The 144179-nt window shown below is 39.2% G+C and overlaps 4 protein-coding genes across 5 annotated transcripts in view; 1 reads left to right on the top strand and 3 right to left on the bottom strand.

Annotated features, from left to right (window-relative positions):
- The window catches only part of RAB33B (RAB33B, member RAS oncogene family), a 19247-nt gene extending 16716 nt beyond the window's left edge, over positions 1-2531 (bottom strand). Inside the window, exon 1 of the mRNA XM_068543466.1 lies at positions 2131-2531. Within this exon, the coding sequence (XP_068399567.1) occupies positions 2131-2379 (249 nt within the window). The 5' untranslated portion in view covers positions 2380-2531. The remainder of the gene's footprint in view (positions 1-2130) is intronic.
- A 20844-nt stretch (positions 2532-23375) lies between these two features.
- On the bottom strand, positions 23376-23741 carry LOC137763901 (non-histone chromosomal protein HMG-17-like). The gene is given in 2 exon segments (XM_068542346.1): positions 23376-23550; positions 23552-23741. Coding segments are annotated over 2 exon segments (270 nt in total). The 5' UTR covers positions 23647-23741.
- A 30266-nt stretch (positions 23742-54007) lies between these two features.
- On the bottom strand, positions 54008-129081 carry NAA15 (N-alpha-acetyltransferase 15, NatA auxiliary subunit). Of its 2 annotated transcripts, none has more exons than XM_068543464.1 (20): positions 128816-129081; positions 103906-103990; positions 101730-101834; positions 99335-99492; positions 94419-94553; positions 93031-93184; positions 89513-89632; positions 87843-87938; positions 87579-87685; positions 85482-85554; positions 82635-82804; positions 80658-80810; positions 79974-80102; positions 78642-78855; positions 70408-70601; positions 65803-65911; positions 63477-63575; positions 58115-58261; positions 56853-56950; positions 54008-55446 (listed from the first exon to the last, which is right to left on the bottom strand). In XM_068543464.1, the coding sequence occupies exons 1-20, from the start codon at positions 128867-128869 to the stop codon at positions 55246-55248; spliced, it is 2601 nt and encodes an 866-aa protein (XP_068399565.1). In that variant the 5' UTR covers positions 128870-129081; the 3' UTR covers positions 54008-55245. The 2 variants fall into 2 exon arrangements, with proteins under 2 accessions (XP_068399565.1, XP_068399566.1); XM_068543465.1 differs by having other exon boundaries at positions 58115-58258.
- A 5118-nt stretch (positions 129082-134199) lies between these two features.
- Positions 134200-140455, top strand: NDUFC1 (NADH:ubiquinone oxidoreductase subunit C1). Its single transcript, XM_068543463.1, has 4 exons — positions 134200-134293; positions 134831-134934; positions 136448-136527; positions 137507-140455. The coding sequence occupies exons 1-3, from the start codon at positions 134227-134229 to the stop codon at positions 136505-136507; spliced, it is 231 nt and encodes a 76-aa protein (XP_068399564.1). The 5' UTR covers positions 134200-134226; the 3' UTR covers positions 136508-136527; positions 137507-140455.
- The last annotated feature ends 3724 nt before the right edge of the window (positions 140456-144179 follow it).

Below are 144179 nucleotides of genomic sequence, written 5' to 3'. Positions count from 1 at the left end.
GCTGTGTGCCTATGCCCTACTCCATCTCTGTTTCACTCTTGGGTTGTGCAGCTCCAGAATTGATGGTGCCAAAGAGAAAAAGTGATGTTAAACCACCAGGGAAGAAGAATCTTCTTAAGATTACCAACTATGGAGCCAGGTGCCTTATATATGTTCTCGTCTATCCCTCATATTAGCCTGATGTGGTACTATTGTCCCAATTTTTCAGATGAGAAGATAGTCTCCGAAAGATTAAGGAAACTGCCTAACGACTAGAGTAACCAACCACCCCAGTCTGCCTGAGACTGAGGGGGTTCCTGGGAACGTGGGACTTCAGTTTCAAAACTGGGACAGTTTTGGGCAAAGCTGATCACTCTACTAAGGACACACAGCCCTTTCATAGGTTCAGATTTGAGCCAGGTCAGTTGGGCGCCAAAGCCCCTGCACTTTTTCTCAGAACTCCTTCTTCTCCCAAACAAACTCCCTCTCAAACCTCAGAAAGAAGTCCCACTACTTTCCTCCCCCAAAGGTTCCTGGGCCTAACATAATTCTGATGGAAAAGAGCCTCTTGGGCTTCCCTGGTGGCGCAGTGGTTGAGAATCCGCCTGCCAATGCAGGGGACACGGGTTCGAGCCCTGGTCTGGGAAGATCCCACATGCCGCGGAGCAACTGGGCCCGTGAGCCACAACTGCTGAGCCTGCGCGTCTGGAGCCTGTGCTCCGCAACAAGAGAGGCCGCGATAGTGAGAGGCCCACGCACCACGATGAAGAGTGGCCCCCGCTTGCCACAACTAGAGGAAGCCGTCGCTCAGAAACGAAGACCCAACACAGCCATAAATAAATAAATAAATAAATTAAAAAAAAAAAAAAGAGCCTCTTATTCTACCTTTCTCTTTGCAATGTATACAAATCTTTCTTAACTCACTAATACGGTGCACCCAAAGGACCACCACTCACAGCTTGAATGGGACAATGAAAAATTAAAGTGAAGATTAAAAGGCAAAAGGGCCTACAGAAGACTGATGTCTTTTCAACCCTATTTCTCCTTTACTATCATTAGCAGTAAAACCCCTTTGGGGGTGGGAAGGTGAGGCAGTGGTTAGGCAACTAAAAAATAAATTGTTTGTGCCTCAAGGATGTGAGGGTGGGAATGAAGTGAGCCTATTTTTTCCCCATGGGGGGCTGAGGTAAAGATGAACATCCTAATTTAAAGTGAAAAAATAAATGCAGTATAAGGAAGGCAGAGCAGTTCCTCGGGCCCACGTGTTTTAAGGGATGGTATCAGCAGGTAGCTGAGGGGTTAGTGGTGGCTCAGACTCAAGAAGTGTGTCTAAGGATTACATCATCAGGAGGCCTCAGCCCTGTCACTGATCCTTACTCTCCAACGTCCCCATTGCAACCCCTCAGAACCCCAGGCTCGGCCTTGGGCTTACTACCTTCTCCACTGTTACTGTGTCTCCAGTCTCGGGAACCACCAGTAAGGCTTAAAGAAGACTTGACAGCGGGTAGCACCGAGAATGTGCTCTGGCAACCCAAGTAGGAACCAAGTACAAATTGCAGAATGTTTCTGCAGGAAATCAGATTCTTCTCAACAACTCAATGTCATACCAAAACTACTGTAACAAAACTGTATGCAAAAGAAGATCTAAGTACTTCCTCAAAGGCAAAGGGGCTTTACTTCCACAGTACCTAGGGCAGTGCTAAAATGAATGTTTAACAAGTAGTATTTCCTAAATGAAATTCCCATGCTTGAGAAATTTCACTGTTTTTCCTTCGGTCTTACTTCACTAACTCCCAGCACGTGAGACACAGCCCATGAGTCAGTGGATACCCCCTACACCCTGGCTACTCAATGTGTGGTCCACAGACTAGCTGCATCTGCATCACCTGAGACCTGACCGAATTAGAATTTGTATTTACTTAAAAAAAAAAAATCCCCAGGCAAACCTCATGCATAGCAAAGTTGGAGAAGCACTGCCTTAGAAGTTTGCTATATACAAATCCTTCCAATACCCAACTCCCATCTCCATACCAGCGTTTGAAAAGATGGAGCGCACGCCCCGCACCGGGCCAGCAATTAACCCACGGAGCGGTTGGGACCCTTGTCATCCCCGGGACAACCTTCCTCCTTGACAGTCTGCCATCCGCTCACCTTGATACGCTCCCCATCAATCTCCACCGCTCGTTCTCGGAAATCCACCCCGATAGTAGCCTCGGTGCGGTCGGGGAAGCGGCCGGCGCAGAAGCGGTAGGTCAGGCACGTCTTGCCCACATTGGAGTCGCCAATCACGATGATCTTGAAGATGCGGGAGCGAGCCGGGGGCAGAAACCCTGAGGCCCCTGACATCGCACCGCTGGACGAGAAGCTCGCCTCGAGCGACGACTCCATCTCCGAAGCCATTCTCCTGCCCCGCCCCAAACCGAGGCGGAGGAAAGGAGACGCAGAGAGGCTGGGCGATTACGCCACCGCCGGCGAGCTCGCCCAGTCCGCGGGCTCCGTCGCTCAACGTCGCGGGAGCCACCGCCCTCCGGGCCGCCAGCGCGCGTGCGCACCTTCCCGCCCCACCCCCGCCCCGCGCAGGTGTGGCGTCCCCCCAGACCAGCCTCGCCGACCCTCCCGCCCGGCCCGCGGCTCCACCCCGGCGTCACTCAGGCCTGCGCCGTCTACCTGGGAAGGGACGGGGCCTGTCGGGGGCTTGACGGTGGCGCGGAAGCCCAGCTGCCGAGAGGCCGAGCAGAGCGCCCCAGGCCCGGCACCCCGGCTGGCCCGGCCCCGCCACGTCCGAGGCTCCCGCCCCCCGGAGGAAGCCGCGCGAGCACTCGGGGGGCGGGGAGAGAAAGACTGCTGAAGGGAAGGAGGTGCCACCAGGCACTCTCTCGCGAGAGGGCCGAAGAGCCGTTTCTGCGGGGGCGTGTGCCTGCTGAGGACGTGTAAGGTCTCCGGAAGCTTCGGGCGTCACGTTCGGCGCTCTCACCGACGTATCGGTGTGGCTTCCCCGGACCTGGAGGTGGAGGCGGGTTCCTTTGGCTTGCAGCTGGGGGCCGGCTGCTCTGCCTGCCTCCTCCGGGCTCTCGGGACCGCGGGCGTTGGGACAGTGACAGGGGCTGGGGAGGTGGAGGGCTGGGGGGTGCGAGGCTCCGCCGGAGGCCCGCCGGGCGCGGGAAGCCGTTAGGAGCGAGCGCCGGGCCGCGCGGAGCTTGAGTCTTGGTAGGAGCATGGCTGTCAGTGAGCAGGCGGGAGTTGGAGGCCGCCCGCCGCCTCCGCGCGGAGGCTTTCGTTAGGCGCGGGGCACCGGCCCAAGAGGTAGAGCAGGTGGACCCTTTGGCGGCATTGAACCCGGGAGCTGGTACTAGACGGCCTCTCTGGTGAGAGTCAAACCCACTGTGCCCTAGTTGTGTCTTCGTGCCTGGGTGACGGTAGCGGAGCCATTAAATATTACTGAGCGCACACGGAAGTTCTCTAGATCCATATATCCGAGGAAAATGGTAATAGGCGAGACCAGCCAGCATTAGAGAAGAGTCTCTGGATCACTGAGACTCTTCTGAGGAAACCTACCATACATTAAGTCACAGAAAAGGTCCAACATGTGCAACCATATCGCTTTCTGTGAGAGGTTTTGTTTTGCAGTGTCAAGACTGGGGCTTGGGGGTGTTTTGTTTTTTCTGTTTGAGCACATAGTTATGCCGTTTGGGAAATTCAGGGACTGTGGAGAGGAGGACAGGCATGCCTTAAATAGAATGAGGGCAACAGTAGAGCTCTGAACTCCGTAGGGAAGGAGATAGACTGCTTATTTCTTAAATTTATTTATTTATTTATTTTTGGCCGCCTTGGGTCTTCGTTGTTGGGTCTTCTTTGCGGTGCGCGGGCTTCTCACTGCGGTGGCTTCTCTTGTTGCGGAGCACGGGCTCTAGGCGCTCGGGCTTCAGTAGTTGTGGCTCGTGGGCTCAGTAGTTGTGGCTTGCGGACTCTAGAGCGCAGGCTCAGTAGCTGTGGCGCACGGGCTTAGTTGCTCCGCGGCATGTGGGATCTTCCCGAACCAGGGCTGGAACCCGTGTCCCCCGCATTGGCAGGCGGATTCTTAACCACTGTGCCCCCAGGGAAGTCCCTAAACTGCTTATTTAAATAGATAAAATGAAAATGTGATCAGAGAGAATTTGTGGTAGAACCTGAGCATGCCGAGTTGCCAGGAATTTGCAAAAGCCTTTAATATACAGTAATTTCCGTTGCGATAGAAAAACTTTATACAGTTACTGATACACCAACTTATGTTAGCCAGGGGGAAAAAGTTTACACACCTGGTTGAATGTGTTTACCAATTATATTTATTCAGTTTCCTGTTACAAAACCAGAACATGGCCTGGAAAATCCTAATTGTTTAGCTGTGACATTATTTCCATGAAGAGTAATCATCCCAGAAACTATTAGAGGGCCTTGGAATGTATTCATCTGACCTATTCTACCTCTCCCATTTAAAGAACAGCATCTGAAGATTTAATAACAAAAAGCAGTTGAAGCATTCCAAGCTGGATAATCAGGTAATTTCTAAGGATGGTGAATAAAAGCGTCAGTGTCTCTGCATCCCAAGACCCTTGCTCTCTCTCTGTTGTATTCTGGCTTTTTTGGTTTAGCTCGTGCTAAACTGCATTAGAAATTCTTTTTCTTGTCTATTTATCTGATCCTTTTCATATTTCACAGCCTAGCTCTAAAGTCTCATCTCTGTGAAGCTTTTCCTGCTTACTTCAGCTCAGAATGTTCTTGATTTATTCTAAATCTAATACGCTTTTTGGGGTATTGCTCATTGGGCTTTGGAATACTCTTTGCTGTTTAAGTTTCATGGTTACGTGCTGTGCGTTCCAACTAGATTGTCAACTCTTGACTACTGACTGAGAGCTCATCGTTACTCAGCAAATGATGAATAAATGAGCGAGAAATTTCTTGTGTAAGCATTGTCAATTTGAACCCTTTGCCAGTTATACACAGTTAAGCACCACTTAGTTGGAAAAATCATTGTAGACACTTGACATTGTTATGAAGAGTTGTGTATTTTCAATCTGCAGTTTGAGAGGCTACTTATGTGAGTAAAGTGTATGTCACTTTTCTTAATTGAATAACCCCAGAACCTGCAGGTTTGATGCTTGAAGGAGAGTCTGCTGTTGGGAAGAGTGGATGGATTATGCAGCCCTGTTTTCTGAGAATTCATTTTGTTCTTGGAGTTTTTCACTACTTGCTGCCACTACCGCTTGGCCTCAAAGTATAAGCATGTTAACCCTTCTTTCCTTAATACTTTACTTCAAAGCTGAGGAGAGACTGAATCTGGATCCTTTAGCAGTACAACTGGAATATTATACATAGTTTAGGGTAAGATGGGTATTTAAAAGTATTTTTCTAATAGGAGAAAAAACTGAATGGATATTAAAAACGTAAAATAAGGGTAATCTTACGTACAAAATATAACTACTCATGTTCAACTTTTGTTTACTACAGAGATGCCACCTCCCTGTGGCAAAGGCCATTTTTTAACTGGTCTTACCAAGGAATAGCTCCTAGACAACTTCACTCTTTAAGTTCTGGCCTGAGCACAGAGGACAAGAGAGTTCACTTGCTTGCCTATGTAAGGGTTTCTCGACCTTGGCACTACTAACATTTTGAGCCAGATAATTCTTTTTTTTTTTTTTTAATTGAAGTATAGTTGATTTACAATATTATGTTAGTTTCAGTTGTATAGCCTAGTGATTCAGTGTTTTTGCAGATTAAACTCCATTATAGGTTATTACAAGGTAATGGCTATAATTCCCTGTGCTATACAGTATATCCCTCTTGCTTATCTATTTTATACATAGTAGTTTGTAAATCCATACCTCTAATTTCTCCCTCTCCCTTTTGGTATCCACAGGTTTGTTTTCTATATCTGTGAGTCTCTTTCTGTTTTGGATATACATTCATTTGTATTATTTTTTAGATTCCACATATAAGTGATATCATACAGTATTTGTCTTTTTCTGTAAGCCAGACACATAATTCTTTGTTGTGGGCAGCTGTGCTGTGCATTGTAAGATGTTTAGTAGCATACTTGGCTTCTACCACTACCTGCCAGCAGTTCTCCACCCCTAGTTGTAACAACCCAAACCATCTCTAAACATTGCCAAATGCCCCTGGGGGGTAAAATTATGTCCTCTCCCCCCTTTCATTGAGAATCACTGGCCTATATAAGGGCTCTTCTGACAATTCTGGTTTCCTGTCCATCCCATCGGACAGCAGGAATCATCTCTCCCTTAAAGACAGAACTCCAGTTCCCCAGAGAAGAACAGCTTTGGTCTTGTTGGCCTCCACCAGGTTACCATATCACTAGTTAATGGTAATCCCAAATATCTTACGAGAGATACTACATTATAAATAACAAGGACTTTAATTTTAGTACCTAAACAGCAAATTACCATCAACATTTTATAGGTAAGTTTACTGAGTTTCAGAATTCTTCAAGTCATATCTTCATAAGTAGGGTCATTGAGGATTTATGAAAGTTAACTATGTATTCTGTATATAGCACTGTGCTAGTGATTGGGGCAGGGGAGAAGACTTCAAAAATTCTAGATGTGTTCAAGTGTGGAGGCAGACTAGGAGCTAGGATGGAAGGCCTTCTTGTAGTGGACAGTAAAGATGAGTGTGCCTCTGGCAGTGGCATTCTAGATAATAAACTCAAATTATGAGTAAGCAGGACTTACAAATATTTGCTATATGTGCAAAGTGCAGTCACAGTGGCGTCTGTTGTTTCTGTTCTCATTCTCTTTCTCCCTCCTCACCTTTAGAATGTTTGATTATATAGCATTCCCAGTATTTGACATATCAAAGGCAAGCTGCAGACAGTAATTTTGAAGAGGATCTAAAGTAGGAGATTTAAATATTAAACTTTCTAACTTGCAGGTAGAGAAGTTACTTTCTTAATGTGCATGTTTATAAAAATTTATTTTTTAAATAAATGCACAGAAGAATCTCAATTTTAAGTTATTCTCTCTGATACCAGAGCAATAAAAACATAAGCTTTTTTTTTTTTTTTTAAGTAAAAGGATGAAAAAAAATCCATTATCTACTGTACTTGGAAGCTAAGAGGAAAATCTCTTATATAATTCTCGTTCAAGGAGAAAATCACAATTGCTGATTTACAAAGTATTTAGAAATTAATGACAATGAGAACAATAAAATTGAAACATAAGGATTCAGCTGAAGTAGTATATAAAGGAAAATCACAGATCAATATTTTAATATTAACCAATATAGAATGAATAAAAATATACCAAATGGTCTACCTATCACTTATACAGTACTTAATGTGTCAGACAATGTTGTGTTCTGAAAAAATTTACTCATTTAATCTTCACAATATACCTATGAAGCAAGTAATATTCTCCCTCTTTTACAGATAAAGAACCAAAGCTCAGAGAGGTTAAGTGTCTTTCTGAAGTTTATTCAGCTAATAAGTGATAAAGTCAATAATCAAACCCAATCTTTTAACCACTACACTATACTGCCTCTTACCTTAAATGAGAAAAACACATAAAGTTTTAAGGAAAAGCAGGTAAAATAATTAATAAAGCAATGAATCAGAATCCAGAAGTACAGATCAAAAAAGGAAAGAGCTGGTTGTTTGAAATGATCAATAAAATAAATATGGCAAAATAAAAATAGCAAAGATTTTTTTTTAAAGCTCTAGTTTTTTTTTTTTTTAATTTATTCATTTATTTTATTTATGGCTGTGTTGGGTCTTCGTTTCTGTGCGAAGGCTTTCTCTAGTTGTGGCAAGCGGGGGCCACTCTTCATCGTGGTGCGTGGGCCTCTCACTATCGCGGCCTCTCTTGTTGCGGAGCACAGGCTCCAGACGCGCAGGCTCAGTAACTGTGGCTCACGGGCCCAGTTGCTCCGCGGCATGTGGGATCTTCCCAGACCAGGGCTCGAACCCGTGTCCCCTGCGTTGGCAGGCAGATTCTCAACCACTGCGCCACCAGGGAAGCCCAGCAAAGATTTTTAAACAGAGATGATGTTAGAAATTAAAAAGATATATTCAGATACAAAGGGAATTTTAAATATGAGTGAAAAATATGTATGAGTCCATGTATTCATAAAAATATTTTATTGAGCACCTACCACATAACAGGCAGGCCCTGTACATGTCACTAAGGATACGGTGGTTAGCAAAAAGATGCAATTTGTGGAATTTGCTTGACAGAATACCAGAGAAGAAGGAATTTACTCCAAGAAGATTTACAGAAATCTTGAGTCTTTGGCTGACTACTAATCTGAGCATGTGTAGAGTAATACTCCACAAGGCCAAGCAAAGATCAACTACCAAGGAAAGAACAATTACCCGGGAGCTGTAAATTGAAAAATTCCCAGAGCTCATAACGGACTGAACAACTTCAGAATTACAAGCTGGAGTAAAGACCTCATTGAACATCTGAGGAATTCAGTAGAGTCACCTGAAGGCTTATGCCTTTAGTAATAGGGCTACCCTAGCCCTAGATTAAAAACTACTCTAGATTTAACCTAACAACATTTAAAAACAAGCCTTGAAAGGATAAAGCTGATCCACAATAACTTAACTTCCTGCCAAAACAAGACTCAGTACTTAAAAACACACACAAAATCAAGACAATCAGCAATATAATGTTCAGAATGACCAATATACAATAAAAAAATTACTAGATATGTGAAACTTCAGCAAAATTTGATCCATAACTGGGAGAAAGATCAGTTAACAGACCAGAGATGACAGAGATCACAGAATTAGCAATAGGACATTTAAAAGGGGCTGACAAGTAAATGTGAACATTATGATAAAAATGGAAGATATGTAAAAGAATGAAATGCAACTTCTGGAGATGAAAAATACAGTATCTGAAAATTTTAAACATCACTGTAGAAGCTTAACAGCAAATTAGACACTGTAGAAGATTGGTGGGAGAGTGAGTCAAGATGGCGGTGTGGGAAGACGTGGAGTTAGCATCTCCCCACAACTAGGGCACCTGCCAGCCGCTGTTGGGGGACTCTGCTGCCCAAGGAGATGGGAGGAACCTTAGAGTGAACTGGTAGCACATAGTGGGACTGAGGGGAGAGGAGAAGCAGAAGCCAGACAAGATCGGCGCCCGTGAGGCTGGGGAGTTCAGGAGAGGCAGGTGGGAGGGACTCTCCGGGAAGAGCAGGAGAGGAGCGGAGGGCAATCACCTGGCCCACTGGGTCCTGGCAGCCTGCTGAGCTCCCAAGCCGGTTCCCCCGCTCCAGGGCCCCATCCAGGCCATGTGGGTCCTCGGGGGCATAGGAAGGAGGCTGAGGGAAGAACAGGAGAGGCAGGTGGGAGGGACCCTCCGGGAAGAGCAGGAGAGGAGCGGAGGGCGATTGCCCTGCCCACTGGGGCCCAGGGAGCCTGCTGAGGTCCCAGGCTGGTCCCCTGCATCCAAAGCCCCCTCCAGGCCCCGTGGGTCCTGGGGGCATAGAAGGGAGGCCGGGGAGATCAGGAGAAGCAGGTGGGAGGGGCCGTCCTGGAGGAGTGGGTGAGGAGCGGAGGGCGATTGCCCCACCCACTCGGGAATGGGGGCCTGCTGAGCTTCCAGGCCAGTCCCCTGTCCTCCAAAGCCCCTCCAGGCTGTGTGGGTCCTTGGGGGCATAGGAGGGAGGCTGGGGAGATCAGGAGAGGCAGGCGGGAGGGGCTCTGTAGGAGGAGCAGGAGAGGAGCAGAGGGTGTTTGCCCTGCCCACTCAGGCCCCGGGAACCTGCTGAGCTCCCAGGCTGGTCCCCTGCCTTCCAAGGCTCCCCCTTCCCCCCCAGCCGCATTGGTCCTGGGGGCATAGGAGGGAGGCCGGGGAGATCAGGAGAGGCAGGTGGGAGGGGCCCTCCCAGACCCCAGACGGGAAGAGCAGGAGTGGAGGGCATTTGCCCCACCCACTTGAGCCCAGGAAGCCTGCTGGTCTCCCAGGTGAGGTCCCCTGCTCTCTGAGACCAGGGGTGGGGGGCACACCTGGGCCCCTTCTGTTCCTTGAGCCTAAGCCCCACCCCCATAGCCCCCAGGGCCTTTTCCAGCCCTGTGGGTCCTGAGCATCGGCCCCACCCACTGCCCAAACCTTGCCCTTGCTTAGGCCACACTCTCCACAGCCAAGGCCTTTCCCCTGCCCTTTTTTTTTTTTTTTTTTTTTTTTCCTTCTTCCTCTTTTATACTACTGTGGTACTGATGTACCTTCTGGTTATTGATTCATCTATATTTTTATTTTTACATTCTTTCTAACATATCTGTTGGTTTCCCTTTTTTACTTTGTTATTGTTCTCTTTTTTTTTTTTTTTGCCACCCCACGCAGCTTGTAGGATCTTGGTTCACGAGCCCAAGGTCAGCAGAAGCTCCTGCGGTTGGAGCTCCAAGTCCAAACCACTGGACTAACAGAGAACCTAAGACCCCAGGGAATATTCATCATAGTGAGGTCTCACAGAGGTCCTCATCTCAGCACCAAGACCCAGCTCTACCCAACAGGCTACAAACTCCAGTGTTGGAAGCCTCAGGCCGAACAACCAGTAAAACAGGAACATAATCCCACTCATAAAAAAAAAAAATGAGATGGCAGAAAAATATGTCACAGATGAAGGAGCAAGGTAAAAACCTACAAGACCAAATAAATGAAGAGGAAATAGGCAATCTACCTGAAAAAGAATTCAGAGTAATGATAGTAAAGATGATCCAGAATCTTGGAAATAGAATGGAAGCATGGATTGAGAAAATACAAGAAATGTTTAACAAAGATCTAGAAGAACTAAAGAACAAACAAACAGAGATGAACAACACAATAACTGAAATGAAAAATACACTAGAAGGAATCAATAACAATAACTGAGGCAGAAGAACAAATAAGTGAGCTGGAAGACAAAATGGTGGAAATAACTGCCAAGGAGCAGAATAAAGAAAAAAGAATGAAAAGAATTGAAGACAATCTCAGAGGCCTCTGGGACAACACTAAATGCACCAACATTCGAATTATAGGGGTCCCAGAGAAGAAGAGACAAAGAAAGGGTCTGAGAAAATATTTGAAGAGATTATAGCGGAAAACTTCCCAAACATGGGAAAGGAAATAGTCACCTAAGTCCAGGAAGCACAGAAAGTCCCATACAGGATAAACCCTAGGAAAAACACACCAAGACACATATTAATCAAACTAACAAAAATTAAATTCAAAGAAAAAATATTGAAAGCATCAAGGGAAAAACAAAAAATAACATACAAAGGAATCCTGATAAGGTTATCAGCTGATTTTTTAGTGGAAACTGCAGGCCAGAAGGAAGTGGCAGGATATACTTAAAGTGATGAAAGAGAAAAACCTACAACCAAGATTGCTCTACCCAGCAAGGATCTCATTCAGATTCGATGGAGAAGTCAGAAGCTTTTCAGACAAGCAAAAGGTAAGAGAATTCAGCACCACCAAACCAGCTTTACAACAAATGCTAAAGAAACTCTCTAGGCAGGAAACACAAGAGAAGATAAAGACCCACAAAAACAAACCCAAAACAATTAAGAAAATGGTAATAGGAACGTACATATCGATAATAAACTTGAATGTAAATGGATTAAATGCCCCAACCAAAAGACACAGACTGGCTGAGTGGATACAAAAACAAGACCCATACGTATGCTGTCTACAAGAGACCCACTTCAGACCTAGGGACACATACAGACTGAAAGTGAAGGTATGGAAAAATATTTCATGCAAATGGAAATCAAAAGAAAGCTGGAGTAGCAATACTCGTATCAGATAAAATAGACTTTAAAATAAAGACTGTTACAAGAAATAAGGAGGGACACTACATAATGATCAAAGGATCAATCCAACAGGAAGATATAACAATTATAAATGTTTATGCACCCAACATAGGAGCACCTCAATACATAAGGCAAATGCTAACAACCATGAAAGGAGAAATCGACAGTAACACAATAATAATAGGGGACTTTAACATGCCACTTACAACAGTGGACAGATCATCCAAACAGAAAATAAATAAGGAAACAGAAGCTTTAAATGACACAATAGACCAGATAGATTTAAGTGATATTTATAGAACATTCCACCCAAAAGTGGCAGAATACACTTTCATCTGAAGTGCACATGGAACATTCTCCAGGATAGATCACATCTTGGGTCACAAATCAAGCCTCGGAAAATTTAAGAAAATTGAAATCGCATCAAGCATCTTTTCTGACAACAACACTATGAGATTGGAAATCAATTACAGGGAAAAAAAACTGTAAAATACACAAATACATGGAGGCTAACCAGTGTGCTACTAAATAACCAAGAGAACACTGAAGAAATCAAAGAAGAAATAAAAAAATACATGGAAACAAATGACAATGAAAACAAAATGACCCAAAACCTATGGGATGCAGCAAAAGCAGTTCTAAGAGGGTAGTTTATAGCAGTTCAATCTCACCTCAAGAAACAAGAACAATCTCAAATAAACAATCTAACCCTACACTTAAAACAACTAGAGAGAGAAGAACAAAGATAACCCAAAGTCACTAGAAGGAAAGAAATCATAAAGATCAGAGCAGAAATAAATGAAATAGAAATGAAGAAAACAATAGCAAAGATCAATAAAACTAAAAGCTGGTTCTTTGAGAAGGTAAACAAAATTGAAAAACCCTTAGCCAGCCTCATCAAGAAAAAAAGGGAGAGGACACAAATCAATAAAATTAGAAATGAAAAAGGAGAAATCACAACTGATACTGCAGAAATACAAAGGATTATAAGAGACTACTACAAACAACTATATGCCAATAAAATGGACAACCACAAAGAAATGGACAAATTCTTGGAAAGGTACAATTTTCCAAGACTGAACCAGGAAGAATTAGAAAATATAAACAGACCTATCACAAGTAATGAAATTGAAACCATAATTAAAAATCTCCCAACAAACAAACGGCCAGGACCAGATGGCTTCACAGGAGAATTCTATCAAACATTTAGAGAAGAGCTAACACCAGTCCTTCCCAAACTCTTCCAAAAAATTGCAGAGGGAGAAACACTCCCAAATTCATTGTACGAAGCCACCATCACCCTGATACCAAAACCAGAAAAAGATATCACAAAAAAAGAAAATTATAGACCAATATCACTGATGAACATAGATGCAAAAATTCTGGACAAAATTCTAGCAAACAGAATCCAACAGCACATTAAAAGTATCATACACCATGATCAAGCGGGATTTATCCCAGGTATGCAAGGAGATTCTTCAATATATGCAAATCAATATGATACACCACGTTAACAAATTAAGGAATAAAAACCATATGATCATCTCAATAGATGCAGAAAAAGCTTTTGACAAAATTCAACACCATTTATAATAACTCTCCAGAAAATGGGCATAGAGGGAACCTACCTCAACATAATAAAGGCCGTATATGACAAACCCACAACAAACATCATTCTCAATGGTGAAAAACTGGAAGCATTTTCACTAAGATCAGGAACAAGACAAGGATGTCCACTCTCACCACTCTTACTCAACATAGTTTTGGAAGTCCTAGCCACAGCAATCAGAGAAGAAAAGGAAATAAAAGGAATACAAATTGGAAAAGAAGAAGTAAAACTGTCACTGTTTGTCAATGACATGATACTATACATAGAAAATCCTAAAGATGCCACCAGAAAACTACTAGAACTAATCAATGAATTTGGCAAGGTTTCAGGATACAAAATTAATGCACAGAAATCTCTGGCATTCCTATACACCAACAATGAAAACTCAGAAAGAGAAATTAAGGAAACACTCCTATTTACCATTGCAACAGAAAGAATAAAATACCTAGGAATAAATCTGCCTAAGGAGGGAAAAGACTTGTACTCAGAAAACTATAAAACACTGATGAAAGAAATCAAAGATGACATAAAGAAATGGAGAAATATACCATGTTCTTGGATTGGAAGAATCCATATTGTGGAAATGACTGTACTACCCAAAGCAATCTACAGATTCAATGCAATCCCTATCAAACTACCAATGGCATTCTTCACAAAATTAGAACAAAAAATTTTACAATTCGTATGAAAACACAAAAGATCCCGAATAGCCAAAGCAATCTTGAGAAGGAAAAACTGAGTTGGGGGAATCAGGCTCCCTGACTTCAAACTATACCACAAAGCTACAGTAATCAAGACAGTGTGGTCCTGGCACAAAAACAGACGTATAGATCAGTGGTACAGGATAGAATGCCCAGAGATAAACCCACGCACATATGGGCACCTAATTTACGACAAAGGAGGCAAGGACATACAATGTAGAAAAGTCAGCCTCTTCAATAAGTGGTGCTGGGAAGACTGGACAGCTACATATAAAAGAATGAAATAAGAACACTCCCTAACACCATACACAAAAATAAAATCCAAATGGATTAAAGACTTAAATGTAAGACCAGACACTATAAAATTTTTAGAGGAAAACATAGGAAAAACACTCCTTGACATAAACCACAGCAAGATCTTTTTTGACCCACCTTCTAGAGTAACAGAAATAAAAACAAAAATAAACAAATGGGACTTAATTAAACTTAAAAGCTTTTGCACAGCAAAGGAAACCATAAACAAGACAAAAAGACAACCCTCAGAATGGGGGAAAATATTTGCAAATGAAACAACAGACAAAGGATTAATCTCCAAAATATAAAAACAGCTCATGGAGCTCAATATCAAAGAAACAAACAACCCAGTTAAAAAATGGGTGGAAGACCTAAATAGACATTTCACCAAGGAAGACATACAGATGGCCAAGAGGCACATGAAAAGATGCTCAACATCACTAATTATTAGAGAAATGCAAATCAAAACTACAATGAGGTATCACCTCACTCTGATTAGAATGGCCATTATCAAAAAAGCTAGAAACAATAAATGCTGGAAAGCATGTGGTGAAAAGGGAACCCTCTTACACTGTTGGTGGGAATGTAAATTGATACAACCACTATGGGAAAGAGTATGGAGGTTCCTTAAAAAACTAAAAATAGAACTACCATATGACCCAGCAATCCCACTACTGGGCGTATACCCTGAGAAAACCATAATTCAAAAAGAGACATGTAGGGACTTACCTAGTGGCGCAGTGGTTAAGAATCCGCCTGCCAGTTCAGGGGACACGGGTTTGAGCCCTGGTCCGGGAAGATCCCACATGCCGCAGAGCAGCTAAGCCCATGCGCCACAACTACTGAGCCTGCACCCTAGAGCCCGTGAGCCACAACTACTCAGCCCGCATGCCACAACTACTGAAGGCTGTGTGCCTAGAACCCATGCTCTGCAACAAGAGAAGCCACTGCAGTGAGAAGCCCACGCACCGCAACGAAGACCCAACACAGCCAAAAATAAATAAAATAAAATAAATTAAAAAAAAAAAAAGAGTCATGTACCACAATGTTCATTGCAGCTCTATTTACAATAACCAGGACATGGAAGCAACCTAAGTGTCCATCGACAGATGAATGGATAAAGAAGATGTGGCACATATATACAATGGAATATCACTCAGCCATAAAAAGAAATGAAACTGAGTTATTTGTGGTGAGGTGGATGGACCTAGAGTCTGTCATACCGAGTGAAGTAAGTCAGAAAGAGAAAAACAGATACTGTATGCTAATGCATATACATGGAATCTAAAAAAAAAAAAAAAAAAAAGGTACTAAGGAACCTAGTTGCAGGGCAGGAATAAAGAGGTAGACATGGAGAGTGGACTTGATGACATGGGGTGAAAGGGCGAAGCTGGGGCAAAGTGAGAGTAGCATCAACATACATACACTACTGAATGTAAAATAGTTGACTGGTGGGAAGCAGCAGCATAGCACAGGGAGATCGGCTCTGTGCTTTGCAATGACCTAGAGGGAAGGGATATGGGGATATGTGTATGCATATGGCTGATTCGCTTTGTTGTGCAACAGAAACTAACATGGTATGGTGAAGCAATTATACTCCAATAAAGACCTATTTTTTAAAAAATTGCAAACTTAAAAACTTGAACTTGAAAGCGGCAATAGAAGCTTTTCAAATTATAGCACACAGAAAAAAAGGGAAGAGTTTCAGTTTCCTGGGGAACAATAAATATGAAGTGCTTTAATATACATGTAATTGGAATACCACTGAGAGAGGGCAGTATTGAAAAAATAACGGCCAAAATATCTCCCAATTTATTTTTTTAATAAATTTATTTATTTATTTATTTATTTTTGGCTGCATTGGGTCTTTGTTGCTGCGCTCAGGGTTTCTCTAGTTGCGGCAAGCGGGGGCTGCTTTTCGTTGCAGTGTGTGGGCTTCTCATTGCGGTGGCTTCTCTTAGGCACGCGGGCTTCAGTAGTTGTGGCATGCAGGCTTCAGTAGTTGTGGCACATGGGCTCAGTAGTTGTGGCGCATGGGCTTAGTTGCTCCGCGGAATCTTCCCGGGATCTTCCCGGACCAAGGGTGGGATCTTCCCGGACCAAGGCTCACACCCGTGTCTCCTGCACTGGCAGGCGGACTCCTAACCACTGTGCCACCAGGGAAGCCCCAACCTATGATTTTCTATGGAGCAAACTTATCTTTCAAAACTGAAGGCAAAACAAGGCCATTTTCAAATAAAAGCCAAGAGAATGTGTCACAACAGACCTGTGCTATGTAAAATATTAAAGGAAGCTCTTGAGGCTGAAGGAAAATGATACCAGATGGAAACACAGAACTACACAAAGGGATGAAAACCACCAGAAATGGTAAATATCTGGATAAATAAAGACTCCTTTCTCAGTTTAACATTTCTTTCATAGTTGACTGTTTAAAGCAAAAATAATAACAGTGTCCTGTGGGGATTATAACATATAGAAAGAAAATGTGTGCCCACAATATCACAGAGAATGAGAGGGAAAAACAGAAGTATATATATTACATTATATGTGTTGTAGTATGACAAATAAAAGTAGACTATGATAAGTTAAAGATGCATATTGTAAAACTTAGAACAATGAAAATAATGAAAGAAGCATAGCGAAGGCAGCCAATAGAGGAATTAAAGTGGAATATACTACAAATTAGTCAAAAAGAAGCCAAGAAAAGGTGAAAAATTAAAAATGTAGATTGAACAAATAGAAAACAAATATCAACTATATTAATAATTAAATACGTTGTAAAAGGTCTAAACCCTGCAATTAAAAAGACATACCTCTCTAACTAAAAAAGCAAGGCCCAATTATGTACTGTTTACAAAAAAAGGCATTATCACCACAAAGACACAGATAAGTTCAAAGTAAAATGATGAGAAAAGATATGCAAACAGAATAAAGCTGGAATACCTATATTATTGTCAGACAAAGTAGACTTTAGGAAAAGGAATTTGGCCTATCTTCAAGACAAGGGATAAAGAGGGACACTTCATAATAATAAAAGGGTCAGTTCACCAAGATGTAGTTACAAAGCTTCAGATTACATGAATTAAAAACTGACAACAGAAAAGAGAAATAGAAAAATCCACAATTATAACTGAGATCTCAACATTCCCCTCTCAATTTTTGATAGACAAGTAGATTTTAAAAATCAGCAACGATATAGAGGACTCGAACAATTTTATCAACCAATTTGACCTACTTGATATTCATAGAACACTACATCAAACAGTGGCAGAGTACACATTTATTTCAAAATGCATATGGAACATTCACCAACATAGACCAAAAACTGGGAGACAGTTTTTAAAATTCTCAGTAAATTTAGAAATGACTGTAAGTATCAGCCAAGGTCAATCAGAAAATAAAAACCACAGTAATCAGACCATGCGAAGTTTAATATAGAGAATTATTAACTATGATGGGATTGGGGTAACAAGGGGTTAGCTAGTAGAAAGTGAAGAGAACTCTAAATATAGGAATATCAGATGTAAGAAGTAATTACAACCCCTAGGGCTGGGATAGGTTCCCCAAGGTACCCCCGGTCCTGCCCCCAGCTGCAGGCTGAGATCTAGACCTTGTTAGAGAGGGCAAGGCCATGGCTTATTGACTGGCAGGGAATTTGCTTTGGTTGTGTGCCAGTGAAGCATGCTAGAAATCCACCTTCTGGAATTTACTGAAAATTTACTCTCTAGGGTACCAGAGAAAGCTGTTCATGGGTCTGTGTCTTGTGGGAGCCACTCTGCTCCAAAAGTCTGAAGGTGGATCTGGGGAAGGTGCTGGGGAAATTGCCCAGAATGCAGGAGCCTGGTGCTGGGAAGCCACTTGCAGTGTAGGAGCCAGGCACTAAGAAGCTATCTGTAGTGCAGCAGCCAGGCAAAGGCAAAGCACTGCAGAATGGGGGGTGTGAGAGAAGCTATGTGTGTTTCAAGTGTCAGGCAAGAAAGCAAGCAAGAACTAAGAAGGAAAATGCTTTCCAGCACCTTCTACCGACATGACATAACATTGTGCCTGCTGGCAAAGGCAAAATATTTAAAGAGCACATTTCCTGTTTTAGAGCAGGCAATGAATCTAGGAGATAAAACAATTCTTAATAAATTGCTTAAAGGAGAAAAATCTTATCTGTCATCATCTCTACACATACTGAAAAGGCATTTGATATAAAAATTTAACATCCATTTTTAATTTAAAAATCTTTGGTAAATTAGGAGTAGGATACTTCCTTTACAAATAAAGAATATCAAATATTTTCTTCCAGAAGCATGGCTGGTAAGGCTCTTTGAGGGGTCCTCCTCCAGCAGAATGGGTATAATCTACACGAGATATGCTCTATAAGGCATCACTGATCCTCAAGAAGTTGAGAAAGTCCTAAGGCATCCCTACCACCACCACCCACGCACAAACCCTTAGCCCAGGCTGATCAGCAAGCAGATAGGAGGACATATCAGGATAAGTCCTATCAACAGCTGCAATCTTGATACACAGCCCTGGACTAGTTGCCAAGTGGAAAGCCATGCATGGGATTCCCTCACTGAAACAAGACTCTCTATGGGAGCTGGATTAATTTTAAGTCTGTGTGGCTCCCTGGCTATGAGCAGAAAGAGAAGCAAAATTTTCTGGAAGAAAACATCCCCAATTTAGGTCAAGAGGACTCCCAAGATTAAGGTCAAGCAATGAGCTCACAGTCAAAGAACTACAAGCACCAGGAAGCCAAACTTCTGTGAGTGAGTATCTGCAGAAATAATATTCGACAGATATATAACTCCAAGGACCATAGTAGTGGAGCTGATAGAGTATAGAATAACTATACTCCAAATGTTAAAAAAAAAGTAAAGGATGTAATCACAAAAGATGAGCAAGGCCTAATGAATAGGCAGTGGGGGAGGCAGGTGGGAGAGGGTAGACTTTCTACACATGAGAAATGTAATTGTTGTAATGACAAAACTCAGTGCAAAGATTAAAGAAAAAATGAGATGCAAATGAAAAGAAAGTTAATAAATGAGAAGATTTATCTGAAGAAATTATCTAGGGTATACTACAGAGAGACAAGGAACTAAAAATATGAAAGAGATAATTAAGAGATGGACACTAGGATGAGAGAGCCTGTCATATAACTAATTGTAATCTCAGAAGGACAGAATAGAATAGAGAAGAAGCAATATAAAATAAAATGTTGACAATAATAGTATATACCTCATGGAATTGTTATGAGGATTAGATGAATTAGTAGAAAATAGAACTTAGGGACTTCCCTGGTGGCCCAGTGGATAAGACTCCACGCTCCCAATGCAGGGGGCCTGGGTTTGATCCCTGGTCAGGGAACTAGATCCCACATGCATGCTGCAACTAAGAGTTCCCACGCCACAATTAAGGAGCCCGTCTGCCACAAAGAAGACCCAGTGCAACCAAATAAATAAATAATATTTTTTTTGAAAACATAATAATATCATAATCCAAATTAAAAAAAGAAAATAGAACTTATAACAAAACCTGGCATAAAGTAAGTGCTTTGTAAGTGAGAGCTTTTTAAAAATTTTTAGAAAGAAATTATCCTAGAAGAATGGTCTGAGGTGCAAGATAGAATGGTAAATGCATCAAAAGGTAAACAAACTTGTCAACTAAACGTCTAAAAAAATGTCTGATTTTTGAGGTTTAAAAAAATGTACAGAACTAATACCTTGAATAACACTAGCATGTAGGCATTGGGAGGAGGAGTAGTCATTTTGTTTAGAAGAAGGGTTAATAAACTGTTTACATTTTGTTAAGTTAGAGGTACAAGAAAACTTCTAGAAAGTACAAATATAGTGTACGAATTCCACATAAAGGGAGAAAATGGAATTTTAGAACTCTGAACAAAAGTTAATTTTTAAAAAAATACCTCCAAAAGGGTGATAAAGTGGCTCAGAAAAAGCAAGGTAAACATAAACAAAAACGATGTTGAAATAAGTTCAAATACATCAAAAATCAAAATAAATATATATGTATTAAAACTACCAGTTAAAACATAGAAATTGAAATAAAAAGAAAAACCTAGCTAGATGCCATGTATAAAACACTTAGTTCCTCCGGGAATTGGTTCCAGGACCCCTGAGGATACCAAAATCGATAAATGCTCAGAGACCTTATATAAAATGGGGTAGTATTTGCATATAACCTACACACATCTTCCCATATACTTTAAAGCATCTCCAGATTATGTATAATACCTAATACAATGTAAATCCTATGTAAATAGTTGCTAGCACATGACAAATTCAAGTTTTGCATTTTGGAACTTTCTGGAATTTTTTTTCCAAATATTTTCCATCTGAGATTGGTTGACTCCATGGATGCAGAACCCTCATATAGGGAGGGCTGACAGTATATATGGGGAAATGGTTTTTCAGGCAAAGGGAAAAGCAACTGCAAAGTCCTAGAGGCAAAAACAAGGTTCAAAGAATGCAAATATTTAAACTTTTTATATCTGCTTAGAATGAATTTTTTTTCCCCATTTCAAGTGAAATATAGAACCCTTACCACCATATAGGCCCATTTATCCTCGCCCCTTTATGTTCTAGTTGTCATCAATTACATCTACATGTGTCAAAACCCCCCTCAGACAATGTTGTAATTTTTGCCTTTAACATCAAAACATTTTATGAATTCAAGAGGAGAATAGTCTACCATATTTATACAGGTATTTACCATTTCTGGTGCTCTTTCTTCATTCCTGATGTTCCAGTTTCCTTCTAGTATCATTTCTCTTCTGTCTAAAGAATTTTTTTAGCAATTCTTTTAGAACAGACCTGCTGGCAGTGAGTTCTTTTATTTTTTCTTCATCTGAGAATGCCACTATTTCACCTTAATTTCTGAAAGATACTTTTACTGCACATACTATTATGTGTTGACCATTCTTTTCTTTCAGCACTTTAAAAATGTTATGTCCCTTCCTTCCAGACTGCATGGTAACTCAAATTGTTGTTATTCTGTAGGTAATATATTGCATTTCTCTGGCTGCTTTCAAGATTTTTTCTTTGTCTTTTTTTTCAGCATTTTGATGATGATGTGTCTGGGCACAGACTTCTTTGTGTTAATCATTATGTTTGGACTTTGTTGAGCTTCTTGAATCTGTAGGTTTATGTCTTTTGCCAAACTTGGGACTTTTCATTTATTATTTATTCAAAAAATTTTCAACACCTTTTGTTATTATCCCGCAGGTCCCTGAGATTCTATTCATTGTTTATCCAATTTTTTTTCTCTGTTGTTCAGGTTGGATAATTTGTATTGATCTGTTTTCAATTTCACTGATACTTTTCTCTGTCATCTTCTCTGCTACTGAGACCATCCAGTGAATTTTTATAATTTTGGCTACTATATTTTTCAATTCCAAACTAAACATATGTTTCTTCTTTATATTTTCTATTTCTTTGCTGATACTTTGTATTTTTCCATTGGTTTCAAAAGTGCTTTTGATTGCTTGTTAAGAGAATTTTTATAATAGCGTTGAGAACTTTGAAGGGCCTGGGATTTTACCTTACTTGCAAGTTAACAATTTAGGCTGCCACAGTTTAATGGATAGTGGCAGAAGTGAGTCTCCTGGGTCAGAGACAAAGGACAATTTATTACCTAGAGCAGTAGCAGGAAGTAGAATATCAGCATTTATGCCAGTTTCCTGAGCCCCAGATCCCACCAAGTAATGCCAGGAGGACCAGGTGATACCTGCACATGCAGTGAGTTTCATTATAGGAGAGGAACTTTATGGGAAACTCCAATTTGTAATGAGGGACTAGCAAACCTATCCAACTGTGCCCTGGAGAGAGACATTATCTTTTTTATGCTAGACAGCAAACAAATCTGCCCTTGGCCCCAGAGGAAGACATTATCTCTGTCTTCCAAGGATGTTTGCTATACAAAAATCCCTGAAAAGATAGTCCAGGCAAAAAGTTGTTAATGCCCTTGCCCAAAAGACATACAGAAATACAAGAGATCAATGGAGAATTGTCTCTCAACAAATAGCTGCTTCAAAGCCTTTGTCAGATAACTCCACTGTGTTCTCTCAGCATTGACATCTTTTTTTCCCCATGTGAATTGAGATTTTTCCTGGTTCTTTGTATGCTTAGTAATTTTGATTGTATCCTGGATAATTTGACTGTTTGGTTTTTTTTTTTTTCAAACTGTATCCAGCTTTATTAAAGATACTTTTCATAAACAATCATGGTATTTCAGGCAGGACATGGGCAGACAGTCGTTAACAGTATACAACAACTTTCCAACTCCCTTTTTCAGTGGACTACCAAAATCTGAAAGCCACTATAAAACCCAATGAAGTCTTCATGTGATGCTCTGAACAGGGAAAGTTTAGAGTGAGGGTTGACATTTAACATTTAGCATGTTGTTTAACAACTTTTCACAAGCCGACCCTGACTTTCAGGAAATGGAAGTGAAAATGGCAGAAGTATCAATCTGAAGATCCACAACCTAAAAAAGGAACCGCTGCTCTTTTGAGGGATGCCATCTCAGTGGTCACACTGGAAAGTCCAGATTGCATGACATACTGGTAACCAAGTTTGAGGGGTCAGGTTCCAACAGGTCTCTGGGTTTAAGGGAGTCAAGTCTAGGCTGAAGGTGGTGAGGGAGAAGAGGACATAAAAACTAAATTTAGTTTTTCCACACCACAAGGCATTTGTGCCAAGGTGGCTACTGTGTGTCAACATCAAGGAACCCCTCCTTCCTGGGAACCAAGAGGAAGTCTCTCAAAACCAGACGGGAAGGGTGTTCTTTTTCCCACGTCAATCCAGCTTCGGGGACAATCTATTAGTGACATGTGCTCTTCCCCAAAAAAACAACAATGAAGTGTTCTGTATGCTACCAACATAGCTTAAAAAAAAAAAAAAGTAAAACAAAATTCTGCATTTTTATAAAACTTGATAGAAAATAGTACTTCAAACTGTACAGTCAGCAGAAGCACACAGTCATCAAGAATGCACACACTTCACTTGGCATCCCCTGCACCCTCAGCTTTCTGTGCCTGGTCTGTTTGGGCATCTCCGTTTTCTGCAGGGTTATTCCCATCCGTGCCTGCATCAGCTTTCCCCTTTTTCCCTTTGGGTACCTTCTCTCCCTTCTTTGCAAGGGCCTTTTTAGGCTTGGGCTCTGGCTTTGGAGGCAGGTTTAGCAGATGACCTTGCAGATCTTCTCTGTGGTTCGTCCTTCACCTTGGTTTTATCTCCTTTAGCATCCCCTTCAGCCTTTCTCTTGGGCATGGTGGCGACGGCGGCGGGACGTAGGCGCTGGACATGGGGACGCAGTGGCGCGCGGCTTTGGCCGGTCCAGGGGTCGCTCTCACCTCTTCTTCACACTGCTCCTACTGTTCTGTTTTGAAACTCTGTGCATGCATTCTTTAAGTTCTATTGAGAATGTTGATATTTTGGTTTTAGCAGGCAATCAGCCTGGGTGGGTTCAGGCTGTAGTGTAATGGTATGCATCTCAAGGGAACTAGGATTTTGGAAGGAAGGGGAAAGGTTTGGATTTGGCAGTGGAGAGCAAGCAGGACTCGAAGGATTTAAAACAAAACAAAACAAAACAAAACACCTACAACTTGAGAGTATTGCAAGGAAACAAGGAGACGCCCAGGTTTTTGGTTAGAGTAAGAAGATAAAGGGAAGGGTTAGAAGAGTTGTTAAGGTTAAGAGGGGATTTGACTCATGACAGCACAATGAAAGAGTCAGGATAGATTAAGAGAAGTGGGAAGTTAGGCTAGATTAGAACAAAGCATTATGGGGTTAAGAATCTATATGATGAGTTCAAAAAGAGACATGCACCACAATGTTCACTGCAGCTCCATTTACAATAGCCAGGACATGGAAGCAACCTAAGTGTCCATCGACAGAGGAATGGATGAAGAAGATGTGGCACATATATACAATGGAATATTACTCAGCCATAAAAAGAATGAAATTGAGTTATTTGTAGTGAGGTGGATGGACCTAGAGTCTGTCATACAGAGTGAAATAAGTCACAAAGAGAAAAATACTGTATGCTAACACATACATATATGGAATCTAAAGAAAAATGGTTCTGATGAACCTAGAGGCAGGACAGGAATAAAGACGCAGACGTAGAGAATGGACTTGAGGACATGGGGAGGGGGAAGGGTAAGCTGGGACGAAGTGAGAGAGTGGCATGGACATATATCCACTACCAAATGTAAAATAGATAGCTAGTGGGAAGCAGCCGCATAGCACAGGGAGATCAGCTCCGTGCTTTGTGACCACCTAGAGGGGTGGGATAGGGAGGGTGGGAGGGAGACGCAAGAGGGAGGGGATATGGGGATATATGTATACGTATAGCTGATTCACTTTGTTATACAGCAGAAACATTGTAAAGCGATTATACTCCAATAAAGATGTAAAAAAAAAAAATCTATATGATGAACTTGACCTGTTAAAAGAGGCAAACAGGCATTTGAGGTATGATGCAATTATTTCTAATTTTTTTAAAAAGGAAATTATAGCCTGTTGGGATTGTTCTTTTAAGTGGTTTGTAGCCTCTAACAGTGGTCTCCTGGGATTGTTCTCTTAGGCAGTTTATATTGGTGAAGCAGGTAGATTCCATTGAGATTTGGGAGGGGAGGGAAAGTAGACTTGCCAGGAGCACACTGAACTCTGTGAGCCTCTAAAGTCCAGTTGGGGTTGTGGCTGGAAGGACTTGTGCAGCCATTCTTTAAATCCAGAACACTGAAAACCTTAGAAGCGTCCTTTATAGACTAAATCTTTGGTGTTGCTGCCACTGGACAGGCAATCTTCCAGGAGCATGGAAATCCTGCTGTGGGTGGGAAGTGTATAATGATGTATATATACCTACTGGGAAAACCCAAGAAAAACAACATCATTTTAGGTCTCTCCTCAAACTTCAACCTATCAGAGGGGGCTTATTTGAACATGTTAACTGAAGTAGTATTTTTTGTGGTCACTTTCCATCCTCTTACTATGCTTCCCCCACCTTCTTAGCACTTATCACCACGTGTCATATATTTATTTGTTTAGTATTTCTTCTCAGTAGAATGTAAAGATCTTGAGAACAGATTTTTTTTTTTTTTTTTTTACTGCTTATTTCCAGGACCCAGAATAGTGCCTGAATATTTACAGAATGAATGAATGGATAGATAAGAATATTAGACCCATTAAGTGAGTTCAGTATCATGGCCAATTACAAAATCAATAATCCTAAAATTAATAGTGTTCCCATATACCAGCAAAAGCCTTCAGAAGAATATTTTAAAAGATAATATTTATTAACAGCAACAAAAAAATATAAAATATCCAGAAGTAAACTAAATGGAAACTAAATAATATGGAAATTTTACTGACAGAATTGAATGAATAGTGAAGTGTACCATATTGCTGGATGGAAAGACATAATATTGTAATGATGAAAATTCCCCCCAAATTAACCTATAAATTTAACACAGTATCAATCAAAATCCCAGCAAAATTTTTAGGGGAGACAGAGGGGCAAAATTTGATTAAAAGATTTAAAATTTCATCAGGAAGAATAAAGGCTTTAGATAGTCAATTAAATTCTGAAGGAAGGCACTGATAAGGGACATTGCTCTACCAGACACAAAACCAAAAAATATAGGAAAAGACAAATTTGTGGTATGTATCAAAGCCTTAAAAAAAAAAAGGTGCATAGCCCAGGCATTCCACTTCCGGAAATTTTTCCAGTCAGTGTTTGCTAAATAGAGGATGGTTCAAACAAATCATGGTTTAAACAAATACCTGTGGAATACCATGGAGCTTTTAAGAATGACGGTGTAGAACCACATTAATTGCTATGGAAGGTGTTCACCATATATTTTTGTGTTAAAAAAATTGATTACAAAACAATACATCTGTTATCCTCATTTCTTATAAAATTGAAAAATAATAATTTATATATATATATATATATGTGAAGAAATAACCTGGATGGAAGGTTATACATGAAAATTTTAATGGTAGTTCCTTGGGAATAAGGATTACAAATGATTAAAGTTTTTTGTTGTTTTTTTTGAATTTGTATACTGAAAAATTTAGGAAGTTTCCCCCAAAATGGGATGGCAATTAAACTCTTCACTACTGCCACCTGGTGGCTACCACTGAAAGATATCATTTCTTTTCTACCACCTTAAGAAACAACACACATAACATCGTAACTATAAAGTTGTAAAGAAATCTGCAGGATCACCTAGTTCTAGCCATCATTTTATGGCTGAGAAAATAAAAGGCAAAAACGTTTAAGCCATTTGTCTAGCGTCACACTGTTAGTGAAACTTATTAATAGTAACAAACTCTTGTTGAGCCCTTTCGCTAAGGTCTTTATACAGACTGTCTCATTTTATTCTCATAGGAACCTATGAGGCAGTTCCTATTTTTACTCTCATTTATCCCTATTTAACAAATGTGGATCCTGAGGCTCACAGAAAATGACCTACCCGAGGCTGCACACTCAGGGCAGAGCAGGCATTCTGAGGTCCACAACCCTTTCCTGAACCTCCGCTACGCTGCCATCTTAGTCTCTGAATTGCCCTTGCCCTTTCCACTATATCCCACTGCCTCTTCCTTCAGTACTTTCGGTGAAAACTCTTAAATATGCCCAGTGTTATGTTCCTCCAGGTTGAAAAGAGAGTATAAACATTTACGGAGAGAAAGATAAAGAAACAAAGTAGTTTTACCCCCAGCTCCTTTTAAGAATCTTATCCAGATGGAAACAGACTTACTTTGAATTGTTCCAGTGTCCAGATCCTAAGGAACCTTAGAGACTTGGGACCATGGATAGGCTTCCCTGGGTTCCCTGCTCCAGTTTTCCGCATGCTATGTTCTCCCCTTAAGTTTTCATTTACCACAGCTGAAGAGTTACTATCATTCTATGCAGTTGTTCGTGTACTTCTTCCCTTCTCTCTTCTAGCCCTTGCCCAAATTCTTAGGGAAAATAGTCTCTAGCTCTGGATCTATCTTCATGCATCAAAAACAAATGGCATAAGTGCTAATAAGTGCAAAAATTGTACTAGGGATAAATCTTTTGAAAGTGAAATTAGAAATGGGAAATAACTAGTGCGATTAGCCTCTGTAGCCCTTGAGAACCTAAAAAGTCTTTTAGAATTGTTCCCAAGATGAATACATACCTTTGAACTACCATCTAGTTAAAGCTGACTTTTCATTTTTTTTTAAATAAATCTATTTATTTTATTTATTTATTTTTGGCTGCGTTGGGTCTTCGTTGCTGCGTGTGGGCTTTCTCTAGTTGTGGGGGCTACTCTTTGTTGCGGTGCGCAGGCTTCTCATTGCGGTGGCTTCTCTTGTTGCGGAGCACGGGCTCTAGGCACGCGGGCTTCAGTAGTTGTGGCACGTGGGCTCAGTAGTTGTGGCTCGCGGGCTCTAGAGCGCAGGCTCAGTAGTTGTGGCGCACGGGCTTAGTTGCTCCGCGGCATGTGGGATCTTCCCAGACCAGGGCTCGACCCCGTGTCCCCTGCATTGGCAGGCAGATTCTCAACCACTGAGCCACCAGGGAAGCCCGGCAGGCGGATTCTTAACCACTGCGCCACCAGGGAAGCCCAAGCTGACTTTTCTTAAGTACAAGTTTGCTTCAAAATAAATTAAATCTTTTAATTTGCACTAGTGCTGTAAAAGTGTTATTTTTCTAAGCTAGTGAAAAGAACTTAGTTGTTAGACAGTCTTGAGTTAAAATTCACATATAAGCTATGACTTGAGTAAATTATTAAATTTAAGTTAAATTACAATTTTTTCTTATCTCTAAAATTAAGGATAATAATGTCACCAAAGGTGGTGGAGAGGATTCAATGAGATGACACATGAAAGAGACATACAGGCATCTAGCAGATACTCACTTCCTTCCCTTCTCCCTGTGTTATGTACTTATCTCGTCCAAATGGTCTTCACACACCTGGGCTAGGATTTCTTTGAAGGAACCAATTCTACCTCAGCCAGCGTGAGGTGTCTGAGGCTCTTTACTTTTTTTCTTTCACATCCCATCTTCAGTCTGTCAGTAAGTCCTGTGGGCATCACTTTCAGGATAGATGCTCAATTCGACTTTTTTTTTTCTTTTAACCCCTCCACAGCTACTACCATGACGGTCCAAGCCATAGTCATCTCTCATCTGACTGGTGCAGTAACTTCCTAACTGGACTCCCTACTTCCTTTCTTGCTCCCTACCATCTATTCTGCACATGCAGCCAAATTATTTGTTCACAAATTATGTCACTTCTCTATCCAAAACCTTCCAAGAGGTCCCCATCACTCTTGGACTAAAAATCTAAAGTCTTCATCAAAGACTACTAAACCTCTGTGACCGGAACCCTGCCTACTGTTCTCATACCTCTCTCCTACCTTGCTCTGCTGCAGCTGCACTGGCCTCCTTACTTTTTTAAAAACAACTGAAGTAGAATTGACTCACAATATTATATTAGTTTCAGGGGGCCTCCTTGCTATTATTCTTTGCTGCTGCCAACCATATTCCTGCCTCAGGACCTGTGTATCTGTTGTTCTCTCTGCCTGGAATGCTCCTCCTAGATCTTTAATGCCTTGCCTTTTCATTGCCTACCTCAGAGAGGCTAACCTAGGCACCCCATTTAAACAGATACCCTTCCAAAACTCTCTCTCCTTAAGCTTCTTTATTTTTTCTCGTAGCGTTTACCAACTACCTTGGCATTGAAAAATACATACATACATATATATTTCTCCATCTTCTCACTTGAAATGTAAGTTCTGTGGAGATGGAGACTTTGTTTTATTCTCTTTGTATCACTAGCATCTAGAACAGTGCCTGGCATGTGCCAGGCATTCAAAAATATTTGTTAAAAAAATATATTTGTGGAATGAATAAAAAAACTCTTAGCTTCCTGTCATCAAGTCAGCAAACTTGCCTCCTTCTATAGCCATCCTCTCCCCTCTTCCTCCTTTAAGTACAAGAGGTGTTTTTCTTCTTGTCTGAGGTTAACGTCTCACCTATGCTGCCTCCTCAATGACCTTGACTTAGCCTTTACATTCCCCTCTCCCGCCTGCAGAATTCTCTTTCTAGCAGGCACACGTCTCTCCCATCTTAAATAAAAATCAAAAGAAAATCCTGTGTCCGCATCTCTTATCACCTGCCAATCTCTCCTGCTCTTCACAGCCAAACTTCCTGAAATATTTCTTTACCCTCCTTGCATTCCTCACCTCTCCATTCATTCTGGTTTCTCTAAAACTCCTTAGAAACAGCTCACGCCTGCTTTAATGGTTCTCTTCGCTGAGCTTTTCCAAGACATTATTCTCTGAATGTTTTCTCCTACTTCCCTGACTGCTCCTCTTCCTGTCCCTCCCTAAAATTTTGTGTACCCGAGTTCTGATCAGGGTTCTTCTTATTCTACAGATTCTCCCTCAGCAATCTTACCCATGCCCATAGTTTCAGTTACCACCCAAATCTGTATGCCCAGCCCTCATCTCCATCTACCAGGCTCACAATTTATATGACCTACTGCCTACTTGATCCCCACCTGGATTTCCACAACCACCTCAAAATAGAGATGTCACCTTCCCTCTCCTAACTTGTCTCTCCTCCGGTGTTACTTATTTTAGTGAATGGCACCGTCATCCACCAGTTGTTCGCGGAAGCTACCCTTGGTTTCTCTTCTCCTTCAAAGCCCCTCACCCCCATCCAGCCAATCAGTAGGGTCCCATTAATTCTCCTACATTGGGTCAAATTGTTGCCCCACCTCTACCCCCCGAAAGATATATCCAGGTCCTAACTCCTGGCGCCTTTGAATGTGACCTTATTTGGAAACAGGATCTTTGCAGGTATGATTAAGTTCAGGATCTCGAGATGAGAGCATCCTGGATTTCGGATGGGCCCTAAATCCAATGTCTGGTGTCCTTATGAGAGAAAGGAGAGGAGGGAGAGGCAGATTTGAGGCGCAGGCACAGGGGAGGGGGCCATGTGAAGACCCCCGTGAAGACGGAGGGAGGTTCTGGAGCTATGCCGCTACAGGAACAACAAGGATTGCCAACCCCGTGGACGCCGTGATTTCAGACTTCTGGCCTCCAAAACTGTGAAAGAATGAATTTCTGTTGTTTTATTCCCCAAGTTTGTAGTAATTTGTTACAGTAGTCCTAGGAAACTAATACATCTACCTTCTAAATATCTTGAAATCCATCCACGTTTTTCCATCATCCTTGTCCCCATCTCGTTCAGACCGCGATTACAACAATCTTCTGCCTCGTCTCCCTGCTGCTAGTCTCAGCCGAGCTTTCTAAAATGCATGGAATTTACTTCACTGCTGACAATCTGTGAGTGGTTTGCCAGTGACTCCTGGATTAAGTCTAAATGCCTGGTCCAGGACTTAAGAGTTTGGCTTCTGCTTACTTGGGTAGCCTTATTTCTCATCTCTCTTCACCCTCACCCTTAATTCTGTGCTCCAGACTTAGTAATAATTTCTTTCTTTTTATTTTTTGGCTACGCCGCACGGCATGTGGGCTCTTAGTCCCCCGACCAGGGATAGAACCCACGCCCCCTGCAGTGGAAGCGCGGAGTCTTACCCACTGGACGGCCAGGGCAGTCCCGTAGTAATCATTTCTGATATTTATGGGATACTTACTCTGTGCCAGACACTATTCTAAGAGCTAGATCTCACAACGGCCTATAAGATAGGAAACAGGCTTCTTTCAACGCCTCTGCCTCTGGGACGTTGCTCACGCTGTTCTCGCCTGAAGTGCCCGCACTTTGTCTTCCCTTGCCCTTTGTCCCCTCCTCATAATTCACACCCACCCTTTAGGTCTCAGCTTATTCAGCACTTCCTCCGTGAAGCAGTCCTTGATATTCCTAATCTGGGTTACGTGTCCCACCCCTACCGTCCATATTCCTCTCACACCCTGTACTTCCCCATCATGATATAAAACATTATAACTGTCTATTTACTGGTGTCTTAGTCTGTTCAGGCTGCTATAACAAAACATCACAGACTGGGTAACTCAAAAACCACAGCAATTTATGTCTAACAATTCTGGAGGCTGAAAGTCTAATATCAGGGTGCCAGCATGGTCAGGTGAGGACCCTCTTTCGGGCTGCAGACTTCCCACTGTGTCCTCACATGGTGGAAGGGGTAAGCAAGCTCTCTCTGGGGCCTCTTTTATAAGGGCACCAATCCCATTCATAAGTGCTCTACCCTCACTCATGACCCAGTCACCTCCCAAATGTCTCACTTCCTCGTACCATCACCCTGGGGGCTAGGATTTCAACATAAGCATTTTGGGGGAACACAAACATTCAGACCATCCAATAGGCCTACAGCTCACACTGTATTTTATGTTTCCTGCGGAAAGAGGCTGTTCCTATCTCTTGCCATTGTAACCCCATCCCCAGAATCTAGCACAGTTCCTGGCACATAAGAGATACTCAACATATTTGAGTAAATCAAAGAACCTTGAATAAAGGCTGTTAGTACCATATGTCTCTACTGACATAGAGTAGGAAAAAATGCACCCCTAGACCTAGATGCCAACTGTTCCCTCCCTCAGAATTCTGATGCCTCCTAAGCCTTTGCTTGGGCCCATTCTGAAACATCTTTTCATAAGAATTTCCTGAGACACCCAAGGCCAGTTACTCCTCACTTTCCCATCACACTCAGCACTTTGTCAAATACAAGGCTCTCCAGGAAGCTATCCTCTCCCATTCTGCTCTGCAATCCTCCCAAACCCTTCCTCTTCTGGCTCTGTCCTCTACCCTGTCTCCTCTGGAACTCCTGCCTATTCAAAACAAACTCACCTATAGTCTCATCCTTATAACAAAATACTCCTTCCACCTCCTGGTCTTAAGCAGAAACCTGGTTTCCCTTTAGGAAACTACTCTTTCTACTTCCATCTGGGGTGGAGACTGTTAATCTGTCTCACGCTCATGGAGAAGCCTCTCCTTTCAGAATTATATTGTTCAACCATCTACCTCTCTACTCCAGCTGGTTACTGCCATCTGCTAACTTCCTAGTTATTCTTTTCTCTAGTTTATGGTCTTTATCTCCGTGTGAGTCCCACCATCATCTGGGATCATTTGCTTGTCCATTTGGACAGCCCTATCTTCTATTTCCTTGAACCCTCTCAATCTGATGACCTTTAACACACTACACTTGATCTATTCCGTGACTGTACTTAGGTTTGTCGCCAGGAACGGCCCTACCTCTTAAATCCTAAATTTCAGTATCTTCCATTCCTTTAGCACATTAATTTTCTTACAAAGTCCTGTCCTGCCACTTCATTTCTTAATCAGCCTAGATGCGTGGCTCAGCTTTTCACAGACACCCTCACTACCTTGTACCCTTGTTTACCTGGCTCAGATGCAGCCTGGGAACAATCGAAGCATTTACTTTTCATCCCTATACCCAGGCTTCTGAGTACTTGTCTGGGCTAGAACTCTTTTGGTTGGTTGGGATGAAAATCAATTCAAAATAGTTTAGAGAAAAGGAGAGTTTCATGGAGCTACCAGAGTAGCTCATGTAAGCAAACCCCAGGAAGGGCAAGAGTACAGCTGGGGCTCCAGGACAGCTGGAACGACAGCCTCCTGCTGCTGGGATTCACCCTGGCTTTTCTGCTTCTCTCAGTGTACTGGTTTTCTCCACATGACAAGAAAGAGTCTCAAGCATCATATCCTGTGGTTCCTAGAAAGTTACTTTTTCCTCTTATTAGAGTTCAGAAAATCCCAAGGGAGGGCTCGGACCTAGCTTAGATCAGGTGTTCACTCACGGACCAATCACGTATAACTAGACAAGGTACTTGAGTCAGTAGCTTCCATTAGAACGAGATGACAGAATCAAGGAAGGAACAGTCTTCCCACGGGGAGAGAGTAGTAGACACACAGAATAATAGATGGCTGCCTCAGAACTCCTAGAGATCGGTTAATTGATGCCACTGTAAACTTATAATAGCAACTTTAGAAGGACTCTCAGAACTTTCCAGAAGGTCTACTTGTCCTTAAGGACTTCGTTGAATCTCCCTCTGTTCTTACAGTTCCTCAAAATAGAATTTTGAGCGCTTCCATAATCATACTGGATTAATCTTTCAGAACCCTGTCATGTAGTACATCTGGCCCTCGAGGTTTTAACTCAGTTATCAAATTTGACCATTTCTAAGCAATGGCTATTGCATAACCGAAGAATTAGGGTTGTCTAAAAGGATTTGAAAACAATAGTATAAGTGCTTATTTTGAAAAGATCCTATGACCATGTATTGCTTGAAAATTTTCACTGGACCTAACCAGTGGCCTCTGAATTTCTCTCACAACTATGACGTTCAAAACGAAAAAAACTGGGCTTCCCTGGTGGCGCAGTGGTTGCGAATCTGCCTGCCAATGCAGGGGACACGGGTTCGAGCCCTGGTCTGGGAAGATCCCACATGCCGCGGAGCGACTGGGCCCGTGAGCCACAATTACTGAGCCTGCGCGTCTGGAGCCTGTGCTACGCAGCAAGAGAGGCCGCGATAGTGAGAGGCCCGCGCACCGCGATGAAGAGTGGCCCCCGCTTGCCGCAACTGGAGAAAGCCCTGGCACAGAAACGAAGACCCAACACAGCCATAAATAAATAAATAAAATATTTTAAAAAAATACTTTAAAAAAAAAAAAACGAAAAAAACAACAAGTGCCACCTCTACCTTGCAGAATACAGAAACACCACGTATGCTGCTGATACCACTACTTAGCAAGTGCTGGGTTTCCTCTAGGTTATATAATCCACAGCTCATGGCATACAGTTACTGCAAGTAGGAATGGGGTCTTATCAATTAAATGCCTGGTTTAGAGCAGTACCTACACTATTGATTTAATCTCGGCCCATGGTATGCTTGGTTTTTTGGCAAATGCTAAAAAGCATTAGCTTTTTCTTTTATAATTTACCTAATTTCTAACCTCACATGAACTGTTAGACTTCACAGGTGCTAAGCTCTAGCAGTAAGTTTCCTATAACCCCAAGTGCAAGTTGAAATGACAAGTAATCTCTTTTGAGCACCTTCTGGTTTCTTCTTCTGGCTCACTGAGCCAGCTTTTAACCTATGACTGGTTTAAAGTGGATTGGTCATCCTGTATGATGACCTTTCTCATGGTAAGTTAATACATTTAAGCTGGCAGTCTCATTTATTCAGCGGTTTACGTAAACTGATCTCTCAGAGCTTTATTACCAGTGGATAAGCTTTTAAAACAGAGTTCCTAAACCTGTGTTTAGCTGCCAATCATGTATTGGCAGGCCTAACCATGTATCTCAGGCCCAACCCTGCTGTCTACCATTATATGCCACTACTTAAGCAATCCACTAGCTGGTCATATGCAAACTCATAACTACTACAGGTCATATGGAAATAAATTTTTTTTTTTTTTTGGTCTGTCTTTTGCAGGTTGATTTTGATGATGAAAATCGTCCAACTTTTGCTAATCAAGTTAGGGGCATATATAATGTCTTCACAATTATTGCATTTCCAGGTGAGATAAAATTCATCCACTTAGTAAATACTCAGTGAGCATTTCCTTTGTGCACGGCTTTATGGTTGGGGTAGTGAGGGACATAACAAAGTAAAATCCATGGTCCCAGGTCCCAATCCAGTTTGGGGGAAAAGATCTCTATAAATAAAAATGTCAAATAATCAAGAACTAAATAAGTTTGAGCTGACACAAATATCAGATGTTCTGATATGAGTAGAAAGGACAGTAAAGCTGAATTTCCAGGAGGGAAGCATCACTGCGGGTTAAAGTGGTCAGGGATGCATCACAGAGAAAGTGAGAAATATGCTGTGCTTGGAAAGGAACAGGAATTGCATGGTGAATTCCATGCTGGAAGAATGGAACAAGGAAAAGCTTCAGTTTTAAAGCTTGGTGTGTGAGTCAGTTTGGCTGGGAGTTTTGACCAGGGCAGTTGTGGAAAATCAGACTGCAAAGGTAAGAGGAGGCTAGACTATGCTTGCTGTCAACAACAGATGTTGTGTGCAACTATGAAGAATCACCTTATGTTGGATGAATTTCTTTCTTCATCTTAGATGTCCCTGCCGTATCAAAAGTGCCCATTCTAATGCTTAGACCACAAGCCTGGAACATGGTGGAATATAGTATCACGGCAACAATTCACTATTTTTAATGTTGGTGAGGAATGTTGTATAAAGCTCACATGGCTCCAAATGTATTTAAGTGTTCAATGGATGCTCCCTTTGGAATCTTAGCAGTATTCTCAAGCAGGCTAATAATGGAACTACTTATGACTTTCCAGCTTATTGGTAGATATATTCACTCACGCAAAAATTTATTGAGTACCAACTAGGTACCGGGCATTTAGTCTACACTTTGAGGGATTTAAAGATGAATAAACATGATTTCTGCCCTTAAAGAGCTTGTAATAGTATAAAAATAAGATAGATACTCAAAAAAGTTTAAGTTAATACTACATATAAAGAGGAATAAAAGAAAGATGGAATGTGCTATGAAAGATCAGAGAAGGAAGAAATTCAACTCAGCTGAGAGAAACCTTAAAGAATGGGCAGAATTTGCTCAGTTGGTAATTGAGGAAAGAACATTTCAGCAAGAGTGAGAAGTATGAAAAAAGACTTGGCATGGGAAAGCATTAGGAATGTTTGCAGAACTGTGAATAACCTAGTTGTTAACTTGTTTGTTCATAGATTAATGGACAGCAGATTTCCAGTTTTTTAATTATGATGTGCTGACACCTGGGAAAGACACTGTACAACAACGCAAGTGGCCCTTTCTTTTTTCTTTCAAAGGTAATATTTTCAATAAGCTGCCAGTGCGTCCCTCTTGACCACACGATTAGTAAAGCTAATCCTGAGATTTTCATGAGCTACAGTGAAAGAGCACAAAAGGCACAATATTAATGTAGATTCATATCAGACTCTTTTGGTCCGAAAGGTTCATTTAAATGTTTAAAAAATGGAAGTCCCAAGGCTTCATGACAGTTTCTTCTTCTAACAGGAGAAAGCTCAAAGTTGTTTTTCCCAGAGCATCTCTAGGGGGCTATTACTCACCACTAAAAAGGAATTAGCCACTGATACATGCAGCAACACAGGTGATTCACAAGATAATTACGCTGAGTGAAAGAAACCAGGTTAAAAAAGTAAATACTGCATGATGATCCCTTTTATATAAAAGTCTAGAAAATGCAAACTAATTTATAGATAAAGAAGGCTGAGGCTGGGGGCTGGGAAGGGGAGCAGGGAAGGATGACAGAAGGCCCTGAGAAAACCTTCTGGGGTAATGGATATATGTTTATTACTTTGTGGTGATGATTTCATGGGTGTGTACATGTGTCAGTTGTACGTTTTAAATATGAGGAGTTTACTGTTTACTGTATGTAAACTATACCTCAATAAAACTGTTTTTAAGAGATACACTTCCATTGGAGGACCACCAACTTCATCTTTTATACCATTTTATGTCAAATCTGAGTAAAAGATTAGTGTAACATTTTAATGAGATCTGTGTGTGTGTGTGTTTTAATTTCTGAACCAGATAAGATAATCATGATGAAAAAAACAAAAACACTTACATGATTAGGTATAAGCTATTATAGTTAAATGATGAAATAAAATGGTCTACGATATTTTATTTCTATAGACTGAAATTGCTCAACTTTATTAGGGAATAAATACTAAGGAATATTTAAACTCAGAATATAAGTAGATAAAGGAATAAACAGTCCTGTTACTACCTCATGCAATAATGTAAAAACAGACCATTCACTGACAGAGAAAATTTAACTTTAATGAACTTCTCCACTTAGACGTAGAAACAACATTGCCATCTAGTTGTTGAATACTGAGTAGTATATTGTTGAAATATTCTTGACAGTGTTCAACTTCTCTTTTATGTAGCTACTCAAGGAACGTACAGAAGGCCCCAGCCAATTAAACTTCCTTCCTAAGGGTGTGACTGTGACTGCCACAGTGTGGTTATACTGCCACTGTAAGTACAAGGCAGGTGACCGTGTATTCTCTGACTCCTTCATGCTCAAGGCTCTTCTGTGTGACACACACACACACCCCAAGCAAAACAGACATAAAACAAACAACTTGATCCCTGCCCTGAGGAGATTAGTCAGGGAAACAAACAGCTAGGCATTTCAATACAATGCAGTGGGTGCGATGAGAGCAGGAGTACAGGCATACCCTGTTTCGCCTCGCTTCGCTTTATTGCTCTCTGCAGAAATTATGTTTCCAAAATGAAGGCTTGGGGCAACCCTGCGTCGAGCAAGCTAGTCTGTCGGCACCATTTTTTCGACAGCATTTGCTCACTTCATGTCTGTGTCACATTTTGGCAATCCTCCCAATATTTCAAACTTTTTCATTATTATTATATTTGTTATGCTGATCTGCGATCCGTGATCTTTGACGTTACTATTGCAAAAAGATTATGACTTGCTGAAGGCTCAGATAATGGTTCGCATATTTTAGCAATAAAGTATTTTAAAATTAAGATATATACATTGTTTTTTTAGACCTAATGCTATTTACTGTACACTTAATAGACTTCAGTATAGTGTAAACATGACTATTCTATGCACTGGGAAGCCGAAAAATGTGTGTGACTTGCTGTACTGTGATACTCTATTGCGGTGGTCTGGAAGCGGACCTGCAGTAGCTCTGAGGTGTGCCCATTCAGAAACTGTGTTAGCTCAAAAGAGCACCAGGGGGCAGTTGGGGGTTTAGGGACCACAGCGGGGAAGAAGTTTATCTAACATGAAAGCAATGAGTAAGGGAAGAAAAGTGATGAAATACTGAGGTTTAGGGAGGTCAGGAAGATGAGACTCTGCAGTGGCCTGTAAACTGTTTTATTCTAGAAGCAACAGGAAGCTGTTGAAGGATTCTAAGCCAAGGAATTAGATTTGTAATTTAGAAATAATATTCTGGCTGCAGTATGGAGAATAGATTAGTTTAGGCAAGATATGATGATACTAATGAATGAAGAAAACTAATGATGAAAACAGACATGCACCCAGAATGGAAGGAAGATGAGCAGAGAAAACTGAGAAGGATACTCGCTGCCTTCTCACTCCACCTCAAGCTGGCAGAACTAACTCACTGTTGCTCCCTTGGGCTCCCACTCTTTTTCACCTATGCATCTATCAAGGCACCCCTCATTTGTCATTGAATGTATTTATCTTTGTTTCTCCTTCTACTAAGCTGTAAGGATCTTACAGGCAAGAATCATGTCACATTCATCACTGAATTCCCAGGACCCAGCACAGTGCCTGGCAGATAGTCTTCAGTAAGACTTTTATGAGAGTCCATGCTTTTTCCACTATATCATACTCCCTCCAAAAGACTGGCGAATGAAATCTTTCTCAAAAGCAGGAAAAAAGGGATTGCATCTTATGTAAAGCACAGATAATGACCCTTATACTAAAGAGGGTGCAGTCCATAGAGAAAGTCCTTGGGTTCTGTCCTCTGGGATGTCTGCTGCATGCCTGCCAGAGAGTGGCAAATCCACGGCTGCTTGTTTTAAACCATAAGGAAGTCCAGCAGAGACCAGGCCAAACACTACCACACGCATCCTTCTGCACGGTAGCCCCTGCAAGGATCCAGCAATAACCACCCCACCGGGACCTAGAAACACTCCTACAGAGACAAGGTTCAACACTGCTGGGACCCTCGGTTAACCAGGGTCAAAACAACTAGACAGGGCTTCCCTGGTGGCGCAGTGGTTGAGAGTCTGCCTGCCAATGCAGGGGACACGGGTTCGAGCCCTGGTCTGGGAGGATCCCACATGCCGCGGAGCAACTAGGCCCGTGAGCCACAACTACTGAGCCTGCGCGTCTGGAGCCTGTGCTCCGCAACAAGAGAGGCCACGATAGTGAGAGGCCCGCGCACCGCGATGAAGAGTGGCCCCCGCTCGCCGCAACGGGAGAAAGCCCTCGTGCAGAAGCGAGGACCCCACACAGGCAAAAACAAAGACAAAAACAAAACAAAACAAACAAAAAACAACTAGACAAAAAGCTGAGAAACTACAGTTCCATCCAAATTTTTCATTCCTGGTCCCTGCTCAGAAGGCAGCCAGCCTCCTCACCCAGCGATCAGCTGCCTCTCATTTCTCGTCTCCAGCTCCAGACTGCTGTGTACCTGACAGCACGCCCTCTTGACCCCTCATCTCTACTCTTCCCACAAAAATCCTCCCTTAGCCCTTTCCAGTGTGGGCCTTGGCCACCTCTTCCACTATAAACAAACTCACTGACACATTTACGGCTTTTCTGATGGATGTCCTCGACTCCTTTCTCAAAGACACTACTTCCTTTGCAGTTTCCTCAAACTGTATGTCCCACGAGGCTCAGAATTGGTATTACCCTTTTTTGTCCTGTAGCCTCGTCTAAAGCACTTCACTCTCCTGTAAAAACTTTCATTCCTTTGAGGTTTATTCCATCCGATTTTGCCACCCTTTACCTTGCTTTGTCCCTAACAGCCATTTATCTCCAGACCATTCTCCACAGTAACATTATACCTGGATCACTTTATTCCTTTAAACCCCAATTCATTTCTCCATTTCCTAGGCGATTTCAATATTCGTGTGGATGGTCTGTTAAACACCCAAGCATCACGGTTCCAGGGCCACTGCCACACTCTCTGCTTTATTATGGCGTAGTTCTGAGTGATTTCAATACCCTTATCCTTCCATCCACAGATGGCATCCTCAGTATGCCTGACCCACAGTCGCATCAAGGCCTTCATTCCTGTGATGCTGCCTTTTCTTCCAGTTTATTCTTGGTCCCATGTCTTTCCATATCTGGCCTGGGTCTCTTAATTGGTCATAGGGCCTCTTCTCTCACCGGTGCTTTCAATCCCCCTCCATATTTTTCCTTCCCTGGTGTCTCTCTTCCAACACACACGTCTAGAACAGTGCCATATTCTGCCAGGCACCCACACCTCAGCCTCCTTCCCTTCATCCTCGTCTTTCTCCTCCATCCGTCATCCAGCTCACAATTCTGGGTCAGTCCTGTAATACGCCTGGTTCTATAAGCCATTCAGCTGAGGTACTAGAAGCAATCATAAAACCACTATACTCTCATGATTTCCAAACTCAATTCAGTGGTTAACACTGTTCATTAATGCTTTTTTCTTTAGTCAGCTGAATATTCCAAACTACCTCCATTCTCTCTTCAAATCCCTCCCAAAACTAACTTTTACCCCCTCGTACTTCACAAATAGCATACTTTCCACTTCACAGAAAATATTGAGACCATCTAGTATAAACCTCTTCTCTCACAGCTATAAATTTGCTTACACCATTCTCTTACTTCCTTTTTGTTTCCAAGAAAGGGTGTCTTTTTCAAGGTCTACCTCCTTTGGGACCTAACTCCATCAATTTTCTCCCTCCTCTACAAGTTCCTTTCATTCTAATTATAATCATGCTCAAATCTCTCAACTATCATGACCCTTCTTTTTACCCCTTTATCTTCTTTTTGTTTCTGCCCTCCGTCTTCCCTTTCCATCTCATTCAAAGGTTTTTGAAAAAGCGGCATTCTCTTGAAGCCTCTATGTCCTCACCTCCCACTCACTGCTCACCTCATTTCCCTGGCTTCACTTCCCACTACTCTGTGGAAACCAATTCTGCTACGTTTATGAAGGACTTTCTAACTGCAGGATCCAATAAACGCTAGTATTTGTGAGTTTATGACAGTTTTCACTAATGGTAATGTTTCCCCCCCACTGCACTCAGGAAGAGTCACTCTTTGGCCTGAAGTACAATATTGTAGTTGGGGTGAAAGGTAAGGTACAGAATAGACCCTGTTATCTTGGTTTTTAATTATAATACTTTAGCAAGACAGCCTGGCAATCTCTAATAATCAATACGTCTATAACATACAGCTCTTGGCCACATTACCACGGGCATCTTAGCCACTGGAGTGGCCTCTTTTGCAAAACACTGCATTTCACTTAAGGGATAAACGACGGTAGTTTCCAATTCACAGAACTGGTAAATGATCTTATGACACTTATCTTCACCATCTTAAAAATCCACTTCCCCATTGTAAAAGGAAATCCAAACACCAGCATAACAGGAGGTTATGGGGAAAAAAAGATAAGTTTGAAACATAAAGCAGTGTCATATATATCAAAAAGGGTAAACAAATACTGAGTAAAAATGCATAGTTTAGAAAATACCCATTTTTTAAAAATTTCAACAATTCTTTCTTCTAAGGCAGTTCTAAACAGCACAAGGCATTTAACTTCAGTAATAGCTCTTTAAGCAAATGTATGTGGTCCAGGAACATAGCGTAGTTTAGTATGCCTTGAAACGAAAACCTGGGTTCAAGTTCCTGCTCTAACATCTAGTTTTGTGAACTTGAACACCCAGCTGATAATGCAAGAAGGAACACAGGGCAAGACGTACATGGGTCCTTTGACCCAGCTCTCTACTACTAGCTGGGCACCTTTTAGCAAGTCATATAACATACCTCCATCTGTAAAGGAAGGATAATAGTACCTACATATAAACACCTTGGAAATTACAAAGGGCAATAACGTTTTAGATATTATTTGAGCCTCTTTTCTTCCTGAAAAATTATGTTACACATCCTGGTAACCCTCCCTCATACTTTTCTCATCACTCTTGATAAATCAGTAGAAGTACCCTTAACCTTCTGGGAGAGTATAGAAACCAAAGAAGCATTTGTTTCAATTGTTGAATTTTTCCCTACTTTCTGAGTGAGTTATAGTATTATCTTAGTATTAGTCTATTTTTGTCCACCCACTTTTTCAATGGGGAATACAAAAATCGGGTTTTTTTTCTTAACTTTGTACAAAGTATCCCACATAGACCCAAAATCAACAAAAACACCTAATGTTAACATTTTGCCATATTTATCTCAAACATGTTTTTTAAGAAATAAAAACTAGATCCCCTATGTGGCTCTCCCTCCTTTCAAGAGAACCACTGTCCTGAACTCTGGACAGTGGTTCTGGACAGTTTATAATTCCCAAACCTATTTTTAAACTTTTACTTTATGTGAATATATCCATAAACCATACTTAGTCTTATCTCACTTAAAAAATTTACGTATAAGAAATATAATACAATGCCATTTAACTTGCTTTTTTTGATCACTACTGTTTTAGAGAGCAATCCTTGATTCACTTAATGCTAGCTTATTTATATTAACTGTATGGCATTTCATTAAATGAATATAGTATCATTTATTTGTTTATGTTACATTTTATTTCCAAATTTCATTATTATAAACAATACTGTGATGAACATTCTTGCATGTCTCTCTGGCAAATGTGTGGGAATGTTTACAGGGCATATATATATGTGTGTGTCTGTGTATATGTACGTATACACAGACACACACATATATGTATATATACACAGGTATATATAGATATCCTAGAGGAATTGCTGGTTTACACACGTTTGATTTTAGTAAATAAATATTGCCAATTGCCCTCATAATGATTATACCAATTTATACTCCCAAAGACAGTACACCTGAGAGTTCCTGTGCTATTTTTCAACATCTCTGCCAGCACTGACATTCAGACTTCTAAAATGCTACCAACTAGATGGATGTGAATGATCACATCTTGATTTTGAAACTTTTGATCCCAATCCTTAAAAAATTTTGACTCTTCAGCACTATTATCTTCTACTTCTCCTAGCTTTCTGACTACTACTTCTTGGTCTCTTTGGCTAGCTTCTCTTCCTCTACCCCCTTTTCTCTCGGTATTTGTAAGTCACCATCTTTTTTTATTTTTTATTTTTTAACATCTTTATTAGAGTATAATTGCTTTACAATGGTGTGTTAGTTTCTGCTTTATAACAAAGTGAATCAGCTATACATATACATATGTCCCCATATCTCTTCCCTCTTGCATCTCCCTCCCTCCCACCCTCCCTATCCCACCCCTCTAGGTGGTCACAAAGCACCGAGCTGATCTCCCTGTGCTATGCGGCTGCTTCCCACTAGCTATCTATTTTACATTTGGTAGTGTATGTATGTCCATGCCACTCTCTCACTTTGTCCCAGCTTAACCTTCCCCCTCACCGTATCCTCAAGTCCATTCTCTAGTAGGTCTGCATCTTTATTCCTGTCTTGCCCCTAGGTTCTTCCGACCATTTTTTTTTCTTTTTTTAGATTCCATATATATGTGTTAGCATATGGTATTTGTTTTTCTCTTTCTGACTTACTTCACTCTGTATGACAGTCTCTAGGTCCATTCACCTCACTATAAATAACTCAATTTCGTTTCTTTTTATGGCTGAGTAATATTCCACTGTATATATGTGCCACATCTTCTTTATTCATTCATCTGTTGATGGGCATTTAGGTTGCTTCCATGTCCTGGCTATTGTAAATAGTGCTGCAATGAACATTGTGGTAATGACTCTCTTTGAATTATGGTTTTCTCAGGGTATATGCCCAGTAGTGGGATTGCTGGGTCGTATGGTTGTTCTATTGTTAGTTTTTTAAGGAACCTCCATACCGTTCTCCATAGTGGCTGTATCAATTTACATTCCCACCAACAGTGCAAGAGGGTTCCCTTTTCTCCACACCCTCTCCAGCATTTATTGTTTGTAGATTTTTTTGACGATGGCCATTCTGACTGGTGTGAGGTGATACCTCACTGTAGTTTTGATTTGCATTTCTCTAATGATTAATGATGTTGAGCATTCTTTCATGTGTTTGTTGGCAATCTGTATATCTCCTTTGGAGAAATGTCTATTTAGGTCTCCTGCCCATTTTGAGATTGGGCTGTTTTTGTGATATTGAGTTGCATGAGCTGCTTGTAAATTTTGGGGGTTAATCCTTTGTCAGTTGCTTCATTTGCAAATATGTTCTCCCATTCTGAGGGTTGTCTTTTCATCTTGTTTATGGTTTCCTTTAATGTGCAAAAGCTTTTAAGTTTCATTAGGTCCCATTTGTTTATTTTTGTTTTTATTTCCATTTCTCTCGGAGGTGGGTCAAAAAGAATCTTGCTGTGATTTATGTCATAGAGTGTTCTGCCTATGCTTTCCTCTAAGAGTTTTATAGTGTCTGGTCTTACATTTAGGTCTTTAATCCATTTTGAGTTTATTTTTGTGTATGGTGTTAGGGAGTGTTCTAATTTCATTCTTCTACATGTAGCTGTCCAGTTTTCCCAGCACCACTTACTGAAGAGGCTGTCTTTTCTCCATTGTATATTCTTGCCTCCTTTATCAAAAATAAGGTGACCATGGGCTTCCCTGGTGGCGCAGTGGTTGAGAAACTGCCTGCCAATGCAGGGGACACGGGTTCGAGCCCTGGTCTGGGAAGATCCCACATGCCGCGGAGCGACTAGGCCCGTGAGCCACAACTGCTGAGCCTGCACGTCTGGAGCCTGTGCTCCGCAACAAGAGAGGCCGCGATAGTGAGAGGCCCACGCACCGCGATGGAGAGTGGCCCCCACCTGCCACAACTAGAGAAAGCCCTCGCACAGAAACGAAGACCCAACACAGCCATAAATATAAATAAATAAATAAATAAATAAAATTTAAAAACTGCTAGGTCCACCAGAATCAACCTTTGAACAACAAAAAAAAAATAAGGTGACCATATATGCGTGGGTTTATCTCTGGGCTTTCTATCCTGTTCCACTGATCTATATTTCTGTTTTTGTGCCAGTACCATACTGTCTTGATTACTGTAGCTTTGTAGTATAGTCTGAAGTCCAGGAGCCTGATTTCTCCAGCTCTGTTTTTCTTTCTCAAGATTGCTTTGGCTATTCGGGGTCTTTTGTGTTTCCATACAAATTGTGAAATTTTTTGTTCTAGTTCTGTGGAAAATGCCATTGGTAGTTTGATAGGGATAGCACTAAATCTGTAGATTGCTTTGGGTAGTATAGTCATTTTCACAATGTTGATTCTTCCAATCCAAGAACATGGTATATCTCTCCATCTGTTTGTATCATCTTTAATTTCTTTCATCAGTGTCTTATAGTTCTCTGCATACAGGTCTTTTGTCTCCCTAGGTAGGTTTATTCCTACGTTTTTGTTTTTGTTTTTAACATCTTTTCTGGAGAATAATTGCTTTACAATGGTGTGTTAGTTTCTGCTTTATAACAAAGTGAATCAGCTATACATACACATATACCCCCATATCTCCTCCCTCTTGTGTCTCCCTGCCACCCTCCCTATCCCACCCCTCTAGGTGGTCACAAAGCACCGAGCTGATCTCCCTGTGCTATGTGACTGCTTCCCACTAGGTATCTATTTTACATTTGGTAGTGTATATATAAGTCCATGACACTCTCTCACTTCTTCCCAGCTTACCCTACCCACTCCCCATGTCCTCAAGTCCATTCTCTATGTCTGCATCTTTATTCCTGTCCTGCCCCTAGGTTCTTCAGAACCATTTTTTATTTTTAGATTCCATACATATGTGTTAGCATACGGTATTTGTTTTTCTCTTTCTGACTTAGCTCACTCTGTCACAGCTCACTCTTTTAAGTCACCTCCCTTCTGAGTTTCAGACCTATATACCTAGCTGCCTACTACACATCTTATGGGACACATGCCTAAAATTCATGTCTGAAAAGACCTCCTTTCCCCTCAATTTCTTCTTCCCAATTCTTGACTGTGTTTAATGATACTGTTAAAGACAGTGTTGCATGCCAAAACCCTGGGCATCACTGCTAGCTTTTACTTCTCCATGCACCGCTCTCTTCCCTCCAACATAGCCAGCTGATTGAGGTCCTACCTTCTTCACATCTCTTGTATACTTGGCTGTCTTCACAATGAACTGTTGTTGTCCTTACCGCTTCTTACCAGATGTTATATTGATCAGAAGCAAGCACTCTGTTAGACATACCTGGGCTTGAACGAGGATTTTTACCACTTACAAGCTATGTGACCACAGGAAAATTATGATCCTCAAGTTTTCTGTTACATGGGAATGATACCCACCTCATCATGGTTTCTTCAAGGATTAAATGAGCTAATGGGTACAAAATGCTTACCACATTGCCTGGCACATAGTAAGAACTCAGTGAGTAACAGCTACTACTCACCAGCTCAGCTTGAGTCTTCTGATTAGCTGTTGTGCCTCCAATATTGCTCCCCATTCCCACCATCACAGTGCTAGCAGAATTCTCTCAAACACTTATCATCCTTCCCTAATTCTTCAATAACTGACCTTTGCTTACACAAAACCAAATCCAGTCTTTTAGTAAGTCATCTAAGTCTCTCTTCAATCTGAGCCCCAGCCTCATTTCCCAGATTCTGTGAGGATATTTTACATACAGTTCCTGAATACATTATCTTGTTTCATGTATCTGTACCTTTAGGCACATTCTATCTTTTGTCTGTATAGGAAATTCATCTTTATCTTTCCAAACTCAAGGAACATTCTCTGTTAAGCTTTTCCTAGTCCTTACAAACAGAAATCAGTACTGACTCTGAGGGGTTTATATATTGCTGCTGCAATCATTTCTTGATTTGCTTGTCTCCTTCACTAGCCTATGAGAACTGTGAGAGCAAGGACTATGTCATATAGTCATATATGTCATATATCCCCAGTATGAAGCATAGTTCCTGGAGCTGGTAGGCATTCACTAACTACTGAATGGATGGAAGGAAGGACACTGGGACTGGCCTTATTTCATATCTTCTAAATAATTTTAAACAGCAGCATCAAGAAATCTGCTAAGTTCACTAAAGTTTTCATGAATGTCAAAATGATGGAGGTCATTTTCTCTACTGTGTGAAAAGGCAAAATATGTAAAGTGCTAGTACATGTAAAGTAAAACACTAGTGGGAAAAAAAAAAAAAGCAAAACTTGAGCTGTTAGTATCTAGGAAAAGATTATAAACTATTTCCTGAGTATGCTGGTCCAATGTACTACAAGAGACAAACAAAGATAATCAAGTAGAACACTGACAAGTAAACAAAAAACATTGTTTTGCAAATACTAATATTTATAATGAATGCTCACTATGTGTCAGGCTTTGTGGTAATCACTTTATATACAGTATGTTACTTAATCCCTCCAACAACTATATGAAGTAGAAATTCTTCGTATCTTGCCTAAGGTACCTGAGCCAGGATTTAAACTTAGTTCTGTCTGGGACTTCCCTGGTGGCGCAGTGGTTAAGAATCCGCCTGCCAATGAAGGAGACACGGGTCCCAGCCCTGGTCCGGGAAGATCCCACATGCCGCGGAGCAACTAAACCTGTGTGCCACAGCTACTGAGCCTGTGCTCTAGAGCCCGCGAGCCACAACTACTGAGCCCACCTGCCTAGAGCCCGTGCTCCGCAACAAGAGAAGCCACCACAATGAGAAGCCTGCGCACCGCAACGAAGAGTAGCCCCCGCTCGCTGCAACTAGAAAAAGCCCGCGCACAGCAACGAAGACCCAACACAGCCAAATATAAATTAATTAATTAATTAATTTAAAAAAAAAACACTTAGTTCTGTCTGATCTAAAAGCTTGTTTTAACTACATCATACTATTGTTGGATCAAGCCACAAAGTGTTTATGCCAGAAATTTGACATTTAGTCACAAGGATCAGAGAAAAGTAACTAAAGCATAAAGTAAGCCTTCCATGTGAAGAGATTAAAACAATTTTGACCTTCCAGGTTGCAAAGGTGAAGGAAAATCATCCATGTCTATAAACTCAAAAATGGCAATGAACAGTATCAACCAGTTTCATTTATCAAAATCTTTAACCAGTCAAGAACAAACTAGATAGACTTGAGGGTTGGTCTATAAAACAATTCCTATTTTGTTAAAGAAGAATACTAGACTGGATAAATTTGGGAGATCTATCCAGAATGTCATCTCATAAACTAGGTTTTAATTTGATAACATAATTCTGTAGCACGTAAATCTCCTTTCCAGGTTCTATACCAACAAGCCACATTTTGGTTTGAATTCCGTCTGTCCTGGAATCAGGGTTCCTTTCACATCTGAAATTTGTAATAGCAATTCACTCATTTATAGAAAATGCAGTCCTTTAGGGAGAAAAAAACCCATATGTATTTGATTTGAGATTAGGTATGTATATTAGGAGTATATGAATTTTCAGGGATTAATACCTACCACCTATCCTTATTTAAAAGCCTGCGGGGGCTTCCCTGGTGGCGCAGTGGTTAAGAATCCGCCTGCCAATGCAGGGGACACGGGTTCGAGCCCTGGTCTGGGAAGATCCCACAGGCCGCGGAGAAACTAAGCCCGTGCGCCACAACTACTGAGCCTGCGCTCTAGAGTCCGCGAGCCACAACTACTGAGCCCACGTGCCACAACTACTGAAGCCCGCGTGCCTAGAGCCCGTGCTCCGCAACAAGAGAAGCCACCGCAATGAGAAGCACACACACCCGAAGAGTAACCCCTGCTCGCCACAACTAGAGAAAGCCCACACACAGCAATGAAGACCCAATGCAGCCAAAAATAAATGATAATAAATAAGATTTAAAAAAAAAAAAAAAAGCCTGCAGGCTCCGTGCTTTGCTTTGGTGCTCATCCATTGCAAAACTCGAGCATCTAAGGCAATTATTGCTTCAATGGAGCCAAGTTACCATGACATCTAACAAAACTATGTAGAGGTGATTTCTTTCTTTGAATACAAGCATCACATGTAGTAGAGCAGCAGCATGAGGGATCTTTGTTCCCCAACCAGGGATCGAACCTGTGTCCCCTGCATTGGGAGCGTGGAGTCTTAGCCACTGCACTGCCAGGGAAGTCCCAGCAGCATGATTTAAGCAGGGAAAAAGCATGGACTTTGAAAATAACCTGACAGACCTTTTGACAGAAAGTTCAAATACAAATTCTTCCCTTTAATGTAAGACAGGGGAAAGTTAATCTTTTTGCACTTACAGAGTTGCTTGTCCTTTGAGCTTTTTGAGGAAAAAACCAAATACTATAAAATATTTTAAACTTCTTCCTCAAAAAAGACGGTATACCTTAGAATCACTGGGGTAGTCTTGAAAGAAAGAGGTAAGGAAAGAAGAAAGGGAGAGAGGGAGAGAAGGAGGATGGGAGGAAGGGAGAAAGGAAGGGAAGGAAAAGACAAGATAAGACCAATGTCCAGGCCTGGCTCCAGATAATTTAAATCAGAACTTTGCAGGTGGGCCTGGGCACTGAGGTTTGTGGCTTTTAAATAGTCCTCCTGGGATTCTAATATACAACCAGGATTAAGTTTATGACTTAAAAAGATTCAACTGCCAATCCTAAGTAGAGAAGATCAATTGTGGACCACAGCTTCGTTGTGATGAACACTGGCTATATATAGGTCAAGTGTCCAGAAATAAGCAGTGCAGATCCCCACCTAGTGTCTCCTTACTTGTAACGATTAAAAGGCAAGATACTAGGCTGCAGAAAATAGAGCCTTACAGGTAAGTGGTTTGTGTGTTACCAGTCCCCTTATACTGTTTGAAAGATGAAGGAAAAACAACTACTGAGTGGCAATCTTTGCAGTAACTTAATTCCACTGGACATGACTGTTACCTGGGTGGTTGGTTGCTAAAGACATGAAGGATGAGTAGATTCACTGCCAACTAAGGCCACAGTGAACAGGCAACTGAGAAAGTAGAGGATGGCACTCCGGTCACCTGCTTCCTACAAGGCCAGTCACAACTGTTCCTCTGACAAACTACAGGAAAAAAACAAAAATTAGATGCGAGACATTCATTTAACATAAATAACGGATCTGTGGCATTTTGAGGAAATTCCTGAAGACCAACAGAGAGGGACAAGGGGAAGATAAACGGGAATACTCTAAACCAATACATAAAAAATCTATGAGCCTTTGCAGGTGACCTGAAAGTTAATAGTACTTTATTGCTATTTTCTACAATCTATAGGGCAATATTAATATTCACAGCAAATTTAACAAGGATTTGAATATCTACTACGTACTGTCCTAATCACTGTACCTTTATACTGAAATGTACCCAGTGTAAATCCTTAAGATTTCATACATCACATTAGAAATGGATTTTCATGAGTCTGAACCAAAGCGTTAATCATTTAACTTCACATTGCAATCAGATATTTCTCTAAAATTAAAGCATCCTAGCAGGTCAATGAACAGTGCTATGAGATATGGAATGCATCAGCCAACAGTAAGACTACTCGAAGTCAAATAGTTCGAAAGATGAGAGGTGGTTAGCTTAGTTATTCACTATTAATTAAGAAACACCAGAGTTTTAGAACACTTTAGAAAACCCAGTATCTAGACCAGTTGTGATAAGGCATCAGGCACTAGACAATGGATTTGATAAACTTTCGGATCAAAGCAAACAAGTGGCAGGTTTATCAAAGCTCAGTACTAGGAAACTATGGTAGATTGGAAAGATAGCCATAGAATGGTATGGAGACAGGCTTCGTGGTTGTTAGACAATGCACAGGCAACTAAATATAGAAGGCAAATTTAACTATTAGCTGAAAGCAAGCCACGGGATCCAGAATATATTCCAAAAATCTCTTCCCTCCTATGTTGTTTCTAAAAATTTATACTTATTGAGGCCCAGCTGAGCATTTAGCAACAGCAGAAATCTTTATATCACAGATAGGAAATTTCCCATCATTTTTTCGTCACCATCAATTTTTTTTTCAGTTAGGAAGAACTGTATCACTTGTATGAAATAATACAGACCCTTAAAATAGACACCAATAAATGCATATTAAAAAATGTAAGAACTATATTACAGTCTTGTTAGATTGCCAAGTATCAACTTTACTTTTGCTACAAGAAGCCTTGAAACAAAATCTGTATTCTGCTTTTGGCACACAGAACCCTACAAAGAGCACTGAGGATTAAAATTCCAAGTTTATCTATAGTTGACAGTTCAGTAAATTCTAATTTAAACAGTACCAATTTTTCTTTCTTCTGGCTAGAATCCCAGGATGGCATCGCTTCAGAGGCCAACTGGATAAACCAAGAGGCTGGAACCCTTAGACCCTCCCTCCTGCAACACACAGCCTCCCTTCCCTTCTGCCCATGTTTACGTCACCCGAAGAGGGGCGTGTCCTGACGGAGGCGGCAGCGCCAAACAGGCCTCGTGGTTAACCTAGAGTGCGCAACAGGTAATCCTCTGGTTATCAGAGTGACGGCACTCTTCTCCAGAGCGTCCTGCACACTGCCGACATCCGCCTCGCAGGATGCACTGAAAGCTGCAAGTGCAGCTCAACAAGAGAGGAATAACCTTTTCCAGAAATGCTTTATTGCTACAAGTTGTGAGGTCTCCAACCATCAAAATTGGAACAAAACTTAAGGTTTCAGCCCCCCCACGGGGCAGCACAGCCACTTCATGGGGCTGTTTTTAATGTAGGTTTGGCAGTGGACCCAGCAAAGTTCAGATGACAGCAGAATGGTATAAAGAAACCTTGCCTGTAATCGAAAGAGGTGGAGCACGAGCTAGAAGAGGAAGACTACCTTCCATCTGAAAGATCAGTCTTCCTTTGAATTCTCTCGGTTAAGAGTAACGTCAAAATTTAAGGCTGGTAGTTACTAAGACAAGGATATACGTTATCTGGTAAGAAAATCCAACACTTCACTTTTAAACTTTTTCCAAACAGATGCTACACATGGCAACCGAAATATTCCTAGAAATGGTGTAGAAGAGAGACTTCCCTGAATTTATCACAACCTACCTGAATCTAGACCACACTTTTCTGGCCTCTTCTTAAAATCCCAGCTTTCGTTTCACAGCTCTAACAGCAATATACCACGGAGTACAGACAACGCTGTGAAAAACAAGGGCTTGATGAAACCCACAGAAAAGCTATTCACTAATATCGAGACTACTTTTTTTTTTTTTAAATACATTTAATATCAGTAGTTCCATATGAAGAAAAGGTGGATTTGTTCTTTTTTTTTATTATTATTATTTATTTATTTATTTATTTTTGGCTGTGTTGGGTCCTCGTTTCCGTGCGAGGGCTTTCTCTAGTTGCAGCAAGCAGGGGCCACTCTTCATCGCAGTGTGCGGGCCCCTCACTGTCGCGGCCCCTCTTGTTGCGGAGCACAGGCTCCAGACGCGCAGGCTCAGCAGTTGTGTCTCACGGGCCCAGCCTCTCCGCAGCACGTGGGATCTTCCCAGACCAGGGCTCGAGCCCATGTCCCCTGCGTTGGCAGGCAGACTCTCAACCACTGTGCCACCAGGGAAGCCCTCGGGACTACTTTTAGTCATGCTATTAGATCACTTTATTCTTGTGCACAATAAATAGATACAGAAAAATGTCGAAAATGTTATGACTCAACTATCTGCTTAAAGCTGAGAAAAAGTAACCTAGTCAGATTTTAGTTTTTAAATGAGAAATGACAAGAGTAGTAAATATAAAGAAAAACAAAAAGAACTTTACTTCTCCTATGTTCATACAGGTCAAGGGACCCTTTCTTCTCAAAAGGGTTGGTAACACCAGTTCTTAGCCATAGACGGAAGGCACTTGTTTAGATTACAACATCACTGCATTTTCTTCCCACTTTTTTTTTTCAAACCCTGTTTTCCCCACAGTATCATTTGGAAGAGAGTGAATGAGGCAAATGTGTGACGATCCAGTTGATACTACCCAGAGCAAAAGACAGTACAATGTTCTAGGGGGATGCCCGGACGTAAAACGAACCCTGGTCAATGTCCTCTGGCACCAGACAATGTATCCACTATCGAGTAAACCTGAAAGAAAACAAAATATTTATTTGATAGTTCCAGTAAAATTGGGGTGGAATACAGTATACAGGTTAGGAATTCAGCTCCTCATGGGTGGCATCTGCATCAAGAGTTCTTAGTACTGATGAATATTCATTCTAAGACAATCTACATCATTTGAACATCGTCAGGACAAATATATGAATTTCATTTCCATATGCAGTAGCGTTTCAACATAAGTCACACATACGTCCCCTACCACGTGGCTGGTGCCCCCTCCCAACACCTCGTTAGCGGCACAGGGAGCGCTAGTGTTCCCTCCACCGACAACAAGAACTTCAGTTGCCGTTCACAGGAGAAGCTGGAAAAGGTTTTGTTTTGTTTTGCCATCTGTTAAGATGTTCCTGAGACAGGGCCAGTTAATAAAACATAACAAAGCACTGGAGTTCAGTCTGTACTTGTCTTTACATCACTAAATCGTTAGACTGGGATGTGGAATGCAGGTCATGTACTATGAAATGTTGAGTTTAGCACACCTGTTCAATCAGTAAAAGGATCAGGTCTCCTGAAAATTCCCTTTAGAATATACTTTCTATAAACTAAAAGTACCACAAAAGGTCAGTTATATATACAATCGATTCATTGTACTTAATCTCCTTACTTGCTGAGATCTTGCAAATGCAACAGAGAGTGCTGAGCCTCTGGCCATAGTTCTCAGTGTACAGGTTTAACATTTCAAGGCTCATTTTCTCAATCAAAATAGCAGTTCTCAGTTTTCCTTTCAAATTACTAATTCTATTCATAGTACCTGCTGCCATCCTAGCCCTCAATGAAATCTTAATGCAGGAACAGCACTACACTCGCATTATGTAATTTTTTTGACACCAACACTAAGCCCAATCTAAAAAGCTCCCCTCTGCACTAGCCTTACAGCACATTACACTGCCTCAGGCTTGCACCTCTGTTTCCACCTGTGTATTTTCACAGAAGCCCAACACATATTAGTTGAAATATTCACACAACTGTTTTTCAAAACAATTTATTGCATCATATTTGGTACCTTATGTTTGACAACAAAAAGGAAATTACATCTGTAACTGCAGGAAAAAGAAGCTGGTCTGTTATTGAAAAAAAAAAAAATCTTGGGCCCTTTAAAAATTACAAAGTCTTGGGCTTGCCTGAAACAACTGAGCAAGAAATATATTCTTAAGAAATGTAGGGCTTCAAGTATTACAAACCTGTGACACTGTGGAAAAATTCCAGAGGTATCTAAACTGCAGCACTTTTTTTTCTGCATGTCGTGAACAAGGCCTGCTGAGGTTTTTAACTGTTAGTCTCTTGATCGGTCACAGAATGGTAGTCAGGAGTTCTGCTCTTTAACTCCAAGCCATGGTAGGTTGTCCTTTTTCACTCTTGGGTGAAAAAGTTCATGCTTGCTAATTAGTTGGTGCCACGTCACAGTGCATTTGGTTCTTGCATTACAGTTTTAACAAGTTTGGCCAAAACAATGCTGAAAGGTTTGCATTGTTATTTTAGTTCTTCAAGTTTTAGTTAGAATTGAGATTGTTCCAACTGGTTCCTCCAGTTAAAAACTGTGGTACAAGAACACCAAACTGATCATGTACAGTGAATTTTGGAAACACAACAAGCGTATTGAACACCCTCTAGGTTTCTTATAATTCTGCTTGGTTATCTCTATGTCCCAGCTTCTACAACATCAAGCATCTGTTGCAGGCTTCTCTGTAAATGGCGATTCACACTGCATACTTCCTATGGTCAGAATCAACCTTGTAACAGAATCAGTCAGACGCTAAAGCCCCAACACCTCTTTGTGCTCAGTGAAAGAATCCAGTGCTACAAAACAGCATCTCTGCTGTCTGAGATATAGTGAAATCTCACAAGACAGATTTAAAGTAATATTTCTGCCACACACCTGCTTTGTTAGCTGTAACAGCCTCCAGATTTTATATAAATTAGTTTAAAAACATGGGTGGGTAGGTAGGAATAGGATAAGGTATCTTTTTTTAACCCCTCAATTTTAGCAGCTTTTAATTTTTTAAGAAACTGAACCTATATCCTGTAATATGTTAGATATTTTATATATACTTTTCAGCAGGATAAAAAACGTAAAACACTATTTGAAGGCAAGAACATTTACTCTTCTCATTGTGTGTAAGTTAGAGCAATGCAGCAGGTGCGTGACAAAAATATTATACACTAGATATGGTCCAAAGTCATTCCATTTGCTTGTTTAATGATGTTCAAATTTCATTGGCCAGTTCTTCAGTTTCTGCAGAACTATCTCCGTTAACTGTGATCTTCATATCCTCTTCATATCCAGGAGGCATGAAAGCCAAAGCGTAAGGGAAAAGCTTATGACAATTTGCTCTGTAAACTTCAGCAGCTTCTTTACAGTCTCCTAGGCTACCATCACACAAGGCTTCTAATACCTCCATACATGTCTAAAGAAAGAAAAAAGGTCATGTTATAACTTGTCAAAAAAAAAAAAAAAAGAGAGAGAGAGAGAGATTTTACTGTGAATTTATGAGACATTTCATTATCAAAAGATTTCCAAAATAAGAGGCGAACGTACATATTTAAGATACACAAAAGCATTTACTCCCGCTCTGCCTTCCATTAGAATTAGTTTCTTCAGAACTGCAGGGTTCATACAAAAGGATGGATGTCTAAACAGGGCCAGGACTAAGGTGGGACAAGCAAGGTGTGTGGGGTGCTACATCTAAAGACACTCACTCTCAGCAAGTAACCGCTGGCAACCTTGCCTCAGCCTACCTGGCTCTGTGTATAAATGTTGACATGTACATGCCATTGTCAATTACTTTAAACTTTTCAGAGGCTTGGAGCCAGTTGGCAAAATCAAACATTGTTTTTCAACCCTGTATTCAAATTAAAGAGAACCGTAAGGTACGTCCGATGACGAAGCAGGGAAGAGAGTCTCAGAAACACAAAGGGTATACATGCAAGAAGAATTTGTTCATGAAAACTGGTAATTCTTTCAATCAAACCCTTACGTAGGTCTGCTTATATTTTGAAATGATTCATGTTGACTTGCATTTCTCAAGTTTTCTTCCTTTACCTTTTCACTTGGAAAATACTACACAGTTTCTGGATATATTATAGTACCCCACAAACTTTGACAGCCTAGAAAGGTTCTAATCTAAATGACGCGTTAATTAGCATCCGAGAAGTAAAAACTTTCTTTCTTAAACATATTTACTTCATTTGCTATTAAAGGAATATATTAAACTGTCTTTCAGCAAGTGCTTTTTTTATCTGGCCAAATATCACACAAAGTAGCTGTTCTTTGTTTTCAGCCAAAAGCAGAATCTGTATTTTGCAACACATCCATATTATCTTTTACTCTACGTAATTACATGTATACTGCAAAATGAGCATTTTAATTTAATTCCTGGTAAATATATCTTAAATACATCAGAATCGTCACTAAAACCACTGCTTGCTCAGAAATGTATAGATATGAACTGAGATCCAAAATTAATTAACGAAGTTAGCGTGTATAACTTTACCAAAACAAAGTTCTTAAAAAATATTATTCAAAATGATTATTCTTATTATTCAACTAGATGTGAAACTAGTTACTGTATGCCCAGTAGCCTGCTGTATGTGTGTGCACACATATACAATCTTAAATAAATTTAAGAGCAGCTCAGTTTCTGAGATGGATTCATAATAGTTTGGAGAACAGTATGCATAAATAACAAAAAAACTATCTGGTGAAAATTATTCTCTTGGTGAAAAGAGAAACGAAAAGTAGTCCGGGGGGGAAAAAAAAAAAAAAAAAAAGTAGTCCGGTACTCTTACAGAGAGATTATGAAAAGGTCTTTACCTGGAGGTTTCTGCTAGTGAGGGATTCATCAAGTGTCGTTGCCAGCTCTACAGCTCGCTTCTGACTAGAAGGATCTAAATAATAGACCATTTTGGCAGCTAAATGAGAAGGAAAAAGGAAACGTGTTTTATTTCAAGATAAAACCAGCATGTTATCTTCTATCCATTCAACTATAAAATGCAAGGTAGGGGTCCTGTAGTTAAGATTCTGCGCTTCCATTGCAGGGGGCGCGGGTTCAATCCCTGGTTGGGGAACTAAGATCCCACATGCCGTGTGGTGTGGCCAAAAAAAAAAAGCAAGGTACGTGTGCACACAGAGTGTGGCACTTTATTAGAAAAATGGGAATAACCATTTGAAATATTGTTATTAAAAAAAAAATCCTGAGAGAGTAGACCAGAAACAGTCGAAGTGTCCAGACTAGGAGAATGATTAAGGTAAGAGAGACTATGAAGAAATACAAATATTCTAATAATTGTTGTCTTTGTGTGGTGGGACCATGGATAGTTTTCTTCTTTCTAAAATGAGCATAATTTGGGGTTGAGGAGAATACTTCAGTGTGTGTGTGTGTGTGTGTGTGTCTGTGTGTGTGTGTGTGTGTGTGTCTGTGTCTGTGTGTGTGTCTGTGTGTTTGAGGGGTAGGGGTGTGGGAGATACCCAACCTTGATGGCACGAGCCAAAAAAACTGAATTCAGAATTCCACAAAGGCATATACAAAGCTGCTGGGCTTCTTAGCCAGGTATTTTAAAAGCACACTACACTAAAGCACTGCCCATGCAGTCCCATCAAGTCCAGACTCTGGCTCATTAGCACAGACCCTTGCCAAATGATCCTTGCTCGTGAGATGGTTTCAGGTGTGTAGCACTGTCAAGTTTGGTATCTCATATAGCATCAGAAATGAAAGGTGATGGGTTGTATCCAAGGGAATTTTAAGAGCATGTTGATGACAGAAAGAAAATAAACGGAAAGCTCCTCCCTGACTGACTGTATGTAACAGATAGCTAAATTCAGTTTATACTTGCTTCTTTGTAATGCCGATGCAGAACCAGGAGAAACTACTGGTCTTGATTCATAGTAAAAATGTTATCTAAGAAATTTAAAAATTCATGAGGCATATTTAAGCTGCCTGTTTTCATGGGAATAAAATGTGACATGTACGCATTTGCCTCTTCCATGCAAAAAATGTGTAACCTTGTCATTGATCCATCATAATAAAAACTGAAGTTGTTTTAGAGCCTAAGATAAGGACAAAATAAAGTGATTACCTGATAATCTGTGTGGCAATGAATCAGAATTCCTTTTCAGAAAAGTTTCGTTAAAATTCTTTGGATTCGTTGCTCCAAAAAGACGATTCATTTCTTGTTTTAATACTGTTCTAACTGTACCAGGTAAATCTTTACTTTCACACACTGCTGAACAAATTTAAAATAAACTCTATTAGCAGTTAGATACTGATAAAGTTAGTAGGAATTAAAAAATTATCTACCTGATGAGGCCAATGAAACAAAGCAATTATACACAAAGACTAGACAAACCTACTGATAAGTCAACATTTAAAGAGCTAATCTATATAAATTTAAAGAATGTGTATCAGCAGAATAGTCTAATGATTTTCTAAAGGCTATCAAAGACATTTCATTGACAGATGATTCATTTCCAGAAAAGAATTCTATATTGAAAACAATATAGATGCTGAAAGACGAAGTACCACAGCCTTCTAAGCCCCTAGCAGCTGCCCCCCTCAACTTTAAAGGGAGTTTATAAAATAGGGGCTTGATGGCACCTACCTGGTAAGTAGTGTCACAGCAAATATGTAGTGTAGAAGACAACAGAATTTTCCTCACCCTCTCCATCTTCTTCTATACCCAAGTAAGCCATTACGAATTTATCAATTAAAAAAAGTGGTCATTGACCTTTATCTTCAGTGATTATGTGAATTGAGCTATCATTGTGTAATAAATTCCGAAGGACCACCGAAGTATTTTCCTGTAATGAATACACTGTATTCATCATACTCCCAGGCTTTGGCATTCAGAGATGGAAAAACTGGCCCCCAACCTCTCTGGGTTGAATCCTAGTTTAGCTTTGTTTCATTATTATTTTGGTATAGAGAGACAGTCTGGAGCTTTGAGCCAGACAGACCTGGGTATGAATCTAGGCTTGGACAAATCATAACCTCTCTGAACCTCTTTCTTGATCGGTGAAACTGAGGTGATATCTAACCCAGAAGGATCACAGTAAGGAAAAGCTACGAACAAAATAGCTAATGATGTAATAGGTATTCCATAAACTGTAGGTACTATTTTTGTCATAGACTGAAGAAAAGATAAACAGACTTTCCCTTATGATTAGGAACTACTGTTGTGGCTTTCAAACTCTGACTACAACTAAGTATCTGTACTCTGATGAACACGTATCCTATATACATACCTTATTATGGGAAATGAAAGTTTCACAGAACACTGACCCTTAATTTGTGCAACACGTGCTTGGATCTTCCACTCTATTTCTATTTTAGGTTTTCAAGTGCTGAAAATGACCCACTAAACTTCTTTCCTTGTCTCACTAACGGATCATTACCCTAAGTTTAAAGAACACTGAACTCTTGAATAGCGAACATCCAAGTGAAATATTCTACACATAATTAGTAACTGAATAATTGATTGATATATGCCCTTTGTTGGTTGAACAGCATTTCTTCTATCATTCTACAGAACTGGGTAGTTCAAATAAGTGAGCTACTAATTAAATAATTTAGTTTAACCTCCATTATGGCTGTATTTGCAACTTGGGTTTGGCAATTTATCAATATCCGTCTTTCGGAGAGGAACTGGCACAGGAGTACAGAGAGAACCAGCAGAAAAATTGTTAAAATAGGTCATAGCCAATTACAATGAACATTATGTCAACACACCGGGGTCATCTATAAAATATGTTATTTCCATGGGCCTTATTGGTTTGCTTGAAATGCTTTCAGGATACTTTATATGCAGATAGGGAAGTAATTGTATAGTTTACATTATAGTTGGAAACTACACTTTTCATGTTTTTCATTACTTTCATTAACTTGTTTTCCTCAGATTAAACAATCTCCCCAGAAAAATCAAAACTGCTTTAAAAAAAAAAAAGAAAAAAAACTCATACAATTTAAAAAAATACATAAATATGTATCTCTTGGGATGTATCAAAGAGGAAATATTTAATAACTCCCAACATCGACTAATAGCTGTTTCCTCTTTGGGGGGGTATTACTATAGTTTGTATTAATAAAGCAATTCTTTGTTTAACAGATAAAAAGAATGTTTCCAAAAACGTTTCCTTACTAGTTCACAAATCGTTTCTGGCCAACTCAATTTTCTCCCCTAAATCATGTAGATTGGAACTGTAATTTCCAGAAAGATATTAATTACAATCAACCAACCAACCAACCAACCAATCAATCAATTCTACTGTAGCAAAAAAAAAAATTTTTCTTAACATTATACACCAACGAGGTGAGGAATTTATTTATTTATTTATTTATTTATTTATTTATTTATTTATTTATTTATTTAGCTAGCTAGCTAGCTAGCTAGCTAGCTAGGCTAGCTGGCTGCGTTGGGTCTTAGTTGCGGCACGCGGAATCCTTTCGTTGCCGCGTGTGGGATCTTTCAGTCGCAGCGTGCAGGATCTAGTTCCCTGACCAGGGACTGAACCCAGGCCCCCTGCACTGGGAGCTCAGCGTCTTAACCACTGGACCACCAGAGAAGTCCCTGTAGTAAAATTCAGAATGTCCTATGGAATTCTATATAAGGAAGTTCCACCTGTACCTTTAAGAAAAGGGGCAGCCTCAAATGCCGAAGATTTATTAGGTAAGCTTTTATGGCTGAAGACTAATGAAGGGCGGGGAGTCAATCTAAAAATCCTTTGAAATCGATAAAAACTAACCAAAAAATACTGAGGTCTCAAGAAAGTAAAAAAATCTCAGACTACCTAATTATCTTCCACGATACAATAATAAGTCCTGTGAATGAATCAAGAAAAAGAAATAACTGTGGGTAGGGGAATAAAACCTTTTCTAAGAGGCTTATGATTTGAGTCCTCAGATATCCTAAAATTAAAATCATGTTTGGTTCATGCTATTAGCTTATTAGCAGATTAAATAAACCTAGTAATCACCAACAGTTAAAAGTCACACTGAAGAAGGGGCTGATTCTTAGCGAAAGGAGTTTCCCTGGGTTCCCAGGCTAGCCAGCATTTTTTGCTAATTGGGTAGAATATGGTCATATTTTGTGTGAGATAATGACTACTCACTACTAGGTTATAGCACAACCTACTAAGTGATTTACTACTCAAAATGACAAAATAAATAAATGAGAGTATTAATTAAGCAAGGTGGTTTTTTTTTGGGTGGGGGGAATACATAAGTATGGAAGAAAAATAATCTGCAGGGAAAAGGAAGAAATGAGTTTGTACAAATGAGAGAGGAAAATGATGTAAGATTCACGGTAGATCAAAGTGATCAAATAATACTAATTTTAAAAGCATTTAAGGGAATATAAACATGTAAGGCAATTATTAAAACAACCGAATACCTAAGCTCCTATCTTTTACTTAGAACTGACCAGAAATATAATTAAAATTGCTTTAAATTCTACAACTTAAAAAAAAAAAGTGAAAAACTTCAAAGTGGTAATATCATCCTCCTAATTAAAAACGGGGGAGGGAATACCCTATACAGTAAGTGACTTCGTGTAGCAGTTATTATCTACGTTGGTAGTATAACAACATTCTGGAGATCTGGAAGCTGCGCACGACCATGCTGAAATGAACCTTCACTTAGAGAAGTCTCTACAACTGATCAAATAAGTGCGGAGGCATTGTTTTCACCTCCCCCCTCTCTGGAAAGGTGTCACTTGTGAGGATTTCTTTGTAAAGAAGTTACTACAATATAACTTAACATGACAAATGTGTTCCTGAAAAGTTACTTCAAAATCAAATCTTCTTCTCAAGAACCAAATATATTAGTTAAAGGAACCCTGTGAGTTACAGTAACAAAGATGCCGAAATCTAGTGAAAATAAGGATGACTTTGTAAATCTCTTCCTGACAATGATGTCAGCTGAACCCCTGGAGCAATGGGCACAGCTAACATTAACTCCACTCAGTCATTCTAACTTTGAATGCCAGGACCATTCTGCCTTCGTTCCTCTGAAGTCCATAAGCATTTTAATTTTCTGAAACAACTGTTGCAAGAAAATGGTCATATGTTCATCAATCCACACACTCATTACAAGCAAATACATCTAAATATGCCACTTTTAATTTGCATTTCAAAGGAAAGTCTCTAACTCCATAAAATTTATATGTATTATTTTATTACCTTTCAGGAAAGAATTGACTATATAAAAACAAAGTATGTATATATTGAAAATAGTTTAAACGCACTCCATTCTAACTGAGAATGAATTAAGACTTGTTTCTAGCCTTAAAAGTTATTTTTAATACAAAAAAAAGAGACTAAAAAGAAACTCCCTTATTTTCTCTAAATACAGCAATTATTTCTTCTATTTTCTATAATGTGGTTACATTACTTATTACTTCAGAATTTTTAAAAATTGAGGAAAATTTTTCTATGATTCAGTTTCTGTAACAGGAATCATTTTTTTGACAAGCATAAATATGGTTTAAATAAGGCTTTACTTTTTCTTAGAAGTCAAAACAATGTTCTTAATTGGGACAATTTAGCATTTTTCAAGAGAATGACCGGGATGCTTGGTTTAATCTCTTTATTTTTATATGATGGATGGGTTCACATGGGGTTAAGTATTCAGCAATGAGATAGCTAATTTAATAGTATTTCCAAATTCTGCAAACTGTTCTATTAAAGATTTAATTTCTCCTTATCCAGTCACTTAAAAAGAAAAACAAAAACAACACTACTTGACTACAGGAGTACTTTATTCTAAACTTAAAGCTCTTGTAGTAGAAAGAACAATATGAAGACCTGGGCTCTCATCCCTGCTTCATTACTAATTATTGATGTTATCTTGAATAAGTAATTTAGTCTTTTAGGGTCCCAGATTTCTCAACTATAAAAGGAGAGATAATTAGCATAAAATTCCACCTTTCGTGCTCTAAAATTCTGTAGCTTTACTTCGCATTAAAACTAATGTACGGATCTTACTGTCTAAACCTTTGAAAAGTACAACAACCGTTTTATAGTTCTTTTTAACCTGTATTTAGTGACAAAGATTTTATGACTCAAATAACTGTGCTAAAGACATAGATAAACGAGATAACTGGTCAATTTCAAAGAGCTACTTTAATTTTAGAACAATTTACTGAGAAGTTTTACATAATGAAATATGATTCAAAAATTCAACTTATTAACTTTTTAGAAACAGAAATAAAGGTGATTCTCAAATATCTGGACTGAATGATTCTATGTCAAAATCAGGTAACATTTCTAGCCTGAAAATAAAGACCTTTATCACAAAGAAAAGAACCCTTTTTTTTCCCCCTCAGCTAATTTAATACACAGCAGCCTTAAAATGACTGAGTTTATGATAAACTTGTACAAATCACTTATACAGTCAGTATCAACTACTGCAGTCAAATACTTAAGTAATGGAAAACAAAAACATACCAGTACTAAAGAGTCGAATCATACATTCATGAAGCCAGGGATGACTAGAATCAATGGCAAATGCCCTCTTTACTGATTGTAGCATCAAAAGAAACTTTTCTATAAAAAGAAAAAGATATATTTTGATCATTTGATAAAAAGAGATGCCCTCCTTTGGAGGACTAATTTATTACAAATAGAAAAACTCATTTAGAGTCCATCACATCTGAACTGCAACATATGACTGACGCAAATGATTTCCTCAGATTAGCAACATTAGCTAATATTTTCCACGCAACATTCTTTAAGAAAAAAAGGTTTTATTAAGTATAAAAAATTTAGATAGCATTCAACATTACTTGAACTAATGCCATATAAACAAGAAAATTTTGAAGCCATTTCATTCCCTGACCTCTTTTTTATAGTCAAATAAACGCATTTTTCCCATTACTTAGAAAACTTCATTGTTTACGCTTGAAACTAATATTGTTTATGCCTTTCTTGTGTTTTGTGACACGTGAAATGGTTTCCCTTCTACCTGATTGTTCCTCCCCTGTCAATCCCTGGCTTCTCTTCCCCCTCAAAAGGTATAGTATTCAACAAGGTTATGTCCTTAGTCATTTTCTAAGGACAATGAATCTTTCTCAGTGCTATCTCCTCCCACCCCATCCCCCATGTTTTCCAAGCTTCAGTAGTGTTTCCACCTGATGAATGGAAAATTGCACCCGAATACTCACCACACTTCCAAGTCTCATCCATAACCACCTCTTTGTTAAGACTTCCCTAGTTTGGTATCATTCTCCAAATATCAAAATTCAAAACCCTGAATTCTGACAATTCCTTTTCCCTTACCCCCTATACTCAGAAAGCTAAAAATACTGCTATGTCCTTTGTCATTGCCCATTTCACACTGTTGCAATGCTGGAGAGTGATTCAGAGGTGAGTACACAGCAAAGAAGCCAACTGAATGGAATTTAGATTGCCTTTCACCACTTAAAGCAGAACAGCTTTTGTATTTTATACTCTGGGGCTCCATGCAAGAATATTTGTTTAAAAGAGAGTTGTGTTAACTGTTAAAAGTTTTAAAATTACCTGACTATTTATTAAACTAATTTTCCAGATTATAACAAAATCATTGTGGAAAATAGAAAATATAAAAAAATATTTTAATCACTCAAATTCCATCAAGAGACAATCTCTTTATCTTTTGATCCATTTTCTTCCCAGCTACTTTTCTATTTTACATACTCATATAAATATCTTAATAAAGATTAAAATCAAACTATACCTAGTTCTGAATCTTATTTTGAAACAACGTTATATAGCAACCTTTTCCTGGCATTTGATAAACATGATTTTTAAAAATTTATTTTATTTATTTTTTAATATTTATTTATTTTGGCTGCATTGGGTCTTAGTTACAGCACACCGGACCTTCACTGCAGCGTGTGGACTTCTTAGTTGTGGCATGCACGTGGGATCTAGTTCCCTGATCAGGGATGGAACCCAGGCCCCCTGCACTGGGAGCGCGGAGCCTTACCCACTAGACCACCAGGGAAGTGCCAGCATGGGTACTCTACAGAGGTACCATTTTATTCTGAGGTACCATTTTATTCTATCTCGTTTAGCAGGACAGTTACACTGTTTGGAGCAGTAACTTTTTGGTCAGGTGTTACTAACCAGTTTCCCTTTCCTTCAGTACGTATCACCTCAGTGATAAACTTTTGCCAATGAACCACTTGGATTACATCAATTCAATACCGTAAAATCTTCTTAGTATCTACTACGTATAGCTTATAAGAATTCTAACTCTGGCAACCAAGATCCTCCATTTATCCTTTACGTGGCTCAGGCAATATAGATAACCTCAACATTACTTACACACACTTGTGTTTTCTTCATGGATACTCTTCCCTTCTGTGCATCTTTTCTTTTAGAAGTATGGTACGTTCTTCAAGATACACCTCAAACATCACATCTTCTATTTAAAACAATGGCTAATAGCTGACATTTATTTAATGCTTACTGTGTATCAGACACTATTCTAAGATCTATGTGTATCATGTATTTACTAAATGTTATCCACATATGAACATGATAATGCCTATATTTCACCTTAATCCTGGTTATATATTGTACATCTGTTTTTGATGCTAATGTCCCAGAAGAGATAATCACATCATCGTACTTCCCCACAGCATGTTGTCAACAGGAGGCATCTCTGTGAGGAAGCCGCACTGGCATTTGCCAGAACACCCTACAGTGCTGAGGCTGTCAGAACTGGGCGGCTGTAGCTGAGAAATTCCGTGATCAGTCTGATCAGGGCCACTGTACCCTAATTGCCTACCTTTCCTAAAGTAAATCTCAAAGGCAAAAAGATGAGTTTCTATCTTGTTCTTCACCAAGTTCTTCAACGGAGTTAAAAATTTAATAGCTTCTTCCAATGGAGTTTCAACCTAACAAAAATAAAAGATATTATACAAATGGAAGCAAGATTTTGGGGGGATGTGAATTTACTCTTTCTATCAAAAACACTTTTTTGCTAAAAATCACTTACCAGTCACCCAGAAATACACTGTCATATTTCACCCACCCATAATCTAAAGGAAGAGGATTTTGAACTCCTCACTGGTTTTTAACTGTTGAGATTATACATTATCTCTGGATAGAAACTATCCAACAAGTAAAGAAGAAGATTAAATAGAACCAAAATGAGGAAAAGAAAGACAGTATGAGAAACAGGTAAGATAGCCAAGGGGGAAAAAAAAAAAAAAAAGACAGAGAAGGGATGTGAAATAGGATGAAAAGGGCTAAAAACTGTAGAGAACATTAAAGAATGAGTGAATGCTGAGTATAATCAAGCTATCAAAAAATAGTACAATATCCACTCTGTGTTGCTTTGTTCCACTACAAATTCTACAGAAATCTACATTTATTCAAATGCCATACTATTGGTGAGATGTCATTGGAAAAGATTTATATTTACAGAACTCTGTCTCTACCACCCTTCATTAATTATATAAATGTACTAATTACATATCTGTGATATTACCGGGCAAGTATAATGCTCACTAGATAATTGTGCTACTCTACTCCTAGACTGAGTATTGAGACAAGACTATTCTCACCCAAGACTGGGGTGGAGGTAGGGAACAACACTATATTTATCAGAAGGGCACTGAACATCTGGGTCCTATATTCACCTTCTCTCATCACAGAGGCAATAACAATTTACCCTCAATGGAATTCGGATATGCCATATCTGTCCAACATGCTTCTGCCAGTACAGTAAATTGTGGTTTCACCAACACATTTTCTGGCCGAGGAAATTATTTAATAGCATTAAAAACAAAACAAAACAAAACAAACAAACAAACAAAACCAAGTCAAGCCATAAACGGTGTCTATAGGATTTACCTTGTACTAGTATGTAAAGCACTAGCCATTATTCTTAAGGACATATGCCAGAAATCAGTATATGACAGCATTACTCTAAGAGCTCTAGATATCAAGAGACAGAGGAGAAAACAAGGGCCCTCATAAGTATGCCTTTCTCACATTTGTAAATATTCTGCTTCTTATTCCCATGACTCTATGCTCTACTGAGTTAGAATCTGTGGTATACAGGGGAGAAATGGTTACCAGGGAAAGGTAGAGGACTGGAAACTGAAACTGCCACCCAGGTACATCAAGCTTTTCATTCCTCAAGAGGTACAGACTGAAATGAGGATCACTGTATTGACCAGGATAATTTACTCCAGGCAGATATGGCTGTTATTATTATAAAATAGAGACAAAAAAGGATATTGGGAAGTGGAATCAAGCATCTGACAAGCATTACACTGACTGAAATCAAGTATCTGATTTGGAAAGAAAAAAGAGAGGAATGAATTCTGTCTGCAGTTCTCATAAATGAAAACATACGCCCCCAAAGGAGATGTGGGTCTCTTGTCCCCGCATGCTCCTGTGTGCCTCGCACAGGGAAGATTTTGTCAAGCTAAATCTAAACGATAAAATATAGGTACATAACCAAAATAAAGCTAACTGCATTTCTACATTTACATATATACAGTGCAGTAGAGGGGGATATAAACAAAAGCATGTAAATAGGGATGATGTTCTACAATCAGTGCTTCAAGATTTAAAAAAAAAAGTCAAAACTACCCTTGAAAATCCCTGAAGTTGTTGAGACAGACACATAGATATAGATATGAATATATAATATCACTAGTTCGCATTATATGTATGAAAACCACACATTTAAGTACCAAAATCGCAATCACTGTAGCAAGATAGTCACACTCTGAGAGGCACAAGAACTGAGACGGCAGTCATACCTCCCCCACCTCAAACTCAGGTGGGGTCCTATGTCCACTGAGAGAAGTACTGGATGGAATTGCCAGCATCATGCATACTCTTTTCTGTCTCTGTCTTGAAAAAAAATTACATCCAGTCAAGATCTGAATTTACCTAAGTTAAATAGATATAGAAAGGGACTGCGCTGTGTTGACGGGCCATTTGCAAGGGCATTTTTTTAACATGCAATTTTAAAATTTATAAACTGGCCTGAACTCTAATCCAAGTGTTAAAATATGTTGTATAGGAGTGTATCTCCCTATACTCCCAGCACAGCGACACAAAGTCTAACACCGTACACTAGCTTAAGACTGAAGTTTAAAAATAAACACTATACAGACAGAGTGCTAAAGACTTATTACCCTTATAAGGAACATGTGTGTGCATAGAAGGAAAAAAATCCGGTTGAGATGAACACCGGCCAAAGGCATGGAGGAACGTAGGATGGATGGTACACGAGAAAACTCATAAATACCAACTACCAACTACTGCCTCATGATAACCTGGATAAACAAGCACTACAGATTCCACCAAGCTTTCAGATTTATACTCAGTTAATTCAATATTAAACTCACTAACTAAACCTCTTCCTATTTTCCTTCTCTCCTTCTTCACTGGAATAACTGCTAATTTGACAATGCTTTTAATTTATTTAAATTATCCTGAACTGGTGAACTGAATTTATCATTTACTACCTGGGAGAATGATGAAATATAACCCCCCTCCCCAAAAAAGGCAACTACAGATTATAGACCCAGAATTGGCAGGCAGTTTTTTAAATAGCCTACGGCGTCCCTCCTGATTATGAGGGCTTGGTGTAATCTGGCCTTGCCACCTCACTGCAATATGGGTGAGTGTGGATGCTATCAGATGGGGGCATCTTGGAGGCAGTTATCCTGGGAAGAGAAAGGTGTTATGTGCCTAACAGGTAAGAACAGCATATACTGAAGAGCAGTCCATGAAGCTGGGTGCCTTCCACTAGGCTCCTTTCAAATAAAGCAGTCAGAAGCACTTTCTGTAGGCATTATTTTGTCGTGAGACTACAACCCTCTAGCTACAAATGATTAGACTACAACTTGACATCTGGCCCCAAAGCAGCCATTATAGGTGAAACACAAAGAAAATGGAATAGTGTATAAGGAGACCTGGTACAAGAATTCTGCTCTGTGGGGTACTCCTTATTAGACACTGACTAAATCCAAACAGATCCCCTCTTTAAGAACTATAATGCGAGACGTAAAGAGCTACAAGAAAAAAGTCATTAAGTAAAGTTGTGGGACAGAGAGAAAGCAAGTGGAAAGAAGGACAGTGGCAGGCAGTCAGTGATGGTGGTAAAAGTGGTAGCAAGAAAAGAAGCTGAGGCATAAAGATGAAAAGCCCCTAAAGTTGGTATTATCCCCGAGTAACTCTGTAGTTTTCCATGGGGCCTAAAAGGTCAATTTTCGGTGCTTCTTCACATCCCTGTATATTCTTCCAGTAAGCTCCCAACAACAATAAAAAGGCAGTATCTTTGTTCTTAGAAAGCACACAATTATTTGTAAATACAGCTTTGTGAAATCCAAGCTACGTTTATCTATGCTTCTTAAATAGTAATATTGCCACGAGATATTACTATCCATCTGCTCTGATAGAATTCTAAAAATATTTTCCAACTCTATTCGGTAGGTATTATAATTTTCCTTAGTTATAAAGCAATCAATGATTTTGAATTTTTAGGTACTAGTAAGGCTAAACTGAACTCTAGGGCAATATGCTTACTATATTGCTTTAACATAGTAAATCATGCAATTATCTGCACGTGGAGTAGGAGGGTGTCAAGGGCCAGAAGAAAAGTGCGTATGTATGTTACTGATGAAAATGATTCACAGGACAACGAATGCCTTGGTTTCAGCTTAATAGTTAAAAATGGCAGATAAGATTTTGGCTTGGGGAAAATATTTGAGGACTTTTAAGATATTAGGTACAAATAGTAAATATAATAAAGAAACACTGTAAACTGACAACATGAGTGAGAGAGAGACATACAGAATTCACTTTTTAACGAGCTCAATTTAGGCTAGATATAAAAAGTTCAATGTTACCACTTACAACAGACACTACATTCTTTACACATATATCTTCTCTAGTCCTAACATTTCTGCCTAGTAGGGATTTTTCCGAGTCCCATTTTATATTTGAGAAAACCATCAGAGAGGTTAGACAAAATGTCCAAGATACACAATGAAGTGTAAGAGCTAATATGTGGTCCCAGATCAGAATGACTCAAAAGCCAAAAGTTTCCAATATACCATACTAGATTACTCTGGATCAGAATCATTATTTCAAGTTTTAAATGTGAGATACAATCAGAAAAAAAGAGAGAGAGAGAGAAGAAAAGGAAGGAAGGAAGGAAGGAAGGAAGGAAGGAAGGAAGGAAGGAAGGAAGGAAGGAAGGAAGGAGGGAAGGAAGGAAGGAAGGAAGGGAAAGCAAGCTAAAAATTAAAGTGATTTTTTTACTCTAAAATCTATAATCAAATTGGCGGAATAAGACCGTATAAAATGACAATAGGTGGTCATGAAATTTCACTCAATTGTGCCAAACACTATTCTTAAGTACCTTGGCCAGCTTCTCGGGAATAAGTTCTTCTTTTGGACCTCCAATTTCCTCATCATCATCGTCCTTCTTCTTTTTCTGATTTCTCTGCTGCTTTTCTTTTTCTGCATTTTTTTTCTCTTCCTCTATCTGGGCTTTCTTTTGAGCTCTTCTTTGTTTATTACGTAGCTTCTTTAGCTCCTTGTCAGACATGTTTGCTGTAAGCAGCAAGTGTTAATAAAATTATCAGTGTGTTAATCAGATTAGAAGTGATCAATTACTATGTAAGATCCCACATAAACGCCCACTACAAATCTTCCCTGTTACACACGTTCATGTGCCTACGCGTACCTTTTAGTAGCGCCACCCTTGTTAAAGAACACTAACTTCCTCAAAACACTTGTGAGACCCGGTGGAGCCCTACCGTGGCGACCACAGCAAAGCTCAAAAGCACATGAGCTCCTCCAGCAACAGTAAAGCGCCTGCAATTCTAGGAATGTGACCAGCTGCTCCATAACTCTATGGCACTGCCCCATGCCTTCTTAGTTATGCCTTCTCTAATCCTGCCAAACGGTGCTGCCACTGTGCCTCCCATGTTCCGCTTGTCAGAATACTTTGTTTATACATCTATTTCTCTTTCAGACCGTGAGTTCCTTGGTGGAAGAGACCTTGCTTTACTCGTAATCTTTGTGTTGTCACGGCCTAGCAGCCTACCAAAACACAGAGAAAACACTCAAATATTTGTTGAAGGAATAATGAATAACTACACAGTAAATTTAAAACTTGACATTAACAATATCCCTTGAGGTGCAACTATAGAATGTTTCAAAGAAAGACTGGAGATCACTGATAAACAAGCCATAATAAAGTGGAAAATCTGTACTGTTTAGACTTAAAGCAATAAATCTGAAAGCTACATGTACAATCAGTATCTATTTGGAAAATACTTGTTAATAATGGGAAATGAAAAAACTCATTCTAAAATATACCACCACTGTGGTGATTTTTAAATATGCCCACAAATTCTTCCCTTCAAAAAGTGGAGCCTATTTCCCTTTCCCTTAAATGTGGGCTATACTTAGTGACTCACTTCTCACTAATAGAATGTACTAGAAATGAAAGTGTATGACATCCAAGATTAGGACATAAAAGCACTGTGGATTCCTCCTTGCTTTCCCTTGGAGCACTCAGAGGAAGCCAGCTGTCATGTTGTGAAGAAACCCAAACCACCTAATGTAGAGACCCGTGTGGCCAAGAACAGTCCTCTGGCCATGCCATCTTGGAAGCAGATTCTCCAATCCTTCAGGTGCCTTGGCTGACATCTTGACTTCAACCTCCTGAGAGACCCTAAGTCTTTCCAATCATACAGCTAAGTGACTTCTGAATTCCTGGCCCCCAGTACCTCTGGGAAATAAATGTTTGTTGTTTAAATCTGCTAAGCAATTTGTTATGTAGCGATAGACAACCAACATATTTTGGTCCCTGGAAGTGCAATGCTGCTGCAATAAAACCCTACAATGTGGGGAGTGGCTCTGGGACCAGAGAGCGGCCAAAGGTGAGAAGACTTGGAAAAGAGAATTAATGGAAGCTTAAGAGCCTTAGACGATTAATAGATATCTAGATTTTGAAGAGGCTGCAAGTGAGGGCTAAAGTGAAGTGAGAAACACTTATAATCACATAGAGGCAGACAGCTTAGCAACACTTATAAAATGCATCAAGTGAACTGGATGATCCCGTTAGGTGGATTTCTAGGCCCCAAAACATGGGGGCGGGGGGGGGGGGGGGGGGGAGAAGAGATTTGAAGATGGCACCTGATTCTTCTTGCTGCTTCTAGCAAAAATGCAAGAGAAAGAAACTAAAGGAAGGAGCAGGGACTTGAGGGTTTTGAAAATTCTCAACCTCTCCAGAAATGGCTGCTGAGCAAAGATCAAACGCAGGGCACTGCCAGGAAAACATGTCAAAAGGGAGAGCAGAGAATTTGGCTTTAAAATCTTTTGTTAAGACTCAGAATTCAGAAAAATGGTGCCTTAGTTACTAGTCAAACAAAGGCTCTCTTAAAAATTTTAAGGGTGTGATCCACAGATCCTCTCAATCACACAACAGACCTTCTAAGAAACTTAGAAGTTTTGTCCTCTCAGCAAAATCTCAAAGTAGACAAAGATACTTGTGCATGTGGATTTCAATGAGATTCACAAAAGATCCATGAAGTTTAAAAGAGAATTATAACGGTAGAAACACAGAAACTTGGACTGAAAGGAACATAGTATAAAATGAAAAGAGGTCTTCAGACACCCCACCCCCAAATTTTGGAAGCAGATTAAGACACTACTTAGCTGCAGACAAATGCTAACTTTCAAGAAAAAAGAAGGATTCAGAAGGTAGAACCAGGAACCCAGAGGGCAGAGCCAAGATCCATAAAGAATTATTCCTAGGTCTCGAGTCCTCATCAAAGAACTGCTAACCTGGACCCAACGGGACTTGAGAGTTGACATGAACCAGTAACTCCAATGTGCCTCCCGTTCCCCACTCACCACCCCTTTGTGTCTACAGTGTGTGCCTAACCTCTCTCTCACCACTTTATACTGGTTCACAGGATTTCCTATCAAGAACTCTGCTTGAAGAGCTACACTAAAGAACCATATTCAAAAAACCTCATTCACAAGATAACAATCTGGACTTTGAGCTAATGCTGTAATGGGATGAGACTTATGGAGGCCTTGAGAGGGGCAAGTATATTTTGCATGTAAGAATGTAAATAATTTGTGTCCAGAATGCAGAACATGGCAGTTAAAAATATGTCCACAAATTCTTTGATTTCTCCTTCCCACTCAAGTATAGGTTGTACCTGGTGACCCACTCGACCAATTAAAATGTAAAGGAAGTGGCAGGGTGTTATGTCAAGAGAAGAGAACATTAAAGGTGTTATGGCTTCCTCCTGGCTCTCTAGCGTGGCCATGTCTTGAGGAACTCAACACACCCTCTGGAGAGACTAAGGAATTAAGGCCTCCTGCCAAGAGCCATGCGAGTAAGCCATCCGGGAAGTGGATCCTCCAGCCCCAGCCAAGCCTTCAGATGACTACAGCTCCAGCCGATATCTTAACTACAACTTCCTAAGAGACCCTGATCCTGAACCACCCAGATGCTTCTGAACTCCTGACCTATGGAAATGGTTGGTTCCAGATGCTAAATTTGGGGGTAATTTATTATGCAGCAAGAGATAAAAACAAATATATACCTGTTTCTCTTTTTCCTGGTAAAGAATTCCTTACTACTAGAAAAGAAAATTTCAAACAAGAACTAAAAATTACATCCTAGAAACACAAGACTGCGTGAGTGGCCACATAAATTCTGGCCTTTTAATGATGTGTGAAATAATTGCTACCACTTGCATCCTTACTGCAAGACTAGATACAATACACACATTATTTTATTTAACAATCTCACAACCTCATAATATTATTTTATGTATCAGAAAACTGAGTTTTCAGAAGAAAAATAATGACTCAGAGTGATAGTAAAAGGCAGAGCAAGGATGTAAATCCACTTCACTTTGCCTCCAAAGTCTAAGCTCTCTCTTTCCACTATGCTACACCAGGGGTCAGCAAACTTTTTCTTCAACAGGCGAGATACTAAATATTTTTCGCTTTGCAAGCCACAGGTCTCTGTTGCAACTAAACTCAGCTGTCATAGCACAAAAACAGCAACAGACAGTATGTAAATGAATGGGCTTGGCTAGGTCCCAATAAAACTTCATGTATCAAAAGAAACTGCAGTATGGATTTGGCCCATAGGCTAGTTTGTGACCCTATTCTGTAATACCTGTCACTGCCTTAAGAGGACTCAAGTCAGTTCACAATAATTGCCATACCAAGATAGAGAAAGGAATCCACATAGGAAATTAATATAGACATTAAGAGTCCAAATCCTGTTTCACATAATTTAGCACTAATTATCTGGATAGGCACTGTCTCAAGTTTACATAAATTAGCTAGTACTCGTGTGAACTTAATAGAGACTCAAAATTTTAGCTTAGGAGGAGCCAAAGGAAAATTCTACTACACTAGAATATTGCATTATCTTTTTTTTTTTTTAAACTGAAGAGAGGGGTTGTTTATTTATTTATTTATTTATGACTGTGTTGGGTCTTCATTTCTGTGCGAGGGCTTTCTCTAGTTGTGGCAAGCGGGGGCCACTCTTCATCATGGTGCGTGGGCCTCTCACTATCGTGGCCCTCTCACTATCGTGGCCTCTCTTGTTGCGGAGCACAGGCTCCAGACGCGCAGGCTCAGTAATTGTGGCTCACGGGCCCAGCTGCTCCGCGGCATGTGGGATCTTCCCAGACCAGGGCTCGAACCCGTGTCCCCTGCATTGGCAGGCGGATTCTCAACCACTGCGCCACCAGGGAAGCCCGCATTATCTTTTTTTAAAAAATTTGGGTTTGGGTATATGTGAACATATGCAGGTATATGTGTATACACAGAAAATAACATCTGAATCTAGACTACTCTACCGAGCCAAACTAACATACACATAAGAAGGCAAAATAAAAGAAATCTGGCCATATGAAGACTCTTAAGTTTACTGAAAGGGTAAAAACATGAGAAGCAAAAGATAACTTCTCAAGCAAATAAAGGGTACCTACAAGATCTTTGCTATAAATATCAAGTTTTTTGGTGAACCATTAGAAGCACTGCGTCTAAAAAAAAAGGCAGCAAGCAAACTATTGTTCCTATTAATCAGCACTATTTCAGCAACCCTAACCAATGCAATAAGGCATGGGGGAAAAAAAGAGGTATAAATACTTAAACTGCTTACAGATTAATATAACGGCCTACACAGAAAAATTTTTTAAATCAACTGAAAAATCTACTAAACCTAATATCAACATTCAATAAGGATACCAACATACAAAAGCTGTAACAATATTCATTTGGAATACTGTAATGGGAAAGGGGGACAGGTAAGGAAAATGCAAAGAGTAAATTTGCTAAAGTTGTAACACAACAATTACACTAAAAAATAAATAGGAGACACATGCATTCTAGTATGCAAAGACTCAATGTTGTTTAAGATCTCCTGATCCCCAAACAGTAATCTATATGTTAAATGCAATTCGAATTAAAACTCCAAAAGAAACTTTCTGGAAGATCAATTAACTCTACAGTTCTTACATAAGCAAAAATTAACATGTAAAACCAAGAAAAATCGAAAGACATAGTGTTAGATTAAGAAGAGAAAAACGGATAAGAAGAGAAACCCGTGTACTGATGTCAATACAACATAGTTTTACTGTGTCTTTACAGTAAGTTTTAATATATGTGAGAACAAGACACCATGCCCACAACCCACCAAAGTATTTTTTCAGAGCTTACTTCAGGATAAAAGTGGCATTTTAAAAGAGTGGGGAATATGGACAACCTATTTAATAAGTACTATTTAGGAGTCAGCAGTCTTTTATGCGGGGATAAAGAAAGCTACCCTCCACCTCACATCACATATAAAAATTATCTCCAGATGATTAAACAGCCAAATGTAAAAATAACAAAGCCAATATTATAAGAAAACATAGAAGATATTTATAAATATATTTTACATTTTGAAGGAGAAAAGCCTTTCTAAGCAAGACCCAGAAGCCATAAAAGACTAAAAAACTTTGATTTCAGAAAAATTAAAGCTTTTACATAAAGAAAGACACCCACTGTAAATAAAGGTTAAGACCTAAGTGACAGGAAGAAAATATTTGCAACACATAAATAAGGATTACAGTCCTGAGTATGTACAGAACTCCTACGAACCAAGAAGTTTCAAAATAAAACGGGCAAAAGATATGAACAGGCAATTCACATAAGAAACCTAAAGGCCACATGAAAACGTATGCAGGTGTTCCACTCTTAAAAATCTAGGAATTATAAATTAGATGTTCTCCCCAAAGTAACAAAAATGTAAAGGATGGACAATTTTCAGTGTTAGCAATAAAATAAAATATCAGTACACTGTTGGTGGCAATAAAAACCTTTTATGGAAGGCAATTTTATACATTTCTCATACTCTTTGACCTAGCAATTTCCACTTCTAACAATCCATAATAAAATATGTGCATAACGATGACCTACAGGACATTTACTGTAACACTGTAAGGGGTTGGGGGGGGACCCACATGGATTCCCACATAGCCATTAAAATGACTGATGATGATATTAGCTGTGCCCAGACATGGAACAATACTATAAAAAGAAGGGGAAAAAGTATAAATTTCAGAACACTATGAATCATATCATCCCATTTATGGGCTACAAAAATAAAACAAACAAGAACGGCCCTGAAAGGTGTGTGTAGAGCATGTGTGCACATAAAGCTCTGAAAATGGTAATTGTGCACAAAGGAAATTGAACATTTCATAGGGATAGCCCTTTGAAAGAAGATAGCCTGTGGGTAGGAGAAAAGGGAAAGGGGATTTTCACGTTTGCTAGTTATTTTTCTAAGTTGTTTCAACTTTGTATGTTAAGAGTTAATTGTGCATTATTTGCATAATTTGAAGAAGAGGTGGAAGGCAGGAAGAGTGAACAGGAAGGTAAACAGGGACTTCCCTGGGGGCGTAGTGGTTAAGAATCCGCCTGCCAACGCAGGAGACACGGGTTCGAGCCCTGGTCCGGGAAGATCCCACGTGCCGCGGAGAAACTAGGCCCAAGCGCCACAACTACTGAGCCTGCGCTCTGGAGCCTGCAAGCCACAACTATTGAGCCCGCATGCCACAACTACGGAAGCTCATGTGCCTAGCGCCCGTGCTCCACAACAAGAGAAGCCCCCGCAATGAGGAGCCCATGCACCGCACGGAAGAGTAGCCCCCGCTCACCGCAACAAGAGAAAGCCAGCGCGCAGCAACCAAGACCCAACGCAGCCATAAATAAATAAATAAATAAGTTTATTTAAAAAAAGGAAGGTAAACAAGAGAAGCCAGAGGATCACTGCTCTCAGCTTCAATTATAAATTGTCCTGTAGATTCTCATTGGCATCTTCTTGCCAGTTGAAGAAGCAACGACAGATAGATTCAAGTGAAGTCTGTACAAGGGTTTCTATATGTGACCTTAGAAAGTTCTAAATTGTTCTTAGGCAACAGGAAATATAATTTAACAACAAATTAACAGAAAGATCCAAAGGTCTTTAGCAGGAGGAAGTATCGAAAGTAACCAACGATAACCTCAGGAGAGGCATAAGCTCAGGACTGAAGAAAAAAAATCTGACACAGTTTTTATGTCCCAACTCCTGTAACATTTTTGCCATGAAAATGTCACAAAATATTTGGATGAACAATTAATTTTTATCTTTCTACATTCCTAGGTCACTTTTATGCTGAGATCCTTTCCCAAATAATTAACTAAGGAAGACTTCTCCCTACACATCCTGACATCTTGCTATAAAAATGGCATGTTAAAACTGGTCAAATGGTAAATCATTGAGCAATTTTACTGGCTTAATTCTAAGCTGGGTTTTAATGTTCAAGCAATATTTACCTTTTAGTAGGTTAATTATTCATTATTACTAAAAGGAGAAATAACTAGATATACTGACGGCCAACACTAATGTGGAGTTCCAACACTAATATAAAATTAGTATAGTATTGTACTTAACAATTTATAGTATTGGGTAAACCAGATATTAAATGTAAAGTTCATGAAATTCAACTCCTTAAAAGCTAATGATCAGTTACAAATTAAATTCTTGCTTAACTTTTGAAAGACTAAAGTAAACGGTATTTTTCTTTTGCTGCTTAGAAAAATTCACAAAACAGTCATCACCATTTTTTAAAGCATGTATAACATCGTCCCACAAGGTGCTTAATAAAAAGCTCAGGAAATGGACTTCCCTAGTGGCTAAGTGCTTAAGAATCCGCCTGCCAATGCAGGGGACACGGGTTCGAGCCCTGGTCCAGGAAGATCCCATGTGCCGCGGAGCAACTAAGATCCCACATGTGCGCCACAACTACTGAGCCTGCGCTCTAAAGCCCGTGAGCCACAACTATGAAGCCCACGCGCCTAGAGCCCGTGCTCCACAACAAGAGAAGCCACCGCTATGAGAAGCCCGCGCACCTCAACGAAGAGTAGCCCCCGCTCGCTGCAACTAGAGAAAGCCTGCGTGCAACAAAGACCCAACGCGGCCAAAAAAAAAAAAAAAAAAAAAGCTCAGGAAAAATCTACATTACACAAAAACATAAGTACACACATACATACCACAGAAACAATAAGAACTCTTTATTATACCTGTATCAGCTTCACGTTCTTTATTCTCATCTGTAAGGGGGTTGTCGTGAAGCTTCAAATAGATCTCTATAGCAATTCTTGCTGCCTTGAAGTAAAATGGATGCTGTCGAAGTACATCTTCTAGTTTTAATAAGTCCACATATGATCTAAGGGTAATCTTCCTCATACAGTATGTATGAAAGTCAAACTGGTCATCAGTGATTTCTATAAAATGCTAACAAAATTATCTTTTTTATTACAGTGAAGTATAGCAATAGCAAAGAAACTACAAAAATGAAAGCCTTGGAATTACTTGTTTCCTAGGCATGAAAAAAATCAGTAAAATTTTAGAATATTAAAAACGACAATAATTCAATTTAAATACTTTGCATATCAAATAAGCAAATATAATTGGCCATCACCTAGCATAGTATAATGGCATACATAAGGCACTGAATTACTTGTTGAATGAAAGGAAACACAATGCTTTAAAATATATATATTTATTCCTTCCTTAATCATACTTAAATAAAGCTATCAGGACAAACCCAACAGAATTTATTAGCATACATAATCGTGCAGTACAGTAGATTTACATGTTAAACATTCAGTCTTTATATTTAGAACAATTTGCAAAGGATTTTAATATTGCAGTATTTGGTAATTTTTCTGAGAATACAAATCTGAATTCTATGCAATGAAATGCTGGTATGTGGGAGAGAAATCAATCAGTGAGTAAGTCAAGCAACCAGAAGCTAACACATTTCAACTAAGCTCTGGGGTTCTCGACTTAATAACAGAACAAGCATGAAATTATATAAATTATTTTTATATATGAAAATCACAAAAAATGAAAGCCAACTACTAGTGATAGAAATGACTCAGAAGTGAAAAGGACTAAGAAAAGAATAAATTTATCATAACATGAGGAATTACATAGGTTACAGAAATACTGTGAAAAGGCTTCAAAGCTTGTAAATAATATTTATCAGGGCATAAGGCACCACCAATCAACCCCACAACAAACAGCTTTCTGGGATAGCTTAATGAGCTTTGTATGTGTTAATGAAGAAGCAGAAACATTCAGAAATCAATGAAAACGCAGCCAAGATACAAACTTTCCCTTAAGTTTCTTACAAGAATTCCGGCAGGAAGAGTAGACAATGGGGAAGTCTGCTTAATATAGTCTATATATTATTTCCATTATAAAATTTGAAAAATATGAACACTGGTTTTTAGAAATCACTTACTATACATTATAAGGTGAGAGAAAAGAAAAAACTATAGGATTACCTCAAAACTTTCAATGTGTAACAAAATGAAATGAGAAACTTTTAGGTATGTGGTACTTACTCTCTCAATCTCATGACATTTCTTAAGTGCTTCACCAAATTTATTCATTGCCTTATAAGCTTGGGCACATTCTGTCTGGAACCACATGCACTGCATTTCATTTAAATTCTCAACCGCTGATGTTCCTTCCTATATGAAAAGCACACATACTCAAAGACAATTTCTTATCAAATACATTATTCCACCACAGGATTTAAGAAGGAAAGATGGTCAACTGATTTGAATTCTTTCAAAATAATTTTCTAATTTTTTAAACCATTCTCAGGGTAAGAGGGAATAGTTAATATGTGAAAGAAATTAGAATTGTATTTCTAACCACTAAAAAAATATACATATATAGCCTTGTAAATGATTAATCAAAAGGTCTACATAATTGGGGATGGAAAGTAACATAAGAAACAGAACAGTAACACACGGCAGATGTTCAATTAATATTAGTTCCCTTCGCCCTTAAAAATTTCAATTGAACATACATCAATATAAATCAGAGTTTAAAAACCCACTGCACAACCATATTAAAAAAATGATGTTTTATACTAATATTGATTTCAGTTTTTTCTGATAAGGCAACTTAATTAAAATCCTGTCTTGATATTAAAAATATCAGATGTAAACGCTGAAAAATAAACAAGGTATACAAGTATGAACTATTTATTCACAAGCAAGAAAACTAGCCGTACAAACCCTTGTAAACTTCGAGCACATTTCTTCAGCCTCTTTTATCAGATTGGCTTTTAGCATGTATTTTGCACACTTGGAGTTGATAAATCTGTCTGCTGTGTCCAAGGCCTGGGCCTCATCCATCCACCTCGCAGCTTCTTTAATATTCCCAGCATGCTAATAATAACAGGGTACAAAAGCAAAATAAACCAGTCAGAGTATGCTAATTTTACTATGCAAGTAATTAGTTTCCTGTTCATAAATAACTAAAACACAAATGGAAGAAACAGTAATCTTCTGTCTCTTACGACCCTAATCAATGTAGATGCATACATTCTACAGAAATATAAGTTCTGATACCTTTCTGGCGATGCAGAATATACGCTCTCTGATAGTAAAGATTTGTTTTAAAACTTTTGTCTACTGTTATAACCTCACTGACTACACACTACAACAGTGCCTGGCACATAGTGAATGCTCAAAAATAATTGGTGAATCAAAGAATAAATAATCATCAAAATCTTTAAGCCAGAACAACATAATTTAATGTAAAGGTCATAAAAGGCAAAAGGATGGTCAAATCTCTACTCCACAAGAACCATGGAAACATTACATTAGGACCACTGGTGGACATTCCACAATGAGCCTCATTCTACTTCGTCTAACTAGTCCATTCGGCAAGGTCACAAAACTAATGAGCCTTACCTGGCTTTAAAAAAGTGCTTTTAAAACATTACTTGGGGGCTTCCCTGGTGGCGCAGTGGTTGAGACTCTGCCTGCCAATGCAGGGGACACGGGTTCAAGCCCCGGTCTGGGAAGATCCCACATGCCGCGGAGCAACTGGGCCCGTGAGCCACAACTACTGAGCCTGCGCGTCTGGAGCCTGTGCTCCGCAACAAGAGAGGCCGCGACAGTGAGAGGCCCGCGCACCGCGATGAAGAGTGGCCCCCGCTTGCTGCAACCGGAGAAAGCCCTCGCACAGAAACGAAGACCCAACACAGCCAATAAATAAATAAATAAATAAATAAATAAAATTAAAAAAAAACAAAAAACAAAAAACATTACTTGGGGGACTTCCTGGTGGTGCAGTGGTTAAGAATCCAACTGCCAATGCAGGGGACACAGGTTCGAGCCCTGGTCTGGGAAGATCCCACATGCCGCGGAGCAACTAAGCCTGTGTGCCACAACTACCGAGCCTGCGCTCTAGAGCCCACGAGCCACAACTACTGAGCCCGCGCGCCTAGAGCCCGTGCTCCGCAGCAACAGAAGCCACCGCAATGAGAAGCCTGCGCACCGCAACGAAGAGTAGCCCCCACTCGCCGCAGCTAGAGAAAGCCTGCGCACAGCAACGAAGACCCAACGCAGCCAAAAATAAAAAAATTAATTAATTTCAAAAAAAAAATTACTTAATTTCATAATTTTTTGGTAAATGAATTATTGGTTTACAATCTCTTCCCCAAGAGCTTTTATTACTAAATTGTATTTGTATTAAGATAGTAAAGCAGTAACTTTATTTTAAGATGATTTTTCTCAAGCAAGACCCAGAAGTTGAAGAGGCAAAGAGGTAGTATGTAGAATTCATAGTAGACATCTTCAGTTTCGTTTTAAGATTACCAGATACTGATATATATGAGCTTACTGAAATGTTAATAGAAACAAACATTTCGCAGCAAATGTAATTATTTTTTATTATCTATAGCCTTGCTACTTAAAACCAAGAAAATAACCAGATACGTGTATGAACAACCATATATATGAATGACCATATGTATATATGTATACTTGTGTTTGCACATAAACTGATATAAATGGGTGAGCAAATGAGCATGACCATGACAAGTCTCAAAGTAATCAGACTGAGAAATGTACTATATCTGTTGCTCCATGTTTTGCGAGCTATCAAATACGCCATTTCTCTTACCGCATTCAGACTCTATAGCATGTGTTTTCTTAATTTGTGTCTCACTGTGTCGTTAAGAAAAGAGGAGAAAAGATTTTTACCTTATAGATTTTAGCTTTCACAAGAAAGAGTTCTATCAACGTGGGTGTACTTTCAATAGCGGTATTTATGTACCCCAGAGCAACAGACGGCTGCCCAGTCCTGTCGTAGTGCTGTGCCAAGTAGTACTGGACCCAAAGTAACGTGGTCGGCGGTTCTTCCTTCCCATCGTCTTTGAAAAGTGGGGGGGTGGGGGAGGAAAGAAAGCAAGCTTAGTCATTAGAGATATTAGTAACAGACTAGCCACCTCAAAGTGGCTCTATCTTTATTAACAAGGGAAGCAGCTCAAACCATGTGATTTATGCATCTAGTTATGCAACTAGCTCTAACCCTACAAAATCTTTGGAAGGGACCACGCTTTCTGCTCTGTATCATTATAGCTCCTAGCACAATGTCCTGCATAGTAATAACTTCATATAGTAAACATGGCAGATGAATGAGATCAAAGCTATAACAAATTGCCTAAAAAGAAAACTGAGGGGAGCGAGGGGGAGGGGAGCGAGGGGGAGGGGAGGGTTTGGGGTGGGGGGAGAAGACATGACAAGCTGTACTAGAACTATGAGTATACTGGTCAGGATGTTATGTATGAGGGTAAAAAAAATAAAATAAAGAGAAAATTTCCATTAATGTGATGGTAAAAAAAGAAAAAGAAAAAAGAAAGGCATGACTGCTTAATTGGGTTTCTAGCTTATGTACCAAACTATACATAAATATACTTGTGATGTGGTTATTTTGAATTTTGGTGATTATAAGATTCTTAATATATTTTAATATTATTCTGAATATGCAACAATGCATAATTTAGGTTAAATAAAAATTATACCCAGAAAATGAGATGAGTAAAAATACTTATTCTGTATTTTAGTTCATAATTTTATTTTTTATATACTCACAAGAAAGTGTGTAAGTTAAATATACAACCCACACATTAAAAAATGATTTTTTAATACAAATTTCTAAAATCTAAGAACTGTTATTCGCTTTCGAAGAAAGCAACAGAGTGCTTATTTTTATCCTAGTAGAAGTAGGATGGCTCAGTGGACAAACAATAGGAGTGGAACTCACCAACTCCCGTTCTGATAGATCTGCAACTAAAGTGCTGCATATTCTTGGGCATGTCATTGAACCTCTTCCACATTTGTAAAATATGTAGGAAAATGCTGATAATCAAAGGAACATCATGATGATTAACCAATGAAACCATGGTAACGCCTTCTAAAAAGTACTATTTAAATTCATCTGAGACCTAGAAACAGTGATCAACTCAATAGCAATAAGCACCCCAGGTCCCATACTGGGCTTTCCCACTGTAGGAAACAGGGCTCCTTGGGAAAAACAACTGATTACATGTCTGCTGTGGGCAGTATACAAGATGAGATAGAATATTTTGTCATACCAAACTGCAAGGAAGCTATCAATTACTATCCTAGTATGTGAAGGCTTGAACCATTTGAAACTGCAAATATGTTTAAAGTCATGAATTCATAATAATACCTTTAAAACATGTATTGGCCATCTTTGAAGAATGCTACTAAACCAATTCATTATTTTGAAAACTGGTAAAGAACAAAAAAGTAGGCTAGGCAGGGGAGAAAAAGCAGCATTTATCTTGCTTTTTCTATACAAACTGAAATACTGCATAAGCAGATAACAGATAGTATCTCTTTTTAAGATAATAAAAAATGAATGGTAGAATATCACTAGCTTATAATTCTTAACAGTTCTTAACATATGAAACAAATACTTCATGCCTCCTGATCAAAGAACACACCACCATCTTGAAATAATCTTGCTCATCCCTTTGTCTTTAAAACAAAAAGGAAAAAAAAAAATCAAATCAAATCTCATCAAACCTGCAGTCAGACCTTTCCATTAGAAGTTTCTGTAATGATGGAAATGTTCTGGATCTGCCCTGTCTAATAGGGTAGGCATTAGATTTGCATTAGCTATTGAGCAGCACTTGAAATGTGGCTAGTGTAACTAATTAAATGTTTTATTTAACTAAAAAAATTTTAATAGCCCCATGTGGCTAATGGCTACCATACTAGACAGCACAACTCTGCATCCAACTACCAATTTATAACAAATCCAGAGGACAGAGAAATAACATGTTAAGCAACACCATACGGGTATATTCAGCAAAATCTATACTATAGAAAAACTCAAGGAAAAAAAACTAACTTCTTTAATAAATAAATTGCAGGAAGAAGAGAAGATAGAGGGAAAACCTACAGATTTATAAAAAAGGGTTAAGAGACATATCAAACAAACTCAAAGTACAGATTTCACCTGGATCTTCATTCAAACAAACTTCAAAAACAAAGAGAAAAAATGCTATTTCCAAGATACCTGGAAATGTGAGCATGGACTTTTTTCTTTGATATTAAGAAAGTATTAATGTTCAAGTATGGTGATGCTATTATGGTTATAATCTTTAGAATACTGAAATATTCATGGATGAAATGATGTGATGTTTGGGATCTGTCTTAGAATAACATGGGAGTAAGGGAAGTAGGTAAGAATACAGATGAAATAAGTTTGGCCATGAGGTAAAAACTACTGAAGTTGGGTGGCGGGTAAATGGAGTGTCATCATACTATTACATCTAGTTTTGCAGGTGTTTTAAATTTTACATAAAATTTTCTTCAATAAGCTACTGTTATTATCTTCTTACCAACGTACATTTCACACAATGTGTACATGAATGCACCTTCATCTTAAAGGGAAAAAAAGTTTAAATATATAAGCTTACTGACTAAATAATGAACAATACTGACCTTCTGGTCAAGAATTTCGCAACATATTAAGTTTTTCAAGATTTTTTTAAAACATAAAACTTGAGCACTTACCACTGGGGTTAAATAACCGGCAGCTTTTTAGAGATGTTTCATAACCTACTACTAATTCTTCTATGATTGCCACCTAGAGTACAAACACACAAGCACACTTTAATAAAAAAAAATAAATATACAGTTACTATGCTTGTGCAAAATGTGTTATTTACTACTAGAGGGCTAAATAAACATTCCGATTCCCCCCTCCACCTACCTCTCTCTCTCTCTCTCTCCCCCTCTCATACACACACACACACACACACACACACCTTTTTATAAATCTCTTAACCTACAGATAAAAATTTAAAACCATACATTTATGAAGGTGTGTTTTAAGGCAAAACTTTCCAAAAAACTTACTGGCAACTCCTTTCCCTGCTATAAAATAAAGCATCAAGCTGAACTAGAAATCAGGAAAAGGCTGGACAGAAAGAGGTAATGTTAGGGATGATTTTTATCTTGGTTCATTTTTACCTCAATTCACATAAATAACACTCACAGTTAACATTTGCACTTCAGGAATCAAGAATTAAATACTGTGTAAAAAGAGAAATTCCGCAAGCATATGACAGCATCCACTCTCAATTTCATCACCAAGGGGAAAGCATCAGTAGAACAGAAGCAGGGCGCCAAGGGTGGGTTTCTGAGATCCAGGAGAGTGAGTGGCCGTCCCAGTTCTGGTCTCTCCTGAGTCATGACTGTACTACTTACTCCTGGCTTCGTAAGAGATCTGTGAATACTTTTAATTTATTAATTCCCTTCTTTGCTTAATCCATCTATAATGAATTTGTTACTACAGAAGCTCTCTTAAATGACCTCAACTTAACTGACTCAACAGGTTAACACCAGCTCTCTCCATCCCCTCAGAAAACTGTGAGGACTGAATGGCCACAGCTAGGTTATTCTGGTGCACCCATGTTCTTCTCCCACAAGGTGAGCTACATGCCTACTAAGAGGTTTATTTTCCCAAACCTGTTTGAATTAGTTGCATTCATTATCATCACTGCAGAATTTAATTCAATATTATGTAAACTTAAGAAATGAGAACAAAAAGAAAGAACTGCTTCTATTAAGTCGAATACCATGGAAAGACTCAAAGATAAATTAGACATTTTTTACCAATTTAGGTTTAAAAAGACAACCATAAAGGGAAAAGTCATAACAACATATATGATTCTACAATCAAGATTGCTTCACAAGCATCACGTTCTCACTGTACCAAAACTAGAAGTAAAATACCACATTCTATCAATGCGATTTAATCAAGGGGGAAAAAAGGTGAAACAGTCATCAATAAAGCCCACCATATCTTGGACCTCTCAACAAAAGACTGGCAGATAAGTGCCCTTTATATGCTTTAGGTTTAAATGTTTAGCACATTTAATCTGTCCCACCTTTAAGGTGTTTTTTTTAAACCCAGCCAACATGTCTGATGCCACTGTACTTATAAACAAAATAATCTAAATTAAGATTAAAACACCCTTGGGACTTCCCTGGTGGTCCAGTGGTTAAGAATCCATGCTTCCACTGCAGGGGGCATGGGTTCGATCCCTGGTTGGGGAACCAAGATATCGCATGCCATGCAGTGTGGCCAAAGAAAAAAAGATTAAACACCCTTTAACGAGCGTTTTGAATATTGTAATACATAGCTGAAAGAGTAAGCTAACTTACTGGGACAGCAAACAAACTCCTCTGACAGAATTTTTTTTCTACCAAATAAAAAGGAGAAAGATTACTAAGCTTCAACTTAGTTCAAAAAAAAAAAAAAAAAAAAAATCACTTCTGGCTTTCACCATGAGCAGGAATTAGAGAAAATATTGAAGAAATCACTACCTTACCAAATTTTCATCCCTGTACCGACTCATTAAAAAGTACACATCAGAAACAAAAGACAGAACAAATAAGCAGTAATTTATTCAGCTAAAGAGAGCAGAGGATGAGAAGGAAATAAGAGGCACAGAAGCATTTAAACTGCAAGCTAGGAAGACTGTTAGCAGATTCACAATGTGTATACTATGTGCACAGGTAGCCAAGATCAATTATTCCAAATACTGAGCAAAGAAATGATAGTCAGAACACAAAACCAAACCAAACCATTGTATTTTGCTTTACCTTTTCTTTATCTTTGTATAGAGACCTCAAAGTATTGAAGACTGGTGGACAACCCTTGCTGAAGTTCATCCTTAGGAACTTATCCAAACATTCTTTAAATTTCTCACCTGGGAAGAAAAAACTCCTGTTGACTTACATGTACCCAGACAACTCTAAAAATGCATACATTAAAATCTTAACATGCATACTCATATATTTAAAACCAAGGAAAGATACTGTATATCATAACACCATTTTCATTCCTTCACAGTTACTCTCACTTACCAGATAAGAAGTTTAATGGCAGTCTTCTTGGCACCAATCCCCTGGGATACTTAGTCCAGGCCTCCTCATAAATTTTTAGTCGTTCTAACATATTAGCTGCAAACCAAAAAAAAATTTTTTTTTCATATGTAATTATAACATATATTTTTCTAGAAAATTACAAATTTCTGAAAATATATAAAAATTACCATATTAAACAGAAAATTTGAACATGGGAAAAATTATTCATAATCTAACCACCTAAATATATCAATAATCACTTTAGAATACTTCTAATATTTTCATATTTTAACCTATAATCATATAAAATACATAATTTTCCTTATCCTGCTCTGCTTTAGGTGGCCTTTCAAAATCTGCCTGCTCTACTGTAGTTCCAAGAAAGGCTCGGTTATTATGTTTCCACCTATGGCTTCTCCAGTATTCTCTTCAGCCTCTCCTCTAACTCCTCTCCTTTGATTTATCTTGGAGCTTCTGGATTTATCCTCTATCTTCCATTTCTCCATAATTCTTTTATATTTTCTTTTACTCTCAGGTAAGAACTTTCCTTGTTCAATCTTTCACTTCACTAATTTTCCTCAGCTGTGGCCCCTCTTATATTTAACCTATTAAGATTTTCATGTCACATCAAGAAGTAGGTTTTTCATTTCCCAGATTCCTAACAAGCACTTTCTCTTAACTATGCATACTTCATTGCCTCTCTTCATCTTAGGCTTCTCTATGAGCTCTACTCTCCCTTTGGCTGGCACTGACGATTACCTTTCCAATGCTGGTGTTACTACAGAGGATGACATTCTTTGTACAAGGTTTCTCTCACATTTATACCAGGAATAGTTCACTATCAGTCTTGTGGGAAACTTCGCTTCAAATTAGATCATCCTGGCTAAAGACTCTGCCTTTTTGTAGATGACACGTTTCTGGGCTTGTCCTCACAAGTAGGTCCTATTCATGAGGAGAGAATGGTTGGGGAGAAGAGTGTCTCTGGACCAAGTTTATCTGAGTCCTTCCTGCCGCATAGGAAACAGTGCTTCCCTTTCAGCTTGGCAACATTCACTTGCCCCTGGCAGGCCACTCTGCTATAGCCACAGGTTATCACAGAAGTCTCTCTTTTGGGGAGACATCCCCATTTCTACATTTCCCTTTCATGTTTCTGATGCTGCTATGCATCTGTAAATTTTTCAAACTTGTTTCTAAAATTCTTTTCACAACTCTTTCTTTGAACTTGTAGTAGAAGAGAGGTTTCAGAAAACGCTTAGTCTACCATATTAAATGGAAGTTCACAAATGTACTTCTATATTCAGATTTTGAACCAATTCTTTTTTTTAATTAGTTTTTCTCCTGTTAAACTTTCTCTTTTTAAATTATTTATTTATTTATTTAGGCTGTGCCAGGTCTTGGTTGAGGCACACGGGATCTTCGCTGAGGCATGTTTAGTTGTGGCATGCGGACTTCTTAGTTGTGGCATGCATGTAGGATCTAGTTCCCCGAACAGGGATTGAACCCGGGCCCCCTGCATTGGGAGCGCAGAGTCTTACCCACTGGACCAGCAAGGAAGTCCCTGAACCAATTCTTAACCAGTTCTTCTAGTTATGATTTTCACTGAGTTAACACAATATATATTAACAAAAGAAGCAATTAAAACTTAGAGAGTAAGTTTTAACCAATGCTACCTGGCTTGAGTGCCTTTTCCAAGCCTTTGTAATAGGCCCAGTTTTCAGGATTTCTCTCTTGTAATCCTCTGTAAACATCAGCTGCATCTCCCAAACGACATAATTGCAACAGAAGTTCCCCTGATAAAAAACAAATTAAATTAAGTATCTTCTGGTTGTAACTTTAAGTTTTCCTCAAACTTTCTCTTAAAACCTCTTCAATATTGGGAAGTGGGTAGATTTGGTATCCTCCTGAGTTCTCAATTCCCTTCAACAAGACTAGTTACCATGTTACTTTATTGTCCCTCCTTTTTGCAAGTTCATGTGTAGAAATGTCATCCTCTTCACATCCTCAATTTATTCAGGTATTTTTCTAACTCCAGGCTACTCTCTCAAGGTCACTGAACACAGTCACCAAGCCATCATCTACTACTCAAGTATTCCTGACAACATATGGACAATTTCAAAATCCAAATTAATGCCCCAATCCAATACCCTAACCTTATGATGCCCTAATCAACTAGGAAACGATTGTGCTCTAGCAGCCCATAAGCATGGCCACATTGTCTCTCTTCCCACCACTGTTTTTTCTCTCTTCCAACTACCAAATATGCATCTTGCTTTAAGCTTAACTATCTTGACTTTCTTCTTCTTGTCTCACTAATCCTACCCTCCAACCCTAGAGGAAAACCGTTCCCTTTTCTTCGTGCCTTTCAGCAACCTGTAGGCTCACTGCTTATCTTCTCTGGGTTGCATGACCAATCTCATCCCCGAATGACATTAGCAGCCCCAAATGTGAAAGCTGATCTCAAAACCTAGGCTCCCTCATTTACCAACTTTAAGGCCTGGATCATCCCGATTGCTTGCTTGCTGTACACCTTCTCATGAAAGAAGTCAGCAGATGAATGGACTGAGGCACTGGTTTCACTAGACATATATGAGCTCCAAACTCACACAGGCCTCAAACACTGCTCAGGAATCCTCTTCCCTACCTTAATGGGCTCCCATTCACCAAAGGTATCAGTTTCAAACCAGGACTTCACCCTTGCACCCTTTCTATTATCAGATAATAAAAATGAACACTTACTGAAAGTGAAAGTGACTTTCAAATGTTTCACTTGCATTACTTAATTCAATTCTCAAAGCTCTATGAGATAGGTTACTACTATTTGTGTCATTTTAAAGCAGAGAACATAAGTAAACTTGTCAAGGGTCTTTCAGATAGTTAACTGTTAAGAGTCAGGATTTGAACCCAAGCAATTTGGCTAAATGAGCCCATATTCTTAATGTTTATACCCTCCGTGGTTCTCAACCAGGTGCATTTTTGCCATCCATGAGACATTTAGCAATATCTGGAGACATTTTTGGTGTCACAGTAAGGGGAGCGGGTGCTATGGTATCTGATAGGTAGAAGCTACCAATGCTGCTAAACATTACACAGCATACAGGAGACTTCCACCTCCAACACCTCGGTCCCAAAATGTCAACAGCACCAAAGTTAACGGTCAGCTCTACACTAACCAAAAGCCTACTTCACCAAAAACATAAATAATATTTTGCAACTTTTCTCCCCTACGCTCGCTACACCCATCCACATTTCCTTCCCTTAATCTTCATCCACCTTTCCCTTGTAGAAGAAACTGATGGTATAAGAATTAACAATGAAACTTTCTGCCTAACTATGCCCACTCACCCAAGCCAGGAAATTCCTAAATTATCCTGACTACCCACCACTAACATCAATGCCTTTTATTACTGGAATATCCAACGATTGATGATTCTACTCTTAGTTCCCTTCTATTCTCTTTATATACCCTGTCCCCAATACCTGATTCACTGCAGATATCAAAACATATTTTGTGGAACGAACTGATGGCTCTGTTTCCTATTTCACTGAGAAAATGGAAGCAACGAGAAGAGAACTCCCGAATACCCATTACATCGACACACCTACTTGCCCATACACCCTACCATCTCTCATTGCTGTGGATGAACTATTCATTTTGCTATCTAAGCCCAACCTTTCAACTTTTCCACTAGATCACATACCCTCTACTGTACTGCATATTCTGTCTCATTATCCAGTGAGCATAAGCAAATGCTGTAAGAACTTCTTTTGATCCTATAACCCATTCCATCCACCACTACCCTATAGGTGTTTCCTATACAGCAAAACTACTTGTATGCATCATTTATGCATGCTATCTTCAATTCCTCTACTTAAATCTCATTTAAATCTACTTGATTTGTTTGGGCTTTTACTACCCTCCTTCCAAATGTTCAGAACGTTTTTCTGTTAAGGTCATCAGTAACTTCCAAATTGCTAAATCCGTGGGTCAATTCTGAGTCCTCAGCTTGAGCTGTCATTCTTCCTCACTAGTAAAGTTATAAAAATAATAAAACAAAACAATGTACTTAAGAGTATTTTGAACAATGTCACATATTTCCGTAAAGAAACTGAGGCTCAAGTCTTGCCCCTCATCATTTAGCTGGTTAGTAGCCAATGAAGGAACTCAAACTAGTTTTTTCAACCTCATGATCTTTCCAATAAGTCAGAAACCTCCTCCTTTATAACTAACAGACTGCTAAGGGATGATCAACTCAAGTGCGAGAGGGCTGTCTTGGACCTACAGCTCACAAATGAGCTCCAGGCGCCTGAGACTTCCATTCTTTTCTTGCCAGCAGCACTATCCTCTGCTGAAAAGTTCATCAAGCAAATGGTGGCTATACCCACTCTGCACACAGATACCACACTTTCTAGTATTCAACTTCAAGGGAAGCCAAAGAAATCTGAAACCAACAGACTTCAGTCGCCTGGTCTCACAAAGGTAAAGGAATATTTCAGATGGCAATTCTTAGAAAGTACTCATATTCTCAATTACTTGTTATTTTTCTTTCACTTTCCATAATCAGTTCCTCAACTTTTAAAACTACAAAGACTCCTTCTTCTCAACCCTCTAATAAACGGCAGAACTGGAGATCTTTATTTAAGGATCTACCCATCCTCCTACCCTAATCCACACATATAAACCCGAATCTCTGGTTTCAATTCAAGTTCTGTGTTCAGAGAGACATTCAGATAAACCATAAAGAACCCTAGGAATGTCCCAGAAGCACTTTAGTAAAGACTGATTTATCAATATATATTGCTGACAATAAAGAAATGTGTTGTACACATTCAGTTTCGCCAATAAGCAGTTTCTAAGAAAATCCTCTGTCTTATAAAATTGAGCAATTGCCTCCAGTGTCTTAATCAACTCTAAGTATCTTTGATCTGAAAATACCGTAAAGAGAAAATATTGTATTGAGTCACTTCATTCAATGATTTATTGTTCACAATTTTTTTTCCTATAACAATATCCATTGTTTGAATGTGTATTTTCCCACGTTACAAATTATTCAAAGTGCATGAGTAAGAAATAGATTTTGACATCAAATCAAGAAGTTGTGTTATATGCAACTATCAGTAGCAACTAGATTTTTCAGTTTTGCTCTTTGTCATAAATACCGGAATAAATTACACTCTTTAAAAAAAATACCTTTGGTTTCTTCTACAGCAAGTTTATCACAAATCTGCTTTTCATAGGTACAAAGATGTTCCAGAGCTTCTCTATAGAGACCTGCTTCCCGAAGAACTTGATTCTGATATAAAAGGAGTTCACTATATTCATAATCCACTTTATCAGGGGATGTCTATATATGGATATAAGGAATACTAACAGTAAGAATTTTGTTTTCATATTAGAAAATTGTTCACACACTCAAATACATACAAGAAGTCAAAGGATAATATATGATGGACAAAATTCATTTTTTTAAAATTCCTAAATATCTTTCTAGGGAGCAACTAAGTAAATAATGTCAATATTAACTTATAACCCACTGAATAAAATAATCCATTAAGTCCTTACATATAATAAGTAAATAGGGGAGAAAGGAAAGCTCTTACTTAAGAATAGAATGTCAAATAAATCTAGAAGGAACAAGACAGAAAAATCACCCTTTTGAAACTATCATAGGAACAGTAGATTCAGGCAAGAATCATAATCAATGAATGCTAAAACTAGTGGTGAAAAGTTTGATGAAGAACAGACTATTCATAAAGTCTCAAATTGTTTATTAAATACAAAGAGAAAAAAATAACAAGTTTATAGTGAAGAAACCTGGCAGACACCACCTTAACCAAGTAATCAAATGGAACAGACACCACGTGACTCAATGTCGTGAACTAAGAAGGGCTTGAAATCACTTCTGTAGTTTCCTGCCAAAAATGCATAACAATATCTAATAATGAGGAAACATCAAATAAATCCAAATTGATGGACATTCTATGAAAGTACTGCCATGACTCTTCAAAACTACCAATGTCGTGAAATACAAAGAAAGTCTTTGAAACTTCCAGATTAAAAGAGACTGAAGAGAAATGACAACTAAATGTAAGTTATGATTCTAAACTGGATCCTGAAATGGAAAAAAAAAGTCCTAGAAAGGATATAAACAGGTTGATTAGTAAATTTTGAATATGCGTTGTGGATTAGATAATTAACAGTCTATCAATGTTAAATTTCCTAATTTTTTGATAATCTATACAGCAGTATCTATAGATTTGACAACTATAAAGTTATTCTTAGGAAATACCACACCGAAGCACTTAAGAGTAAAAGAGCATGGTATCTACAATTACTCTCAAATGTTTCAGGAAAAAAATTAAATAGCTAAATAAATATAGAGACTGTAAGTAAATGTATCAAATATTAACAATTAGTTAATGTGAGTGAACTTCTATATGGAGTTCTTTGTACTCTTCTTGCAACTTTTCTGTAAGTTTGAAACTATTTCAAATAAAAAGTAAGGCTATATACACTTCTCTCTTTGAGTTATATTAAGAATAAGACCTAGTTTACTAGGTATGACTTCTGGTTGTTACCTGTTGTGTTTTCCTAAATTCTTCTAAAATCTTTGCTGCCATTTCATAATCTTCTAATAAATGGTAAGCAATAGCATAACCAATCCACGATGCTCTCTGTGCAGGTCGAAGCTGAAGTAATTGATATCTCGTTTCCTTTAAGAGGGGAAAAAAACACTTCTTAGTTTTACAATGAAAGTAAATGCTTCTTAAAAAGATCATGTTCATTTACCCCACAACACTGAGCAATCTATAACACAAGGATGAAAATCATAACAGAAAATAGTTTCAAACATCCACATTGTGTAGCTTTACAGAAGCAAAAACGTATTTCTTAAGAAGCACAATGAAGCTTCCAAGATAATCTTGTAATTTTTTAAAAGGTTAAGACATGGTACCCTTTATTACTTACTGATCTACTTACTCTAAGAAAAGAGGACATGGGGAGGGGGAAGGGTAAGCTGGGACGAAGTGAGAGAGTGGCATGGACATATAAACACTACCAAATGTAAAATAGATAGCTAGTGGGAAGCAGCTGCATAGCACAGGGAGATCAGCTCGGTGCTTTGTGACCACCTAGAGGGGTGGGATAGGGAGGGTGGGAGGGAGACTCAAGAGGGAGGAGATATGGGGATACATGTATATGTATAGCTGATTCACTCTGTCATACAGCAGAAGCTAACACACCACTGTGAAGCAATTACATTCCAATAAAGATGTTAAAAAAAACCCCAAAACTATGGGATGCAGCAAAAGCAGTTCTAAGAGGGAATTTTATAGCAATACAAGCCTACCTCAAGAAACAAGAAAAATCTCAAATAAACAATCTAACCTTACACCTAAAGGAACTAGAGAAAGAAGAACAAACAAAACCCAAAGTTAGCAGAAGGAAAGAAATGATAAAGATCAGAGCGGAAATAAATGAAATAGAAACAAAGAAAACAATAGCAAAGATCAATAAAACTAAAAGCTGGTTCTTTGAGAAGACAAAAAAAATTGATAAACCATTAGCCAGACTCATCAAGAAGAAGAGGGAGAGGACTCAAATCAATAAAATTAGAAATGAAAAAGGAGAAGTTACAACAGACACCGCAGAAATACAAAGCATCCTAAGAGACTACTACAAGCAACTCTATGCCAACAAAATGGACAACCTGGAAGAGATGGACAAATTCTTAGAAAGGTATAACCGTCCAAGACTGAACCAGGAAGAAATAGAAAATATGAACAGACCAATTACAAGTAATGAAATTGAAACTGTGATTAAAAATCTTCCAACAAACAAAAGTCCAGGACCAGATGGCTTCACAGGTGAATTCTATCAAACATTTAGAGAAGAGCTAACACCCATCCTTCTCAAACTCTTCCAAAAAATTGCAGAGGAAGGAACACTCCCAAACTCATTCTATGAGGCCACCATCACCCTGATACCAAAACCAGACAAAGATACTACAAAAAAAGAAAACTACAGACCAATATCACTGATGAATATTGATGCAAAAATCCTCAACAAAATACTAGCAAACAGAAACCCACAACACATTAAAGGGATCATACACCAGGATCAAGTGGGATTTATCCCAGGGATGCAAGGATTCTTCAATATACGCAAATCAATCAATGTGATACACCATATTAACAAATTGAAGAATAAAAACCATATGATCATCTCAATAGATGCAGAAAAAGCTTCTGACAAGATTCAACACCTATTTATGATAAAAACTCTCCAGAAAGTGGGCACAGAGGGAACCTACCTCAACATAATAAAGGCCATATATGACAAACCCACAGCAAACATCATTCTCAATGGTGAAAAACGGAAAGCATTTCCTCTAAGATCAGGAACAAGACAAGGATGTCCACTCTCACCACTCTTATTCAACATAGTTCTGGAAGTCCTAGCCACGGCAATCAGAGAAGAAAAAGAAATAAAAGGAATACAAGTTGGAAAAGAAGAAGTAAAACTGTCACTGTTTGCAGATGACATGATACTATACATAGAGAATCCTAAAGATGCCACCAGAAAACTACCAGAGCTAATCAATGAATTTGGTAAAGTTACAGGATACAAAATTAATGCACAGAAATCTCTTGCATTCCTATACACTAATGATGATAAATCTGAAAGAGAAATTAAGGAAACACTCCCATTTACCATTGCAACAAAAAGAATAAAATACCTAGGAATAAACCTACCGAAGGAGACAAAAGACCTGTATGCAGAAAACTATAAGACACTGATGAAAGAAATTAAAGATGACACCAACAGATGAAGAGATAAACCATGTTCTTGGATTGGAAGAATCAATATTGTGAAAATGACTATACTATCCAAAGCAATCTACAGATTCAATGCAATCCCTATCAAATTACCAATGGCATTTTTTACGGAACTAGAACAAAAAATCTTAAAGTTTATATGGAGACACAAATGACCCTGAATAGCCAAAGCAGTCTTGAGGGAAAAAAATGGAGCTGGAGGAATCAGACTCCATGACTTCAGACTATATCACAAAGCTACAGTAATCAAGACAATATGGTACTGGCACAAAAACAGAAACACAGATCAATGGAACAAGATAGAAAGCCCAGAGATAAACCCACACACCTATGGTCAACTAATCTATGACAAAGGAGGCAAGGATATACAATGGAGAAAAGACAGTCTCTTCAATAAATGGTGCTGGGAAAACTGGACAGCTACATGTAAAAGAATGAAATTAGAACACTCCCTAACACCATACACAAAAATAAACTCAAAATGGACTCAAGACCTAAATGTAAGACTGGACACTATAAAGCTCTTAGAGGAAAACATAGGAAGAACACCCTTTGACATAAATCACAGCAAGATCTTTTTTGATCCACCTCCTAGAGTAATGGATATAAAAACAAAAATAAACAAATGGGACCTAATGAAACTTAAAAGCTTTTGCACAGCAAAGGAAACCATAAACAAGACGAAAGACAACCCTCAGAATGGGAGAAAATATTTGCAAACGAATCAACGGACAAAGGATTAATCTCGAAAATATATAAATAGCTCATGCAGTTCAATATTAAAGGAACAAACAACCCAATGAAAAAATGGGCAGAATGCCTAAATAGACATTTCTCCAGAGAAGACATACAGATGGCCAAGAAGCACATGAAAAGCTGCTCAACTTGACCAATTATTAGAGAAACGCAAATCAAAACTACAATGAGGTATCGCCTCACACCAGTTAGAATGGGCATCATCAGAAAATCTACAAACAACAAATGCTGGAGAGGGTGTGGAGAAAAGGGAACCCTCTTGCACTGTTGGTGGGAATGTAAACTGATACAGCCACTATGGAGAACAGTATGGAGGTTCCTTAGAAAACTAAAAATAGAATTACCATATGATCCAGCAATCCCACTACTGGGCATATACCCAGAGAAAACCATAATTCAAAAAGACACATGCACCCCAATGTTCACTGCAGCACTATTTACAATAGCCAGGTCATGGAAACAACCTAAATGCCCATCGACAGACGAATGGATAAAGAAGTTGTGGTACATATATACAATGGAATATTACTCAGCCATAAAAAGGAACGAAATTGAGTCATTTGTTGAGACATGGATGGATCCAGAGACTGTCATACAGAGTGAAGTAAGTCGAAAGAGAAAAACAAATATCGTATAATAACGCATGTATGCGGAACCTAGAAAAATGGTACAGATGAACCGGTTTGCAGGGCAGAGGTTGAGACACAGATGTAGAGAACAAATGTATGGACACCAAGGGGGGAAAGCCGCGGGGGGGGGGGGGGGGGATGGTGCTGTGCTGAATTGCACGATTGGGATTGACATGTAGACACTGATGTGTATAAAATTGATGACTAATAAGAACCTGCTGTATAAAAAAATAAATTAAATTAAATTTAAAAATTAAAAAAAAAGATAGTACAAAGGAAAAAAACCACTTTTTTAAAATACAGTGCCCAACTACTGAGCTAAGATCTATAGAAAACAACTCAACAGGTACTACATGGAAAAATAAAAAGAGGGACTAAATAAATCTGATTTAATAGACTGATTTAAGGGTTAAAATATAGCTACAGTGGTGATCATTTTGTAATGCAGAAAAATACAGAACACTATGTTGTGCACCAGGAACTAATATAGCATCATAGGGCAATTAAACTTCAAAAACTCCAACCAACCAACCAAACTCAGAGAAAAAGAAATCAGATTTGTGGTTACCAGAGGTGGGAATGGGAGTGCCGTGGGGAGAACGGGGTATTAAATGAATGTGGTCAAAGGTACACACATCCAATTGTAAGATAAATTAAGTACTAGGGGTGTAATGTACAATATGATTAATATAATTAACATTTCTGTATGTTATATGTGGAAACTGTTACGAGAGTAAACCCTAAGAGTTCTCAGCACCAGGAACAAATATCATTTTTCCTTTTTCTATTACTTTGTATCTATATAAGATGATGAATGCTTACTAAACTTACTGTGGTAACATTTCATGATGTAAACAAAATCATTATGCTGTACACCTTAAACTTATACAGTGCTGTATGTCAATTATATTTGAATAAAACTGGAAGGAAATCCCCCCCCCCCCCGCACACACAATGTAGCTACTAAGACAGAATATTAGTCTCTATGAAGGTAAAAGGAATAAACAAACAAAAAATATATATATAAAAATGTTAATTTTTCACTGAATTGATTAACTCAATCTTATACAGTAATCCAACTCTGCCTCACAGTAAAATAATTTTTAAATCTGATTAGTCCAGTCATAAACACAATCACTACTGGGGGAAGAGAGTAAGATTCAATTAAATTTTTTTTTAATGGAAAACTTGTTATCAGAAAGTACTCAAAAAAAGTTTTAAATATTTAAACAATATTTCCTCCTTAGAATAAAAAAATTCTCTACTTACCCTGTAACCCTCAAGATCTCGCATTTGAATCTGTAGTAAAGAAAGGTCCCTTAAGATTTGAAGATTGTCTTTATCCCATTTTAGCGCATTTCTGTAACACTTAATGGCTTCATCATATTTCTTGTCTGACCTCTGGAGAAGGCCATAAACATGCCAACCTAAAGGATTTAGTTAAGGATACAACCTCCAGGTCAAGAAATAAAGTTCCAATAATATTCTCTATGAAACTCAGAAAACTACATCTATTTATAAAATTATAAGCTTAAAAAACAGAGAGAATATAAAGACAGAAGGTAGTCTGATACAGTGGGGAAAAAAAGCACAGCTCTTCAAGCCAGAGAAAACAGGTCTAGCCTGCCTTATTAGCTCTGTGACCTTAAACAAGTTAATTTAATCTTATGTTTCCTCAATTATAAAATATAAATAAATAGAAAGCCTATACAGCAAAGCACAGCAGTTTGGTGACAAAATGGAATAACATATAAAGTGCTCACTGGCTTGCACAAAAATAAATGCTCAATAAATATTAAGAATTATCTTTACTTTTAAAAGGAAAAAGAGGGAATGGGTATCCATGACATGTAATTGTTTTAAATCAAGTGTATTTTCTTTTCCTTAGCTAACAAGGTCCTTGGGACAGACCCTTAGTGCAGTATAAAGTTCCTAAAAATCAACCACTTAAATTTAGGGTGCAGGTGGCCAAAATGGACAGTCTCCTATTCAAAGAACTTAAAGTCTAGTAAGGGATACAGATAAGTAAGCAAAATTACAGTAGGCTGTAAAACTGTGCTACAAAGTGGGGAAAATATGTAAATAATCCCACTCCCCTAATACAGGTCTTTTTCACTTTAGATCTTGATTACTGCAAGTCACCCATCCTCCTGCCTTCAGTCTCTCTGCTTTTACTCTCACCTGCCAGAGTAACCTTTCTAAAACACATACAATCAAAAGAAAGTCTACTTCCCTTTCCAGAAATGAGTAATGTTTCTCTCTCAGATCAGATTCCAACTTTTCAATCTAACAACTTCTACACTCCTTAAGAGTCAGTAAATACAGAATTTCTAGGGTGACATGTATAACTGAAAATACATATATAATGTTATAACTTTTATTTGAAAAATAATCTTCATTTTCATTATGCAAATGACAAAGTAAAGGTTAACAAATCTTCTCAGTTGGTTGAAACATGGTTTTAAAAAAGCCTGAGATACACTACCCTTCATAATCTGGCACCCATTACCTACCTTCCTATTCCCCGCACCCCCATTTCAGGACTTGATCAACTCTCTTGAGCACTGCAACACCTTTTAACTGCCTTGAATCTTCTTCTTCTAAAAATCTATCCTCAAGGAGTTTAACACTGCTAAAAATTTAAAGAAATTTATGTTCATCAAGAGGAACCCAGTTAAATAAAGCATGGCAAGTACATATAGAACACTGCACCAACATTAAAATGATGAAAAGATAGCTACAAAATCTTATTACTTAATCCTTTGCTTACCTTTTCAGTTTCTGGTTACTCTCAACTCACTCACTTCTGCTTTACTGGATTAGTGATAATTGTTGAACAAATTATAACATTTTATGTAATACTCAGAAGTGTTAAGCTTCTACCAAGTATCTTCCTTCACTAGACTATAAGATCCTTGACAGCAAAATCCATATCTTTTCTTAGACTGTATTATTCCAGACTAACACTTGAAAATTTGCTAAGTGTTTCAGCACTTCATTGTGTTAGCCAACAAAATAGGTAAAGAAATATGTTAAAAACTATTTAAAAAACAGTAACCCACAATTTTTTCTCTATCTTCCCTCAGACATTTGTACTTGATCCTACTCTCCCACTTCCCTTAATAAAATAAAATTCACCTCACACAGTACAGCATTATCAGGGACTATGTTAAGCATCATTAAATCTTTACACCACCCCAGTGAAGTGGGTATGAGTATTCTCATTTAACACGTAAGGAAACTAAGCCCTAAGATCACAGTTAGAAAGAAGCTGAGCTGAGATTCAAACCAAAGTGAAGCATACTCCAAACCCTGGGCTCTCAATCAGTATACTATACTGCCTTCTAATACTCCTTATTGTATATCCTTCTCTAAATTCATGCTATGATGAAATCGGCAGGGTACCTCTTTTTTTAAGTGTGGGAAGAGCTTTCATAGATATTTTAAAAGGCAAGTCCCATTTATCTGTGACTAGATACAATGGTAGAACATGGTAGGTAAACAAAAATGTTTCCTGAATGAAGGCAGTTGCTATTATTCAACTGAAGAAAGAACCATCTCCTCTGGAGTTACACAGTAAGAGAGATCTAAAGCTTCTGACTCCCAAATTGCTGCCTTAGCTCAAGACACCACAATCCAACCCTTAAATATACAAAAAGGATACACACATGACTCTTCAAGTCATTTCTCAAACCTCTACGAACCAATTCATAAGCTTCTTCCTTTTTTCCCAAACAGTTCAATGTTAATCCTTTCATAGCCAGGGTTTCTATTTTTAAAAAAAAGAAAAAGAAGAAAAGGAAGAAAAAAGAAAAGGAATTTAAAGATAACTAACAACAACAAAAACGGTAACCATAATCTCAAAAACAAATGTTACATTATCCTAAATATTTAAAACTTCAAGGAGATTCCTGGGAAAATGTCCAGGTTTTTAAAGAATTAAAATATTTGTTAAATTGACAAATGAAGTAACTACACATTTCTATACTGTAGGCCTCCCTAGATTTCTTTTTCTTTTTTTTAGATAAAAAGATACAAAAATGCATGAATATCTGGTAATCCATATGCTAACAAGATAAAATGATTTTCCTACTGTTCAGGGGAATTCCATGACCTTATTAAATCACTACTTTAAAGTATGAAAAACTTTATCTTGAAACCGACTATCTCTGTGAACCCAAGTTACATAAAGGTTAAATTCACTGTTCAACTATTTAAATATACACATAAATTACATTTCTGGTTTTCATAAATTTATTTTAAAATGATTTTTTGGGATTACTATTAAATATACAAGTAAAAGAAGATGTCAAACACCTGTCGTTCATAATCCACAGATTAAAAAAGAGTTGAGGAAAATATTAATTTTCAGAAAGTGAAAAACAGTATTTCTAATTTCATAATGTATATTCTATGAAACACAAATGAATATAAAATATTCATTATGATTAATTTGCCTTTTAGGACTACAATTTAAAATTTATAGAAAAATTAATTAGGAATAAAAGATAAGGATTAAACATATTATCCTGAGGAAAAGTCAACATTTATAGTAAAACACAGATAAAGAAACGGAAGCAAAAAAAAAAAGAAGGAAAAAAATGTGTACAAAATCATCAAAAATCATGCATAAATTTAAAGGAAAAGGAAGCAAACAAACAAAATATATTTGGCAAGTAGCCAAATTAGCAAGGTACTGTAGAAAGTAACACTTTGTTGTTAAACAGGTAAAATCTATTCTTGCAAGAAACAACTTCAAGTGTTAATTCTTAATTAATGAAAACCCAGGTTGTCAGTAAGTGTAGAACAAATCATAACTTATGTACTGTTAAAAAGTATTTTCAATTAAATTATGATACTTCATATGCAACCTGATTTCAGATATGTTAAAATATGAAGGGAAATTGCATTTTAGACACAATGAAAGTTGGTACTCCGCTGTACTGAAACTCTATGGTGACTATACGACTAAAAGTTATATTACCATTATGCATACTTTTGGAATGAATACAAAACAACCTAATATCCAACCGGCTAGCAAAACTATTTTTTAACAAGGAAATGGAGAGAGAAAATTTTAGATACTTTATTCCCACTGCTTTCCATCTTTAAACAGTTTTATTACTATAGTGAAAGTACACGAGAGTAAAGATAGCTAACAGGGAACTATTGCTCTCTCCCTCTTCAATACTAAGAGAACATTATCAAATTAATTAACAAAGAGCCATGTTTCCTAACTACAAATCAGACCTGTGAAAGCTTATTTTTCCTTTGCTTCTTTACAAGTTTATCCTACAAACATCTCACTGTCCAATTGTCTACCCTCACACAGGCAAAAGCTATGTAAACTTTCAAAATCATGTCTTAAACATGACTGTCTTGAAAAACTAATTAAGATACAATGCTAAATAAGAAGGTGCTGGTTCATGAGCAAAGACCCAAATGGATACTTTCTGAATAAGCTTATTGTAAGGAATAAAATTTCTCTAGCTCAACCAAAGTTCTCAAGCAAAATTTTCTTGTAACATTTTAAATAAACTTATTTATTAAACTTAAATTAGCATATTTGTCTTACTAGGTTCTTTTGCCTTTCCTATGGTGCTAATATTCAAAATAGGAATAAATCAGAACTCAAGTAGATTGTGTTATCATTTTCTCGACAATAAATTCAAAGTATTAGTATTAAACATCTCACAGGAGTCAAGGATAAGAAGGTCCATTCTCTCTGGAAAACAGTCTAGGCAGCTGGGATTAACAGAACCCAAATAAGTGAAACCAGACAAGTAAGCAAAGCCTTACCTACTTACGCTTACAAGCAAGTGTACAGTATTTACACTTACCTCCATGCTCAGCAAATTTGGGGTTAGAGAGGATTTGTTTACAGAATTTCAATCCATTTCTGTACTGTTTATGTTCATAACATCTCTGTCAAAACAAAAGAGAAAACTTTAAGTTTAGCAAGAAATGCAAACAATTTTAAATTCGGTGCTAAATTTTTGATTCTGTTAAATACAACAAAATGATCACGTTATTTCCATATTCTCCTAAATCCCACTAAAACGCAGTTTAAAAAAAAAAATACAGGGAGTTCTCTGGTGGCTTAGTGGTTAGGATTCGACACTTTCACTGCAGTGACCGGGGTTCAGTCCCTGCTCAGGGAACTGGATATCGCAAGCCACACTGTGCAGCCAAAATTTAAAAAAAAAAAAAAAAAAAAAAAAAGGAAGGTTCAAATACAGAAAGTAAAAGCAAGACAAAGGGACAAAATATACATAAGAAAATCATTAGCTTACTCCAAAAGGTCCAACAAGTGTTAATAATATGAAAACTGGAAAAAAAAAGAAAGGTGTAGAAATTATATTTTAAAATAACATTTTCTTTTTGCTGAAGGAAACAAGTCTCTGAAGCCACAAGGGACAAACAAGTGCATGCAAATTAACAAAGGGGAAAAAAGACCCACACTATGGCACACCATAATGAAAATTCAAAGCCTGGAAATAATGGTCCTTAAAAACTTCCAGAGACAGGGGTTTCCCTGGCGGCGCAGTGGTTAAGAATCCGCCTGCCAATGCAGGGGACAAGGGTTCGAGCCCTGGCCCGGGAAGATCCCACATGCCGCAGAGCAACTAAGCCCGTGTGCCACAACTACTGAGCCTGAGCTCTAGAGCCTGCGAGCCACAACTACTGAGCCCACGTGCCACAACTACTGAAGCCTGCACGCCTAGAGCCCGTGCTCCGCAACAAGAGAAGCCACCACAATGAGAAGTCCGCGCAATGCAAAGAAGAGTAGCCCCCGCTCACCACAACTAGAGAAAGCCCATGCGCAGCAACGAAGACCCAACACAGCCAAAAAAAAAAAAACTTCCAGAGAGAAAAAAACAAGTCACATAAAAAAGATCTGTTATCAGAATAGCACCGAACTTTTACTCCAAAGTAACAATGGAATATTGCTAAAAGCTATAAAACTACACACAGCCTTCAAAATTCAGAATTCCTTACCTAGTTAAACTGTCAATCAAGTATATATAAGTAAAATGACAGTTTAAAGCTTCTCAGAAAGTTAAAATTTTATCTCTCTGCACTCTTCCTTAGGAAGCTATTAAAAGGAATCAAAACAAAAAAGATAACATGGGACTTAGTAAATAAGTAATCTAATGCAGAAAAAAGAACTAGAGAACAACCACTCCAAAATAAAACAGGACGCCAATGGCCACCATGGAATAGGTTTCTATCAAGGACAAAAATGGAAAATTTTATTTATAAACACCTGACAGAAATACAGGCACATTTGGGGAAAATGAGCAATGGGTCTATAGAAAACCAGGCAACTGAATAAGTAAGATAGGTATTAGCTCCAGGAGAAATAAAGTCTTATATAAGAGAGTGTGGTGGTCTTAGTGGTCTTAGCGTAATATTTGGCTCAACAATAAAAAAATACATGTATAGTTATAAAAATGTAAATATTTAATACTGGTTTATCAAAATATTGTGATATAAGTATAAAGAGAGAAAGACAAGTGAGCAAATGTGTGAATGATGAAGTTCCAAGTCCTCATTTTCCATAAACAGAAGTCAACAAATGTCTAAAAGTCATGAGAAATAATGTTATAGGGACTTCCCTGGTGGTCCAGTGGCTAAGACTCCACGCTCCCAATGCAGGGGGCCCGAGTTTGATCCCTGGTCAGGGAACTAGATCCCACATGCCACAACTAAGAATTCTCATGCCGCTACTAAAGATCCTGTGTGCCGCAACGAAGATTCTGCGTGCCACAACCTAAGACCTGGCGCAGTCAAATAAATAAATAAATATTTTAAAAAAGAAGAAAGAAATAATGTTATATTACTGAGCAACAGAAAAGCAAATACCAGAGAAAATAGCTAGAAGGACTGAGGGTGCTTGATTCTGGTGTGGGAAGGTATGGAGGGGATGGGGAGGGGGGGTGAGTTGACAAATTCTTTTTCATCATAAACCTTTTAGTGCTATCTGACTTTTAAGTATCACCATGTGCTTTCATAACAATAATTATTTTTAAAGTACTGTATTCATTACAGAAAACATCTTAAAGATATGGTACTCTATGCCAGATTTCACTGTCGTAAGTTTAAACAAATTTTACTCACAATTTTTAAAACAATACATTCAAAATCTGGGAGGGGTAGTTAATGCAAATGATAATAAAATCATAGAAAAATGTGGAGAAACAAAAATGTAAAATTTTACACTCAGCACAATGAAATCAACTGCTTAAAGCTCAATGATAGAGCCAACTACAGAGCTGTCTTATAATCAACTATGTACTCACCATCTCTATTTTGTTGTTCACATCTCAAACCTAATACACTATCCAAAACACAACTGATTTTCCCCCCAGAATCTATTCACCAAGTCTTCACTGTCTCAAGAGATGCCCTTCCCTCAACTCACCCTCACTCAGATGATGAAGCAAAAAACCTAATTATCCTCTGTGCTTTCCTTCCCTGACACTTCCATTCTCTAGTAGATCCATCAGTCCTAGTTTCTCTGCAATAGCTTCCTAACTCTCAGCCCTTCCCACAATCAACAGGCAAAGTGATCTGGGGGATACGAGGGAGGGGAGAGCAGAAGCAGTAACGTAACCATATGCAGCCAAAGAAACATACGACTAAGCAACTAAATTTAGTGTTCCTATTTACTTAGCAGAAAGCCTAAAAATAATTTTTCTTATAATAATTAAAATATTAGTAAAAACCATTAAAGGAAGCTATGACATAAAGGCTAGGCTAATTAAAAGTGACACTCCTAACTTGTCACTGTTTTCCAGGAACTACATACATACAAAGAATAGTTTAAGCACACTATTCTTTTTTTTTTTTTTTATAGATCTTTATTGGAGTATAATTGCTTCACAATACTGTGTTAGTTTCTGTTGTACAACAAAGGGAATCAGCCATATGCATACATATATCCCCATATCCCCTCCCTTTCGAGCCTCCCCCCTCCCTCCCACCCTCCCTATCCCACCTCTCCAGGTCATCGCAAAGCACTGAGCTGATCTCCCTGTGCTATGCTGCTGCTTCCCACTAGCTAACTATTTTACATTCGGTAGTGTATATATGTCCATGCTACGCTCACTTCACCCCAGCTTCCCCCTCCCACCCCATGTCATCAAGTCCATTCTCTATGTCTACCTCTTTATTCCTGCCCTGCAGCTAGCTAGGTTCATCAGTACCATTTTTTTTTTTTTTTTTAGATTCCATATATATGTGTTAGCATACGGTATTTGTTTTTCTCTTTGTGGCTTACTTCACTCTGTACGGCAGACTCTAGGTCCATCCACCTCACTACAAATAACTCAATTTCGTTCTTTTTATGGCTGAGTAATATTCCATTGTATACATGTGCCACATCTTTATCCATTCATCTGTCAATGGACATTTAGGTTGGTTCCATGTCCTGGCTATTGTAAATAGTGCTGCAATGAACACTGTGGTACATGTCTCTTTTTGAATTACGGTTTTCTCAGGGTATATGCCCAGTAGTAGGATTGCTGGGTCATATGGTTAGTTCTATTTTTAGTTTTTTAAGGAACCTCCATACTGTTCTCCATAGTGGTTCTATCAATTTACATTCCCACCAACAATGCAGGAGGGTTCCCTTTTCACCACACCCTTTCCAGCATTTACTGTTTCTAGATTTTTTGATAATGGCCATTCTGACTGGTGTGAGGTGATACCTCATTGTAGTTTTGATTTTCATTTCTCTAATAATTAGTGATTTTGAACATCTTTTCATGTGCCTCTCGGCCATCTGTATGTCTTTGCCATCTGTATGTCTTCTTTGGTGAAATGTCTACTTAGGTCTTCTGCCCATTTTTTAATTGAATTGTTGTTTTTTTGATATTGAGCTCCATGAGCTGTTTTTATATTTTGGAGTTTAATCATTTGTCTGTTGTTTCATTTGCAAATACTTTCTCCCATTCTGAGGGTTGCTTTTTGTCTTGTTTATGGTTTCCTTTGCTGTGCAAAAGCTTTTAAGTTTAATTAGGTCCCATTTGTTTATTTTTGTTTTTATTTCCATTACTCTAGGAGGTGGGTCACAAAAGATCTTGCTGTGGTTTATGCCAAAGAGTGTTTTTCCTGTGTTTTTCCTATGTTTTCCTCTAAGAGTTTTATAGTGTCTGGTCTTACATTTAGCTCTTTAATCCATTTGGAGTTTATTTTTGTGTGTGGTGTTAGGTAGTGTTCTAATTTCATTCTTTTACATGTAGCTGTCCAGTTTTCCCAGCACCACTTACTGAAGAGGCTGTCTTTTCTCCATTGTATGTTTTTGCCTCCTCTGTCATAAACTAGGTGACCATATGTGCATGGGTTTATCTCTGGGCTTTCTATCCTGTACCACTGATCTATATTTCTGTTTTTGTGCCAGTACCACACTGTCTTGATTACTGTAGCTGTGTAGTATAGTTTGAAGTCGGGGAGCCTGATTCCTCCAGTTCCATTTTTTCTTTCTCAAGATCGCTTTGGCTATTCGGGATCTTTTGTGTTTCCATACGAATTGTAAAATTTTTTGTTCTAATTCTGTGAAGAATGCCATTGGTAGTTTCATAGGGATTGCACTGAATCTGTAGAGTGCTTTGGTTGGTATAGTCATTTTCACAATACTGATTCTTCCAATTCAAGAACATGGTATATTTCTCCATCTGTTTATGTCATCTTTTTTTTTTTTTTTTAATAATGAGAGCCTCTGGGAACTACAGTTTTGCCTTTTATTTTATTTAATTTATTTATTTATTACTTATGGCTGTGTTGGGTCTTCGTTTCTGTGCGAGGGCTTTCTCTAGTTGTGGCAAGTGGGGGCCACTCTTCATGGCGGTGCGCGGGCCTCTCATTATCGTGGCCTCTCTTGTTGCGGAGCACAGGCTCCAGACGCGCAGGCTCAGTAATTGTGGCTCACGGGCCTAGCCGCTCCGCGGCATATGGGATCTTCCCAGACCAGGGCTCGAACCCGTGCCCCTGCATTGGCAGGCAGATTCTCAACCACTGCGCCACCAGGGAAGCCCTGTTTATGTCATCTTTGACTTCTTTCATCAGTGTTGTATAGTTTTGTAAGTATAAGTCTTTCACCTCCTTAGGTAGGTTTATTCCTAGGTATTTTATTCTTTCTGTTGCTATGGTAAATGGGAGTGTTCCCTTAATTTCTCTTTCTGATTTTTCGTTGTTAGCGTATAGAAATGCCAGAGATTTCTGTGCATTAATTTTGTATCCTGCAACTTTACCAAATTCATTGGTTGGTTTTAGGAGTTTTCTGGTGGCATCTTTAGGATTTTCTATGTATAGTATCATGGCATCTGCAAACAGTGACAGTTTTACTTCTTCTTTTCCAATTTGTATTCCTTTTATTTCTTTTTCTTCTCTGACTGCTGTGGCTAGGATTTCCAAAACTATGTTGAATAAGAGTGGTGAGAGTGGACATCCTTGTCTTGTTCCTGATCTTAGTGGAAATGTTTTCAGTTTTTCACCATTGAGTATGATGTTTGCCATGAGTTTGTCATATATGGCCTTCATTATGTTGAGGCAGGTTCCCTCTATGCCCATTTTCTGGAGAGTTTTTATCATAAATGGGTGTTGAATTTTGTCAGAAGCTTTTTCTGAATCTATTGAGATGATCATATGGTTTTTATTCCTTAATTTGTTAATATGATGTAAAGACTAGGCTAATTAAAAGTGACACTCCTAACTTGTCACAGTTTTCCAGGAAGTACATACATACAAAGAACAGTTTAAGTACATTATTCTTTCTTTTTAAAATAAATTTATTTATTTATTATTTTTGGCTGCATTGGGTCTTCATTGCTGTACATGGGCTTTCTCCAGTTGTGGTGAGCAGAGGCTACTCTTTGTTGCGGTGTGCGGGCTTCTCATTGCAGTGGCTTCTCTTGTTGCAGAGCACGGGCTCTAGGCACGCAGGCTTCCGTAGTTGTGGCACGCAGGCTTCAGTAGTTGTGGCTCGCGGGCTCTAGAGCGCAGGCTCAGTAGTTGTGGGGCACAGGCTTAGTTGCTCTGCGGCATGTGGGATCTTCCCAGACCAGGGCTCGAACCCGTGTCCCCTGCATTGGCAGGCAGATTCTTAACAACTGCGCCACCAGGGAAGCCCCCTAAGTACACTATTCTTAAAACCCTCAATTTGCTCTCTAAAAATTTATTTCTGTAAAAACGTAGTAAGGGAACTTCCACTTTTGGCCATGATGGAGTGAGGCTGAACTTGTCCTTCTAACGTAAACAACAAAACCAGACAGAATATATAAAATAACTGTTGCCAGACATTGGACAACAGGCAGTGCAGGATTGTGAACCACGGGTTGGGGGGACATGATACACTTGGTAATGTCACTGTTTTACAGATCATAGCACAGGGAGAAGGATCCGAAGCAGAGCACAACAGTCCACAGAGCTGAAGGAACAAAGATTGAAGTTCACGGAGGCTGAGGTATTCTGCAAGGCAGAGTACTGAAAGTGATGGAACTATTCAGAGAAAGACGTCCAAAAATCTGCACGGGGTCCTCGTGCATCTGTTGCCAGAGATTACAAACCTAGTTAGTGGCAAAATTCCTAGTTAGTGTTGGCGGGCCTAACAGTCTAGGTCCTCTGAGTCCCAGTTAAGAGCTCTTTCCATCACATACAGAAATTTTATTACATTTTATTAACATAAATATTATTAAAGCCGAGTTTTCATCTTTTAACAGATCTTCTAATCAACAAATTCAACTTTTATCTCACCTTTTGTTCCTTTGCTTACTCAGCACTATAGTCAAATAGGCAATAAAAATGCCGAAAATAAGGTGACAAAAATGAACACACACAGATTAACCAATTTGATAATTCTCCCAAATAACTGAGTTTACCAAATGAAAATGAAAAACCGAACTCCACTTTCTTTGAATGAGACAATAATACTATACACTTAGTTTTTTATTTTATCAAACTTCACAAAAGTAATTAAGTTTCAGTTCCTAATGATTATGCTCCCAATTAATGAAATTTGGCGGCTGCTCATATTGAAATTATACTCAATGCCACTAACCCAATTATCTTCTGTCAAGGTGACCCATAAAAATAATTGAGAATGGCGTACCATTCAGCGTGCATTTAAGGAAACAGACCTCAATCTCTTTTTTTCCTAAAAGCACTACTCTTACAACAGGTCACTCATAACAAATGAGAGTAGTATTCTCACAATTTAGTGGAAAAAGTAACAGCAAACATTCAATTTACTTTACCCCAAAAAATGTCCTTGAAACTTCTGCTCTTGCCCAAAGATAAACTCTAGTAGCACACAGGGTTTACAAGAAAAATAGGAAGTAGTATATCATATTCAACAATTTCTTTCCTCCAAACATATAAGGCCAGATCTATGTATAATTCAGCTTTCACACAGGTTTCTGTCTAATCAAAATGGAATCTTATAAAAGCAGTCTTAAAGTATAACAGAAGATATAGTCATAAGAAGTCCTTTTCTGAACTATTCAAAAGGCGTAAATGTACAAAATGAAAAAAATAATTTGCTTGTTTTTAAAAATCCCATGTAACACTATCACCAAAGTTAATTCTACAGAATCATGGGAATAAAGCTACCATGATAAGAGTCTTTCTTTGTTTTTTTTAAACCATAAGATACTTAATGCTGCTTTAATCAAACCCGTAGACTTAAAGTAAATCTTTAGAGAATTTACTTTTATTTAGGTTAAGAGAGATGCAAATACTACATACAGTATACTTTGACCAAAGGTTTCACATCAATTCATTTAAAACAGGCTTTGTAAAACGACATTGTGGGCAGACATGTTAAGTTCTCCATAGCAGAATCATCAAATTAAATAAAAATACATGTCTACGATCCCATCTCTGAAATTCTTGTGTTTGGGGAGTTCTTGAAATTTCAGAATTATAAGTAAGGGGTTCCCTTGGTATGGAATGAATGCCATAGTATTCTGTTTGTCACCTTGCCTGTAACACGAACATGTGTTAATTCAAAATTAAACATAATAGTTTCAAAAATATTAGAATATTGTAGACGGTTAGCTTTCATTAGCAGCTAAATTTTAAAATATTAACACTGTGCTACAGAAACAGTAAAGCAAAACAGGATATAATTCAAACAGAATGAACTGTTCACATCCTGTGTGCTAAATGCTGGCACCATACACTGAGACTCCTGCTTCTAAAATGTCTAGGAATAACTGATACCAGCTCATGCTCCTGCCAAGCATAAAACTGGTTAAGTAAATATGAAATAATTATTTTCAGCCATTGGACAATAGCCAACACAGGACTGTGCTCTTAGAAGGGGAACAAGGTAAATCCCAAGAAAATCTTTTTTTTTTTTTTTTTTTTTTTTGCCTATAGGCATTTTCCAGACTGCAGAATAGAGAGGAGGAGCACAAGTAGAACATGGCAGTCTTACTGACCTAAGCAGATATCTGAGTTGGAAAACGCCTGAAGAGCTAAAACTTACAGAGCAGGGTATCAGAAAGAACTGTACAGAGATGAAATTTCAGAAATCTGTACAAGAGTTCTGGTCAAATATTAAATTGATCAGGCACACTGCAGAACTCTACTCAAGTTGGCCAAGAACAACTACCAAGTAGCATGAGCTGAACAACTATTGATGCTTATACATGGCTGGGAGACATCTGAGTTCCAAACATCCAGTTAGAGACTTCATTAAACGCTCCAGGACTCATGAGAGACCCAGAAATGCCACACCTTGGGAATAAGGATAATCTAGACCCACTTTTATTAAAGCTTAAAAACAAGAACAAGCTGATGCACAAGCAAATTAACCATCTGCCAAAACAAAATTCTATTACAAAGGACAACAAGATCCAGATACTCAATATCCTAGTGTCTATAATACACATTACAGAAAAACAAAAATTATTAGAAATGTGAAGAAACAGGAAATTGTGACCCATGACCTACAGAAAAAAATTAATCAACAAAAACAGATTCAGAAATAATGATAGAAATAGCAGACAGACATTACAACAGTAACCATTAAGTAATATTAAAAGATTGAAAGGAAAACATGAAATAATAAGAAAACAAATGGGAAATCTCAATAGAGAAATGGAAACTATTAAACCCACAGAACCGAGAATCTCAACAAACTTCAAGAAGGATCAACTAAAAAAAAGAAAACAACAAAACAAAAAGCAAACAAAAAAAGAGGCACATCACAATCCAAATGCTAAGAAGTAAGGACAAAAGAGAAAATTATAAAAGTAGTCAGAAAAAAGCCTGTATTCTATAAGGTCTCCAATTATCATATCAGCTTCCACCTTAAGAAAGTAGAAAAATAAGAGCAAATTAAACTCAACATAAGCAGAAGAAACAAAAGAAAAAAGAACAGAAACAATGAAATAGAAAAGAGAAAAATAAAGGAAATCAGTGAAACCAAAAGCCGGTTCTTTGAGAAGATCAATAAAGTTGATAAACCTCTAACCAAATATGGGCATGATCACAAAAGTACACAGCACAGCGAAATAACTAGAAACCCAGCTTTCTAGACAGAGGATGAGAAGAGGAGCCCCAGGGAAACAAAATATCAGGAAGATCACAGAGGAGGTGGAACTGGGGAAAGCAACCCCATAAAGCTGTTTATGAATTCCAGGGTTCATAAACATGCAATCTTATTCACAGCACACCAGACTTTGAGAACTGAACTAACAGATACATCATCCAGGCCCCAGGCCAGCTACTGGATGGCACATTAGCAGGACAGATCCAACCAGTACTACAAAGATTTTAAAAACAGAACTGACAGTAGAACTGTGACATGGCAAATAAAGAAACCAGGCTATTTACATCAATAGAAGATAGTGACATATAAAATTTAAATATAATACATACAATTTATGGGGGGTGGGGTTGTTTTGTTTTGGCCACACCGGGTGACATGCAGGATATCAATTCCCTGACCAGGGATCGGACACGTGTCCCCTGCAGTGGAAACGGAGTCTTAACCGCTGGACCGCCAGGGAAGTCCCAATACATACAATTTAGATTTGGCATTAACATTACATAATTTTCTTTAGTATTAAATACACCTTTCTATTGTTTTCCTTCAGCTAATACAAAAAACATTTTATCCATCAAAACTGATTAAAAGGAATGCAGCCTCCAATCAAGCTAAATGATAAAGCCAAACTTAGCTTTAAAAGTCAGCCATTTTGAAATGATGCCTGGGATTTGACAAAATAATCCAGGGGGTAGGAGTCATAGATGAAAAAGAATGCACTGAAAGTTGGTAATTGTCAAACCAAGGAGACAGGTTCATTATATTATTGTCTTTGTTTTCATATGTTTGAAATTTTCACAATTAAAAAGTTAAAAAGAAAATGAGCCTTAGCTATGCTACAATCAACTCAGGAAACATTTATTAACTTACTAGGAGCCTGGCTAGCACTTAGCAGTGCCAGTGTACTGGAACTACTTTTAGTAGTCCTACTTCTGTAGAGCAGACAGGTATGGAGAAAGGGCACCTACAGTCTTCAGACTCAGAGCTATAGCTATTTAACGTTTTAATTAGCTAATATTAAATAAAATTTAAAATTCTTCAGTAAACCTCCTCACTCACACTACCCACATCTCAGGTGTTCAATAGCCACATGTGACTAATGGCTAACACAGGGAAATTCAAATGCAGAACATTTCCATCATCACAAGAAACTCTTATTGGACAACGCTGCTCTAGAGTCTACAGTTCAAATCTTAGAAAACACTTAGACAGGTTTGCATCACTGGCTTAATTAAACTTATTAGAGCCTCAACTGTGTCACCTGCAAAATGCGGACATTAACAACCTTGCAGGGTTAAGGTGAGAATTAAATACAAATGTATAAAAAGAACCTGAGTAAGCACTCAATAAAATGTTTAAATAAAGCACTACGGTATCAGTTACGGCTTAAAATATTTAGACTCAACACAGTGTGACTGATTATAGAGAAATCTGAAAGCAGAAACTGAATTAAAATATACAATCAGGAGGAACAAGGTGTCTCTTCTGAGATGGTGTAAATGCTCTACATCTTGAAAGGGCCACAGGCTGCACTGGTTTGTGACTTGTCAAAATTAAAGAGCAGCATGCCCAAGACAGCTAATAGAACAGTACACTCAAAACCTGTGCACTTCACTGTAGGTAATGATACTTTAAATTTTTAAATGTTTTTTGAAAAGAAAACATAGGAACGCTGAAAAACTACCTTTATCCTTCCTTTCCTTTAATTCTTTTAGTTAGAGCTTCCATTTGCAGACAATATGTTAGCTTTTTATATCATAAAATTTCTGGCAAACTATTACAACCATGAAAACAAATCTTATGAATGATTTTTCCCCCTCCTAGTTTTATACTATTTTTAAAAATACGTTTGTCTTAATTCTATAGTAAACGTCATCTGGTGCAAGTGGTCACACAGCTCTTGTTGGCGCCAGCTTGCTCTACTGAAATGTTTTTAGCTATATTGAGCCAAACTCTATCACCCTCTAATTTCTGTTAACTGATTCTAGCTCTTAAGACTTCAGTTTTCTCTTATTCAAGCTAAACATCTTTGTAATTTTAGCTGTTCCTTATACGAAAGTTTTAAGTCCTTTGACCTTTTGTGCCACCCTCTGAAGTAGATACAGTATTGTTCCTATACTTGTATATTTTATAAAACTAGTAAAATTTCAAAAAACTTAGACAGTTTAAATGGGGTTGGGGACGTCCCTGGTGGCGCAGTGGTTAAGAATCCGCCTGCCAAGGCAGGGGACACGGGTTCAATCCCTGGTCCGGGAAGATCCCACATGCCGCGGAGCAACTAAGCCTGTGCGCCACAACTACTGAGCCTGCACTCTAGAGCCCATGGGCCGCAACTACTGAGCCCGCACGCCTAGAGCCCGTGCTCCACAACAAGAGAAGCCACCGCAATGAGAAGTCCTCGCACCGCAACAAAGAGTAGCTCCCGCTTGCTGCAACTAGAGAAAGCCAGCGCGCAGCAACAAAGACCCAACACAGCCAAAAAATAAATAAATAAATTTATTTAAAAAATGGGGTTGCTTAATTTTTATTTTTCTAAATAAACAATCTTTTAAAAATCTGTCAGTATTTCACAAAACAAAAGGCACTTCAAAAATCTAAAGTAACAAGTACATAGTCCCAGAACAAAAGACAAGAAAGGTCTGTGGGAATTTTACACCAATATTTTTGTGGTGTGTCAGCATTACGGAGTCGTTGGTCTTTATCTCTCCAAGTTTTGGGTCCAGAAGTTAAAATTACAGATGAGGTCTTACTAGCCACAGAATTGAATGTGACAATCACCATCTGCTTTCTGGATACTAAAATCCTGTTAATGCATTATAAAACGTGCCAGACTTCTCTTACCTTACTTTTTTTTTCCCCCCAGCATTAAATTATGTCACTTGAGAAAAGAAAATTGGAGGAAAATTTAGGATTCCTGCTTAATATGAGTAGAACTCTGCTATGAACTCTGATTGCTTAGGGATAGGACAAAATTAAATAAAACTCAAGGTATGTACATATGATTGAGAGTCAGCTATTTAATAGAACCTCATAATTATTTCAATGATAAATAATCCCAAAGAGTTTAAAGAAAACAATGGAGTGGTCATGGGGACACAGCAACAAAAGTATAACCAATTACTCAATTATATAAAACCTGAACTGCAAATTATATTAAAGCAAGCACTATTATTTTCAAGCATAACACATAAAACCAGAAATGATTTACAGGATAATGGCTGCCCCCTAATTTCTAAACATTACACAAATCCTCATAACAACAGGTTGGGGCTTCCCTGGTGGTGCAGTGGTTAAGGATCCACCTGCCAATGCAGGGGACACGGGTTCAAGCCCTGGTCCAGGAAGATCCCACATGCCGCGGAGCAACTAAGCCCGTGCGTCACAACTACTGAGCCCACGCGCCTAGAGCCTGTGCTCTGCACCGAGAAGCCACCACAATGAGAAGCCCACGCACCGCAACGAAGAGAAGCCCCCGCTCTCCACAACTAGAGAAAGCCCACGTGCAGCAAGAAAGATCCAACTCAGCCAAAATAAATAAATAAATAAATAAGTTAATTTAAAAAAAAAAAAAAAACCATACAGGCCAAGAAAGGAAGCAAATAAAATCACCCAGAGCATTACAAAGAGATAAGACAACTAAAAACTCTAATCTACATGTAATTGCATAAACACTGAAGACCAGAAGTCTCATGTTCCATTGGGAACTGTCCAAAAGAAAAATACAGCAGGGTCCTCGTGGTGACTGAATGGGTAATATTCAGGATTTACCCAAGTTCACCCAAGCCAGAGGTCAAAAGGAAGTACTGAGAGACATGGTGGATGAGAGCAATGGCTACTGCGGAGTCAAAATGTAGAGGCTCAGAAAGTCTGTAAGACCAAAGGTGGCAGTTTTAGTAAGGCATAGCTTTGGAGGAGAAAGAGACACCTTAGAAGGAGAAAGTGTCACTTGAAGGTTTGATGGAGAGGGCAGCACTGAAGATCAAGGCCTTATTAAACCAATACAGAACAATGCGGGAGAGGGGACTTATTTTAAAAACTGCATTTGACTGTAGCAACAAAGAGGGTACTCTTGAACTAAGAGACTGAAGAAACCACCCAGCCTCACCCAAAAATAAAACTGTCTATATTGCTGGTGCAGTAAAACCCATCACAAATAACCTGAACAGAAAAAAGAACCCAGCATTCATACCAAGTTACTTACATAGAGTTTTTAAAAGTGAAAAATTTGGGTAGATGAAAACACACCAAAAACCATAGCGATAACACATTGGAAAGATGTAACGCTCCATCACAAATTAGAAATAATTAAATAACAAATGCAGACATAAAAGAACACCTCAAATCAAATATTCAAAATTTTAAAGAGCAAACAAGTTTTAAAATAGGAACAAACTGAACTTAAACAGAAAAAAACAAAATCATCACAGAAATGAAGACTAAATTACAAGATGTATGATCTAAAAAGATAGAAAATAAGACTTCTCAAGCAAATGAATAACAGAGAAAAAAATTGAAGGAAACGTAATATAAAAGAGATGCAAAGATCCAATAAGCAAAGATCACTGAAGAATGAAACAACTGACCAGAACTAATATTCAAAACTATAATTCTTGACTCAAAAGAAAACATCAATCTACAATCTGAAACCACAAGGGAAAATTTATCCAGAATAGTCAACACAGAGACATACCTAAGTAAAACAATTCAATTTTACAGATAAGAAAAATTCAAGTCTTCGAAAAGAAAGACCAAGTCATCGACAAAGAAAAGGAAATCAGGTTGGCATCAGCAACATATAAGCAAGACAACAGGGGGTCAATTATTTTCAAGAAATGTAAGAAGATGTGAATCAAGGATTTTAAACCCAGCCAAGCTGTCCTTCAAACATCAAGACTGTAGGAAAACACTTTTAACATCTAAGACCTTAAGAGATTTCCACAAGCACTGTTGAGGAATCTATACTAGACAATAAGCTTCATCCAACCAAGAGATGACTGGGAAAACTTCTGAAAAAGGTCTGTTGTTTAATATTAACTATATTTAATTGTAGAATTAAATCTAAAACAAAGGTATTGATGAGGGTAGAATAGTACATAAAATGGCATGCTCTCACAAAGTAAAAATAACTTTAAAAAGTCAGAGGAAAAGAGACTAGAAAAAAATTAAGTAGAATAAGCTCATTCACTGCCTCACACATAAGAAAATGGATTTACCGCCTGCCAATGCGGGGGACACGGGTTTGATCCCTGGTCCAGGAAGATCCCACATGCTGCGGACCAACTAAGCCCATGAGTCACAACTACTGAGCCTGTGCTCTAGAGACCATAACCCACAACTACTGAAGCCCGCGCGCCTTGAGCCCGTGCTCCACAACAACAGAAGCCACCGCCATGAGAAGCCCGCGCACCGCAACGAAGAGCAGCCCCCGCTCGCCACAACTAGAGAAAGCCCGCACACAGCAATGAAGACCCAACACAGCCAAAAAAAAAAAAAAAAGCTTCATGACATTGAATTTGGCAGTGATTTCCTAGATGTGACTCCAAAGGCACAGAAAACAAAAGAAAAAAGAGAAAAAGTAGACTTCATGAAAATTTAAAAATTTTGTGCATCAAAAGATGACACACAGGGACTTCCCTGGTGGTCCAGTGGTTAAGACTCCGTGCTCCCAATGCACGGGGCATGGGTTTGATCCCTGGTTGGGGAACCAGGATCCTGCATGCCGTGTGGTGCAGTAAATAAATAAATAAACAAACGAACAAACAGGCCTGGGGGAAAAAAAAGACTACACACAGATGGAAGAAAATAGTTGCAAGTCATATATCTGATAAGGCATCGATAGCCAGTAAATAGAGAGAAATCTTACAACTCAACAACAAACAACCCAATTAAAAAATGGGCAAGGACTTAATTAGACATTTCTCCAAAGACAGCATACAGATGGCCAATAAATACATGAAAAGACACTCAACGTCACTAATCATTAGGAAAACGAAAATCAAAATTGCGATGAGATACTACTTCATGGTCACTAGGATGGCTATTATGAAACAAAAACAAAAACAGAAAACAGTAGTGTTGGCAAGAATGTAGAGAAACTGGAACCCTTGTGCATTGCTAGGAACCACTATGGAAAACGGTATGGTATGCCTCAAGAATTACCATGACCCAGCAATCTGCTTCTTGGTATATACCCAAAGGCATTGAAAGCAGGGTCTTGAAGAGAGATTTGTACACCCATGTTCACAGCAGCATTATTCCCAATGGCTAAAATGTGGAGGTAACCCAAGTGTCCATTGACAGATGAATAGATAAACAAAAAGTGGTATATAAATACAACAGAACTTTATTCAGCCTTAAAAAAGAAGGAAATTCTGACACCTGCTAAAACATGGATGAACCTTGAGGATACTGTGCTGAGTGAAATAAGCCCATCACATAAAGACACATACTGTATGATCCCACTCACATGCAGTTCCTAGAGAAGCCAAACCCATAAAGACAGAAAGCAGAATGGTGGGTGCCAGGGGCTGGGGGAGGAGTGGTGATGGGGGAGTTGTTTAATGGGTGCAGAGTTTCAGTTTGGGAAGATGAAAAAGTTCTGGAGATGGACGGGGTTGATGGTTGCACAATGATGTGAATGTGCTTATTAATGCCACTGAACTGTACACTTAAAAAATGGCTAAGATGGGGCTTCCCTGGTGGCGCAGTGGTTGAGAATCTGCCTGCTAATGCAGGGGACATGGGTTTGAGCCCTGGTCTGGGAAGATCCCACATGCCGCGGTGCAACTGAGCCCGTGAGCCACGATTACTGAGCCTGCGCGTCTGGAGCCTGTGCTCCGCAACAAGAGAGGCCGCGATGGTGAGAGGCCCGCGCACCGCGATGAAGAGTGGCCCCCGCTTGCCACAACTAGAGAAAGCCCTCGCACAGAAACGAAGACCCAACACAGCCATAAATAAATAAAAATAAATAAATTTAAAAAAAAAAAAAAAATGGCTAAGATGGTAAATTTTATATTATGCATATTTCACCGTAATTTTTAAAAATGGGGGAAAAAAAAAGAAAATGGATTTATTTTATAGGTGACAAATAAAATAATAGCATAAAATTCACAATCACAGCATAAAATTCCCTCCCCTCCACACCCTAAGTAAGAAAAAAAGAGGACTAAAGGAATTTTTTTTGGCCGCGCTGCGTGGCTTGAAGCATCTTAGTTCCCTGACCAGGGATCAAACCCGGGCCCACAGCAGTAAAAGCGCCAAATCCTAACCACTGGACGTCCGGGGAATTCCCAGGAATTTTTAAAGGTATAAGCATAAAACTGATTAAAACAAAAATATAAACCTTCTTAAATACCAAAAAATATACAAAAGCAAAATAAAAATATTAAACAGAATACAGAGCATAACATAAAACCAAGATGAGATCAATTCAATGAAAAAGCTAACGTCCTTAATAGACTACACCTATAACAGATGTTTACTAATACATACGCTTTACCATTTACCAAGGACTTTTATACATATCTCACTACCTGACCAGTGAGGTAGGTCAGAAAAGTACTGTTTCTCTCTTTACTCAAATTTACAAACTAAGGCTTAAAAAACATAAAAGATAAAGTAAAGCAAAGTCAGGATTAAAACCCATCATCTTTCTATTTTTCTTTCCACACCAGGCTTCCCCCATTGAGCATCAAAATTGTTTCAAAACACAAATTGAAGAAACGTATAATATTTTATTTCCTGCTTTAAAAGTGTTACTTAGCCACCCCACAAAAATCTTTAGAATGAAATAGCCTGAAACTTTTGATACTCTGGGTACAAAGCTTCTTCTAACAAAGAAAATGTTGGAAGAAGTTTAAGTCTCCTTAATGGCAGTGGCAACTAAGTTGGCAAAGAATGTGACACTATCTCAGATACTAGATGCAAGAATAGACACACTTCAGGGGACCTCCCTGGTGGCGCAGTGGATAAGACTCCGCACTCCCAATGCAGGGAGCCCAGGTTGGATCCCTGGTCAGGGAACTAGATCCCACGTGCATGCCACAACTAAGGAGTCCACGTGCCACAGCTAAGGAGCCCTGGAGCTGCAACTAAGGAGCCCACCTGCTGTAACTAAGACCTGGTGCAACCAAAATTTTAAAAAATAATAGTAACAGACACACTACAGAGTGAGGGAAGGGCTACCCAGACCCAGGCTGTGTGACCTCTAAGTAAGTTCAGGTATGGCCAGTTCCCTACAATGCTAGTTTTGAAAACACATATTTGCTCCCACACGATTGATAATTTGACGTTTTGAGCAAACTAAATTTCAAATTTCAAGTTTGCTTCTGTGGGATTTGTCCCCCAGAAATACTAGATGAACACAGAAATCTGCGCCCCGCTGAAACGAGCTGCATAGGCATGCAGAGCACAGACACACGCCTCAAACATCTAAGCTCCCTCAGCTCACCTTGTGGGTTATGAGGTGTCACAACTTTCTCTCAGATTTAAGATAATTTTCCTTCCATCACTTCATAATAATTCACCAGCTGCAATCCTTCTGACACCTACTTCTACAAGCAAACTTCAGGTCTTTTCCAAGGTAAAAGGCAGTATTTACATTATAGTATTTCCATATTGGTTAGCCATTTTACATATGTAAAACTGTGCTATCATTTCTATTAGGTTCTTACCTTGGTTCCTAATTTGGCATCAATGAAGTTTTTAAGTGTTGTGCCGACTCCATTTTTCCCACAAGCCCTGTGGGTTTTATTACCTGATTTTGCATAGTGCACTGACTTTTAGGAACCCGTATGTTCTGATATAGCACAACTGACTGTATATAAAGCAATTAGAAATATACTTTAGACAATGTAATCGTAAGTATTGCCTATACTTATTACAATTTCCTCAAAGGAGTAATGCAAGGTTTATATCAGCTAATGTGGAAAAAAAGCCTGGCATAGAATCTGGCTCAAAATAGATGATCAATAAATGCCAATTTACTTCATTTCCCTCTTCTTAAAGATTCTGACTCAGTTCCCAAGCACCGATAACCAAAGGTGATCTTGTAATCTTCAATGAGATCTCTCTGAAAAAAAGGGTACCATATTAAGTGAAAGCCATTAACATAAGGGGAAAATTTTTTTTTCTTAAATCAGAACCACCACCATGTGTGGAAGTACACAACCAGCCCGGAGGGGTTTTTTTCCCCCTAGGTCTATTTTTTTTTTTTTTAAACACATGGGCATACTTTTTTTTTTTTTGGCTGCGCTCAGGCTTTCTCTAGTTGTGGTGAGCGGGGGCCACTCTTCGTTGCGGTGCGCGGGCTTCTCATCGTGGTGGCTTCTCTTGTTGCGGAGCACGGGCCCTAGGAGCGTGGGCTTCAGTAGTTGTGGCACACGGGCTCAGTAGTTGTGGCTCACGGGCTCTAGAGCACAGGCTCAGTAGATGTGGCTCACGGGCTTAGTCGCTCCGCGGCATGTGGGATCTTCCCAGACCAGGGATCGAACCCGTGTCCCCTGCATGGGCAGGCGGACTCTTAACCACTGCGCCACCAGGGAAGTCCCTTAGGTCTATATTCTTAAAAGCAAACTTTCATCTCTCCTTTTATACACAATCAGATAAAACAACTCTTACAGATTACACAGAGAAATGCTCATATAATCTCCTCTATAATAAAAACAATCTTTAAGATTAAAATTATCACTGGCTTCAAATAAGATTATAATTTCCCCAGTAGGTTTTAGTAGAAATTTCAAATGATCTCAACTGAAAATGTGTTCCTATTATACTTACCAAAGAAAATCTCAGTGGAATAGAGCATATCAGGTAACAAAAACATTAACCTCTCCATCATTTATTTCTATATTGCAATTTATATTTCACTTTTAAATAGACAAAAGATTGCTTTTATTAAATTAAAATTTTATGGAATTATCTTAGTTCCAAATTAAGTAGTGAAAATACAATTCATATCTTACCTAAAGGGGAAAAACCACATGCAACAAGTTAAACTTGTTTTTTTTTAAGTTACAACTTCAATACAAGTTTGTACAGTATGCATCATAAAACAGCTTAAATGTAAATGTACAGCTGACATTCCAGGGAAATTCCCAGAAGTCAAGAATACAGTCACAGGACTTCCCTGGTGACGCAGTGGTTAAGAATCCGCCTGCCAATGCAGGGGACACAGGTTCGAGCCCTGGTCCGGGAAGATCCCACATGCCACGGAGCAACTAAGCCCGTGGGCCACAACTACTGAGCCTGCGCTCTAGAGGCTGCAAGCCACAACTACTGAGCCCGTGTGCCACTACTACTGAAGCCTGCACACCTAGAGCCTGTGCTCCACAACAAGAGAAGCCCACGCACCGCAATGAAGAGTAGCCCCTGCTCGTCGCAACTAGAGAAAGCCCCCGCGCAGCAATGAAGACCCAATGCAGCCAAAAATAAATAAATAAAATAACTTAATTAAGAAAAAAAAAATACAGTCACAGCAAAAATTGCCTCCCCTCTACATCCTAATATATATACTAACAACCATCACTCTTTTAAATCTCTTCACTTGTTCTTCTTACCGTCAGCACTGGCAACTGACATTATTTCTAAAACCATTTTTCACTAAGAATCTTCAGTTTTTCTCTCTTCAATAGGGCTACTGCCTACAAATAGAGAGCAAAGTTGGATTTAGATGTGGATGCTGATGGTTGGCTAGGGTCACTGATTAGTTAAGTGGCTTGCTCTGCCACACCAGCTTCCCAGCATACCTTTCCCAAATTCCAAGAATTCAGTTTGAGTTTTAAATTTTCTAAAAAACACTCACAAAGCGACTGTAAATTACAAATGTTCTCCCTTCTAACATTTTATATTCCTGTCTCGTAATATCATATACAGGGGTCCTCACCCCTGACTCTGTGTCAGAATCAGTTTTAGAGCTTTATGAAACTACAGATGGCTGAGTTTTACTACTTGATACAACAGGCTCATGACAAACATCCTCATTTAATCCAGATACCATTTCTCCTCCAGTGCTAACACAACCAAAAAAGAAACAATAAAAATTTCCTCTTATGCTTTTGTGATGGGAAAAAGGGCCATGTAAACAAACCTGATACCATGATTCATTCATAAATGAAACTTCCAAGGTCTCACCGGGTAATACAGGTTCTGCCTGATACCCTACAATTACCTCATATAACAATGTATTCTACAATGCCAAGGCCCAGCTTAACTCCCTTCTCCAAAAAGTCTTTATGCAAGCACAAAATCCAAAGATTACGGTTTCGCTCTCCTGCCCTGTAGTCACTGTCTTAACACTGATTCTATGCAAAAATATTTCTTGAATACGTATTATGGTACGTTATTCTAACTAATGGGGGTATAGCAATTAACAGAACAAAATCCCTATCCTCATAAAACCTACGTTTTAATTATGGTAGACATGTGATAAATGACTTGTATACATATGTCAGATGGTGATAAGTGATGAGAAAAATAAAGCAAGGAAGAAAATCAGAAAGTTGGGCTGAAGAGGACTTCTGGTCAAGGAAGACCTCAGTATGACATTTAGAGGACATCTGAGCAGAATTCTGAAAGGAATGAGAGAAGAAATGAACCATGCAGTTATCTGGGGGAGAAAATTCTGAACAAACAGTCCTCTGCATATGATCCCTTCTATAACCTAGCTTTTTATGTCCAAAAGCACTTTTTTGAACAAAGAAAATATATTTGAATCAATGCTAAGAAATGCATTATCAGAAGCAGAAATACTAAAGGAAATTAGAATGCACACTAAACAAAGAAATCCCTTCTGTTAAAGCTGGTTGGCCAGTAGCTCTCCTGTCCACCAATCATACAGGGCACCATGTCTGCCTCTGTGGAAACTGCTTTTAACCAGTCTTCAAAGTAATAGGTGGGATGGCAACTCTATACCATCAAATAACTTAGTTTGTGTAATCCCCAATAACGGCCAAGACTGCAAGGCTTTGAAATACTCGCATAATCAAACGTTAAATTCAGTTCCCTATTAGCTTTTGTCTGCTTCTCTGCACATATCATGTTGTCTACTACAAGTGAAAACTAAACTGTAGTCGTTCATTTTTTTTTACCAGAATACTCTATTCTAGAAATAATCTGCACAAACAAGTATTTTAATCTACTTTTAACCCAAAAGAATCATGTCTTGAACATTTCAGGTTTCTAACACAATAAAGCATTTTAAAATATATATCCTTTGTCAATTTACATAAAAACATATACTTCTGTGTTCATTCATACTATATCCATTCCAGAAAGGATTTAGGATAGAAATCTAAAAGAAAACAAACAAATCAGTGAATTTGCCACATTATCAGATTTTTCTTCTCATAAGATTCTTTACAGACTTTTAAAAGAAGTATTTTGTGAGTTTCATAAGAATGTAGTGTATTTACATTATAGCAAAATTGCATTTCGTTTTCTAATTCACTTCTTTTTTTATTAAGATTTTTTTTGACGTGGACCTTTTTTTTTTTTTAAGTCTTTATTGAATGTGCTACAACACTGCCTCTGCTTTATGCCTTGGCTTCCTGGCCGCGAGGCCTGTGGGATCCTAGCACCCCTGACCAGGGATCGAACCCACACCCCCTGCACTGGAAGGCGAAGTCTCAACCACTGGACCGCCAGCGACGTCCCTCTAATTCACTTTTAAACAAATTTATTCTAGTTCAAACATCTGATTACCTACTGTATACAGAAGAAAGGGGACTTCAGAGCAGGTAAAACTTTGTTTCCATTTTTTATTTTTTCTTTGTTATATTCTAAACACAGGCAGTGCGGGTAAAAGTATATTAAGACCAATTTCAAGGTCACTGTCCTCACTCGGTTGCAAAACTATTATTGTCACATAGAAACTAAAGTCAGCGGACCTTCCTATGCACATATGGAAATCTACTTGTTAACAATTCCTAATTTTAATTTCATCTGCAACTAAGTCCAACCTAAGTATCATTAACTGTAGAAACAGCACTTTTTCCAAAAGCAATAAATAACATGAAATAATTTACCTACAATATTTGTAGGTACCTACAATATGTGTAGCCACCTAACAATTACTACAACTCCTTTTACCTAACAAAGAACTAGGCAGGTGTGGTGTAAGTGCCCTGAAAAAAAAAGTTTCAGGACTTCCCTGGTGGTGCAGTGGTTAAGAACCCGTCTGCCAATGCAGGGGACACAGGTTCGAGCCCTGGTCCGGGAAGATCCCACATGCCGCGGAGCAACTAAGTCCATGCACCACAACTACTGAGCCTGCGCTCTACAGCCCGTGAGCCACAACTACTGAGCCCTCGTGCCACAACTACTTAAGCCCGCACGCCTAGAGCCCGTGCTCCGCAACAAGAGAAGCCACCGCAATGAAAAGCCCGCGCACCGCAACGAAGAGCAGCCCCGGCTCGCCGCAACTAGAGAAAGCCCGCGCGGAGCAACGAAGACCCAACGCAACCGAAAAAAAATTGCATTCCTGACCCTTACACTAGCTGTTAGCCTTAATCTCAGGGTGTTCCTTAATCTTGGGACATTTTGAGACTAAAGGAGGATTCTACAAGTGCACTGTCCAAAATGGTAACCATTTACCACATGTGGCTATGTGAAGTTAAATTAATTAAAATTAAGAATTCAATTCCTCAATCACACTAGCCATATTTCAAGTGTACAAGAGCCACATGTGGCTAATGGCTATCATAATGGAGAGAACAACAACTCCTTTAAAAGTTGTAAAAGTGAATAAATTGCTGTGGTAAAAAGGTGCTATAGTCCTACCTACACGCCAATTAGTCTTGAAACCAAAAAAAATGGCAATAAGGACTTCAAGGTAACTAAGAGTTAACACCGTATTGGATGCGACTTTCCTACATGTTTCCACACGAACTGACTAAATCTGTAGGCATATGGATATTTCTGTAAAACCAAAGTTAGTTCAACATGGGTTACTTTCCTTTCTCTAGAAAACCCGGATCCTCAGCGCTGTTATACTTTTCAAACAAATGAAATACATTTAAATTACAAGAGGAAAGAACTAACACTTTCGTACACACACTCCAAACTTGAAGTCTTAAGTCTGGCAAATGCAGTTAATCCTTTCATAAAGAAGTGTCTGCATGAAAGCGGCAACCCACACACTAGATGCCAAACAAAAAACGTGCTACAAAGTATTAATTATAGCACCAAAGCTACAAGGCAGATGTTACAGTGTAAACAGTCCATCCAAACATCATCGCATTTACGGTTATTTAAAAAAAAAAAATGCAAACGGCAAACATGTGAAATGCAGGGAATTATCGAGCCTGAGCTAGCGTCAAAAAGATCCATTTCATAAGTCCTTATATTCTTTTTTCTCTGCTGCTCATTTCTTGCATCAGTGTTAATACACTTCGGTCTACAAGAAAATCTGTGTCCAGAACTTCTCCGCTGAAAGCTCTTAACTTTCCACTTCCTACTGGACCGCCCCCTCGCAATGGGCCCCACCTCCCAAGGAGGGTGATGTTTCCCGCTCGGAAGCTAAGAAATAAATGTCTCTCCCCTACTCCTGAAAGGAGGGAAGGAGGCCGAGAAGCTGCAGATCCCAGCATTCCTACTGACTCCATCGAGGCTGTCGTTTAGAAGCCTTCCTCTCCTCTTCTGAACTCCTTTCTTCCTTCCCTCCTCCCAGGTCATTCAGTGACCCAGAGCCGGGCGGGGACAGGTGACTCCCAAGAGGAAAGGAAGAGGGAGGGACGGACGATGGAGGGAGAGCCGCGCTTGGGCAATGAATGAGCTGTGCCGCATCCGCACCACCTGTTCCTTCCAAGGGTGCCACCCCGGCCTGCCGGCAGGGTTCCCAAACCACCCGGGCCGCCGCTCCTGCCCGTGTCGCCCGCTTCCCCGCTGAAGGCCAGGCCTCTGCCCCCTTCGCTCAGGGCGAATGAAAACCGGCCGCTTCGAAGCCAGGAGAACGGGGCCTACTCCGGAACCACGGCCTCCGGAGCGTGGGGACGGGAGGAGGAAGCCCGTGGCCCCTGGCGCGCGGGCCCAAGTGGGAACCCCGAGGAGGGGACGAGGCAGTGCATTCGGCCTGACTAGGAGCACGAAGGCGGGGTCCCGGGCGGCGGTGGCCCGGTGCCCCTGGACCGAGGTTAGGGGTGACAGGCCCGTGTACCGGCTAAATCCTCCTCACTGCTGGTCCGGAGCCTTCCACTTACCAAGATTCGCTTGAAGAGCGCGTTCTCCTTGGGCGGGAGGCTCACGGCCGGCATCGTTCCGGCTCCTCCCGCTGCTCCCGCCACCGCCCGGCTCGGTCAGTCTGTTTGTCCGACCGCCGCCGCCGCCGTCGTTCCCTGGCTGCTTCAGCCTTGATTGCCCCGATCCACCGCCGCCACCGGGCCTCGGGTGTCACCGCGTCGCCCAACCCAGACAACCCCTTCCCCTCGTAGTCTTTTTTCCCTTCTCACTTAACACTGCCGCCGCCTCCCCCCCCCCCCCCACGGGTCTCCGTCGGCGGTTCACGTGGTAACTGAACAGACCGACAGAGGCAGCCAAAATGGCGGACGTGGAGAGCTTTCCCACCCGGGTCACACCTCCTAACACGCAGGCGCGATGACCTCCTTTCCCCACCTCCTCTGTCCTGGAGCTTGCTGGGAAACCTGGAGGCCCGCCCAGGTCCGCGCAGGCCGCGAGGGTCGCGGCAGGCCCCGCCCATCCTTTCGGTTTCTTGTCTCCGAGGCGCCGGGGAAGCGAGGGGAGAGTGGCCAACTGCGGTTCCGACCCCCTCCGCATCAAAAGGAGCGATTCCACTACTTCTTGCTAGATTGGCTTTTCATTCATTGGGTAGACTCTTCCAGTCTGTATAATCATAGTTTGAGCCTAAAGTGCTAAAATCCCGGTGTCCAAAAAAGCGCTGTGTTTGATCGTGGACCAAGTGCCTAATTAAGCAGCAGGGGCGGAGGGGAAATGAATGTTTCACCCCAGTGGGGACTTGTAAATAGATCCAGAGAGGATGGGGCTTACTAGAGTCTGAAAAGCGTGAAAGAGTTAACCAATTAAATGGGCCTGGCTGGGGCATCAGTGATTTACTTTTATTACTTTAAGAGGACCCTGGAAAGGTAGTCAGCCAGATCCGAAGTACCATGTTTGCACTGCCAAAGAAACATCTGAAGGTTAAAGTGTCTGTTTTTATTTCATCGCTGAGTTCATGCAATGCAGTGTTGGGGACTGTATGAATCACCTTGGGTTGTGAAGAATTCAAGGTCACTGACTCCCCTGGAACTGGCTTCAAGCTGGTGCTTAGTACTGTGACTCCTCGTCACTAGAAATCCTTAAATCTTAGGAAGCCGAAGAGTATCTGGCAAGGATACTAGAGAACTGCAGTAAGCAAGGTCAGACTGATACCGAATAGAGTCTCTTCAAGCCATTTCACTAAAACTCGACAGTAAAACTATTTTAAAAGTGGCATTCTGTTGATGACTACAAATTTTTACATCATATGAGCCATTTTTATCCTTGATTGTTTTTTTTATTATTATTATTATTTATTTATTTATTTATTTTTGGCTGTGTTGGGTCTTCGTTTCTGTGCGAGGGCTTTCTCTAGTTGCAGCAAGCGGGGGCCACTCTTCATCGCGGTGCGCGGGCCTCTCACTTATTGCGGCCTCCCTTGTTGCGGAGCACAGGCTCCAGACGCGCAGGCTCAGTAATTGTGGCTCACGGGCCCAGTTGCTCTGCGGCATGTGGGATCTTCCCAGACCAGGGCTCGAACCCGTGTCCCCTGCATTAGCAGGCAGATTCTCAGCCACTGCGCCACCAGGGAAGCCCCCCTTGATTGTTTTTGATTATCTCTCTCCAGATCCTGAATTCCATCAGTAGTAGCATTCTTTGCATCGTGAATCATTATACAATATATGCAGTAGCTTTGATTTTTTAATCATAGTTACACAGATGTTTTACTGTTTTCGGCTTGCTCTTCAATCCTCCATGGAAGGTGTGAGTTGAGTAAGACGTTTCCCAGTGGAAAAATCTGCGACTAATACTTGGGTTTTCTAGCTGCTATCTTGCATGCCCTCTCCTTTTGCCTGGGGCATAAGTAAGATTTTAGAAGTCAGATCCTGGAATTTCTTCAAATTCTGTGATGTCTCTTTAAAAGTTTCATTAAGAAAATTGTATGTACAAGAAACCATTTTTGAGTTTTGAAATATGGCCAGTTTTTAAACTCTAGCTTTAAAAATATATATAAAACTAAGAACAAATTTAGAATTCATAAAAACGGCTGTTATTTAGTGGTAACCTTCAAACTTCACCGCCCCCAACAGGTCTTTCAACTATCTGAACTATTAAAAAGTAGAAAAATTGTCTAACTTAAGGTGATAATTTTAGCTTAGCTACTAACTTGGGTTTCCAAATCTCTAGCTTCATATCCAAAAGTCCTTCTGGCAATATTATTTGCTATGTTTTTCTAAATTTCTCCTGTAAATAGTATTCTACTTTCACCTTGGGGGAAGAAAATTTCTGGTCTTTGAAACAAACTGCAGTTTTTACCAGAAGCTGAGTAACTGAATAGATGAGATAGCAATATAGTTTGGCAAATATATTCCTTTTGGCTAATGACAAATAAATGACAATCTTTAAGACTCAGTGAATACTAGTCTGATTCAACATTTATGTGAGTTCCATACATCCCAGTTAAAATGCACCTACAGATAGTTAGACCACACAGTCAGTGATTTGATAGCCTGAACTCAGTAAAATGCCTACTCTGATAGATCACCACTATTTGACAAATAGCGATCCCATTTAACGGCTTACGCTTTGAATGACAGCTATGCAGGGAGTTAACATATCCAAGGCTGGGTGTGATGATGATGATGGTGGTGGTGGTAGTTATTTCATTCATCTTACACCATGTGTCTGCATATCACTTTTGTGATAAATTCACCATAAATAAAGAAATAACTTTGCAAACTTTAATTCTACAAAAGGGATACATAGAGTGAAATTCCTCCATCTTCATATATGTAAGAGGTTCTCTATTGACACTTTTACATCTTTACATCTTTACATTTTCTAGAAACAAACATAAAAGAAATCTATGTATTTGCCACCCAGATTTACAAAATGTTAACGTTTTGTGATTGCTTCTTTTTTTTTTAAATAAAAACTTACAGATACAGCTGTCCCTCTCCAGATTCTGAATTTGATGTATAGTATTCTCATGCTTCATAAATCAGTAAACATGTAGGAAGCACTTCTACCTTTTATACTGTTTTCAACTCTGGCTTTAACTCTTCCCCGGGAGATGTGAGTTGAGTAAGATGTTTCCCAGTGGAAAAATCTGGGACTAAAAATTTGATTTTCCAGCAACATGGATGGACGTGGAGATTATCATACTAAGTGAAATAAGTCAGACAGAGAAAGACAAATATCATATGATATGGCTTATGTGTGGAATATGTTTTTAAAATGATACAAATGAACTTATTTACAAAACAGAAACAGACTCACAGATTTAGAGAACAAACTCAACTACGGTTACCAGGGAGGAAGGGTGGGGGGGAGGGATAGACTGGAAATTTGGGATTGACATGTACACACTGCTGTATTTAAAATAGATAACCAACAAGGACCTACTGTATAGCACAGGGAACTCATCTAAATATTCTGTAACAACCTAAATGGGAAAAGAATTTGAAAAAGAATAGATACATGTATATGTAAAAATAAAATAAAAATTTGTAAAAAAATTAAATAAATAAATAAATAAAAATTTGATTTTCTAGCTGCTAACTAGAAAGGGGGAACCCTTTGCCTGGGTCATAAGGTGTTAGCATTCAGTTTCTGGGGATGCTTAAATGAATGTCACATAGCAACTTCTACCAAAATATCACAGCTATTAGCTCCTGGCTGAAATTGCTTCATCAGGATTCTTTTCAAGATGGAGTTTCACCCACAGCTGCCTACTCCAAGTGTAGGGTTCCATCAGCTCTAACATGCTGAGAGAAATGTGCTTATACTTCATCACTTTCCCAAAATATACACTGGTAAAAGGATACAGGGGGCAAAAGAACAAAACAGCCTTTTCCAATAGCAGTAGTGAAATTTGGTAATTTGCCTAATGGTTTCGTATGCTCTGACTAAATGTGGCTTCTGTTCCAACTTGTTGGATTCTAGCAAAAGCTGTGTCAGGACAAGCTTCCAAGGGATGGGGTAGAAAGGATATACTACTGACAGGTTGCTGAGTGAACAAGATGCCAAGAAATTGAGAACCAACATCTGACTCAGCATGTTAGTTGGGTTGTTTGTTTACTTGAGCATGAGTCCAGGAGGCTCAAACTACGTTACAAACTATAAAGTGACTCACAGTTTAGCAATCTATGTAGCCATCAGTTGCACGTAAAAATGAGCCAGAAAACATAGAACCATTATTTTACTTTTTTGGTTAAAATTTTTTTTTCAATAACATTGCTAAGGAAAGTATAGAAAGAAAAAGAGATTTGCTAACATTTATTTTGCTCTTAAAATGAACCCAAATGACATTAGGCTTAAAAGATTAAACCTAATTAAAATATGTAAAAACATACATATTTTTACATGGCCTTTAGACATCAGTTTGAATCGAGAATTAAATGCACAAAAAATCTGGTTCAAATGTGAAAGATAAAACCTATTGGTCAGTACAAGAGGTATCAAAGAGATAGGCAAAAGCAAGTTGTTTACAACTACCAGACACCCTCTAAGCTTCCCAACGACCCTATAGCGTAGGTGTTCTGTTCCAGATATCAAACTGAGGCATGGAGAGGTTAAGTAATTTGCCTAAAAATCATATAGCTAAAAAGAGGTGAGCAAGAATGGCGCTTTGAACTTGGCACTTTGAGCGTGCCCCGCAGCTTATGGCCTCAGGGGACTGTCTAAACCTGTTGGGTGGGCTAAGTCCGAGTCCCAACTTCCCCAGCTGTGTGGTCTTGAACTGGTCGGGGCACTTCTGAAATACTAGGATTCTCTTTTCCTCACAGGGTTGTGAGGCTTTACTATGCTAGTGCGTATAAACAGACTTTGGGAACTGTAAGAGGTCGTTTCAAATATGAGGTATATATAATACGTCACCTTGGAGGAAGAGCTTGTCTTTTGAGCTTCATCCATAAATTGAGAATAATAATCACGGCGTGTCCTGCGGCCGTTGTGAAGGTGAAATGAGATAGTGCATGTAAATCAAATGATGCATTAAGGCACAGTGCCTGAAACACCGAATTCGATCAAAATGCTACTATTCAACACCCTTCACTTGCAGTTTCCCGGCTTACGCAGGAAGATTTTGGTAACTCTCTCTGTAAGTGTCCCTGGGGTGGGAGTCTAAAATAAACTCTCCGAGGACAGAGACGCGGCTAAACTACCTTTTATTTTCCCCCTTGTAATCATCTCCTTCGTAATCCCACTGTGCAGATTGAGGGCTGAGACCAGAAGAGCTAGAGTACCAGGCGGTAACTCCAATTCTTGGGGTGAGCGCCCGCACGCGGCGCCGCCGCAGAGCCCGCAGTTCCGCGCCTCCGCCCGCCAGGGGGCGCTCGGCCGGACGCCGACCCCCGGGAGCGGCGGGGCTGGAGGAGGCGGAGCCCAGCCTGGCAAGATGGCGCCGTCCGCCTTGTTACGCCCTTTCTCCAAGCTGCTGGCCCCGGCCAGGCTCCCGAGCGGCTGTAAGTGTCCCTCCTCGAGCAGGCCACCCCGACCTTCCAGCCTGCGGCTCCCAGGGAGAACCCAGCCCCGCGGGGGCAGGAGGCGGCTGCGCCCCGGGCTTTTCCTGCAGTGACCTTCGCCGGCCCGCCTCCCGGAGCCCACGCCTGCCTCCGCCCGCGACTCTCGGCTCTCCGTCAGCCGCCGCCCACCCTCCTCTCCCAGTGCCATCCGACCCCTCGGGGTCTCGGCGAATGGACTTTGAGTCCCTCCTCCTGCAGACGCGGGAGAGGGAGACCCTCCCGGGGGCGCTTCTATCCGCCCACCCCCGACACTTCGGAGGGGCCGCCAAAGCCCGTGTACGAGGCTTTGAAGGCGCCACCGGTCTGGCCCTGCTGGTGGCCCAGGGCGAGTTACTAGGCCTCTCTGAACCTTTCTGTGGCTGTTTAAATGAGGAAGTAGAAGGGGGAACTAAAAGCGACAATACGCATGTAAATGTCAGGTTTATTCCTACAGGGGGGTAAGTTATAGATTTAGAGACCCTTTCTGTCCCCTTTCAGCTTCAGCGCGGTCAAAGTTCTACATTCGGGAACCGCCACATGGCAGACCTGACTGGCTGAAGGTTGGACTGACCTTGGGCACCTCCGTTTTCTTGTGGATGTGTGTAAGTATATACTCCCTTAAATCGTGGTACTCCAGCACGCTGGAGAGGACAAGTATCGGTGTGAGGTTGAATGTTGCGCAGCAAATCTCCCATACCATAGGTTATTTATGTAACTGCTAATAATCTATTTCTCCAGGAGGGAAATCCCAAGGACTGAAAAATATTAAGGTTTCAGAGGCATCGAGAAAGTATATAATGAGGCTGAAATTTCTGTCATTGTTCCTTCGCCTGGTTTTGTCGTGAAATGGCAGTTTTACTGCATATTAATTATCCTTTAGTTTATTTCTTAATGAAGATGGAGGCACGTTGGGGTTTTATGAAGGCACTTTTTTCAGATGCCATAGGGAGAGATCGTAAGTGAACAAGCTATACAAATTAAATCCCATTGGACTTACAAGATATAAGATTTTAACAATGTTTGTGTAAATACATTGTTGGAAATTGTACCTATGTGTAGCAGCCTTTTTCTTTCTTTCTTTTTTTTTTTTTGTCTTTGTTTACAGTATGCCAAATGCTTTACCTGTAAAAACTTGTTTAATTTTTTCAACAACACTATGTGGTAGTACTATTATTGTTGACCTTTTACGGATGTAGGAAACACTTGGAGAAATTAATTTGCCAAAGCCAGTTCTCCCTGACTTAAGAGCTACACTGTAGACCACTGTGAAATACTGCCTCTCCATAGATAAATTTTTTTAAAGTATCTGTGCTACATTAGTATTTAAATTTTTTGTTTTGGAATTTCCTCCACTGCCGCCCACCTCCAACTCTCAGATCTCTTATTTGAGATTTTTTTCATTAAAGTGGTTCAGCTCTTTGACATGGAAAGGAGGAAGAGACGTTGAAAGTTACTTACAACTTAGTAACTAATCCTTTCAAAATAACGTTTGTTATAATGTAACTTTATACATTCTTAAAGTTTTCCTAAAAAGAAACTTGTTGCTGAGAGCTCTGATTGTTACTGGATCTTTGCAACACATGTCACCCTATATCAGCCATTGTTCTAGTTGCATATTCTGTCAGACAGTGGTTCTGAGAAAGTGGCTGTCCTCCATGACATCTAATTAATACATATATAGTTGGGGGATGTGGGTTGGTCATTCGCTCACAGTACCATACTTCTGAGGTTAGAAGTATAGTACACATCCACCAACCCCATCTAATAACCAGGTTCTGCTCTGTCCTGTTGCTTTAGCCCCTCTGTGGTAAGGCTCTACATTCCATTAATTACCCACTGAGTGAAGTAATTTATTTGCAGAAGTTGGATTTAAACTTTTAAGGGTTGCCTTCTCAAATTTAGTCTGTCAGATTGTGGTGAACAAGTACATATCATTCATAGCTTTTGGACTTTTGTATCCCTTAGCCTTTTATTTCTAACTAGAATAGTTGTAATTCTTTTAATCTATCCTTATTTCTCTTGCAAAATATAAATATCATTAGTTGATCTCCTCCTTCTCCTCTTTAAGTTGCCAGGAAGATTACATTTCTCATTTTAACTGTTACCTACTTCTAGCTCATCAAACAACATAATGAAGATGTTTTAGAGTATAAAAGAAGAAATCGGTTGGAATAAACTTTTGAAATACCGATACAGTAAGTATGTGATTTTCTACGATTGAATAGACTATGCAAGTTAATTTGACCTCTTTTTAAATAATGTGTTTTGACTTTTTTCATTAGGTTTATACTTTTTAGCACCTATATTCCTGTCTGTGACAAATTTATGAATTTTTAATACCTTGGCTCAAGGATCTCTTAGCATAATCATTTTTAATCATTACACTTTGTGTTCAAAGGAAGTTGTGCTTAAGAATGAAACCAAAATTGTATTTTCTTAAATCTAATAGTGCTGTACACAGTGCCTTCACAGCACTTAGGACAAGTTATCGTTGTTTGTGTATGTATTTCTTAATACCTGTTTGTCATATACCACACTTGAGTGTAAAATTCCATGAGAACAGGGCATTCAATTGTTAAATTTTTTACTGCTTGACGATTTTATTATGATTGTCATTACAACTAACACCCAGTTGGACAATTCCTGATAAAACCTAGCTGTGAATAAGATAGAATACACTGCATGGTCTGTGATTTAAAAGAGAGTGAGTTTATTTTATATGTATATTTGTGCCATATTTCTGAAAATCTTTTTAAAGAAATCCTATATTAATCCTTTTGTAAAATGAAAAATCATCCTTATAAATCTCAGCTTTCTTGGGTTAGGTTGATTAAAGTAGATAACTTATATGTGCTGGAGAATAAAATAGTAATCACAAATGTACATTTTGTTCTATTATTATCACCTTGCCCATTTCACTACTTCAGTCAATCAAGAGATTAAAATGAAATAGGTTTTTAAATCAAAACCAGATGCTTTTGCTACTCCTGTAGTTCAGAATTTAAAAAAAATTTTTTTTTGCTAAAACTTAGATAAAATGAGGAGTTGATATTCTTTGTGGATTTGTTTTTTTAGACTTCCCCTGGTGCTCTAAGGTGCATTGTTCAGAATGGTCTAATTTTTTTTATTACTTCTGCTTGTTAATGCTACAGTTTTCTTTTTTTTCCATTATAGGTATATAGTGTTTATAGCAGTTCCTCTGGATTCACCAATCTGTTGAGCTGTAAATGTGAGAGAAAGAGTTACATGTGAACGTCAAGTCAGCATTTGTGTTTCACATAATTAAATTTAAAAATACTTCTGTATTCTTCAGATTATGTACATTGTGACAATGTATAAAATGTCAATTCTAACATAAATTACTAGAAGTATTTTAATGTGGAAAGTACCATCTGATAATAGGGTCAGTGGTAATTAAGGACACATTGGTAAGAAAACTTTTTAAGGATATAGATTAAAAAAAAAAAATCACTGCTGAGGATTTACTCCTTCTGTCAACTTCTAATTTCTAATGAGAGCACTTATTTAGTGATCAGGTTGATAGAACTACTCCTAGTCTATTATTTAAAATACAAAAGAACCCAAATACTATTTTCTTCTTACCAGAGTTTCTTCTGACTCCATTTCCTTGAGTTTGAATGATTTTCATTTGGGTGACTGTTTTTACACCGGTATGGCAACAGTTGGCTCTTTTTGCTAATATGACTTTCATCCAATGAATAACAAACTATTCAAAAAAAGGAGTTGGTGAGAGCTAATAGAGACAAATGAAAAAACACTTCACTTATCCCTTATCAAAACCCTTTCTTGTGAATCAGTTAACACCTATTTATATGCCACTTCATTAACATATAATTTAAACACTTAATGTATTAATACTATACATTTAAAAGTGTATTATTTGTATCTGCATTCTGATGTTAAATAGAAAGTTTCATTGCCTTATAAATGGCTTTGTGTTTTGGGCTCTGGCCAACACTTACTCTGGGAGATTCATGGCCCAATACCTTTGGAAGTCACTTCTGAACATAAATTCAGAGTTACATTATCTCAGAATAAGTATTTAATCCAAATTCAGTGAAAGACCAGATAAAACAGTAACTATTAACTTCTGTCAATTTGGAGTCCTAGCTGGTAGAACTGGAAAGGACCTTAGGGGGTCATATAGACCAATTCCATAATTTTACAAATGCAAAAACCAGAGGTAAAGAGTCATTTGCCCAATATCACTGGAAAGTAGAATGATGGACTCTTAAAGATGACCATGTCCTATTCCCCAGAATTTGTATATATGTTAGGTTAGGTTAGGCAAAGGGGAATTAAGGTTGCAGATGGAATTAAATTTGCTAATCAACTGACATTGAGATGGAGAGATTATCCTGGATTATCTGGTTGGGCCTGATGTAATCACAAGGGTCCTTAGAAGTGGAAGAGGGAGGCACCAGTGTGTGTCAGAGTGGTGTGATATGAGACAGATTCAGCCAGCCATTGCTAGCTTTGAAGATGAAAGAGGGCCAAGAGCCAAGGGACGGAGAAGTCAAAGAAATTCTATCCTGTCTCCAGACAGGAACACAGCCTTGCTGACACCTTAACTTTAGCCCAGTGAGACCCATGTTGGATTTCTCACCTACAAAAATGTAAGATAATAAATTTGTGTTGTTTTAAACCACTAAGTTTGTTATAGCAGCAGTAGGAAACTAATATTGTCACATGGCAATGGAGCAAGAACTCAGGTATCAACTCCCAATTCAAGGAACTTTACCCTAAAAGAGACACTTAAAATTCACATCCCTAAAGGGAACAGAAAACTCTAAGACACTTGAAATTCTGGAAACTGATAACCTTAGTTGGAAATAAAATACAGCTTTAACAAGCAAGATTTACTGTATGTCAGGCCTTGAAAATAAAGTTGCCCTGTGTGGACTTTCATCTTGATCGTGCCTCTGTAACTCCAGGGGGAGACATTCATGAAGACTAGGGCTGTCCAAAAGAACTTTCTGCAATGATGGAAATGTTCTGCCTGTGCCAGCCAACGTAGTAGCCACTACTCCCATGTGGCTCTTGAGCATTTGGAATGTGATTAATGTGACTGCATTTTTTTTAGTTTTATTTCCTTTTCATTAAATAGCCACATGGGGCTGGTGGCTGCCGTATTGGACGGTACAGATGCAGATTACTCCTCCTGGAGTTGTGCCACATAGGGGCAGTGGTGAAAGGTGCTTTCTAAACTAAGTATTGAAACCTAAGTCAAATTATATTAAACTAAAAAAAGGTTATGAGGATGCAGAGTGACTCACAGACTGCCGTAACAGGCATGCACCTGAGCCCAGGAATAATTGGGGCCTGGAATTCAAATGTTATCCAGACTTTTGCTCTTGGCTCTGCTTTCTGCATATGTGCTTTATTTCCTTTGCACACAGACCGTCTCTTCCCCAGCCCACATTGTAAAGAGAAGGCTGCAGTCAGTAGTCTCTTAAACTGAGATGTTTTAGCTGGACTGAACAAGAATCGTTCTGATACACAGTTCCTAAAAGGAACTTGGTCAAATGATGGTTCCTTTAGCAATAATGTAAAAGAATTCCCATTAAAAAGAAGATACGGACAAAATCATATGTCCAATGCTGTCAAGTTTTTTATTAGATCAAAATCAGACCTTTTTTTTCAGATTTAGTATCTGAGATAGTCATTAAATTATTTTCTTAAGTTGCCATAGGAAAAAAAAAAAAAACAAGCTCTAGGAGCTCAGTTTTAAGTATAAGAAGTTGTTATGGGTTAAATTTTGGTCCCCAAAAAGATATGTTGAAGTCCCAGCCCCCATTATCTCAGAATGTAACCTTATTTGGAAATAGGGTATTTGCAGATATAATTAGTTAAAATGAGTATACTGGAGTAGAGTGGGCCCTTAGCCCAATGTGACTGGTATGTTTCTAAGGAGAAAAGACACAGACACACAGGGAGAAGACAGGAATGATGGAGGCAAGGACTGGAGTGATCCATGTGGAAAGCAAGGATTACCGGTAAACATCAGAAGCTGGAAGGGTTCTCGCCTACATGTTTCCCACCTTGACTTCAGACTTCTAACCTCCAGAACTGTGAGAGAATAAAGTTTGTTGTTTTAAGCCATCCAAGTCTGTAGTAATTTGTTACGGTAGCCTTAGGAAAATAATATGGAAGGGGTAGGGAATGTCATGTTTATTTTACTACAGAAGAGAAAGTGAATAGATGGGAAGAGTACCGAGGAACCTCCAAGAATAGTTTAAGAATTTACCATATTGATTACCCTTTCTCCTTCATTTTATCGAAATATTTTAGGCCATCAAAAGCGTGCTTACCAAATGTAAAATAGCTAGCTAGTGGGAAGCAGCCACATAGCACAGGGAGATCAGCTCGGTGCTTTGTGACCACCTAGAGGGGTGGGATAGGGAGGGTGGGAGGGAGATGCAAGAGGGAGGAGATATGGGGATATATGTATACATATAGCTGATTCACTTTGTTATACAACAGAAACTAACACACCATTGTAAAGCAATTATACTCCAATAAAGAAGTTTAAAAAAAAAAAGCGTGCTTATCAGGACTTTCTCAAACTGCTTTCCAATTTGTCTTCCTAGATACTCTTCTAAATTGTTTCACTTTACATCTGCATTGATCTGTTGAAAGTACAGGTTATAGCTTAGGGATTTAGTATTAAAAAAAAACAAAGCTGTTTCTAGCTTTCTGTGGAGCCTAGGAAATCACTCAGTCTTTGAAAATTGTCTTTAATTATATGGAACTTAAGCCTTGAGTAAGTATGCTTAATATTGCCAGTGGTTAGGAAGCTTCGTGAGCTCCCTCTCTTAGAATATGTTTTCAAAACTAATACTGTCTTTGTCAACAATCACAATTAGGTGGAGATCATCTTAGATAAACCAAGTTAACTCTAACCCTAAGTTCTTGTTTTCCCAACAAGACCAAGAAAAATGTCAAGGATGTGCTCAAGGGCAGCATTATAAACAATGTGACTAACAGCTGGGAAACTACTGTGTCAGCCTTACAGAGTCTTGTATAGCGAAGACCTACTGTTAAAATTCTCTCAGGGTTCTGGAGGAACAGCTTGCTACAGAGTGAATTTGACACCCCACAGGCATGTCCTTTCTTGGGAAGTGTTTCATCAAAATGTGGGAAGAGTTTGACATCAAAGTGTAAAGCCACATATCCTACAGGAGCCGTAGAGTAGGTTGCAAATTCCCTTTGATCCAAGAGGCACGAGCTTTTAGCTAAGATGAAAAGGGATCTGGAGAAGTGGCACTATTTATCTCACAGTTCTTGCCTCTCCCAGCTGGGATGGCCACATCCAACCTAGAGGACATGATAAACTCCCCGCTGGACCTTGCCATGTGATGAGATGGTGGGCTATAATGGATCCTGTCATGCGCACTGAGAGGCATCAGAACGTTGTAAGGGAGCCTGGAGCTTCGGCTTAGGCTGGAAGTCAGAGTCTAGCACTGCCTTTTCCAACCAGCTGAGCATGTTTCATACCTAACGTGCTTTACAGCTGACAACAACCCAATGAATAAAGGAGTTACCCACATTTTACTCAGACCAGTAAATCTGAACAGGTTTCTGATTCCCAAACTCAGGCTCTTAACCACAGTGTTAGACTGCCTCGATTTTTTTTAATGTATAATACAAGGGTAATCAACATTCCTCCACCTACTCCTTAGGCTTGTTTAGAGGATGAAGTACAAAGACGGATGTGACAACACTTTGGGGAAAGTTCTTGAAGCCCTATACGCATGTGTGTTATTTTTGCATTGTTTAAATTAGGCGGTTTGTGTTGTTTAAACCAGTTTGGCTTTAACCGCAGCCCTTAGATTACATTTATCATTGATATCTGGTCAGAGATTTCTTTGTGATCACTGACCCCATTGATGGTAGGCTTGGCAGCCACTCCTGAGAAAAGATGTTGGTTCCATGTCTCTTTAACCTGAAACTATAACCTCTGTGAGTGGTAGCAGGAATCATAGCTTGTTATTGAAGAATGCCCTGGAACACTAATAAGATAGTTGGTAAATATCTGTGAAATAAATTATAACCAATCCTCAGCATCTAGCACAATCCCTAGGCATTTTGACAGATACTTACAGACAGTTTGACTGAGTGTAGGTGGCTGCTGTGGAACCCGGGGACGCTCCAGAAGAGCTCAGACTATATCCAGACCCTGAGTCTACATCAGCATTCTGAAGAGGGGTCTAGAGCAGTGTCCTGGGAGCCATTATCATTTACAAGTGTTTACTCAGAAAGAATCCTTTTTAAGGGAGCTGCCAGTACATTAAATAACAGTATAGTACATGCATTAATTCTTTTTTCTTTTTTGGCCCTGCTGCACAGCTTGTGAGGTCTTAGTTCCCTGACCAGGGATTGAACCGGGGCCCCCGGCAGTGAAAGCTCAGAGTCCTAACCACTGGACCGTCAGGGAATTCCAGCATTAATTCATTTATTATTTTTTCTTTCTTTCTTCTCCACATTAATGGACCTTTGTTTTTTTAAACTATTTATTTAGGCTCCGCTGGTTCTTAGTTGCAGCACGTGGGATCCTCCTTGTGGCTTGCGAACTCTTAGTGGAGGGGTGCATGCAGGAACTAGTTCCCCGACCAGGGATCGAACCCGGGTCCCCCTTGCGTTGGGAGCGCGGAGTCTTACCCACTGGACCACCAGGGAGGTCTCCCGCATTAATTCATTTAAATGCATTTACTGCCTTTGACTATTTCCTCTCCCTGGCAACTAAGTCAAAATTCAGCCCTAAGTAGACCAAAGGAAGAATGAGCTGTAGTGGTAAACAGATTTGTTTTCTCTTTTAAATTGGGCTGCACCGAATTGGAAATGGTTAGGAGCTCTCCCCACAGATTTGATTTGATTTGTCAGTCCGTCCTAGCTGCCAGCAGTTCATTCTAGGATGTGTACTTGATGCTGGGCAAAGGTAGCAAGTGTACTAATCTGCATTTTGTTACTTTCAGGACTACCTGACTTCTTGGTGGAGGGTCTGGGTCTAACCCCTTCTTTGGGGCTTGGAAGTCTAAATCTGACCTCGCATTAACACAGATTACCTATTTGCTCTTAAGGTTTAATCACTAGGAATAGCTAGTGACTCTGAGCATCAAAAAACTAGTTCTCATCATTGGCTTGTACTCCTTAAATGAGAATATATTAAATATTATTAGAATTGGGTTCAGAACGAGAACCTCTGAGGAGTGTTTAGTTATTCACCTAGCAAATGAGCCAATAGTTTGCCTGTAACATGCCAAGAGAACTTGGAACTAGGACTATGTTCATGTCCTTAAAAAAAAAAAAAAAAATTTGACCATCGGTCCCTGAAAATTCCTCCCCACCACCTGGTCGTTTGCTAAACCGAATAATTGCCACCTTCCTCAGAGGGATGAAATAAAAATTAAAAGAGAAAATTATGTGAAAGTGCTTTATAAACTGTCAAGTGCCAAACATACTTAAGGGGTTATTATAGTAGGAAATGGTGCCTTCCAAAGATTAATCACTTCGAAAATGTTGTAAGCATAAATTATTGGTTTCCATATTCAAACCATGACAGATTCTTGTCGCCACAATGAGGCAAGTGATTGAAATCTGGAGGGAGAAACTAATAATTTAGTGTTTTTAGTTGATCTGGAAATACTAGCTTCACATCCCACAGAGGAATAGGCAGCATTTTTGGAGCTTATATTTAAAAGTCATTGTAATCGTGAATTGCCTAGAAGTTCAGCCATTAGCCGGGAATTTTCTTAGGGTTCTGAACATCACCCAGAGCACTAATGGGAGGCTGAGGCTACCCCTCTCCTCCATTCGTCTCCAGGGA

Source organism: Eschrichtius robustus, chromosome 4, assembly GCF_028021215.1.
Source record: "Eschrichtius robustus isolate mEscRob2 chromosome 4, mEscRob2.pri, whole genome shotgun sequence".
NCBI lineage: Eukaryota > Metazoa > Chordata > Mammalia > Artiodactyla > Eschrichtiidae > Eschrichtius > Eschrichtius robustus.
This window is presented reverse-complemented; position numbering and strand designations above follow the sequence as displayed.

What these genes read in the sequence shown, in the direction of transcription:
- NAA15 (XM_068543464.1), bottom strand. Translation starts at nt 128,869, where the DNA reads ATGCCGGCCGTGAGCCTCCCGCCCAAGGAGAACGCGCTCTTCAAGCGA. An exon ending in AATTTAGGAAAACACAACAG is followed by an intron (nt 93,185 to 94,418) that starts GTAACAACCAGA and finishes ATCCATATATAG; the next exon opens with ACATCCCCTGATAAAGTGGA. An exon ending in GCCATTAAACTTCTTATCTG is followed by an intron (nt 87,686 to 87,842) that starts GTAAGTGAGAGT and finishes TTTTCTTCCCAG; the next exon opens with GTGAGAAATTTAAAGAATGT.
- NDUFC1 (XM_068543463.1), top strand. Translation starts at nt 134,227, where the DNA reads ATGGCGCCGTCCGCCTTGTTACGCCCTTTCTCCAAGCTGCTGGCCCCG. An exon ending in GGCCAGGCTCCCGAGCGGCT is followed by an intron (nt 134,294 to 134,830) that starts GTAAGTGTCCCT and finishes GTCCCCTTTCAG; the next exon opens with CTTCAGCGCGGTCAAAGTTC. An exon ending in CCGTTTTCTTGTGGATGTGT is followed by an intron (nt 134,935 to 136,447) that starts GTAAGTATATAC and finishes ACCTACTTCTAG; the next exon opens with CTCATCAAACAACATAATGA.